Raw genomic sequence first — 144,179 nt, 5'->3', positions numbered from 1 at the left:
ACTTGGGAAACCATCTGGTCCTGGGCTTTTCTTTGATGGTAAGCTCTTTATTGCTGTTTCAATCTCTTTGATTGTTATTGGTTGGTTTAAGTGTTCTATATCTTCTTGACTCAGTTTAGGAAGGTTGTATTTATCTAGGAAGTTGTCAATTTCCTCCAGATTTTCCATTTTTTTGGAGTATAGTTTTTCAAAGTAGTTTCTGATAATCCTCTGAATTTCTACGCTGTCAGTAGTAATTTCTCCTTTTTCATCCCTTATCTTCATAATTTGGGTTGATTCTCTCTTTTTTTTAGTTAGGTTGGCTAGTGGTTTATCAATCTTGTTAATTTTTTCAAGAAACCAGCTTTTGGTTTTGTTGATTTTCTGTATTGTTTTTTTTATTCTCTATTTCGTTAATTTCTGCTCTAAGTTTAATAATTTCCCGTCTTCTGCTGGCTTTGGGGTTCAATTGTTCCTGCTTTTCAAGGGCTTTGAGGTGTGTCATAAGGCTATTTATTTGAAGATTTTCTGTTTTTCTTATGTGAGCACTCAGTGCTATAAATTTTCCTCTTAATACTGCCTTCAGAGTGTCCCAGAGGTTTTGATATGTTGTTTCTTTATTTTCATTTGTTTCTAGAAATTTCTTGATTTCACCTCTTACATCTTCTATGACCCATTCTTCATTCAGAAGTGTGGTGTTCAGTCTCCACATGTTTATGTTGTTTCTCTGAGTCTTCTTATAGTTGATTTCTAGTTTCATTCCATTATGGTCTGAAATGACACAGGGAAGTATGTAACATTTTTTAAATTTGCTAGTGCTCATTTTGTGTCCCAGGATGTGATCTATTTTGGAGAAGGTTCCATGAGCAGCTGAGAAAAATGTAAACTCTGCTGTAGTTGGGTGAAATATTCTATATGTGTCCAATAGGTCCATTTGGTTAATGGTATTCTTTAGTTCTGAGACATCTTTACTGACCCTTTGTTGGAAGATCGGTCTAGTATTGTGAGAGGTGTGCTGAAGTCTCCCAGTATTATTGTGTTGGGATTTATGTGTGACTTCATGTCACAAAGAGTTTGATTTATGAAAGTAGCTGCTCCTATGTTTGGGGCATAAATGTTGATTATTGTTATTTCCTCTTGCTGGACTATTCCTTTTACCAGTAAAATGTGACCTTCTTTGTCTCTTCTAATAAGTTTGGGTTTGAAGTCTAACTTGTCTGATATCATAGTTGCTACTCCTGCTTGTCTTCGAGTACCATTAGCATGGATTACCTTGCTCCAGCCCTTTACCTTGAGTTTGTTCCTATCTTTACTTGTAAGGTATGTTTCTTGTAAGCAGCAGATGGATGGATTCTGGCTTTTAATCCATTTTTCCACTTTGTCTTTTTATTGGGGAGTTGAGGCCGTTTACATCCAGTGTGATTATAGAGAGATAATTTTTAATTCCCAACATGTTAAGATCTTATTTCTGTTTGAGATACTGTTTATTCTTCTTTGCTTAGTTGTCTGCTGGATGGGAAGTCTTGTTTCTTTGTTTCTGGCGTGTATTACCCATTTCCTCTTTGCAGTTAATCTCCTTGAGTATTTTCTCTAGCGCTGGTTTTGAAGACATAAATTCCTTCAGTTGCTGTTTGTCATGGAAGCTTCTTATTTCCCCATCTAATTTGATAGATAGTTTTGCTGGGTAGGAAATTTTTGGCTGGAAGTTGTTTTCTTTCAGAGTTTGGAATATGTTACTCCATGCCCTTCTGGCTTTCATAACTTGGTTTGGGAAGTCTGGAGTGATTCTAATTGGTTTGCCTCTGTATGTCACATGGCCTTTTGTTTTTGTTGCCTTTAAGATTCTCTCCTTGGCTTCCACATTAGTCATTTTGACAATTATGTGGCGTGGGGATCCTCTTCTCTGATCCTGTCTAAGGGAGTTCTATAAGTTTCCTGGACCTATGTATCGACCTCTTGCTCTATGTTTGGAAAATTTTCTGCTATTACGTCCTTGAAGAGATTGTTGATCCCTTTGGTTTCACCTTCTTTTCCCTCCTCTATTCCAATTATTCTTAGGTTAGCTCTCTTGAAATGGGCCCATATTTCTTCAATGTCAGATTCTTGCTGTCGGGTTTTTTTTTCTAAGTTAGAAACTATGCGTTCATTTTTGGAATGATCATCTTCAAGAAGCGAGATTCTATTCTCCATGTGGTCTAATCTGTTGTTTATACTTTGAATTGAGGCCTTTACTTCATTGATTGCATCCTTTATCTCTTTTTGACTCTCTCTAAATTCTTTTTGAAAGTCCTCTATTATTTCTAAAGTTATTTTCCTAATTTGATCTTCTAGAGATCTTTGGATTTCTGTGTTATCAGATTCTGATGTTGTGGGGTTGTGGGCATTCACTGCTCCGTTGTTATTTCTCTTTCCCATGATTTTGGAAGTTTGTGGCTTCTCTGGGTTCTTCCCTGAGTCACTACGAGTTCACTTAAGATGCTCTGGATCTCGAGTCTGTGGTATCTCAGTCACCACTACTCCTTTACTGGGTTGTATCACAAAGTCTCAGACCCAGGGAGTCAATCGAGGCTGCTTAGACCGTGGGGGGGGGGTGCCAAGTTGGGCGTTCTCCAGCAGGGAGTTGTGACTATGTTATGGTATCTCTGCCACTGCCACTCCTCCACTGGGCTGCACTGCTAAAATCTCCAACCCAGGGAGACTATCTGCGCAAGTCCCTGGGAGTGCAGTACTGGGATTTCTCCCCTAGGGGCCGCAATTTGACTCACGGTTGTTGAGTGCGCTGATGGAGCTGTAGTGAACTCGGTGGATTCACTGCTGCCGCCACTGGCAATATGGCACCACTGCCACGCCCTTGGCTGTGATGCGGCGTATTTCTTCTCTGGTTTTGAGCTCTGTTCTGAGTCCCTGCCAGGTGTGCTGTGCCTGGCCCTTGGGAGCTTTAGATGTTCCCTCGGCTCGCTGTCCACCCCTGCTCTCAGGCGCCTGGTGTCTGGTTGTGTGCGTTGGTCTAGGGCCGTCTGGTGAACTCGCCGCTGCCGCCAGCAGTAAGACGCTGCTTCTGCTTCCTAGGCCGCAAGGCCCGAGTACCTCCTCTCTGGATTTGAGCTCTGTTTTGAGTCTCCCTCCTCACTGGAGCCTGTTGCTGCTAGGGGAGATGTAGGCCACACTGCTCCAGCCGCTCTGCGCCGCAGCTCCAGATGCTCCGCACCACGGGTCTGGCCACTCCGGCCGCTCCGGCCCTTCTGCGACTCAGCTCTGGCTGCTCCGGCTGCTCTGGCTGCTCTGCTCCAGCTGCTCTGGACGCTCCGCTTGGCTGCTCTGGCCGCTCCGCTTGGCTGCTCTGGCCGCTCCGCTCCGGCTGCTCCGGCCGCTCCGCTCTGCGGCTACGACCGCTCCGCACCATGACTCCGGCCACGCTGCGTCGCGGCTCTGGATGCTCTGGCTGCTCTGGCCGCTTTGCGCCGCGGCTCTGACTGCTCCACGCTGTGGCTCTGGCCACTCCGGCTGCTCTGGCCACTCCACGCCGCGGTGGGCGCGGAACTTCGGGCTGTTTTTTTTCTGGTGTCTTGTTTTTCCAGCCCTTTTTCTCTGTCCCTTGTATTTACAGTTTTTATTTCTTTGCTGGTGGTGTTTTCTGGCTCTGAAAGGCGCTGGTTTTGTGGTAATAGAGTTCGATTGTTAGCGGGACTTGTAAGTGCTGCTTTCCTCCGTCACCATCTTCCCGGAAGTCACCTCTATTATTCTTTTAGTAATGATTCTTTAACTCTCCACACAAATTGCTCCGGTGGTGTAAGATCAGGACTGTGAGAGAACTGAGTCCGTGGAAAATAAAATTTCTGGTAATTTGTCCAAACCTCTAAACGTCCTCGGCTTTGTTCAAATGGTAATAAAACCTAGTTAGAATTTAGATACAGTGGCAGCATTCCAGTCAGGAATTACAAACGCAGATTTCCCCTCAATCTCTGACCTTCAACCTAATCACTAACTTAGAGGGGGAGGCGACCCGATGCCTCTGTTTACCCCTCTCTTTGTGATCCTGCCCAGATACAGGAAGACAAACGTTGGGTGTAACATCAAAGCAACCTAGTTAATGAGCAACTAATACTGCCCAATACAATAGAGCTGAAGGCTAGGAAGATTCTTGACCTTTACACCCAGTATGAGCCCTGCCCGAGATGGTGGAGGAGCCAAGTGGCTAAGGGCCAGGACATGCACTGTACATGGCCATGCCCTTGGGGACCTGCCTCTGAACGTGGAAACCTCTATGGCATGAGGTTGGGGCATTTTAAGCTCAAACCCTACCAGGGGTCCCTACTGGGCAGAAGCCAGGGCGAGGCACTTGGATCCCAGTGGCCCTGGTAACCAATCATCTCTGTTCCCGGCCTACAAGGTTTGCTGTTGGCCTTGTCAGAGGTTACAGGTGGATGCTGTCCGGCACCTGCAGGGCCTTGCCTGCTCATGGAATCACGTGACTGTGGGGTGGTGCCCCTGAGAAGGGAATCTAAGTCACCAATAGACACAGGAGCCTCACGGGGCCTGAGGGAGGCTTGTAAAACACCTGCCCGCGGGGTTCCCAGAGCCCGGGGTAGCGAAGGGCCACGTCTGGGATGATTAGAAACTGAAGTCAGAGTGCGTTTACAGGATAGATCAAGAGCATTTTCTTTTCAGTAATTTTGAGTTAGCTGTTATTAAAAGCAGTGCTTGTGAGGTTCAGGGGTACAGACCAGCCCGGTGACTGAGGAGTCGGTGCTGGTTATTCAGAGAAAGGCTGGCCGCTTCTCTTTGTGACCCCAGCCAGCCAGCCTCTCATGAGCCTCTCTCAGGGCCGGAGCCTGCTGGGCAGCTTGACTCTTGAGGTCAAGTGCTTTTTTTGTCAAATCCTGTGACTTCATCATGACATTCTTTGTCTGGAGCTCACTCATGTGCTGAGTCTGTGGTGGCTGCCAGCCAGGGAAGCCGGGAGCCAGGAGGACCCAGACACAGGGGGCAGCTGGAGGCCCCTCCCCCCTGCCCAGAGAAGACCCTTAACCAAGCCACACAGCACAAATGGCACCATGACCTCTGGGCTGCCGAGTTCCCTTGGGGTTTCTCTGGGTCCAGGTGTAGGGGAAGTCCAGGCTTGGACACCCCTATGTGTTGAGGGAGACGGAGAGAAGCGTGACTTTGCCTAGAAGAGCTTTGAGGGACGGGGGCATGCTTGAACCCCATCTGCCACATTGCCACAGCTGCCCTGTAGCCATCCACGGGGCGCGGTTCTGTCCTCGGCTGTGTTGGTCTTAGTGTCCTCCTGGCCCATGCAGCTCCCAGGATGGCAGACTTTGCTGCTTTTCCCTTAGTGGTGAGTGCATTGTTGAGTTATGGGGAGGCTGGGCATGTCCCCTATTGGCTTTCTGGCCCCTTGCCACCATGGACAGCTAAGAAAGAGGAGGCCAGGACTCATGCTGTGGTTTGGAAACGCCCACCTTTGCTATCAACTGTCCTCTTTCCAGAAAATGTAACCAATACCTGTGAGGCAATGATAATCAAAAGGTGCAGGGCCTCCCCAGAGCATCCGGAGCCCTAAAATGGCACCCTGGCAAGCGAGAGGTGACTCGGGCCATGGAAAGAGGCCTGTGGGGTCTGGAGCCTCTGCCCACCCCAGGGAGCTGCCTCCAGCAAGCTCTGGGCATGGCCCACTTCCCACGGGGTTGTGCGTGTGGACCTGGGGTCCTGCCCTACCACAGGCTTGTTGATGCTTCGTCTGCAGCCGGGTGACCTGAGCTCAGGGCCACAGGGGGCTGAGGGCAGGGCCCTCCCTCCCTGTGGGGACGCAGGAGGTCTCTGTGGAACCCAAGTCCTGTGTGCTGTGGGGCCAGAGCACTAGCTTGTGTCTGTGGTCTTCAGGGCACTGGGCTGGGCTTGCTGCCCTTGTACTGGGTACTTGAAATGTGCAGTAGGCCTGTGTGGGCGTGTGCTGCTCTGTGAATGGTTTACACATATGTGTGCTGTGAGCTGAAGATATGTGCTTTTGTGTCCATGTGTCTGTGTGCATACATCATGGGTGTATGTATATGTGCAGATCTCTGTGGGCTGTGTGCATGTGTGCTGATGTGTGAGCATCTGTGTGCACACATGTGTGTATGTGTACATGTGTGCTGATCTGTGTGGGCCATGAGTGTGTGCATGTGTCTGTGTTTGCACATCATGGTGTATGTCTGCATGCAGATCTCTGTGGGCTGAGTGCATGAGCATCTGTGTGCATGGACCTGCATGCACACATCATGTGTCCGTACACGTGGCCACTTGTACTTGCGTGGGGTAGTACACATGTGCAGGGGAGCAGTTTCTGGCCTCAGGTTTCCCTCAGGTCACAGCACTGTGAGTGCCTGTCCCCTGGCCTAGGAACAGGTGCTGCGCTATGGCAGAGCTGGGAATCTGGTCAGCAGCCCCTGGGAACCACGGCAGTGTCCTGAAGGTGCCGCCCCCTACAGCCCACCATAGTGGGGTTAGGGACAAGTCTGTAAGTCTGTGCAGAGATCAGAAACCAGCTTTGTGCAGCAAAACAAAGAGAACAGGGCATTCAGACTTTCATCTGAGTTATGCACCACTAGTCTGACTGCGGACAAGGAACTCCTGGTCTCTGAGGCTCAGTTTGATCATGAAAGGAGACAAGGACAGCAGTCCTGGCCTGGCTGTGGCAGATGAAAGCCTCTGTGTGCTCTGCTGGAGGGGTCTTCAAGAATGTAACCATATGTGGTTTGTGGTTTGGTATTGAGACATTTCAATTCCTCTGCTGGTGGCTACTGGTTACAGACAGGCTAGACACAGGGCCACAGACCTGCGGCTGCTTGCCGCAGTGCTCCCTGGGCTCCACATGCCTCCCCCAGATTTCAGAATCCCTGCCTCAGGGGAACGTGCGGAGCCCAGTGGAGCCAGGGTCTCAGCCTTGGCACTTCACCGTGGCCGCATGTTCCTGCTGATGTCTGGCAGTGTCTGCATGGTCACCAGGCCACCAGAGATTGAAATATGGGCCCCGGTTTAAACAGGAAGCCCTTCCCCGCTCTGCCACAGTCTCTCCTCACACTTCCACAGGGTCTGTTATTTGCTGTTTAATGTCATGCCCCTGGGCATGGAGATAGCCAGGCAGAACCTTGTTCCCATGCCCAGGGCGAGGGGGTAAGAATCATCCCGGGAGGAATCACCGCTCGTGAGCCTTGGTATCAAGCCCAGCTGCCTCAGACTCACCCAGGAGTCATGAGTTCCTGGGAACAGAGGTACTCAGAGGCCAGGCTTTGCTTCCTGCAAACTTTTCACCTGCTCGGGCTGTGAGGGGATGCTCAGGATGTGTTGCTGACAGGGACTGGGCGGCCTCTGCAGAGTGTCTGGCTGGGGCATCCAGTTCTAGACCAGGTGAGAGGTTGTGGAGCTGTGAAGTCGTGCGGGCCCAAGTGTCAGGCCACCTGCCCTTGTTCAGACCCACGCAGCCCAGGGGGACGGAAGCCAGCCCCCAACGACACCCTCCTGCCCAAGCTGAAAACACTGCAGAAATTAGATGAATGAGAGACTCAGCCGGTGAGAGGGCGAGCACCAAGACTGGGGGCCAGTACCGCCAACGTGTCCCGAAGGAGCCGACATGTCAGCGACTGCGCAGGAACCCACTCTGGGAGGCCGGAGCTGGCAGGAGCCTCATTCAAACCCTGTGGAAATAGCGGAAAGCAGAGACGTGGCCATTCTGCTTTGCAATCACGAGTCTTTTTTTTTTTTTTTTTTTGGTTCATTACTGGGGCTGGAACCCAGGGGCATTTTATCTCTGAGCTACACCCCAGCCTCATTTTAAAAAATTCATTATTTTGAAACAGGGTCTCACTGAGTTGCAAAGGGCCTCACTACGTAGCTGAGGCTGGCCGTGGACTGCGGTCTCCTGTCTCAGCCTCCCGAATGCTGGGATTACCAGTGTGCGCCACCATGCCCAGCTGAATTGGGGCTTTTATTCTGAGGAAGCATAGCCCCAAAATGCAGGCCTTAAGGTTCTCATGGGGCAAAGCGAGCACACAAGCAAGCAAGCAAGCAACAAACAAACAAAACCCCAGAAGCCCAGCCAGGCGAGGTGGCCAGAGGCGGAGTGTGGGCATTAGTGTTCTCTACCTGAGGTCTCCCTTGTCCTCAGAAATCTCCAAGGGGGAGTTATAAACCAAGATAAAGCCCTCACAGGGGTTGACCGGCTGCTCATCTTGGCCATGACAACATTCTCAAGCCACAGAGAGCTCACCTTTCAGGCCGGTCCTCAGCCGACCATGTGGGTTCTTGTCTTTATCAGGGTCTCTGTGTGTGGTCTCTACAGCGAAGCCCGATTCCACTCACTTTTATAGGGTTTCATGACACGGGCACCTGGCGGCAGTTCAGTCTCGGGAAAGATGAGCTGTGGCCCATCTGCCGGGCCTGCGAGCACTTGGCTCCAGCACACAGTTGCTGGTGAACTACATATCTGGATGGCAGCCTGGGGAGATTGTGTTACTGGAAGCCAACAAAATTGCATTTCTTCTTTTGCCCGGCTGCTCTGGAGAGCCTCTGGTTTTGTCTGGGGCCTGCGGGAGCATTGGCCTGCCAGCGGCAGCGGTGCTGAGAACTTGGGTCCCAGCCACTGCCTGTGTCTCTGGAATGGCCTGTGTACTTGGTACACTGAGACATATACGACAGACCACAAGAGCCATACAAAAGTGGACCTGGATAACGTGAGTCCACCCTGCCTGACGCCCAGCCCTGCTGCCCCTCCCGGGACCAGAGTGAGGACTGGCAGACTCCACCGGGCAAACTCCAGACCCAAAGGTGAGGGCCACATTTGGACGGCTGGCTCCACAGTGCCTGAGAAACTGCAGTGCACAGAGGGGAGAGATGTGCACCCTCCCTGCACACTGCCTGCTCCCTCCTCCTCTGCAAGTCAGCCTCACCTCCAGCCTGCCCTCCCAAACACGTCATCTGCAGAAGCAGAATTCAATGATGCTGCCCATTTTATTCTTGTATTTAAAAAACAACCAGTAAACAACACTCCAAACTCAGAGGGACCAAGAACAAGTGATGTGCATGCCACAGGGAGCCACCAGCCTGCGGACGGCAGCAGTGCCAAGAGCTTCAGTCCTGGCCATGGGCCTGTGGAACGGCCTCTGTACTTGGCACGCTGAAATATACACTCCAGACACTCCCTCATAGGGATTCCTGGTGCGTCTCCTGGAGTGTCCTCCTACTTGGGAGGAGCCCTGGATCTCAGCTCTGTCCCTCAACCTCAGGACCAGCCACTCTACAAAGAAGGGGCCTGAGGTCATTGGGGTGGCACCCCTGAGGCTGCCGCAGGGCACCTGCCCCTCCCATGATGCCCTTCCTGCGGCCCCCTGTGGCCATCTGGCAGGCCATCACAGTCGTCTTCAGCTGGGGATATTGTGGACTAATTGTCGAATTACGACAATGGCATATTTCAACGGGGATAACAACCTGCTCAACCACATGCTTCTCAGCAGTTGTGGGCCCTTCCTTCTGAGGGCCAGCTCCTGTCTGCCAATAGGTGGTGGCAGAAGACCAGGCAAGACCCAGAGAGCTCACCACTCTGGACAGAGCTGGTTCCCCAGAAACCAAGGGGCTGCCTGGGGACCTTAACTTCTGAGTATGGGGAGCCCAGGGCACTAGGCGCCCCTGGCCACTGCAGCCCAGCCTTCCCCTCTGCCCTGGCAGCCCAGGAAGCCTCCTGCAGCTCTGCCCCCCGAGCGGCCTGAAGGTCCAGGTGGGCCCTGGGTTCTGCTCCTGTGGGCCCTGTGGGACTGACACCAGTGGACACACTCACTGCACCTTCATCCCTAGGGACCACTGTCACTACTACGCCCTGGTTGGAGCCCCTTGGGGGAATCAACAGAAGACACTGGGCCCCTATGGTCACTTATTGCAGGGAGAGAAATGCAAACAGAAACTCAAAGAGAAGTGAACACCCGGCAGCGCACAGAAGGAAGAGTGCCTCCGACGAGGGCATGGGTGCCACGGGGCAGGGCAAGAGGCCTGAGTGGGTGTGGAGTGGGAGCCCCTGCCCCTGATAGCGCCCCAGGTGCTGTGTATTGAGCAGAGACTGGTTTATCACAGTGCCTGCTTGGGCATGCCCACACCAGGTGTCAGAAGTGTGGACACTGACTTTGAGGCCACGCCCTGGGACAGTGACCAAGGTCCCTGAGGTCTGACCCTGTCCTCGTTCTGCCTGCCTGCTGCCCTGCGATTGGCGATCTCTGCTGGCCGATGCTCTGGGCAGCATTTGCCATGAATTTGCCATGGGGTTTGGGGTGGTTTAGTGGTTCAGAGAAGGAGAAGCACCAGTGGCTCCACCCTCACTCTGGGAGCGCAGGGGAGGCAGGTTGATGTGAATCTGCAGAGAGGTGTGGGTGTGGGCAGCAGGAGCTCTTCCAAGCTCTCTTGCTGGCCTGGGCCACCCTGTTCTTGGGGGCTGCTGTAGGCCCCCAGGGATGTGGAGGGGCCGCGAGGCTCTCAGCTCAGGCCTGCTTCCTTAGGAACCACCTCTTAGGAACTGCTGCCTGGCCTGGTGGTCTCCAGGAGCTGAGGCCGGTGAGCACCCACTAGCTGGGGGAGACAGTGGTTTTCTCTAGCCTGGGCTGTCTGTGGGCTGGTGCACTGGTCCCAGAAGGACCATGGGCCCATGGGCAGTCACCATGAGGAAGGGACACACCACCATGGCATTAAAGACCTTGACAGACACTGCTCAAAGAAGAAACACAGCTGGGCATGGTGACTCACGCTTGTAATTCCAGCATTTGGGAGGCTGAGACAGGAGGATCAGTTCACGGTCAGCCTCAGCTACTTAGTGAGGCCCTTTGCAACTGAGTGAGACCCTGTTTCAAAAATCAAGGATAGAAAATAGGGCTGGGAGTGTAGCTCAGAGGTAGAATGCCTGTGGGTTCCATCCCCAGTACTGAAAAACAACAACAACAACAACAACCCCACAACAAAAAAAGAAGTAACACAAATGACCAACAGTTACCTGAAAAAAACCCAACATCTTTAGCATTAGGGAAATGCAAATCCAAGCTACAGTGGGACACTACTTCACTCCAGTTAAGAGTGGCAGGCATCAAGAACACAAACGGCATCAATGCTGGTGAGCCTGTGGGGAAATAGAAACTCTCCTGCGCTGTCGAGGGGAGTGCAAATTAGTACAGCCACTGTGGAGGTCAGTGTGGAGGTTCCTCAAAAGATTGGACATGGAGCCTCTCAGGATCCAGCTGTACAACTCCTCGGAATCCTACCAAAAGAACTAAATCAGCATACTCTTGTGATACATACATATCATGTTTTTTTTTTTGAGGATTAAAAATTTTTTTTTATTGGTGCACTGTATTCATACATCATAAAGGGATAAAAAACTTGTGTAGACATACATGCACACATCGCCCAGTTACCCCTACCCAACTTCCACCCCATTCCCTCCCCATCCCTCTTTCCCATGCTTGGCTTAGTGGTTGACATCTAATATTATAGCAATTTATCCAAAATTAACAATGATAATCTCACAGATTCCTTTGTCTGATATCAAACTTTTGATCACTTACAGATAACATTTCAATATTTCTTTTTGCTTTCTTCTTACCAGAGAATATTTTTTCTTTTTCTTTTTTAAGGTGAAACTATCATACATATATTTATTTTCTTATCAGAAAAAAATCTATCCTAACATGAAATATGAACTCTAAATACCCAAAACAATCTTGAAAAAGAACAAAGCTAGAAGATGTACATTTTCTGATTTCAAACCTTATAAAGCTACAATAATCGAAACAATGTAGTACTGCTATAAGGCAGATATGTAAACCAGTGGAGTAAAATAAAAAGCCTAGAAATAAATTCTTCCATATATGGTCAAGTTATTTTTGACAAGGTTTCCAAGAACATTTGGTGAAGGAAATAATAATCTTTTCACTATATATTGTTGAAAAATAATAATTACATGAAAAGGAATAAAACTGGACCCTTACCTAACACCATATACAAATATTAACTCAAAATAGATAAAAGACCTAAATGTAAATCTTAAGACTATAAACTTTTAGAAGAAAATCTGGGTCATAAAACATCACAACATTGAAATTGGCAGTGATTTCTTGGATATGATTTCAAAGGCATAGGAAACAAAAGAATAAACAAACAAACTTCCTAAAAAATAAAAAAATTGTACATCCAAAGACAATGTAAACAGAGTTAAAAGTTACTGATAGAATGGGATAAAATATTTCCAAATGCTATATCTGAAGGTATACTAATATTCCAAATAGAGATCCTAAAAATTAGCAACAATAAAAGCAAACAAAACAATTTAGAAATAGTTAAAAGACTAAAATAGATAATGAATCTCCAAAGATTTGTATATGACCAATAAACACATGAATGTCACTCATCATTATCATAATATAACTAATCATTAAGGAAATACAAATAAAAACTATAGTGAAATACTACTTCACATTTGTTAGGATGGCTACTTAACATGAGTTACCTTGCTCCAGCCCTTTACCTTGAGTTTGTTCCTATCTTTACTTGTGAAGTATGTTTCTTGTAAGCAGCAGATGGATGGATTCTGTTTTTTAATCCATTTTGCCACTTTATGTCTTTTTATTGGGGAGTTGAGGCCGTTTACATTCAGTGTGATTATTGAGAGATAACTTTTAATTCCTAACAAGATTTTATTTCTGTTTAAAATACTGTTTAGTCTTCTTTGCTTAGTTGTCTGCTGGATGGAAAATCTCGTTTCTCTGTTTCTGGTGTGTATTACCTATTTCTTCTTTGTAGTTAATCTCTTTTAGTATTTTTCTCTAGTGCTGGTTTTGAAGACATAAATTCCTTCAGTTTCTGTTTGTCATGGAAGCTTCTTATTTCCCCATTTAATTTGATAGATAGTTTTGCTGAGTAGGAAATTTTTGGCTAGAAGTTGTTTTCTTTCAGAGTTTGGAATATGTTACTCCAAGCCCTTCTGGCTTTCATGACTTGGTTTGGGAAGTCTAGAGTGATTCTAATTGGTTTGCCTCTGAATGTCACTTGGACTTTTGGTTTTGTTGCCTTTAAGATTGTCTGCTTGGCTTCCACATTGGTCATTTTGACAATTATGTGGCATTGGGAACCTTTTCTCTGATCCTATCTAAAGGGAGTTCTATGAGTTTCCTGGACCTGCGTATTGACCTCTTGCTCTATGTTTGGAAAATTTTCGGCTATAACTTCCTTGAAGAGATTATTGATCCCTTTGTTTTCACTTTCTTTTCCCTCCTCTATTCTAATTATTCTAGGTTAGCTCTCTTAAAATGGGCCCATATTTCTTCAATGTCAGATTCCTGCTGTCTGATTTTTTCCCCTAAGTTATAAATTATGCATTCGTTTTTGGAGTGATCATCTTCTAGGAGCGAGATTCTATTCTCCATGTGGTCTAATCGATTGTTTATACTTTGAATTGAGGCCTTTACCTCAATGATTGCTTCCTTTATTTCTTTTAGACTCTCTCTAAATTCTTTTCGAAGGTCTTGTATTATTTCTACAGTTATATTCCTGATTTGATCTTCTGGAGATCTCTGAATTTCTGTGTTATCAGGTTCTGATAAGGGATTGTGGGCATTCATTGCTCTATTGTTGTTCCTCTTTCCCATGATTTCAGTGGTTTGTGCCTTCTCTGGGTTCTTTCCCGGGTCACTACGACCTCACTTAGGGTGCTCTGGATCTCAAGTCTGTGGTAATCTCAGCCGCCACTACTCCTTTAGTGGGTTGTATCGCAAAGTCTCAGACCCAGGGAGTTAATCGAGGCTGCGTGAGACTGTGGGGGGGTTCCGGGCTGGGCGTTTTCCCAAGGGGAGCTGCAACTAGGGTATGGTATCTCTGCCACCACTACTCCTTCACTGGGTTGGACTGCAAAATCTCAGACCCAGGGAGATTATCAAAGCTGCGCAAGTCCCTGGTAGTGCAGTACTGGGATTTCTCCTGTAGGGCCCACAATTTCACTCATGGTTATTGTGTGTGCTGATCTAGAGCTGTTGCCAGGTGCAGTGAACTCACCGTCGCTGCTGCCTTATGGCGCTGCTGCCACACCCTCAACCAAGAGTCTGGCATATTTCTTTTCTGGTTTTGAGCTCCTTTCTGAGACCCTGGAAGGCATGATGAGCTTGGCCTTTGGGAGTTTTAGACGTTCTCTGCACTGAAAGAACTGCCAAATTACACCCGAATGATCCGCAGCTGCTCACTTCAGCTCCTTGTTTACCTTTCCTCTCTGGAGCCTGGTGCTGTGAGGGAAGATGGTACTAGCGCGGCTTCGCCGCTGCATTGCGGGCTTGATTTCTGGTCTCTGGTTGTTCTTCTAGTCTTTTTTTTCTCTGTCCTTTGTGTTTACATTTTTTATTTCTCTGCTGATAGTGTTTTCTGGCTAAGAAAAGCACTGATTTTGTGGCAGTAGAGATTGAGTTTTAGCAGGAACCGTAAACGCTGCTTTTCTTGGTCGCTATCTTCCCAGAAGTCTCCACATATCATGTTGATAGTAGCCCAATCCACAACAGCTAAGTTATAGAACCAGCTGAGGTGTTCATCATAGACGAGGGGTCAAGAAGTGTGGTATAATACTTACCTGGCAGGGTAGATACCACGATCACGAAGGTGGATTCCCAGGGTGAGGCTTATTCATGGCACTCCAAATGTGCTGATCCCTGCAGTCTCAACTACATAATTTGTGGTAGTGGGGGACTGTGTTTGTGCTCTCCCCTTAAAAAAAAAAAGAAGTGTGGTTTATACACACAATGGTGTTTTACTTGCCATAAGGAAGAACAAAATTTTTGTCATCTGCAGGGAAATGGATAGAAGTAGAGAACATCAAGCTACAAGACCAGCCAGACTCAGATAGTGAAGCTCATGCTTTCCCTCATGTGTGGAAGATAGAAATAAAAAAAGAAAAGCAGGGCGCCTCACAGATAGACTGGTAGAGGAGCGTAAGGGGACAGGGAGGGGACAGGGATGGCTGGGAATGAAACTGACCAGATTACGTTATGTGTGCATGGGACATGCCACAGTGGAACCCATTATTTTGTGCAATTAATATGCACCCATAAAACAAAAAAGAGGAATGGTCCTTGCCTCATGGAAGTGCCCAGCATGAGACGCTGGATGGCCGTCCAGGTACCATCTGGGAGGGCTTGGGCGAGGTGCACCACAGGGCCCTCCTGTGAGGAGTTGGGGCTCCTGCCTACTTGTGCATGTGTGTTGAAGAGTCTGGGAGAGCTGTAACTGTCTGGAGCCTGGGGAGGAAGCACCCGCTGCGCTGTGGAGCACAGAGAGGGGAGACTGCTGTCTGCTCTCCCCTTCGTGTGAGCTACTTCCTGTGGTCGGCCCCGGCTCCTCACCACAGCTCACCTAGTTCAGAGCCCACGGGCCGGCCGTTCTCCTGGGCTTGGAGCACTCTGTGTGTTCATGGACTCTTACTTGTTCAGGGCCTGGAGTCAGGTGTTTGAAGGCTCTGGTTGCACAGTGCCAGACTGCTCCAGAAAGTCCTGCCTAAGGTCCTCCAGAAGCTGGTGTGGACGGAGGGGACCCTGCAGTGCCGAGGTGCCCGCAGCACTTGGCGGTTATGGTTCAGAGTCACAGGAAAGCGGAGGTTGAAAGCTACTCTGGGAGAGGGAAAGCAAGGGGTGGGGGTGGGAACCTGCGGAGACATTGGCTATTGTCTTCAGACCACCACTAAGTGTAAAAACCAGTAAAATATAAATATAACCTTGCTGATTGAGGGGCGAGGAAGTGGGGTGGTAGCGAGGCCAGCCTGGGCTTTGGCTCTGAACCCACCTGTGTCTGGCTGCCAGGGCCTCCCTGCTCCGCTCATGGCCCTGTTCACTTGGAATGACTAACTCCGTGTGGCCCGTGCTCACTGGAATTGCTCCACCTGGAGCCTCGTCTTTAAAGCCGTCCCCCAGCCCCCAGAGTCTCCGTCGTGGTCCCTGCCGTGGCTGCCCAGTCTCAGCCGGGGCCTCAGCACAGGGTTCCCTGGACACAGGGGCGCACAGGACCCACCCTGACCTTTGCATTCACGTCTAATTTCTTCCTGGCTGCTGCAGCAAGCTCCTCCAAGCCTGTGCTTTGCCGCTTGGCTCCTGATGAGTCAGAATGTCGCCACCTGTTGGTCCTTCTCTTTTATCGCTGGACCACGGCCTCTCCTTGGTGGGCAGTGACTGGACGTGTAAACACGTCCTTAAGGTCGTTGCCTTTTTAAGTCCTGGAGTTCACGGAGACAGCTGGTGCTTAGCTGTGGGAGAGATGGGAGCAGCCCACTGTCCACCCTGCTGCTTTAGACGTCAAAGCGTGGCCTTGTTGTCTCGATGGGGGTCCATTTGTAATCAACTGTTCTAGTGTCTGATCTGCGGCACCCTGGACTCCCCACGGATCACAAACCCTGCCATCACCCCTGGGGTGTACTGAAGGTCAGCAGGATGTGCCGTCTGCTGTGTGTTGGGCACTGATGTGGGGAAGGGGAACAAAGCCCACCCAGGGGGGGCCACAGGCAAAGTGGTCTGGGGTCCCTGTGTTCCAGCTTCAATGCCTGGGTCTTAGGAAGACTGCAGGAAGGGCAGATATAGGCGTCGACCTGCAGCCTGCCCCAGCAGGGGTTCCTGCTCCAGGGCTGGTTTCCCAAGTGGTCTTGAGAGCCAGCACCCTAGCTGGTGGCCACCACTGAGGCACATGTGGGAGATGCTGTCGAGGGCCATTTGGGACAAGCACAGTGGACAAGCCTGGTCTCAGCTGGCCTGTCCTGACCACCACAACTCTAAGCCCGACAAGTAGGTGAAAATCCAGTTAAAATCTCTGCGTTTTCTGTCAGATCATCTTGTGTCCTAGAAAGATTAAAGCACAGTCCCAGTGCCAGGCTCTGAACCAGCAATGCGCCACACAGTGTGAGGAGAAGTGCCCTTGAGACTTCGCTTCTGCTCTTGCAGAGCTGCGAGGGGAGAGGGAAGGGGAGGCCAGTCCCTGAAGGAAACTCGGCCCCCTTAGCTCATGCTTCAACGTCACAATGAGGCCATCAAGTCCTTGCTTGTCTCTAGCTATGGGAGTCCGGCATCATGTTAGGAATCTCTTAGAAGGTGGGTTTCTGTCTGGCAGTTTTGCAGGGGTGTTGGAGAGTGCTGCTCTCTGCTTCACCTCAGGGCAGACTTCCTAAAGCAAGTCTTCAGCAAAGCAAGCCAAAACGATCACAGAACAGGACAAACCAGCTTAGACGTCAGAGACGATTGAGGTCACTGTCTTCAGTCCTTAAGAGAGTCAGCCTTGTGCCAAAGCCAGCAAGAAGCTCACAAGTCCTTCACCAATGCTTTGCAGGCTTGAAAGAGCTCCTCATATCTCAGGACCCCACTTCCATTCTGGGGGAGTCAAAGAAGCCAACCTACCCTGGCACCAAAGAGCTGAAATGACAGGAACACATGAATATGTCTTTTATATTCTGGATACCGAGTCATGAGACACGGAGGCCAGAGGCACCAGGAAGGGAGAGCTGTGCTGCCCCAGCCTTGCTGTGGAAGGGAGGCCAGGCCATGGTGAGGGAGGGGAAGGAGCCAGGGAGCCAGGAGGTGGAGCTGGGACCTCGCCTGAGGCAGATGGAGTGCCGGGAGAGCGCCTGGAGAGGAGGTGCCAGAGGTCCACAGCAGTGTCCCGGGTCTTCAGCTGAACACTGGCCAGCACATGTGATGGCAGAACCTGAGAGGGGACCCTCAGAGGATTAGAGAGACGGCAGGGCCCTCGCCAGGGCTGGACGTGCCTCTCATCCCTAGAGAAAGCAGACCCTGTGCTCTGGCTGGTGCCTGGCACCAGAAGGGCTGTGCCTTGGCTGGAACCAGCAGGCCATGTGTAGGAACACCTGGGGCCCATGCTCTGCCACTCTGTGACAGTGAGGAACAGCCTCCCCTGTGGCGGGACTGGGATGACCCACCTATGGGGAGCTGCGGCTCAGGACCTGCTGATGCTGAGGTGGCTCTCGGAATGGCAGCCACCCCTGCGTTGGTCCTGGCAGGTGTAAGGAACTGACCTTAATGGGTGGGCATTTTCAAAAATAAGCATCATACCCTGCGGGCCTTTTCCACCAGCCAGAGTGCACACCATGTGGTCTGGACTACGGCTGCTCACCTCCATTCCCTCAGAATCTGCCCTTCCCAGGAGGCGTCGCTCTCTCTATGGAGACTGTTACAGCCTCAAGCACTTGCCCTTGGTGTGGACGCAGGGCCTCAGTCTGGAGCTGGGAGCACAGAGTGTGAAGACGGTCCTGCCAAACTCAAGCAGGCATTTTAATTAGCCAACACCCTCTGGTCTCCATGGCCTGATCTAATGGGGAAAATAAACCTTTGGTTGAAGTTCTTGCAGCAGCAGGAGGAGGAGGAGGAGGAGGAGGAGGAGGAGGAGGAGGAGGAGGAAGAGAAGGAGAAGTAGAAGGAAGAGAAGGTGAAGGAGAAGGAGGAGAAAGAGAAGGAGAAGGAGAAGGAAGAGAAGGTGAAGGAGAAGGAGGAGGAGGAGAAGGAGAAGGAGGAGAAGGAGAAGGAGAAGGAAGAGAAGGTGAAGGAGAAGGAGGAGGAGGAGAAGGAGAAGGAGGAGAAGGAGAAGGAGAAGGAAGAGAAGGTGAAGGAGAAGGAGGAGGAGGAGAAGGAGGAGAAGGAGAAGGAGAAGGAGGAGAAGGAGGAGGAGGAGGAGGAGAAGGAGAAGGAGAAGGAGAAGGAAGAGAAGGAGAAGGAGAAGGAGGAGAAAGAGAAGGAGAAGGAGAAGGAAGAGAAGGTGAAGGAGAAGGAGGAGGAGGAGAAGGAGAAGGAGGAGAAGGAGAAGGAGAAGGAAGAGAAGGTGAAGGAGAAGGAGGAGGAGGAGAAGGAGGAGAAGGAGGAGAAGGAGAAGGAGGAGAAGGAGAAGGAGAAGGAGGAGAAGGAGGAGAAGGAGGAGGAGGAGAAGGAGAAGGAGGAGGTGAAGGAGAAGGAAGAGAAGGAGGAGGAGAAGGAGGATAAAGATAAGGAGAAGGATAAGGAGAAGGAGGAGAAGGAGAAGGAGAAGGAGAAGGAGAAGGAGAAGAAAGGCAGGGAGGTCTGTTTATTCCGAGGCTACTCAGCAGAGTGCACATGAAGGAACATTCTAGAGAGAACACGACTCCTAAAACATTCCCAAAGTGAGCATCAAAACCACAGACATGGGCCGGGCGTGGTGGCGCACGCTTGTAATCCCCGCGCTTGGGAGGCGGAGACAGGAGGATCGAGTAGGTTCGAAGCCAGCTGTGCTGGCTTAAGAGACCCTGTTTCCAAAAATAAAAAATAGATCTGGGAGTGTAGCCCGGAGGTAGAAGGGCTTCCAGGAACCCCAGTACCACACACACAAAAAAAAAACCAAAAACAAACCCACAGACATGGATTTTAATTTTTAATTTTTATTTTATTATTATTGTTTTTTGGGTGGGTCTGGGGATGGAACCCAGAGATATTTGACCTCCAGGCTACACCCCCTGCCCAATTTTTTATTCTTTATTTTGAAACAGGGTCTCACTGAGTTGCAGAGGGCCTCACTAAAGTAGCTGAGGCTGTCTGCGAACCGCGATCCTTTGGTCTCAGCTTCCCGAAGGCTGGAATTACAAGTGTGCACCACCATGCGCGACTCCAGACATGGATTTTTAAAAAATACATTCATTTTAAGCTGGGTGTGGTGGCGCATGCTTGTAATCCTCGTACTTGGGAGGCTGAGGCTGAAGGATTGCGGGTTCACAGCCAGCCTCAGCTACCTAGTGAGGCTCTCAGCAACTTAGTGAGACCCTGTTTCAAAATGAAAAGAATAGCCTGTCATGGTGGGCACACTTGTAATCCCAGCATTTGGGAGGCTGAGTCAGGAGGATCGTGGTTCGCGGACAGCCTCAGCTACTTAGTGAGGCCCTCTGCAACTTAGTGAGACCCTGTTTCAAAATAAAGAATAAAAAAAATAGTGCAGGGGGTGTAGCTCGGAGGTAGAATGCCCCTGAGTTCCAGCCCCAGTGCTGCAAACCCCCCAACTCCCCCTCTCCAATGTGGATGTATATATTCTTTTTACTTTTAGTGTTTTTGCTGACAAATGTTATGTGCCAGCAGAAAGGGCAAGATAAAGACAGTCATTAGACACTTTAATTTAGGCATTTGGATTCCTTTTCTGCTCAGGAGCCTGGGAGCCCAGTGAGCTCCTCGCTAGAACCCCACCTCTTTGGCACTGCAGGCTCTTTCTGTTGGGTAGGGTTCTGCAGGGGTCCAGGTGCATCTCTGAGGCTGGGCTGTGGGAAGCCCCCTCTTGTAGGGTCTCCACTCTGAAGCATCACACGGTGAACGCCCTCCAGTCCCCCTCCCCTGGGCCTTCCACCCTTGAGAGACAAGCTTTGCTTTCTGTAGGTCACACCTACCTCTAGATTTTGGAATAAAGATGGGCTGCGGGGTCAGATTAGGGAGACAGGCTGAATTTACAGGGAGCAAAGTCCTTATAGAATCTGGTAACACAGATATTATAACATGAGAAGCAAACATGCTTGCTAAGTCTTGTCTACACTGCAGATAATCCGTATGCAAAAATTGACTTGAAATGGGTTAATATAGAGGAAGATCATAAAATTTGATGAGAAAAACATTAAGATCCTGATAGAAAAATAGGCAAATGAAAAAAACAAGGAGGAAAGAATCTTGGTCAAAAACACACACACTGGCCAGGTGTGGCGGTGCACACCTGGAACTTCAGTACTTGAGAGGCTGAGATAGAAGGATGGCAGGTCCGAGGTGAGCCTCAACAACTTAGCTAGACCTCCAGCAACTCTGCAGGACCCTGTTCCAAAATAAAAACTAAAAAGGCCTGGAGGTGTTGTTCAGAGGCAGAATGTCCTGGGTTTAAATCCCAGTTTAATTAAAAAAGTCTTTCAACATGGCTAGCCATTAGTGATTAGTGAAATGCAAATCAAAACCACACTGAGACCCCACCTCACAGCCACAGGAGGGCAACTGTCAAGAAAATTAAGTAACGAGTGTTGGCTTGGAAGTGGAGAAGCTGGAGCCCGTGCACACTGCTAGCGGCGATGTCAATGACGCGGTCACTGCAGAGAACAGCCTGGCAGCCCTTCACAAAACCCAACAGTCACCATATGAGCACGTTTTGCTGGGTGCACACCCCAACAAATTGCAACGGATGTCAAGAGGTAGTTGTGGACCCGTGTTCACAGCAGCGTTAGTCACTAGAGCCGAAAGGCGGGAGACCGCATCCTTGGGCAGGTGAGTGGGATGCACCAAGTGTGTCTGTGTATACAGCGGGGTCCCTGCAGCGGCACTGTGGGGTTCAGACAGAGCACACTGAGGCCACCTTCACCCTGGGCTGGACTGAGTCTCCCCCTCCTTTCTGTCCACACCGCAGGGGCTGCTGTCTGCCTCAGCTGGGTGAGCTGGCCCAGCAGCGACCAGGAAGCCACGTCAAGATTTAGGGCCAGATGGCGACCGAGAAAAGCGGGGCTTAAGAGCCCCGCTAACAACCAAGCTCCATTACCACAAAACCAGCGCCTTTCATAGCCAGAAAACACCATCACCAGAAAAACAAAAAATAAAACAGGCTCCAGAGAGAAAGCGGACTGAGAACAGAGCTCAGAGCCACAGAGGAGATACACGCGCCCGAGGACCCAGCAGCAGCGCCATACTGCCGGCGGCAGCGGGGAACTCACCGGAGGGCTACAGCAAGCCAAGGTGAGCTGCTGAGGAACAGCCAGGCAGGATCTTTCGGCGCAGAGAGCATTTAAAGCTCCCACTGGCTGAGCTCAGCACACGCTGCAGGGACTCAAAGTGGAACCAGAGAAGAAAAAATACGCCAGCCTCATGGCCGAGGGCGTGGCAGCGGCGCCATATTGCCACTGGCGGCAGCAGCAGTGAATTCACCGAGTCTAGTACAGCTACATCTGCGTACTCAAGAACAGTGAGTTAAATTGCAGGCCACAGAGGAGAAATCCCAGTACTGTACACACTGGGACTTGACCCAGTGAGGGAGTGGCGGTGGCAGAGATATCACACCATAGGAGAACGTGCAACCTGGCACACCCCATAGTTTAAAGCAGCCTCTATCCACTCCCTGGGTCGGAGACTCTGTGATACAACCCAGTAAAGGAGTAGTGGGGTCTGAGATACTACAGACTCGAGATCCAGAGCACCTTAAGTAAAGCCATAGTGACCCAAGGGAAGAACCCAGAGAAGGCACAAACTTCTGAAATCATGGGAAAGAGGAATAATACTGGAGCAATGAATGCCGCCCACAACCCCACAACATCAGAACCCGATAAAACAGAAAATCAGAGATTTCTAGAAGATCAAATCAGGAAAATAACAATAGAAATAATAGAGGTGCTTCAAAAAGAACTCAGAGAGAGCCAAAAAGAGATAAAGGATGCAATTAATGAAGTAAAGGCCTCAATTCAAAGCACAAACAACCGATTAGACCACATGGAGAACAGAATCTCGCTCTTAGAAGATGAGCAATCCAAAAATGAACGCATAGTTTCTAATCTAGAAAAAAATATCCAACAGCAGGAATCTGACATTGAAGAAATATGGACCCATCTTAAGAGAGCTAACCTAAGAATAATTGGAATAGAGGAGGGAAAAGAAAGTGAAAACAAAGGGATCAACAATCTCTTCAAGGAAGTAATAGCAGAAAATTTTCCAAATATAGAGCAAGAGGTTGATACACAGGTCCAGGAAACTTATAGAACTCCCTTTAGACAGGATCAGAGAAGAGGATCCCCACGCCACATAATTGTCAAAATGACCAATGTGGAAGCCAAGCAGAGAATCTTAAAGGCAACAAAAACAAAGGGCCAAGTGACATTCAGAGGCAAACCAATTAGAATCACTCCAGACTTCCCAAACCAAGTCATGAGAGCCAGAAGGGCTTGGAGTAACATATTCCAAACTCTGAAAGAAAACAACTTCCAGCCAAAAATTTCCTATCCTGCAAAACTTTCTATCAAATTAGATGGAGAAATAAGAAGCTTCCATGACAAACAGAAACTGAAGGAATTTATGTCTTCAAAACCAGCGCTAGAGAAAATACTCAAAGAGATTAACTACAAAGAAGAAATAGGTAACACTCACCAGAACCAGAGAAACAAGATTTTCCATCCAACAGACAACTAAGATTGGTTATCTGTGGAGATTCATTATTTATGTTAGTCTTTTACCTATCTCTAAATTGTATTGTTTGCCTTTATTGTGGTTAATTTTTAGGATTTCTAGTTGGTATATTAATATACCTTCAGATATAGCATTTGGAAATATTTTATCCAATTCTATTAGTAACTTTTAACTCTGTTTACATTGTCTTTGGATATACAATATTTTTTTTAATTTTTTAGGGAGTTTGTATATTCTTCTGTTGCCTGTGCCATTGAAATCATATCCAAGAAATCACTGCCAATTTCAATGTTGTGAGGTTTTATGACCCAGATTTTCTTCTAAAAGTTTATAGTCTTAAGATTTATATTTAGGTCTTTTATCTATTTTGAGTTAATACTTGTATATGGGATTAGGTAAGGGTACAATTTTATTCTTTTCCATGTAATTATTATTTTTCAACAATATTTAGTTAAAAGATTATTATTTCCACCACCAAATGTTCGTGGAAACCGTGTCAAAAATAACTTGACAATATAGGGAAGAATTTAGCTCTAGGCTTGTATTTAACGCCAATGGTTTATATATCTGCCTTTAGAACAGTACTACACTGTTTCAATTATTGTAGCTTTATATGGTTTGAAATCAGAAAATATATATCTGCTAGCTTTGTTCTTTTTCAAGATCGTTTTGGGTATCTAGAATCCATATTCCATATTAGGATAGATTTTTTTCTGAAAAATAAATATATAAATATATGATAGTTTCACCTAAAAAAACAGAAAAAAAATATCCTCTGGTAAGAAAGAAAGCAAAAAGAAATATTGAAATGTTATCTTTAAGTCATCAAAAGCTTGGTATCAGACAAATGAAACTGTTATGTGAGATTATCATTTTTAATTTTGGATAAATTGCTATAATACTAGATGTCAACCACTAAGCCAAGCATGGGAAGGAGGGATGGGGAAAGAATGGGGTGGGGATCGGGTGGGGGCTGACTGGGCGATGTGTGCATGTATGTCTACAAAAGTTTGTATCCCACTATGATGTATGAATACAGTGCACCAATAAAATAAAATTAAATTAAAAAAAAAGATTTAGGGCCAGCTGGTGCAATTGGAGGCTTCTAGGACTCTTTTATCTCTTTTCTTTTCCAAAGAAATAAAATTGGAACATATTAAATACTTACAAGGCTCACATTATATCTGAGGATTTATGAGTGAGGAAATATTACATAATTTGTGTTTGTACACAAAAGAGAGACTTTACCCTTGCATTTAGAGTGGTTACACTGTCTTGGGTTATGACACAAGGAAGTGGACCATAGGATATGCTGATTGGACATTATTTTAAAGCATGTTCATAAAACGCTTTGTACCCAAGGCTGTGCACTGAAGTGTTTCAGGGCTAATAAACATGCTGCTGAACACATCTAAAACGTCAGCCTCAGGACCTGTGTGCTGGCAAATAGCAGACAGCATCTTGGACAGCCACATTTGGCTTCCAGGTCCTGAGCAGCCGGGCATTGCTTCCTGGACTCAGACACGGTAGGGAGGCAGGGAGCCCCCAGGAGCTCAGGGCTGATTGTTCTGGGCCAGGCTCCAACTCAGGCCCGTGGAACCATCCCTGAACCATAGGAATGGTGGACACTCCGAGTGCCTCTGGGCACGTGTGGTCAGTGTCCCCAACATGGGCTGCTCAGTGCACACACCTGGGCCCAGACCCTGCCCCTTGGAGCTGGTTCTGCTTTCCCCCAGGGTGTGACTGCCAAGACATCCTGCTGCCTCGGCATCTATGTGTTGAGACCCCACTCCACATAGTTAATCGGCAAAAACGCCCCGAGAAGGAGGTATCGTCTCTGGCTAAAGTACCCCCCACTTTTAGATACCCTTCACTATTATTTCTTTTAACTTTCTACACGAATTGCTCCAGTGATGTGAAATTAGGACTATAAAAAGAAACTGAGTCCGTGGAGATAAACTTTCTAATAATTTGTTTAAACGTCCTTGGCTCTGCTCAACAATAATGAGAGACTGGCCAGAATTCAGGTACTGTGATAAGCACCCCAGCTGCAGCAATCACAAATGGCCTCCGACCTTCATCGTTAACTCTGGCAAATCCTGCCAAGAGACAGAGAAAAACCTTGTGTGTGACCTTAAAGAAACAACTTAGCTGCCCAAATACAATAGACCCAAAGAAAAAGACTGTTAACTTTTACCTCAGTGTGAGCACTCCAGGAGACAGAAAAAAATGGCCGCATAGTTATAAATGAATATGACAAAATAAAGGACAGACATTCTAAATATATGTATGTATGAAGGAAAAGAAATACCGTAAGAGTAGGAGGAGCATTTTTGCATGAGGAAGAGCTTATCATAAGAAAGTCCCAACTGGGAAAGAAAGGAATTAGAAAGTTAGAAGCAGGTTGCAGAGAGTTTGTGACAGGGAAGTGGATTATTAAAGATAAGTGGATTCTTTTAATAGGCTTGTTGTTTAAAGAAGAGTGCTCAGCAGTTAAGAAAATACATCTGACAATTAGAACTAAAAACCTTGTGGTGTTGTTTGTGGTATTTTTGTCTGCCAAACTGTGTTGTGAGTATGCTTAAGCTTTCAGATTCAGAAGATAAGATGCCAATACCTGAATTACCAAATCTCCCCACACTTGTTATATGAACTGAGCCCAAAAGATGGAAAGTTCCAGGAAGGGTTAAAAGAAGATTCCCCTGAGAAGCTCCCAAGCCTTGACTATCCTGGGAGGCTGCCACCTGGAGCTGCTTATCTGCAAGACCTTGGAGAGAAACAGAAGTTAATTCTTCAAAGGCCAACAGCCAGCTGAGAGACACCCGCCCCCCTTTCTCTTAACTTTACTGGTGAAGTGTATAAATTTCTTGGGTTTTTCATAATAAAGTGTCATTGGCTCAAGAAGCCTTTGTCCACTTCAGGTTTCTTTTCCAAAACGTCGTAACTAAAAACTTGAGGAATTCATAGAGGGAAAGGAACCGCTGCAGATAAGGATCTGCAGAATGCCGCCTGCCTTTTGACCCATCTTTCTGAGGCCCCCGACCGCTAGTGGACTTGCCCCCCACAGGACTGAACCCCGCCGGTAACATGTGACTCTGTCTGACCCCGTGGATCTCAGGATGAACACCCTGTCTCAGCACCTGGAGCTGGTCCTGCTTCCCCACATGGTGTGACTCTGTCTGACCCCGTGGATCTCAGGATTCTGAACACCCTGTCTCAGCACTGTTGGAGGCTTCACCGAGCACTCTCAGAGCCCCGCCCACAGCAGGTGTCACCCGGAACACTTTGGAGAAGTGGGACCAGGACCCCGGTGCAGAGGCAGCGGTGACTGGGCTGCCAGGTGCCTTTTATGAAATCTCTGAGTTCAAAGAGGAAGAGGGTGTTGATACAGGGTCCCCAGGATAGGACCACCTTCATCTTGCCTCTGCCTTACCAGGTGGCTGTGTAGCCTCCAGAGCCCAAACTTACAATTGTGCACATCCCAGTGGCTTTGTTACAAAAGCAGTTCATATACACAGAGGAAAAATTAAGACAGTTTTCAGTTGAATCCAACCCATCTCAGAGATACTCAACAGCTCTGTTTACCACAAAGTAAATTTAAAATTAGCTGAAAAGAGCTCCTGGTGTTTAAGGCAAATTTAAAGAAGTTAAAGCCTCTCTTTGATCAGGAGCCACATGACTGTAGAAGCGTCAGCTCCACAGGGATACACTGAGGGGTGCCAAGGGACACCTGCTCCGGAGCCGTCTCCAGACCGACCTTTGTCTCCTGCCAAGCTCCCTGGGAACAGCCACACTATAAATACAGGAACAAGACACCGTCACTGATATTTTTATTTATTGTTGGAACACAAAATAATTGAGGGAGAATAGGTTTAATTTCATTTTTGTAAGGATGACTGCATTTACCTGAACAAGAAGTGTGGCGTCACACAGAAAGACTGCGGAGAGGAGTCTAGGAGGATACAGTGCTGCTCTGCAAGCCAAGAGAGAGCAGTCCCTGTGTACTGGCGCAACACGTGGCGTTAAGCCGGGAGTGGTAGGGCACGCTTGGAACGCCTGTACTTGGGAGGCTGAGACAGGAGGATTACAGGTTTGAAGCAAGTCTCAGCAGCTTAGTGAGACCCATTTCCAAATAAAATATATTAAAAAATAGGTCTGGAGGTGTAGCTCGGAGGTAGAATGCGGGAGTCCCGCTCCAGCCCGGCCAGGGGTCCTTGAAGGAGGTGTGGAGTCAGCGGAACTAAGACACGGGAGACGGGGCTCCTAAGGCAAGGCAGGAGGCATCTCTGCACTTGATGCCTCAGAGTTTGTTTTATTTATTTATTTATTTATTTATTTATTTATTTATTTATTTATTTATTTATTTTGTGGCACTGGGGATTGAACCCAGGGGTCTTCTACCTCCGGGCTACACTCCTAGACCTATTTTATATTTTATTTGGAAACAGGGTCTCTTAAACCAGCCAAGGCTGGCTTCGAACCTGCGTGATCCTCCTGTCTCAGCTTCCCAAGTGCGGGGATTACACGCGTGCACCACCATGCCTGGCTTTTTATTTTATTTTTAAAGTAAAAGTTTTTATTTATTTTTATACCCTATTACACAGATAGAACTTATTAACATTTTAGTATTATCTCATTTTTCCTAGAACAGTATAATTCATACAAAAAATGATGACTGAAACATCAGATTATTTTTATAAAACATTATAAGATTTAAAAATTCTAACCTTTGCAAGTCTTGTGCTTAAATAATGACATCCCGTGACTTTTCTGAGGCTCTGCCTGCCTTGCTGCCTCTTAGTCTATTAGCTACTACCAAGAAATACTAACTTTAGCAGGTGCTAGACACTGCGTCGCCTGTTTTTGTTAACCATTCACCTTTCTATTTTTCTTCAACCTTTTCCTGGCCCCTAACCTTAACAATACGTACTGCTAAGCTATTCACTTATAATCTCCAATACAAATCCTGCAAGCTATTTTTCTATAATAAGTATTTAACCACCTCCTAAGGCTATTTCTCTGATGAATACTCCATAAACACCAAGGGGGCCCAACTCGAGCCAACCTATCCATGAATCTTACAGTCTGCTCCTAACCCAGTTTCCTTTTATATTTACAATCTATTGCCCCTCTGTATCAGCTCCTGTATATGGCAATGGAGGGTCTGGAGGAGGGGGAGGTGTAAACATGTGCTCTAGCTCCCTGAGGTGGATACCTATACAGTCACCAATATGGAAGCTATATGAGGTGTCTTCTGAACAGTAGGAACAACCAGCCTTCCTGGAAGTTTATTAAGTCCCTTAACTGGCATTATCCTAGGCGAAACTGATGGCATAACTTGGAGAGCAGACAATTCCAGAGCCCTTAATTTTTCCATGAACTCTCTATCAGTCATGTTTTTGGCATTTGGGATTTTATAAATTTGCCTATGATGGAATGAACAGCATTCTTCACTAAATCCTTTGGAACCAACATATACTCAGGCTCAAAGTTATAAAAAATAAAACCAGGAGCATCAGGGTCAGCACAGTTATCTGCCTTCTGTCTTGCAGAGACATCCCTCCTGCCTGGACCTTGTCAAACAGCAGGAGTGACATGGCCTTCACCAGTGAAGGCTCCTGGGTTTTATCCCCAGTACCACACATACACACACAATAAAATAAAAAAAATGTAGCATTAAATTTCTTTAAGGGAAAACTTGCTAGTTATTTTGGTGACTTTAGCTTTCAAGTCTCAGTGACACTTAACGGTTACTAAGAGCAGTTCTACAATACCGGGACAAGTCAATAGGCTTCTAAATGCACTGTGCATTAAGAGTATGTACTGGTTATCTTTTTCCTTTCCAGGCCTTCAGAAAATGAGGGGCTGAAATAGCAGCCAGAGCCTCTGAAGGCTGAGCTCGAGCATTCTCCTCTCAGCCGGCCACACTGAAGCTTCCCCGGGAGCACTGGAGAGCCTGACCAACAAATGCCATGGGTGTGCATCGCCCTTGGCCTCTCAGCACCACCCCATGGCCCTGAGCCAGCGGCGCCCTGGCTGCCACAACTGTACAAGGCCAGCCTTAGCACCTTAGTGGGCTGTGAGCACACACCTGCAGGATAGATGGGCTCCCAGGCTGCTCCCCGAAGAGAGTGAGGGTGCAGACCAAGTCTGGGTCCGCTGCCAGCGCGTTCCCACTTGCTCTGGAATGATGATTTTTGTTTGTTTTGTTCAGAATTTCAACTAAGGTCCATCCACAGTACGGATGGAAATCTGCCCACCCAGCACTCACTGATTTAAACATTAATCTCATCTGTAAACATTTTCCAAGTGGACATGTAAAGTAACCATCGTGATGTGCTCTTGTTCATCCTATTCTTAGAATTATTTCACTTCTTCTTTTTTTTTTTGTGGTACTGGGGATAGAACCCAGGGGAATTCTACCTCTGAGCTATATCCCAGTCCTATTTTTTTATTCTTTACTTTAAAACAGGGTTTCAGGACTGGCATGGTGACGCACGCTTGTAATCCCCACGCTTGGGAGGTGGAGACAGGAGGATTGCACAGATTTGAAGCCAGCCTCCCTGGCTTAAGAGACCCTGTTTCCAAATTTAAAAAATACATAAAATAGGTCTGGGAGTGTAGCCCAGATGTAGAAGGGTTGTCAAGAACCCCAGTACCACCATAAATAACTAACTAAGTAAATAAATAAAATAAAACAGGGTCTCACTAAGTTGCTGAGGCCTCACTAAGTAGCTGAGGTCGGCCTTGAACCTGTGACCCTCCTAAGTACTGGGATGACAAGTGTGCCACCACGCCTGGCTCTAATCATCTCATCTCTGTGAGGTCATAGTGGCGCTCCCTTTCGGTCTGTTAGGAGCAGTGTGACGGTCACCCTGTCTGGCTGGGGTGGTCTTGGTTTCGTCTTTGCCACGGTGTGATTATAACTCACTCCCTTTTTTGCTCATGGGCCTCACCACGTGCGTGTCTCCTGTTCCATCTACTTTTTGGTTCTGCCTTCTGTGACGTTTTGCTGTCTGTGACTTTCCCTTCAACACGTGCCAGTTGTGTGCTTGCTGACTGGCTGCCTGTCCCTTTGCCGTGGCGTCTGGTTTCCGGCCCTTGCTTTATGCTTGTGTTGTCTTTGCTTTATGCTTCCCTGGGTAACAGGCTCCCGCAGACTCTGGCTTACAACCGGAGGAACTTGTCCTTATGGCTGGCGGCCAGGCTCCCTGAGCAGACTCCCAGGAGGGCCCTTTCGGCTTCTCCCGGCCTCTGGTGGCACGAGTGTTCCTGACCTCGGGGCTGTAGACTCCAGTCTCTGCCTCCATTCACTTGGCCAGCTCCTTGGTGTGTTTTCAAACCCTCCCGCTGGGGTAGTCCAGTTGGCTCCCTGTGCCAACTCCTCCCCTTCCCATGAGCACAGAACCAGCCCACCTTTCTCGGGCTCATGGGAGCTGATGCCTGCTTGGTAGGACCAGGAGGTGGGTTTAAGATGAATACCACTTTTATTGATGTGCACGGTGCAGCCCACACTTCCACAATTTGGAAGAACTCCCCAGAAACACAGAGGCCCCATGGCAGCCCTGGCATCTCTTTAAATGTGGTCCAGCCTGTGGGGAACCTGAAGGAGATAATCATCTTGGGTATTAAGTGCCTGGGGAGGAGATCCCACTGTCTCATCTCAGGGGCACCGGCGGCTTAGATGACTCCCCTCCCAGGGCAATCCTGAAGCCCCAGACAGCCCTCAAGTTCAAAGAGGAAGTGGACTGAAGCGCTCTGAATGTATTTATGTTTGGGTACATTTGAGAAGCAGCAGTCTGGCCAGAAAGCCATGGCTAAAGCCCTGGATGGGCAGGGCCCCAAGGCCCTTCGAGTGTCTCTTTCTGCCTGCCCCTCATTGTCGTCCGCCATCTTGTGGGAGTCATCTGCTAGTGCTTTGATGTTACTTGTCAGTGAAATAAGAGGCTGTTTGCTGATAATATTGATTTGCCCATACTTAGAAAATCTAGAGGTACAATAAACACAGCTCCAGCCAGGCCCAGCCTCCCGGGTCAGCATGGGCTCTCTAGTGGGTACAGGGCTGCATGTGCCTTAGACGCACCTTGGAAGCTTGATTCCCAGGACCTGAGCTGGGGTGGGGCCTGTGGAGGTGGAGTAGCACCCTTATCTGAGAGGGGTTATTTCAGCAAGAGTGTGCTTATGCTAGAATTGAGCTTGTTCCCCTCCCCACAATCTTACTCTCTCTTCCTTTCCCTGCCATGGGAGACACACAGGAGCCCAACCGAGGCGCTGGCACCTTGATCTTGCACTTGGCAAACTCCAGACGGTGAGCAATAAAGTTGTTTTTCATAAGTCTCTCTGTCTCAGGCATTACATTCCAAGAGCTTGAAAGAGTGAAGCATGGACTCAGCTGGCAAGGCCAGAGGCAGGCCTCAGTTCCCCTCCATGGGCAAAGGTGGATGCTTATTCTAGAACCTGTCAGATGAACTTGCCTGCTGATGATAACTCAGCGCAGGGAAAAGGAAAACACATGGTCTTCAATGCTGCAGAGAACTCACTGGGGAGCTAGGACCGAGGTCACACAGGGCTCACTGGGCAGTTAGGACCTGAGGGCCCCAGGTTCCAGATAGAGGGAGGAGTTGGGGGAGCCCCTTCCCACCATTTGCCGTCTCAGGCAGTGCAGGGCTGGGCATTGCTGGATGAGCAGAGCTCTTGATCTCACAAGATAGACACCCTAATGCCAAGTTCTGGTCACCAAGGCCCCAGAAGGAGGAGCAGAGTGAGCCTGACACGTGGGGTCACTCTGTTCCTGGAGTATTCAGACTGGTAAGTGTCTCAACTGGGTACCTATAAAGAGGAAAAAATTTAAACTTTATTTCATCAAACATGTAATAATTGTGTTTTAAATGTTAAAAATGTTTAAACTTAAATGTTCAAAATAGAATAATTCCTTTCTGTAAGGTAATATAAGAAATTAGAACTACATTCTTGGGAGGTAGAGATTTCTTGAACAAAACTCCAAAAGTGCCGCCCATGAGGAAACACTGGTAACTGGGATGTATTAAAATTAAAATTAAAATTTCTGTATTAAATCTGCGTTTGCTCCTACGTAGGCTGTAGGAAATTACGTCCTCTATGACAATGAGAAAATGAAAGTAAGTCACAAACTCATGTGTGTGAGCGTCAGAGAGCGCTAAGGTCACAAGGCAACCCGGAAGTGAGTTCCCTGGTGACATTTCCATCCAAAGGGTGACAGGGCATACACTGTCACCTTCCAGGAGCAGGGCAAAGAGGGGCAGCCATAAAAACAGATAAAGACAAGACAACTGTGTTGAAGTTTTAGTTTGACTGTGGAATAACAAGGGAGCGAGAGTCCTGGGAGATGCAGGAAGAGGCGTGTGTTTCAGGACTACATTCCCACGTTGTGGTGGTGTTCAGGGAGGGCACCTGGGAGAGGGCAGATGTTTGAGACAAGGCAGTGGGAATGCTGGATAATTTGGGTGGTGGTCAGGGAGGTTCAGGTAGTCTCTGAGCCTGGCAGGTCATGCAGTGTGTGTCTGCATGTTTCCTCTTGCTGTTGCTCCATGGTCTGCAGCAATGTTAACTGTGGTGTACTCCTAGACAACTGGTCAACCTCAGCCGGGGCCCTCCCCAAGGCTTCCTACATGACCCATCTTACAGCTTGAATCATGTCCCCCAAATTCATGTGTTGAATTTCTAACCCTTAGTACCTTAGAGTGTGACTTTATTTGGAGATTTGTTCTTTAAAGGATCAATTAAGTTAAAGAGAGTTTATAAAAGTGTATGTTTAGACACAGAGACACACCAGAGGGAGGTGGCCATATGAATATCAAGGCAGGGACCAAAGTGTTGCTTCAACAAACCAAAGAGCACCAGGAGCGACTGTCTGGGGCTAGAGAGAGGCCTGAGGGGACCCCCCCCCCACTCCATTGTCCCCATATGCCTGAGATGGGCTGCCCCTGGCTCCTGGTATCCAGCTTCCAGACTTGGGAGATGGTGAGCTCGGGCTGTCCCTCCCTGGGTGTGCCCTGGCCGTGTCCCATGGGCTCACACAGCTCCTTTCCTTAGGTTGTCCCAAGCTCCTTGCACCCACAGTATCCTAAAGGAACTCTTCCTGACATGAGGACCCAGCCCTCCCTGCCAGCAGCCTGACTGTCCCCGTGTGGCTCTCCATGGCCTCTGTGCCCACCTCTGCTCCCAGCTCAGTCTGTGGTCAGATAAAATGGAGGAGGGCAGAGCTGGGCAGAGGTGAGCGGAGGACACCTGCCACATGTCTGGGCTCTAACCATGCTCCTGCTGTGGGGGAGCCGTGGCTTTTAGGCTGCTCTTTGTGCAGAGCAGGCTGTCCGAGCACTCGCATGCACACACACTCATTTGCCACAGCCACGTATGCACCATGCCCTCTCTCCCTGTTCTCTGGGACAGGTCTCCTTTCTTCCTGGAGCAGGCAGCACCTCCACTGGTACACGCCCTGGTCTCATCTTGGGTCTATCAGGAATGTGCTCTGAGACACTGGCCTCCTCCCATGTTCCTGAGGATGTATGCATTGTCCTCTCTGGCATCTGGTGAGCAACAGGGCCCCAAGGTCCTGAGACCAACGATTCACATCACACACAGTTTGTGTCTTTCTACAATGCCACAAGGGTTATTCAACACTCAAAGATTATAGCATGCAGGAACTTATCAGGAGATTGTCTAAGGAAAGCTGCACCCAGTTCCCCAGTTCCAGTCCTCTGTTCAGGCCCACTTCTGGCACCCTCTGCTTGGCCAGGGCTCCAGGGAGTGGCCTGGGATCCTCCAGCAGGGATCAGAGACAAGCGCCATCTGGTCCTGACACAGCTTCACTGCCTACAGCTTCGGACTCCCCCGAGGATCCCTCCAGGTGAGCCCTCCCACACACCTCCAAGACCTGAAAACACATTGTTTTTTTCTCATTTTTTTTGGTACTAGGGATTGAACAGAGGGATAGTCTACCTCTGAACTACCTCCCCAGGCCATTTTGTTTTATTATTTTATTTTATGTCTTGAAACAGGGTCTTGCTAGGTTGCTGAGAGTCTCACTAAGGGTAGCCTTGATCATGCGATCCTCCTGTCTCGGCCTCCCAAATGCTGGGATTACAGGTGCGCATCACCACACCTAGCCTGATTTTATTGTTCTCCAGCTAAATGGAGAAGGTTTGCATCTTATTTGATAATGCCAATTTGAAATATTTGTTTGATCTCAGAGACAAAAATGACTCTCAAAAGGCCAAAGGAAGGCAAATGAGGAAAAGAGAATGATGAAATTTGAGGACTAAACAGAGCAAAAGGAAGAGAGGGATTCAGAGAAACCATGTATCACATATCGACTCACCCACTTACAGGCCTACCTACTATCTGTAGATATCCATGTGTGTACATGTATGTATGCATGTATGTATGATTTATATCATCCATCTCTATTTGTATCTATTATCTGTATCAGCTCTCATGTCTGTCATCTATCTCTATTATACATCTGTCATCCATCTATATCTATCATATCTAGCTATCTTCTATCTAATCTACCTTCCATCTATATTACCTATCATCTATCTACCTACCATCTATCTCTATCTCTATCTCTATCTATCTACCTATTTATCATCTACCTATTTTAGATCCCTGCACCTACCTGTCATCCATCAGTTTTGCCATGAGTTTCTGATGCGTGATCTGTCTGATTTCCTTGGTAGCTGACTCGAGTCTCCCCCAGGCACCTGTTCACTTCGTTGGCCCTGGCTGCATGAAAACCTGTGATGAAACTCCACTGGCCAATTCTGCAGTGCTGGACACGTCTAGCCTTGATGATTAAGGGCACTAACTTTTTGAATTACTCTATATTGCAGATTACTTATATGAAAATTAATTTAGGAGGGAGAGTAAGAAGAATGAAAAAATTTCAGTGACTTCTTAAAAGTTGGGTTATATAACCTTTTTGGTCTTTATCAGAGGCAAATAGTGAAGAAAACAGATTTTAAAGTTTATCATAAACTCATATTTTTCTCCCTATAAAAAAGTGCTACTGTAAGTGCATATACCAGGTGGTGGACCTAAGCAGTTCTGCTTTGAGGACCTCTGAGTTTAAATTTAGAAAAAAAGTTAATTTGTGTGTAAAGTAATTTACTTATTTATTTTTGGTACTGGGGATTAAAAACTAGGGGCACTTTACCAATGAGCTAACCCCAACCCATTTTATTTTTTATTTTGAAACAAAGTCATACTAAGTTGCTGAGGTTGGCCTGGAACCTGCAGTCCTCCTGTCTCCGTCTCCCAAGTATTTGGATTACAGGTGTGTGCTACTATGCGGTGCTGAAGTGATTGTCTAAAATGTAGCAAACACTAACCGGAAGTTAGTTCTGTCACTGAGACTCAGTATGGAGGTACTTTCATCAGATCACTTAAGTGGTCTGTATCTCTCAGTAGGCAGCACGGTGTTCTTGGGAAGGTTTGGTGCTGTTGGCTTTAGATTTGGGCCCTTTATTTGTTAGGATTAAATTTTTGGCAGTTGGTTAACTTGTGTGTGAATTACAGGTCAGTTTGGTACCTGGTTTTCCAAGCATGGGAGCTAAGTTCCCCCAAAAGAAAATAATCATGAATTTTTTTTTGGAGAACTAAAAGGAGGCTGATAAGTTTATGAATATTTGCTCAAGCAACCAAATTAGCCAATTTATCATTAACCTTCATAATAGAACACTCGCTGAACTGTTAGTTCTAACAGTACAATTTACATTTTAAGTTTTTTCCCTCTTGTAACACACTGAACTGTATTTGTGAGTAAGTGATGAAAAGTTGTTTAATTCATTTCCACATTATATGATGGAGAAAATTCCACACCACATGCATGTCTGTTTATCTACATTCTATATACATATGTACATGCTCTCAGCTATTATTTAAGCTACTAATCCAACTAGCTTATTTCTAGATAGTATTAATAGTGAAGACAGTTTAAGCACGATTTCAAAAGAGAACTTTAAAAATAGTATACTAAAAGAAAAGGATGGAACATGAAGACTTAAACATATTTCCCAGACTTTCTTTTAAAAAAGCCATAAATTCCTAATCCTGTCCACTGTAGAATATCTGAAGATAAACATGTTTGCGTTATGTTTATTTTAGCTAAGTAGGCAGTCATGTATGAAATGGTAACAGCAATGTTTCCAGGGTATGAACTTGATTTCCTATGAGGATTTTAAGACTAGAACTATGAGTTGGCCTGCAATTGGGTAATGTCATGTTGTTTAAAAGGTCCTAAAAAGCCATGGCTGCATCTCTAGAAATTTACTTTTAAGTAGTTATGTGTGGCACGTGTGTGTGTGTGTGTGTGTGTGTGTGTGTGTGTGTGTGTGTGGCGTGCCTGTGTGTGTAGGAGTGCAGTGGGGGTGAAGGCTGATTAGATCTGAGGTAGCAAAGTAGAAACCACATCTACACAGAATGCGGCAACACAGGAGCCAATCTGTTTTGGAATATGGGTATTTTTTCATGATAAGCAAAAATTGGGTGGAACACACTAAATCCCCAAGTTTGCAGAAAACCCAGGGAAGGAAGCAAGTCCCTTTTCCAGAGATCTTGGTTCTAAGGGTGAGTCAGTTGAGCAAAGCACCTGAGATGCTACCTTGTCAGGAGACAAGAGCCATAGTTTAGCACACTTTGGTATTAGGCCCAGAAAGGGAAAGATTTAGTATGAATGCCAAAAGTTTTGCATTCTTCAGCTTTCCTCCCCGAGTCAGCTGACTGAAAGAGCAAACAGTGCTGCACATTGGGAATCTTAAAAGTAACGAAAATGGTAACTGGCTTTCCTTTTCTAAAGTACCCTTTTAAAGATAGTTAATCTCAGGTTCCCAGGTCTTTGCGTCAATCATTGTAGGAACTGAGATCTCCAGTGTACTCATCTACAGATCGCCCTTGAGGTTTTTGGGCTAAGAACAGTCACCCTGCTCCATTTGGGCTAAGACATGATTAGTTTTTTCAAGCTGGAGGGATTCTATTTTCTTCTGTGCATATTTCAGTTGAATCTTCAGGGCATCATTATCCGCTCTCAGGGTATTTATTTCCTGTTCCAGCTCTTGGTAGGTCGGGAGTCTGAGGTGCCGGAGCTCTTCTTTTGATTTTATAAGGGATTCTTTATTCTCCCACTTGACAAAAGCCCGCTTTCTGACCAAGACTGGGCTGGGGCATGGAGATGTGCGACTGGGAGGCACGTAAAGGGCATCCTGGGCCATCTTCCTTGGGGAGGACAGCACGGCGTGGCCAGACAGGGCCTCGCTGCCAGTCCACGGGAGTGGTTCAGTCTGGGTGCTTTTGTGGGCAACAGTTCTCTTGAGCCGAACAGAAATCTTCTGTGAGGACACTCCCATCAACATGATGGTCCGGTCCTTACTCTCCTCACCGTGCTCCATTGTCTCCCCGTTAGGTGCTTTACATCGATATCCTTGTTTGATCACTCCCCAGAGAAATCCAGCACAATTGTCGCCGAAAGTGGGTTTCAGGTAGGTGGTCTCCTGGAAGTTGTGAGGAAAGCCCAGGCCCAACTTGGAGTAAATGGAGCTGGCCCTCATGAAGTAGACCGTGATTTCGTCCTGTTGATGAGGCCCTCCCTGTCTTTGTCCATCACACAGAAGGAAAATGGAAAAATGGCAGCAATCTTTTCAAATTCTTCTTGAGAAATATATCCATCCTGGTCATGATCGTAATTCTTGAAGACAGAGTCTACCATCCTCTGGACGTGTTTGCTGATGGTCTTTGGGTCAGGCTTGGGAGATACTCCTGAGGCCCAGTCCACTACTACAGGTGGCTTTGAAGGTGTAGGTGGTGGGGCTCTGTGGTTTCTTGGTTCTCGGGCATAGGAGAGCTCATAGATTTCATCTTCAGTGTAATAGAGATCCAGAGACAACGTCAAGAGGTGCACCAAGTCCTTGTTGGCCTCCAGTGGTGGGGCCACCTCCTGCAGCTGGACCAGTTCATTGATATGATTGTAGAGCGCCAGCAGCTTGTGGACATTCACCTTCCCATCCTCCAGGTAGTTGGGCATAGCTTCATACAGGGAAATGAGATCCTTGAGGTGCACCCCCAGTATAGGGATCTTGAAGTGGGTGCACTCTCCGTAGGCTCGCCGATAGTTGTCGTGGTTTCTGCAGGAGGACAGCAGGTCAGTCATCTCACCCAGAACCTTATTGCTCTCATGCGGGACATGAGAACTTGTCTCCTTGAGCCTGGAGATTGAGCTATGACACAGCCCACCGATCACAGCCATCAATGTATTGAAGTTCTGTAGCTGGTGGAGCTTCTGAGCCACGTGGATGGACTTGATGAAGACTTCTGCCCGGAGCTGTGGGGTGGGGAAGCTGAGAACCATCAGTTGTACCCACTGGGAGATGCCATTGCACAGGGCAATGGATCGCTCCATGGTGGGGCTCTCCTTCACACAGCTATTTACAAGGTAATTTTGATAATCAGAGAATGATATCCTGCGAAAGGACTTGAACTCAAGGTAGGTGAGGTGCTCAGATAGTTCTTCAGGTTTCAGGTGGTCAAAGAGCAGGGAGACTTTCCGTTTCTTGCTGGTATTTGATTTTATCCTCTGAGTAAGTTTCCTGGACCAGTCACGGGCATTGATTTGGGTCGTGTCGATCAGGCGGCAGTGCAGCTCCTCCCCGTTGGCTTTCACCAGGTCCTGAAACTCTTCCATTGTGCTCGTCAAGTTGGCGTCCATTTTAAACATGATCCGGAACTCTGTATCCAGTACCTGACAAAGCAGCAGATCTTCAGGACAGCCCTGGTGAATTCTTCGCCAAGGCATCCTTGTAGAGGGTCGTAACTTTTTGGAGCAGTTCCGCAGAGGAGATGATGATCCGGTGCATGGTCAGCAGGACTTGTAACAGTTGGTGGCTGCGACACAGGTTCCCATCCGCATCAAAAGACTGAACGCAGCTGTTGATGAGATCGTCCAGGCTGGCTCCTTTGGCTAACTGTCCCAGGGACACCATCATTCGGAACTGGGTGATCTGGGCCAGGCTGGGATAGGAGGGGAAGGGGCTGCTGCCTGATTTTCCTCTAGTCTTGCTTTAGGGGCAGCTCTGGGGCCATGGGGAGGTTTCCGCAGAGCCTCCAGCGCCTTGCCCAGCATGCCCATGGCCGCGGCCTGCTCTCCGGAGCGCTCAGGGGCACGGCAGGTCGGGCTCGGCAGGGCGCGGGGAACCCCCCCCACCACCACCCGAGCGCTGCGAGCCCAGCCGCTCCCGCAGCCCACTATAATTTTTTTTAAACAGGGTCTCTTTGCCAGCAAGGCTGGCTTCGAACCAGCGTGATCCTTCTGTCTCTGCCTTCCCAGCATGGGGATTACAAGCGTGCGCCACCATGCCCGGCTAGCGGGCCGTGTTAGAGTGGACACTCACAGCGGCCACAAACCTGGCTTCACGCTGACATAAGCTGCATCCTTAGGACTCAGTATTCCTCATGGGAAGAACCTTTGATTATTTTAGAAAAAAATTATTCTTTTATTCTAACTGCTGAATAATGTTTGCTTCAGTAAGTAGATAGAGAAAGGCATGCGAGCCTAAGTGCTTTGTGGAACCAGGCTCAGCTCAGGTGGGGACGGGCCAGTCCTCCCCATGCAGGCCCAGCAGCCTGCTCTGTGGCTATCCTTTTCTATGGATTCTTTCACATGAATTCTGTGTTTTGAGGAGAATTTAAAGCTACGCATCCTGGAAACAAGAGGTACCCAAGGTGGGACGGCTGCTCCGGCTTGTGCTGGAAACTTCAGGCCTGGTGCAGAGCCATTGGCCTGCTCTGGTCGCTGCCTGGGGCCTTTTGTTTGATGGAGCCAGAGTCCTTGAGGGAAGAAAACTTGGGAAGCTGAGAGGTTAGGGCTGTGAGTGCGTGCTGAAGGTCCCGGGACTCAGAGCCACGAGTGTCCGAGTCCAACAGCCCCTGTGCTCCCGGCTCAGAGGCTTACCCGCTATCCCTGAGGGTGATACACTGGAGGCCCTCTAGCACCTGCCATCAGAGGACTGTACTCTGGGCTGCCACCTCCCTCCACCCTTTGTGCAGGAGCCCCATGCTGTGTGGAGGTAGGGATCTGGCCAGCTGGGCAAGGGACAGCAGGTCAGGGGAGGTGCTGAACCCTGTGGGGGTGTTTGACCAGTAGGAACTTGTAGGCCCACGACCCTCACTCCCAGTGTCCCTGCTTTGCAGACCCTGCAGTGCCTATGTTCTGGGTTCCTGTACTAGGTGCCCAGAGAATACTCCTGGTGATTGTACCTGGACCCTGTATCTCTCCAAAGGGCCAGAAACCCTACTGGTGGAAGCTGATGGTGGCTGTGGCCCAGGGCACTCCATTATCCTGTGGGCTCGGGTTCTCAGGGCCTATGACTCTTCTTACTGGGCCAGTTTGGGGCCCCACAGTTGGGTGGGAATGTGGAGATGGAAATGTAGCCCAGGCCATAGGCGCCAGGTGGCGTGGGGCAGGCCCTGACACATTGACTCCATTTTGCCAGTTCTCAGAGGCGAGCCCAAGCTCCCGGCTGAGCTGAACACCAGGAGAGGCCAGCCAGGAGAGGGGTTGGTGTCAATGCTCTTTCTGTGCAAGGTGTACCAATATTAGCAAATAGCCTAGAAAGATGCAAAAAAGAAGTCTTGGTTATCAATATATTTGTCAAAAATTGGTTCGTGGAGGTCAAATCTGTGAAGGAGAAGGGCGGTCAGGGCTTCGTTACTGCCAGAGCTCAGGTAGCTATTAGACAGGTTTGCATAATAAATGATATCTAGCTAAGGAGTCCCCAAGAGGATGGGAGGAGGGGATTGACCTTCGTGAAAGGAGAGCAGATATTCCCTGGCCCTTGACCTTGTGAATCATTCTGGTTTAAACAAAGAAACGTGGGCGTAGACCAACAGTTAGGTGGGAAATGAAGGGGCGGACTTAGAACTATGTCATAGGATTACGTAGTAGAACAAGATGGAGGACTTTATGTCTATAAAAACTGTTGTGTATTTTGTATTTCAGTGACTTCATTTCGGGTCATCCCCTTATGTTATTCTGTAATAGTATAGGGCTGTACCTGTATTCTTTATTTCTATCTTTGTACTAATAAACTCATTGAAATCTTCAGCAAGAGTCTGGACTAGTGTACATCTGTCCTAAGTCTGGACAAGAACCCGTGGTCACGGGAATAATCCTTGGAGCCTAACCGAGGTCCCCGGAGACAGTTCCCCCAAACCCTAACGGTGCAAACCATAACATAAGGTAGTCGGAGTTCATAATAAAAAGCAATATGAAGCATAACACCGATATGTGTGAAAAACTGTTATTTTGTGAGTCTCAGGTGGTAAAACCACAGTGGGGGCCTCAGCATCTGAAGTTAGCATCATGTGCATGGTTCTGAAATTAAGCCCCAAGAATCAGAAAATCATTTTCCTTGCCGCTCCATCTAGAATAAAACGCCAACCTCTCCTTCTTTCCCAATTCTACTTAACTTTTTTTGTTTTCAGGTCTATTTTTCATATCTCTTAATATCTTTCTCATAATTTGCATGTTATCTTTTAATTTTTCTCATTCATATATTTTGCTATCTTTCATATTTATATCTGTGTCATCCATCTGTCTCTCCCCTGATTATTATATAGAGGAGAAAAAAACAGAAATATGTAAGAAAATCAAAGCCATTTGCATATTTTGTAGCATGTCTTTTTTTTTCTAAGTTCAGAAAAGTATTAGAGCTGGGGTGTGTTAGACACCACAGGGTGCACATTAGTGCCTTTGACTTTTAATAAACTTTTCCCCTCAAAAATGTTCCCCCTGTGGACTTAGATTGACTGGCCTTGCCTGCAAATACAGAAAGATGTGTGCATGCTCCTCGGTTTCCTCCCCTGTGGGGATTCCACTGACATCAAACGCGTCTTCCTGCCTCCTTCCTTCCTCGCAGTTTTTGGTAAATCGGCTGGTAAGTTCAAAGTCCTTGAGCTGCCGAGCTCTTAAATAAATCAAAGCCTCGGCTCTCTTGCCCCTCCACACTGCTCTTTCAAGCTGGCCTTGCCCTTCCTGGCTGCCTTGGAAGATCTCAAGGTCAGATGAAGGGTGCTCCTCTGATATAACCTGTCGGGTGCCTGCAGGTGGCTCTGATCTCCACCTTCCTGGGTTGAGGCTAGAGCCACATCTACCCTGCTGAAATCTGACTCTACAGCATGAAAAATCTTACCTGATTAACAGGTGCTTGGAGCTTCGGCTCAGAACTCAAATCTAGGGGATGAAATACCGTCCTGTCAGGCTTTGTCTAATAAAAGAGTTGTGTGAATTCTTGCACTTAGCCATTGGAATGGCTCACTCTTGAGTGCCAACTTTGTGTTAGAAGCTGCACTGGTAAAAGAGAAGCACAAGACACCTGAGTATCTAAGGCCTGCTTTGTAACCTGAGGCATTTCACCAGGCAGCTAAGCATGCAGCACAGATTAAATGTGGTGCCAATTGGGAGAATGGGCAGAGGGGGATTTGGGGTAATTTGATAAGGAAGGTCACATAGAGGGTTAGCTTGGGAGGAAATGAAAACCTTTGAGTGTGCTGTGCCTGATAACTAGGTCTGAAACTCCTGTCTTGAGGCCTAAGGATTTTCTGAGAGAATAAAGATCTGAATGGCCGTAGCCAAGGAACCAGCTGGCCTGGCATATGTGTGACCAGGAAGCAGAAGGGTGCAGACATCCTGGTTCATCCTAGCCAAATTGCAGGCCAGTCATTTAAAAAAAATAGTTTTGCAAAATGTGGGGCATGTTGCTAAAGAAGGCCTAGGATTGCTAGAGGTGTTTCCAATTAACTATGAAACCCATTGGGGATCTCAGCGCCTGCCCACCTGTCAGAGAATTGGCATTTCCCAAACGCCGGGACAGAACAGAGCCAAACTTCACAGATCATTATTGCCGGGGTCCAGCCCTAGCAAGAGTCGAGGTTCGTGTATTGGTGAGAGAGAGCAGAGGTCGATGAGAGAAGAACTGCCACACGAGATCAATCTTCTCCATTTTATTCAGGATTTGTAGAAAAATTAGCAAATCCCTTTGCTTGGCACACAGATGCTAATGTGGCCTCAAGAAAGCAACAGCAGACCGGCTTATGGCGGGCCAGCTCCAGTGTGTCCATCTCCTCAAGAGGTGGCCCACCGCAGGCATGGGCACCAGAATCAACCCCTCAGCCCCGTGTCCTGGCCCTGGCCACCACAGACTCAGAGCAGACAAAAAGCGGTCTTCTTTGTAGATCTGAACACAGGGCAATCATCATGCAGGGAATGGTGGCCTTCCTGCAGAAATAAGGCTGTGTAGAAAAGATACCTGTCTTTTAGGGCTTTTCTAGTTCCTTCAGGTTGGCAACCAGCAACCTCAAATCTTTCTGACAGCTCCCAGGCTAGCTGAGCGATCACCCAACAAGAGAAGGTCGGGACCACCCACGTCACACCTCCTGGACACTTCTGTGTGTCACCACCAAGCTGACTCCCACACACTGCTGTAAAAGCATGAGCTAACTGTAGCGCCAGCACTGCTGACGGTGGGGTCTGTATGCACACAGTCCACAGAACACCACTGTACACGAAGGGGACCCTGTCGTAGGGGGGGTCTGGAGGACGCCGTGTTTTGAAGTAAGAATCCAGGCTCAGATGTGGCTTCTCCACATTCATCCTGAGAAGCCAGGTCTCATGGCCCTTTGCTGCCATTTTTACTCATCATTTACTTATGCTTGCCTCTGGGGCCACTGTTACGGTGTGTGCTCTACAGGCGCCAGTGTGTGCCCTGGAAACCTTGGCGCGCTTTGGCTTTGTTATGGGTTCCCATACTTTCTCCCGGAGTTCAGCATCTGTGTTTGGTTTAGAGGCTGGTGGGGTCACAGAGCTTCCTGGGGCTCCACGCTCCGTCCTCCACCATATACTAGGCTGCACCTCCACATCGCCATGCCTGGGTGAAGGAACCAGGGGCATGTGGATGGCGGGTGGAGCTCCTGAGAAGGGACATGCACCGCCAGCTTCCTGTCACGCCGGTGGCCACTGACACCGAGGTCTTTAGAGCAGCATTGCTTGTTGGTGTCACAGGATGGGGCAGTCTCTAAGGCCAGGGCTGTGCTGCGGGGTGAGGTCAGAATGAGAGCGCCCCGGGGCAGGCTGAGCACCGTGCCTCTGCTGCCTCTCTTGTTGTCTGTGACCCTGCACACAGTGCCAGGTGGTTCCCTGCCTACAGCTGCAGTCACACAATGCTGGTGAGCTCCTGTCTGCGTCAGCCCACGCCGGCCCTGGGTGGAAGACATTCATAGACATTCCTGTCCAAAAATTCGCAAGCTGAAGTTTCTGGAAAGCCGCTCACATTAGAGAGTGAGGCTTTCTGTGGTTGGCGAGGACCCCTTGTCCCTGGTCACGTGCCTAACCTCACACCTCATGCCTGGTCAGGGAGGCCTCACCACCTCCTGCAGTGTGGCCCAGTGTGACCTGCCTGCCATGACCACAGGGTCCTGGGGCCTCAGCAACAGCAGGAGAAAGCTATCATCTTACAGGCAGTGAAATGTGGCAGCAGAGGGGCAGGCACACCATGGGTCCCACAGCCACAATATTGAGCAAAAGACAGGGAAAGAGGACAGAAGGACTGTTCCTTCTCTGTAAGCAGGAGCCCCATGGGGCCACTATCGGGTTGGGTGGGGCTGGCGATCCAGGGACGCTGGGCCTGGGTCTTGGGCTCCCTTCTGTGGGGCCTGGGGCCTGCCTAGGGCCCCATTAATGGCTGTGGGTCCTCTGTGGGAGCTCCCCCAGTGGACCATCCCAGGCAAACTTCTAACCCTAACCCTCCGCCAGCCTCTCTCTTCACACTGTTCCCTCCAGTGCAGGTTTGCTGGGACACCTGGCCCAAGGCGCCTCCCTCTCCAGAGTCCTGATTCCTTCCCCCAAGAACACCCATGGCCACTCATGCCCACCCTGGCCTGTCCACACCTCCCCACTCCTCTGCCCTGCGGCTCCCACCCATCCTTGAAGATGACCTTGAAGCAGAGGTGCCTTAGATCCCTTAAGATCTGTGTGACTTCTACTTATAGGTTTTTTTTAAATTTTAATATTATTTTTTAAGATTGAAATATCCTATATAATTTATATAACTCTAGGTTAACCATGAATCATAAAAATCTTCAATTAAATTGGGGAAATGAGAATTTCCAGCAGATACTTAAATGTAGAAGAAGCGTCAAGGGTAAATTTTATCTGGGTTATGAGCTATTTATGGCTGCATGTTATAAGATACCCATATGCTGGAGGTTTCAGAAACATGGCTCTTTACATTCAAGTATAAATACTTCACTCTAAAAGAGGATCATGTATTTCATTTTTTGTTTTGGTACAAATTTATTTAGTTTTAAGTCAATGTCTTAAACCTCAAGAAATGTATTTCAAAAAACTAAAGTATATATTTGCAAAAAAATCCCTATTAAGTATTTATGTATTCACCTTATTTCACTTATAAGGAAAATGTGTCTAGTCAACAAGCTTAGATTTCTGTGAAATGGTGGAAAGACTTAATTTTTACATTGTTTATAAGGAACATAAACTTTGCCACACAATGCAAAACTTTAATAAGTGAATAAAATATACATCTCAGTATGCTCATTCTACTTTTGAGGAACAGCAAGTGAAGGCATTATGTAGGCTGAGTGCCCATTAAACACTTACTTATCTCATCTAGAAACTCTCTCCTCTTTTCAGGTTAACTGTGCTCCTATTATTCACATGGACTCGGGCCAGTGAGTGTTCTGAAAGCTTGCATGGCCCTTGAGAAGGTTGCATCAAGGAGGCTTGATTTTGCATTCTCTTGCTTAGAAGTTGCTTTTAATTTTTTCTTCTTCTTTTTTTTTTTTGTGGTACTGGGGATGGAACCCAGGGAACTTCTACCTCCGGGCTACACTCCCAGAGCCATTTCATATTTTATTTGGAAACAGGGTCTCTTAAACCAGGCGAGGCTGGCTTCAAACCTGTGTGATCCTCCTGTCTCAGCCTCCCAAGTGCTGGGATTACAAGCGTGTGCCACCACGCCCAGCTCTTTTAATTTTTTTCTATTGCAATTAACTATAGGAAAAAATATTCAAAAGAAGCTATTAGAACTAGCATTTAAACATTCTTACGTATTTTCATTAAAAATTTAAAAATTTAAATTAAAAATTTTCATTAAAAAAGACTTTAAAACAGTATTATTATCCAAAACTTGAGCAAACATTCTATCTGATGCTCTGGGTATCTCCAACCAGAAGTGAGTAAGAGCATCGAGTCACTGCCCACCTGGCCTTCAGAGAGGCCTGAGGCTGCCCACAGGAAAGGGGACTGCCAAAGCCTGCTGTCCTCACCACGAGTGTGGACATTTCCAGAAAGCCTGCTTGCTTTCTTTTAAAAGTAGATTTTTCATGGCTGATAGCAACACTTGATTGTTCTAGAAAATACGACATTCCTGGAAACCTTTTCTTTCACATCTTTATATACACACAGGTTAAGCATCAATCATGCATCATGTATTCATGTTTTATATCACAAGGATACATATTGCACAGGTCTCTTCCAACATGTTTGAAATGACGGGTACATTAAATCCAAACTATACGCCTCCCTTTTAACATGAGGATGTGTTTAGCCTAGCTCACGTATTAGATAGATATGGTGATACAGAGAGACAGATACCCATGTGTGTGTGTGTGTGTGTGACCCCAAGTCATGATCATCACACACCAGTCCTTGCCCCTTCTGGCAGGGTAGCTCCCAGCCAGTCGTCCAGTTCTGCCGGTGTTGTTGCACACCACCCAGGGTGCCTACATAGAGAAAGAACATTCCCCACATCCCCACAGAGCACCAGTGTGTCAGCTTGCTGCTGCAGCAGAGGGCCTGGGGCACCCTGGAGGGGTGGGGGGCAGGAGCTGTGGTCACAGTGGTCACAGTGGTCAGCAGGCAGCAGCAGGAGCTGGCCTTCAGTCTGGGAGGGAATGCTGCATGGCCCACACCTGCGGTTGAGCCGGATCAGGTGACTCTAATGGCTCCTGTTTTGTATGTCCAATTGAGGCTGGACAGGAGGCAGACCCATGGCTATCCTGGTATTACAGATGTATCTCAGGTGAAGGACACCACTTCCTTATCACAACTCCTTCTGCACATAACCAGATCCCCTTTATAGAAAGAGGCACACACCAGACCTCTCCAACAGAAACGGGGACTGAGCAGGCAAAGGTCCTGACTGCACTCTCCAGGGTCTGAGGCTAACAGTGGCAATCACATATATCCATACACCTTTTTTCACTTATGATATTATTTTCACTTATGATTATTTTCACTTATGATTTTATTTTTTCACTTATGATAGGCTGCCAATTCCCTTTGACTATCGCACCGAACGGCTATAGTCGGCAGGTCCTGCTCTGGGACTGCAGGACTTAGGCCGGTGCCCATGAGGCACGCAGTCTGCAGCTGGGAGGTGGATGCTGCTGTCACTCAGAGCCAGAAGAGATTCCACTCTGGGAGCTGGAGCCCCCACCTCCCCCATCCCTGTTGCCTTTCCAGCAGCCATCATGGAGTCCGGCCTCACAGTCATTTCGAACAGGAAAGCCTGCGCCACACTGGGCTCTGTCCTCAGGATGCTTCTCCGCTTCCCTCCTCCCCGGGGTGGGTCACCACCTGCTTTCTGGACACTGCCAGGGCCGTCCTCCCTTGGGGCTCACCTCAGATCACACCTTGCTTGTACAAAACAGGAGCATGGAGGTAAGGTCAACAGCGGCTTCCAGCCTTGCTGCTTGCAAGAGGTCAGCCTTGGAATCAGCCTCTGGGGGATGTGGGGACGCTGAGCTCCCCACCCTTCCCTCTGCCAGCTGGAGACTGAGGCCTGGACAATGCCTGTCATGACCCTCAACACTTCAGTTCACATAACTAGTAGTCACCAAGGCCCTGGGAGCCCTGAGTCGCTGAGGAGAAGCTTTGTCCTGGGAAAAGCTTGCTGTCCCCCTCTCCCTGGCACACAGACTCTCCCTCCAAGCCCATGACAAGCTAGATGGGCGGCCTCCCGCCGCCTGAGGGCCTTGACCCCAAGCCCCGAGATTGACCTGGGGCTTCTGCCTCAGGCACCCGCGGTAATCTCCCCCGCTTTGCCCTGTCCTTAAGGCCAGTTTTCCCTGGTTATTAGTTGTTTGTAGAAAGGACACTGACTTGCCCATGACTGCACAGTCACCTTTTTTTTTTTTTTTTTCCTGCAGGCAGACGAATGGAAGACCTCTTAGAACTTGACATTTAGCAAAGTCTTGGACTCTCAAGCATAAGGAAGGGTAATGGAAAATGAAAACCCACATCTGGGACTATAAAAGGATCCCATCTGAGAGGCTGGGAGGGCTGCTCTAGCCCTTTGGAGAGTCTCTGGATGTTTTCCTCCCAAGAAGAGGCATTTGGCGGGAGAAGGGGAGCCCAGGGCCCCCACACACAGCGTGCTCTGGGCTGGGGGCAGCACAACCTCCGCTGACTCCCGCTGGTTCCTGCAGGGAGCTTCAGGTTCCTGCCCTCCCTGGACTCCAGTGACATTGCCTGGTCCACTGAGCAGAGTGGGCCCCACCACATGGGGGTACAGCTCGGCTGGTAGACACTGTGCAGCTGGGTGCCAGTGGCCTCAGAGATCTCACTTTGAATCGAGGGGTCAGCACGCACTTCTGTGGGACAGATGCTCCTCCACTGCTCAGTGCACCGAGTGGCCTGTGAAGCTGTGAAGCAGTACCCCCCACCCCCCCATGCTGAATGTGGGCGGCCAGCTCCACAGGAAACATGGAGGTGTCCTCAGCATCCAGTATCCTGCGTTCTCTTCCATGCACGGGCTTTTTTTGGTGGACACATCACCGCTGGAGAGTCTGAGAAGTTTCCAGGATCCTGGGATGGAGCTTGGAACCCAGCAGTGCAATGCTTTTTGTCTAAACGCTGGAGACTTTCAATGTAGAAATATACAGGAAGGGTTGGTTGGACTTGTGAGTTGTATGTACATTTTTTAAAAAGTGTAAAATATGAAAATTGTGCTATAACTATTTCAGCAACTCCAGACATGTGACATGTAATAATTCAAGTCTGTAACAGGTGTGTAGCAGTGGGAGTGAGGGCCGGTCTCAGTTACAGTGGCAGGACTCACTGTGAAGGGGCAGTCTGAGAGCAGATGAGATGAGGGGAAACCAGGAGCCTCGGCCCCAAGGCACCTCAAGACACTCGGGTAGAGATGATCAAGGAGGTCTGACCTAGTGGGTGGTCCTGGGTCTTTAAGAATGGAAAAAGGATGGAAATTCAGAATTGGAATTATTCACACAAATGCCCAAGCTTCTTGACTACATACTTTACATATATGTGTTCATACATTTGTTTGTTCATTTATTTTACTTCAGAGAGAATTTGATGTCATGGATAAAATGATAGTGATAGAATCCAAAGCATCCACGAGACTGAAGACAGATGATAAGGGAGGAAGGCTTCAGCGGGGTCTGAGAGCTTGCAGATGTACACACAGCTTCTAGTGGGGGCGTGGATGAGGTGTGGGAACCGGTGCCCTAGGTGCACAGAGGACCCCTGGGTGGGTTCTGCAGATGGAACCAGGACGGGGATTCCAAGTCCCAAGTGCCAGGTCCCAGAGGAGGGGATGCCTGCTGGAACCTGCTGCCTTTCCCTCTGCCCTCCTGATGGTGCGGGGGTCTGCCCTGGCCGGGTCGGGCCTGTGCAGGGCTCCTCACTTGTGAATGTGAGCAGGAGCAGAGGGTGAGCCGGGCAGCCACAGCCTGGGTCCCAGAGGCACTTGCCCTCTTACCAACTTGCTGTCCCCCCACCCAGTTAGTAGGACAGAGGCCCATGTGATATTTCTCCTACAGAGGCCAGTGTTCCTCCCCACAGATTCCTGAGACCTGGCTCTCTGTGCCCCGGGCTGCTACCTGTGATCTCCTTCCTCTTCCTTTAGCCTCAGCTCAGTGTTATCATGGGAGAGCAGGCTGGCCTGGGGTGGGGTGGGGGACTTAGAGAAGCGTCTGGTGCTCCCCCAGGAGCTCCCTGTCCACTTTCCTCTCCTTGCCTGCCTCGGTCCAGAGGCCAGAGGCTGGGTACCTGATCCTGTGAGCTGCATGAGACTCCAGCCACACTGCTGCTTCAGTGCAGGGCACAGCTCTAGCCCTTGTCTCTGGTTATTTATTAGTGTTGATGTTTGAAGGAAGTAAGAGGGTGAATAAAATCCCTCTTGTCCTCATTCTAGTGGAAAGTCATATCCAAATGATTCTTAGGGCAACCCTACAAGGTGAAACTTGAAGGCGTCTTCTAAGTGAAGTTGTCTGATGGACCAGGAAACGAATCATGCACATTTTTAGCTATTTGCAAAGCCTGTTGTGTCCAGCCCTGAGCTCCACCCCCTCCAGCACCAAACTTACACACCCAAAACCCAAGAACAGAAACTTTAGGAGGCGAAGCTGAGTCAGACTGTTGGTGAGTTAAAACATTATAATAATGTTCAGAGCCCACCTGCGGGAACATTCCAGAACCCTCAGCACGTGGCAGGAGAATGGTGCCGAGGGGTCAAGAACTGGCCCATCTGCCCACATGTCCTCTCCTTTGTTTCCCTTGCAGGTCAACCAAGAGGAAATTAGTTTGCCTGGTCATCTAGACTCCATCCTGGGAGGTGTAATGCTTTCCTCTCCATAGACATTTTATGGAGGTGATTTAAACTGGTATCTTCAGGACATAGTCCTGATATGGCCCTGGAGACATCCTTCTAAATGTGAAAGCGATGAACATTGTCATTGAGGAGGTTTATAGAAGAAACAGGTGACCAGAACCATGCGGATACTCAGTTCCAACTAATTAAGACATTTCTAAATTCCTGGGGCTATATTGATTAAAATAACCCCTCATAAAAATAATTATCAGATTGACCAAACTCTCCGTGAAGATTTATTTTCTACTTTGACCAAGAAAGTTGGAGAAGACTCGGGAACACAACCAGGGCTCACATGTTAACAAAAGACAACCACAGCATAAATGAGGACCTAGAACATATGACAGATGACCTCAGGAGATAGACAATAACACGATGGAAACAAAACAACTCTTCTCATGTCATGGCCCTCACAGAACCACAAGTGTGAAAATCCCAGAATAGCACTATTGTTTTTAAATTGGTGGCACTGGGGATGGACCTACACCCCAGCCCTATTTTTTATTCTTTATTTAGAAACAGGGTCTCACTGAGTTGCAAAGGGCCTCACTAAGTAGCTGAGGCTGTCCACGAACCATGATCCTCCTGTCTCACCCTCCTAAATGCTGGGATTACAAGTGCGTGCCACCACACCCAGCTCTAGAATAGCACTAGATGCATACCATTATCCAGGACACTGCAAGGACTCACACCACAACACAAAACTCACCAGGACTCACATCCCAACCTTGGGCATCACCAAGACTCACAATATTATCCAGTACACCATTAGACTTACACCACCACCAGGACTCACACTATGACCCAAGATACCACCAGGACTCACACCACAACCCGTAATAACATCAGGACTCACACACAACCCAGGACATTGCCAGTACTCACACCACAGTCCAGGAAACTACCAGAACTCATATCACAACTAAGAACATCACAGACTCACACCACAACCCAGGATAGCACCAGATTCACACCATGACCCAGGACACCATCAGGTCTCCACAACCCAGGATACCACCAGGACTCCAACCATGACCTAGGATACCCCCAAGACTCCCACCATGACCAGGACACAGCCAGGACTCACACCATGACCCAGGACACCATCAGAATTTACACCATGACTCAAGATACCACCAGGACTTCAACCATGATCTAGGATACCCCCAAGGCTCCCACCATGACCAGGACTTACACCATGACCCAGAACACAGTGAGGACTCACACCATGACACAGGACACCATCAGAATTTACACCATAACCAGGCATGGTGATGCATGCTTGTAATCCTAGTGCTTGGGAGGCTGAGACAGGAAGATCGCACAGGTTCGAAGTCAGCCTCAGCTACTTAGTGAGGCTCTCAGTAACTTAGTGAGACCCTGTTTCCAAATAAAGTATGAAATAGGTCTGGGAGTATACTCGGAGGTAGAAAAGCCCCTGAGTTCCACCCCCAGTACCGCACACACACAAAGAAAAGAATTTACACCATTACCCAAGACACCACCAGGACTTTAACCATGACCTAGGACACCCCCAAGGCTCCCAACATGACCAGGACTCACACCATGACCCAGGACACCACCAGGTCTCCACAACCCAGGATACCAACAGAACTCACAACACAATCCATGACACCATGAGGATCCACACCATGACTTAGAATACCACCAGGATCCATACCATAACCTAGAATACCACCAGGACTCACACCATGACCTAGAACACCATTAGGATACACACCATGACCCAGAACACCACCAGGACCCACACCACTACCCAAAATACTACTAGGATACACACCATAGCCCAGGGCACCACCAGGATCCAAAACATGACCTAGAATACCACCAGGATCCACACAATGGCCCAGAACACCACCTGCATCCATATCATGACCCAGAATGCCATCAGCATCCACAGCATGACCTAGAACACCACCAGGATCCACACCATAGCCCAGGGCACCAACCAGGACTCACATCATCACCTAGGACACCACCAGGACTCACACTATGACTAGGGACATCATCACGCAGGACTCACACTATAACCCAGGATACCACCAGACTAAACCATGATCCAGAATACTATTAGGACTCAGACCATGACTCAGGACACCATTAGGACTCCTACCATGACTCAGGATACCACCAGGACTCATATCATGACCTAGGACACCACCAGGACTCACAAAATGATAATTCTGTGTCTTGCTACACCTTGACTATTCCAAGTCTTAATGCCTGGGATGCCTATAATTATGAATATGAATATACTTGTCCAACTACACTGGGATGACTTTCACCTTTTTCATTAAATCTTCCTGACAGAAGCCAAATGCCATCTCCAATGAGAAAATCCTTAGCTGCATTTCTGTGCATCCAGATATTTATTTGGCTTTCTTGTTATAAACCATGTATATGATAGAACCTCTTCCAGACAGTGAGCTTCTTTAAGGAAGGTTCTAGAACCTGTGTATGCCCTGTGATTGTTAGCAGAAATTAATGTGACATTGATGGTTGACTCAAGGTTAGAAGGTTGTCTTATGTGGTATATCAGTCAGGGTTCCACATAGCCTACTGGTTCCGTTCTCTGGAGAGTCTTGAGCCTGAGGGCATAGGTGGGAGTCTCCTCTTTCTTGGGCAATGACTGTTTTTCTCCTAAAGGTTTTAGTTGATCAGATGAATTCTAACTACATTATGGAGGTTAATCTACTTGGTTCAGAGTCTCCTGATTTAAATTTTAATCTTATCTAAAAAAATTCATAGTAGCATCTCAATCGGTGCTTGACCAGATAGCTGGGAACTACAATGACACATAAATTAACTTGTGGTGACTAAAGGGCACTTATGCCCATCATAGGCAAAGTCTCTCAGAGGGAGAAAAAGAGACTCTCGGTAGATGGAAACTGGATGTGTGAGCACGGCCAGCCATGCTTGTGAGATACAAGCCCCTGCAGTACTTGATCAACTAGAACAAACACATAATCACTTTAAATGTCACCAGATTCAAAGACATATACAATGTCCCACAGCTGATTTATGGCTAGATTGCTTGACCAAAAAGAATCATTGTGAAACCCAAATAGCAAATTATTATTATGGAATTTGATTTTTTCTTTTGGTGGTACTTGGGATGGAACCCTTCTACCTCTGGGCTACACTCCCAGACCTATTTTTATATTTCTAATTTGGAAACAGGGTCTCTTAAGCCAGTGAGGCTGGCTTTGAACCTGCGCGATCCTCCTGTCTCCGTCTCCCAAGCTCTGGGAGTATAAGCGTGCACCACCATGCCTGGCTGGTATTTGATTTTTAAAGAGCCATCTCTGGGAGCTTGCACATTTCTTCCCAGGGAAACCATTTATAATCAGAGAGTGGAACCCTGGTTGCATTCCTCACCCTCTCTTCTCTGAGAAGTGGCGGGTAGCTCCACCCTGCCTCTGGGGTAGGTATATCCCTTTGTTGCTGCCACAATTTTGCTGTGAATGGTGGTGCATACCTGTAATCCCAGCTACTGGAGAAGCTGAGGAAGATCTAAAGTTTGGGCCCAGCCTGGGAAATATAGCAAGACCCTGTCTCAAAAAAAAATTTTTTTTAAAAAAAGAGATATGCTGGACATGGTGATGCACACCTATAATACAAATATTTGGGAGGCTGAGACAGGAGAATCACAGATTCAAGGCCAGTCGTAGCAATTTAGCAAGACTTTGTTTTAAAAAAATGGGGTATGGTAGAATTGTAGCTCAGAAATAGAAGGCCCCTGAGTTCAATTCCCATTCCAGAGAAAAAAAGGTACACACACACACACACACACACACACACACACACACTTTTAATTTCCTGTTATAACTCTGATTTCATAGTAAAACTTGACAAATTACTGAGGCATGAATGGTATACTTGGAATGGAGTTTTATAAACTGTTTTTCTGACATTAGTTAAAACTATAAAAATCTGAAATGCTAATTTTCACCACATGTACAAATAGGCAGACAAGCCTGCTAATGCCATGTCAGGTCGTGGTAGACACTTATGTTCTGTCCCTGGGAAAAGTGGTCCACAGATAAGTTTTTCACATTCTGGAATGCAGATGCTAAAAACAGAAATGAGAAGCAACACACCAGTTCTCTCCGAGGATGACCTCAAGGTAGACTGTACATGCAGAAAGGAACCTTGCAGTGCATCATATGTGGTTGTGAACTATCCCACGTATTTTGAAAAAGGTTATTAAAAATGAAATTCAAGGTCATCGCCAATAGGTTAACAGTAGTTATCTTTGTTGGAAAGGTTGTGGCAAAGGCCCTTCCCTCTGACTCCCAGGAGGTCCCTGCCATGTCTGTACCCTCTCAAACATAGAGCTGTTCACCCACACTTGAGATGTGAACATGCCCTGGACAGATCAGAGCTAGGTGACGCCATCGTGCCCACCAAGCAATGGTCAGGTGTCTCAGGTGTTGAAGGGAAACAGAAGAACACAGGAAACTGTCCACACACAGCTGGAATCTGGCAGAAGAACTCGGCCACCCGCAAGCAACTCTGAGCACCTGCAAGTAGGAGCTGGTCATGGTTTTTATCTTAGATGTTCCAAAGGCTCAGGTGTTGAAGGCTTTGTCCCCAGCTGGTGGCACTATTGAGGGTGGTGGAAACTGTAGGTGGTAGTTATTGGAGGTGTGTCCTGGAAGAGTATGCTTGTCTCTAGACCCTTCCCAGTGCTTACTTGTTCTCTCTCTCTCTCTCCCTCCCTCTCTCTCTCTCTTCCCCCTCTCTCCTCTCTTCTCTCTTCCTCCCTCTCTCTTCTTTCCCTCTCTTCTTTCTCTCTTCTCTCTCCCCTCTTTTCTCTCCCTCCCTCCCTCTCTCTTCTCTCCCTCTCTTTTCTCTCTTTTCTTCTCTCTCTTCTATCCCTCTCCCTTCTCTCTTCCTCTCCTCTCTCTTCTCTCCCTCTCCTCTTTCTCTCTTTTCTCTTCTATCCCTCTCTCTCCCTTTCTCTTCTCTCTTCTCTCTTCTCTTTCTCTCCTTCCCTCCCTCTCTTTTCTCTCTCTTCTCTCTTTCTCTCTCCCTCCCTGTTTCCTCTCTTTTCCCTCTCTTCTCTCTCTCCTCTCTTCTCTCTCTTCCTCCCTCTCTCCTCTCTCTTCTCCCCCTATTTCCTCTCTCTTCTCTCTTCTTTCTCTCCCTCTCTCTTCTCTTTCTCCCTCTGTCTCTCCCTCCGCCAGTTGTCCCTTTTTCATGCCCTCCCACTACGATGTACTGCTTTGTAACACACCCAGAGCAATGCCGACGCAGTGGGTCAACCACACACTGAATTCTCTGAAAGTATGAGCCAAAATAAATCTTACTTCCTCTAAGTTATTTCTCCCAGGTATTTTGTCACAGGCTGGGACCTGTTATCTCTGATCTGCAGCAGAAATGAGAATGTGAAGATCTGAAGATTTCACTGGGTGAAGAAGAGAAATAAAAATAAAAACAAAAAACATGGGAAAAGGTGAAACCTTAAAACCTGATCTATGACTTTGGTGTTCCCTCCCAGAGCATTTCCCCTGTGATTGGAGACCTCCCCCTGAGCGGTTTCCCCCTTAATAGCACCAAGCCAGGGACTAAGCTTTTCAAACATGTGCCTATGGGGGATATTCTAGATTCAAACTATAACTGTCTTGTTATTAAGATGTAAACATTTTAAATTAGTACTTAGTATTCAAGATTGATAATCTAAAATTTAAATATTGAAATATTATTAAGAACTGACTTTTCTTTAAGATTTCCTAATTAACACCATTTGTAATTTTGTTCTATTAGATATGAAAAAGATAGAACACAACAAAAATGAAACAAAATTAGAACATAAAAAGGAGAGCACGACAGCGAGCCAAGATGGCGGTGACTGTGGCCGCAGTGGTGACAGCTGGCAGCAGCCAAATAGGTCGTGTATTCCTCTGAGAAACCCTGGACAAGAGATTTGGCTTAATATCTGATTGGGACAACATACAGAAACATTTCCAGCCATGACTTCCTACTTAAAATATAAGAGAGAAGAGACGGACCTAGATGGCAGTGGTGGCGGAGACGGAGACGGCAGCCGTCGCCAATATTCAGGAAAGGCAGATGAATCCAATTCAACCCTCCTTGAACTGTTGGAGAAATCTCCCCCCAAAAAGACTGTTCCTGCCTCACATGCTCAGGAGTTCTGGACAACATACTGCGTATGAAAATTACTCAGGAGGGCCAAGATAGTGGTAGTGGTGGTGGCAGTGGCCAGTATTGGGGAGAGGCAGGCAGATTCATTCTAATTCACACTGAACTTTTAAGGAAATCTCCCCGAAAGTAGGCTGCACCAGCCCCACATGCTCAGGAACTCTGGACAACATACTATGTAAGAAAAAGGTTTGGGGAGCATCAGAGGAAGCCTGGCATTGCCAGGGTGATGGGCACGCCACACGTCCTAGGAGACAAGGGCACTCCGGGCTGCTGTGCTCCCCTGTGCTGCTAAGGGGGTCGGGTGCACTAAGAACAGCAGAACCTGCTCTCCATGATGAAGCTGTGGCCTCTGCTCTTGACAGGGAGATAAAACCCATTGCTACTAAGTACTTGGGCCCCCAATTTCTGCAAAAGACATGCACTGTTTATTCTATTAAAAAAAGCCTTGAAGAGGTCTGCTCCACAGCAAAGGGCCAGTGGGTCCCTCCAACCATGTGGCCAGGAAGTACTAGAAGCTGTCACTGCCTCACCTAATCTCTCAACAGATTTCCAGATCCAAGCGACTTCTATTTAAAAAAATTGGTTGTGAGTGGATCATCCTGTCAAAGTTACTCAGCTTTTGGCTTTCAGGATTTCAGTAAGTGTGGAAATTAAAAGAAAGACTTCCAAAGAAGGAAGAAACTAATTGATCGGATGTGGAAAAATAGAAGCTCTAATACATTGTTGGTGGGATTGCAAGTTGGTGCAAACACTTTGGAAACCAGTATGGAAGATCCTCAGAAGAAGGAAAATGAACTTACCATATGATCCAGCAAGACCACCTCTGGGTATCTACCAAAAAGAATGAAAACCAAAATACCAAACTAATGCATAACCAACCATATTCATAGCTCCACAGTTCACCATTGCCAAACTGTGGAACCAGCCAAGATGTCCTTCAACAAATGAGTGGATTTCAAAACTATGGGATATGAACACAATGGAATTATGGCCAGCCATAGGGAGAAAAAAAATTATGGCATTTACAGTGAAATGTCACAAAAAATAAGAAATCAGATGCTTTTCTTAATGTGCAAAATATTAGGGAGAAATGGGTAACAGGAGGAACTCTAGATGAAGAAGGGACCCTATAGAGGAGCAATTAAGGTGACATATCTGAGGGGATGTGAAGGAGGATAAGGGAAACTCTTTAAAGCACATGATGTAGTTAGACAAATCAAAGTCAATCTGGAAGCCAAGCATGGGTAGGAGGGAGGGAGAGGGCAGGGGTTAGGGACTGGGTAAGGGCTGATTGGGTGATGTGTGCATGTATATCTCCACAAGTGTTTTTTATCCCATTAAGATGTGTGACTATAATACACCATAAAATTTATTAAAAATTAGAACATAACAATATTAGAACATAACAAAAATCAGGCATATATCATTAGAATGGATTTTTTTAAATGCAAGCAATTAAACATCTACAAACTGTCAATCAATCTGCCACGAATGACAGGTGCAGTCAGAGAACCTGACTTCACAGTGGGCAAAAGGGTTGGACAGACTTCTGACAACAGAATAGATTCAGATGACACTGGCTTTCTGTACTGAAGATAGTGTGTTTCCCCCAATCCACCTCACTAACCACATCAAAATTCAAAATCAATCTAGAATTTGGAGATGAGGAACTATGGAGAAATATTGCTATAGTTTAGATCTTAAATGTTCCCTAAAGGCGTATTGAAGGCGTGGTTTCCACTTGATGCAGTAGGGAGGTGGTGAAAATTTCGAAAGGTGGGTTAGTGGAGGGTTTTGTGACCATGGGGAACATGCACTTTGAGGGGTTGTGGGACCCTGGCACCTTCTTTCTCTTTGCTTCTTGGCCTTGAGGTGAGCAGTTTTGCTTCCTCATGTACTTTTTTTGGTGTGTGTGGTACTGAGGGTAGAACCCAGGGGCTTTTCTACCTCTGGGCTATACTCCAAGACCTATTTTATACTTTATTTGAAAACAAGGTCTCACTAAGTTGCTGAGAGCCTCTAAGTAGCTGAGGCTGGCTTCGAACCTGTGCGATCCTCCTGTCCCAGCCTCCCAAGGGCAGGGATTACAAGCGTGTGCCACCACGCCCAGCTTCCTCATGTACTTCTGTTGTGATGTACTCTGCTGTCACAGACCCAAGCAACAGGGCCAGCTGATCATGAACTGAGATTCCCAAAATAGCCAGATTAGACCTTGTCTCAGTATCTGTTGATCATCTCAGGTATTTGTCATAGCAATAAAAAGTTAACACGAAGATGAACTTCCATTGGGAGGAAAGGGGCCCAGGAAGGAGGGGGTGGTGTTTGGAGGGTTGAGCTGAGTGACTACAGTGAGCTGGGCCTCAGATAAGGTTAGAGGTGGTGGAACAGCAGAGCCCGAGGTGGCTGGTGGGGGTAGTGGGGAAACTGACTTGATTTTGAGGGCCCCAATTTTCTTATGAATTTTTTTCCTTCATTATCATCCTAGGGAGGTTTCAGTCTGAGATTCTGTTCTCACCCCAGGAAAGAGCATCAAATTCAAGACCAAGGGATGGTCATTTCCTCTACAGGCAGCAAAATCCATGGCCACATGTGTCTGGGACATTTGCCCATACTTTCTCCAGCTCAACTCTTCTTTAGGAAATCTCAGCATATTGTAGTCCTGCATTTGCCAGGGTGGGAAAGGGAGAGGCTGATTCCAGCCTGCCTGGGTCCAGCCCTAGCAGGAGTCGGGGGTCGTGTGTTGGTGAGAGAAGAGTCGAGGTGGCAAGAGAGAAGACTCTGACACGGGAGACCAGATGCAAGCTTCTCTAACTTTATTCAGGACTTGCTACAATCTTTATACTTTCTTTCTTGGCAGGATAGACAAAACCAGTCATGCAAGCAGAAAACTTCAAGGACAGAAAAAGTTTTTAACAGACTTCAGGGCAGGGCGCCAGACATTTAATAAATCATAGAAAGTATGCGTTGCCTCATATCACAAGGTCAGCTTGAACTTAATCTTATATATTGGCCCATACTAAGGTCAGCTTGAACTTAATCTTTGGCCCAGACTTTGTCCTTGGGGAAAAAAAAGATCTTTGCTGACTCAGTCTCTCACATGTCGCTGCCCATTAGATATAATGCTTATTCATAAAATTCCAACTACACATATTAATCTAAATAATCTTCAAATAATTTTTTTGAAGAAGGAGATGCTGATCATACTCACGGGGGACTTAGGCTTTTGCGAGTCCCCTGGCTGAGCTTTTGCTCAAGGCCTGCACGAGATGCTGCAGCACCAGCCCTCTATGAAATGGAAGGTAAGCAAATAGCTGTTGGAAAGCCCCTCCCCAGGCCTTCGAGGATGACACCACTGCCCTCTCTGGGCTGGTTTGGTTCTGAAAGTGTGGATTTGAGTAGAAGTATGTTATCACTTCATTTGTTTTCATAATCTTTTCAAGAGAGGAAGGTGTTTCTCTGTAGAAGTGATGGGGATTGAGCCTGTATTGAGAGCTAATAAGGGCAGTATTAACTGCTAATAAGAACAAGCTTTCATACTAAGGCAGAACAATACAATCCTTTTCTCTGTCTCTAAGCTAAGAGTTGCAGTCAAGTTTGACCTTAGTTAGCTAAAAGTTGGCTGTTAGCCCAGCTGAACACTGGATGTTAGAAAAACAGACACCTACACTTAGAATTATATAGACTCTCGCAACAGTTTAGACTATAGTTAAGAGATGAAAAAGCAAGCTGTATTAACCCAACATTAATTATTAATAACACAAAATAGTTATAGCGTCTCAAACCTCCATACTTTAAAATACTATATTGTGTCTTTTCTTTATTATAAAACCAAAAACAAAGCAAGCATCTACCATGCAGCTCTCTGACCTTGCTAACCAATTAACATATTTTGATCAGTGATGTCAAATCTGTCTGTCCCTGTGAGGTTGAACAGGAAAGCTAAAATAAAAGGCTTACACAGCAGAGATAACTGGTGGGCCTGCTCCTGCTTTTGGTGGGAAAAGAGAACTGTTGGCTAAGCAGAATGGGAGGAAGAAGATGAAGAATTCTTTTAAAAAATGTTATGTGTTTGTAGATTTCAGTATCTTACTTTCAAGGCACTCTACTGTGATGCCTCTGACGTAGTATTTTATTTTATCCCTTCTTTCTACCTCTGTTATAATAAAACTTGGCTTAAGCTTTCAGCAGTGTAGTTCTGGCTATTTTTTTCTAAACTAGCTAAGAACAAGATCCCATGGTGATATTTCAAACCGTTACAGAAGGAAGGTCAGGATCTAGGATTCTTCTGGGGAAAGTGATACCGTCTTTCTGTGTTTGGCACCTAAAGTGGATACACATTCACACATATACACATAAAGACATGTACATGCGTATTCAGGCACACACACATATGTACACACCCTTGCAACCCTCCACCAATACAGATACACATACCCATGACATGCCCATGCACCTGTGCATGCATCACTCAAACACACACACACACACACACACGCACTCCTCCTGTTTTTCACCTCTGAGGCCCCAGAAGTTGGAGGGAATCAGGAGAGGAGCCAGGAAAAGCTAAAGGATGAATGAGGGTGGCAGCAGAGGGGAGAGAAATGAAGACTCAATTCCCAGGGGTCCAGAGAGTCCCCTTCCCTGACCCAACTCTTTTTTAAAAATTTTTTTTATTGGTGCACTGTAATCATACATCATGATGGGATAAAAAATCTTTTGTATACATACATGCACACATTGCCCAATTAGCCCCTCCCCAATCCCCACCCGGTTCCCTCCCCATCCCTCCTTCCCATGCTTGGCTCAGTTGACATCTAGTATTATAGCAATTTATCCAAAATTAACAATGATAATCTCACACAACAGTTTCATTTGTCTGATACCAAGCTTTTGATGACTCAAAGATAACATTTTAATATTTCTTTTTGTTTTCTTTCTTACCAGAGAATCTTTTTTCTTTTTTATTTTTTGGTGAAACTATCATATATTTATTTATTTATTTTTCAGAAAAAAATCTATCCTAATATGGAATATGGACTCTAGATACCAAAAACGATCTCAAAAAAGAACAAAGCTAGAAGATGTATGTTTTCTGACTTCAAACCATATAAAGCTACAATAATTGAAACAGTGTAGTACTGTTATAAAGGCAGATATATAAACCACTGGAGCTAAATAAAAGCCTAGAGATGAATTCTTCCATATATTGTCAAGTTATTTTTGACAAGGTTTCCACAAACATTTGGTGGAGGAAATAATAATCTTTTAACTAAATATTGTTGAAAAATAATAATTACATGAAAAAGAATAAAACTGGACCCTTACCTGACACCATATACAAATATTAACTCAAAATAGATAAAAGACCTAAACATAAATCTTATGACTATAAACTTTTAGAAGAAAATCTGTGACCCAACTCTTTATTAAATCCTACATTCCTCTTCCTGGGCTCAGGAATTGATTCTCCAATAATTTAACCAGAGTTACTCAAGCCTTACAACTTTTGAGGAATTGGGTTCCTGTGAAGTCCTGAGCTGAGAATATTAGTTCCCTGAGGCCTCTTGGGCTCTTCTGCCTTCAGTGATAAGGGAGGAATGAGGTACTTGGCTTGGGCTTTGCATTGGTATGGAGACAAAATTTATTAGAATAGGTGACAACAAAACAAATGTGGAAGCCGGGCATGGTGGTGCACACTTGTAATCCCAGCATTTGGGAGACTGAGACAGGAGGATCATAGTTCACGGACAGCCTCAGCTACTTAGTGAGGCCCTTTGCAGTTCAGTGAGACCCGGTTTCAAATTAAAGAATAAAAAATAGGGCAGGGGGTATAGCTCGGGGTCAAATGCCCCTGGGTTCTATCCCCAGTACTGCAAAAAAAAAAAAAAAAAAAAAAAAAAAAGGAGAGAATTAGTGTGAGAAAGAACAATGAGTGAACAGCCCTTGAAAACTTAAGAAACCTTTCCTTGATTTTCTACTTTATCTCTTGTCATGAAAGTTGAAGACTTGTTTGACCAGTTGTTTACACCAGTGGGAAATGTGAAGAATCAGTAGACTTCCTCTGAAGCCCCTCAGATGTGGGGTATGGAAATGTAATAGTGGCTTCATTGTCGTCCTAGGGCTACTGATGTGGTTTTATTGCTAATGACTTATCCTTCCTGCAAACAGGTCTTTTCCCCTGTGTGTGTTCTCTGGTGCCGGATGAGGTGTGACTTAAGGCTAAAGTCTCTCCCACACTCCCTGCAAACATAGGGCTTCTCCCCTGTGTGTGTCCTCTGGTGCTGGATGAGGTGTGACTTACGGCTAAAGTCTCTCCCACACTCCCTGCAAACATAGGGCTTCTCCCCTGTGTGTGTCCTCTGGTGCTGGATGAGGGTTGACTTAAGGCTAAAGTCTCTCCCACACTCCCTGCAAACATAGGGCTTCTCCCCTGTGTGTGTCCTCTGGTGCTGGATGAGGTGTGACTTTTGGCTAAAGTCTCTCCCACACTCCCTGCAAACATAGGGCTTCTCCCCTGTGTGTGTCCTCTGGTGCTGGATGAGGGTTGACTTAAGGCTAAAGTCTCTCCCACACTCCCTGCAAACATAGGGCTTCTCCCCTGTGTGTGTCCTCTGGTGCTGGATGAGGTGTGACTTACGGCTAAAGTCTCTCCCACACTCCCTGCAAACATAGGGCTTCTCCCCTGTGTGTGTTCTCTGGTGCTGGATGAGGTGTGACTTTTGGCTAAAGTCTCTCCCACACTCCCTGCAAACATAGGGCTTCTCCCCTGTGTGTGTCCTCTGGTGCCGGATGAAGTTTGACTTAAGGCTAAAGTCTCTCCCACACTCCCTGCAAACATAGGGCTTCTCCCCTGTGTGTGTCCTCTGGTGCTGGATGAGGGTTGACTTAAGGCTAAAGTCTCTCCCACACTCCCTGCAAACATAGGGCTTCTCCCCTGTGTGTGTCCTCTGGTGTTGGATGAAGTTTGACTTACGGCTAAAGTCTCTCCCACACTCCCTGCAAACATAGGGCTTCTCCCCTGTGTGTGTCCTCTGGTGCCGGATGAGGGTTGACTTAAGGCTAAAGTCTCTCCCACACTCCCTGCAAACATAGGGCTTCTCCCCTGTGTGTGTCCTCTGGTGTTGGATGAGATTTGACTTATCACTGAAGCTTTGCACACATTCTCCATTTTTGACTCTTGCAATTTTTGAAATGCTTATCTCCACCTGTAACTTGCCTGTGTCCACTGGGTTCACTTTCTGGCCTGTTCTGAGCTCTTCCTCCATCATTCTGTTATCCTCCATAGATATCCCTGTTTGTCCTTTGAGAGTGCCAGGAAAGACCTGTGAAATCCCCCCCTGCCTTGTCCTTTTAGGTATAGGTTTGGAACCTCCTTTGACCTCTTGATTTCTGGCTTTGTCATCCCAGCTATGTGGATCAGAATGTTGCTGCTCCTGAAGCTGATCCCCTGGATGGAGACCCCCCAGTTTGATATTTTTTCTTGCAGAAGTTACTAGTGATGTCTGTGAGGGATGACTATGTTGCACATGTTGACTGAAGAATTTCTGACTGGAAAAGGCCAGAGAGCAGAAGGGACAAGAATAGATCTCTGGCTTTGGTTCTTCTGAAAGAGAAAGTATTGATTAGACCAGATGCAGATAAGTTGTCTGGGCATTTGCTTTGCTGATTTGCAAAGCCTACCCCACTACTCAGCCTTCATGTTCTAACAACACAAGTTGTCCCCCATCAAGTACTCCCTTACTGTGTGTTATTATTCACTACATCCCCAGAAATCCAGAAAGCCCACATCAGAATCTTTTCTAGATGTCAGCTTGACCAGTAACATCAGAGGCAGCTTCACTCCTGATGGAGCTGCAGTGACTATGTCCCATATGCTACAAGTATCCTTCAAGCCATGTCCTATCTTCCCCAGCTATGCTCTGCCACACCACACCTCTCCTCAGACAGATCCCTGAACACTTTTCCTGATACACTGCCTAAAGCTATTTTGTTCTATTGGGAAATGACACTTGTTGGACTAGGCAGAATTGTCCTTAGTGACTTTTACTGAGGGGAAAAGGAATCTATTTAATTGGGGTTTACCCAGCCCGAAGATCTGCAACTGTGAGAGGCTGTGTAGTTGTGCTTAAACACAGTATGTATGAGTAAGACTGAATTTGAGTACACCCTCCACAAAGAGGCATATGTGACTGAGGACTCTCAATGCCTGGCTCTCCATCAGGAGGTAGGGTTCAGGTTGGATAAGGCAGAGTGGCCCAGGTCCCACGGACTAAATGACTCTGGCAGTTGCTACTACAACATGGCCATGAACTGCTTCTCTCTCAGAGCTCCACAGATCATAAAATAAAAATTGACCCTTCCTCAGGCCCCACACAAGTATCAATACTTGATCTATGTCACTTGGTCTTAGCCCATGTCAAACACAACAGGAAGTTCTGTTTCAAAGTATACCCTAATACCGGGCGTGGTGGCGCACGCTTGTAATCCCCGCGCTTGGGAGGCAGAGACAGGAGGATCGCGCAGGTTCGAAGCCAGCTGCACGTGCTGGCTTAGGAGACCCTGTTTCCAAATAAAAATGTAAAAAATAGGTCTGGGAGTGTAGCCCGGAGGTAGAAGGGCTTCCGGGAACCCCAGTACCACCAAAAAAAAAAAAAAAAAACAAAGTATACCCTAATTAGTGGTCTTCCCTTTCTGATACCACATTCACCTAGCCCACTACCTTCTTTCAGAGACTAAAGTAGCCTCTCTATTATCTAAATAGACACTACAATCAGAAAATTAATCAAAGCATCATCTTAGAGTAGAGAACTGCAAACTCTATAACTGTTTCCTTCCCCAGTGTCCTGGCAAGAGTCATAGGCCCTATGTTTTCAGGCTTCTGTGTGTCTCCCTGACCTCTGTGTCCTTGACCTGTGTGAGCTCAGCTGGTCCTTAAACACCTAACTTTTCCTGCCTCAGGGAACTTGCACAATCTGCTCCTTCAGCCCAGCATCCTCTGACCACAGCTGTTTGCACCTCTCAAATGTCATCTCCTAGGAGAAACCTTTCCTGACGGTCGACACTCCACCCTCCCCTAAGCACTTTTCTCAGTTTTCATCAAAGCATGGTGTACTTTTGCACACACTTGTATGAGTGCTTACACTCCCTAGTTCACACGTCAGCTGCCCAAGAGCAGCTCGTGGTCTCATTCAATCTGCATTTCTAGTTCTTGGCACAGAACAATAATTTACTTGACAACTAGTTGATGCAATGAATAAATAACAATATATGCACATTTTATAAATATGGAGGAAATTAAAAGAAAGAACCGAAAGGGTCGGGAGGAATTAGCCCAGGGAGAGAATCAGTAGGCGCTGGAGAATTTATTTTTGCCCTGTAAGCCTTTCAGCACTATATGGTGTTATATATTTTGTACACAAATTACTTTAAAAATAAAATCAGTGCTGGGCGTGGTGGCGCACGCTTGTAATCCCCGCGCTTGGGAGGCTGAGACAGGAGGATCGCACAGGTTCAAAGCCAGCCTCAGCTACTTAGTGAGGCTCTCAGCAACGTAGTGAGACCCTGTTTCCAAATAAAGTATAAAATAGATCTGAGAGTATAGCCCAGAGGTAAAAAGCCCCTGGGTTCCACCCTCAGTAACACACACACACACACACACACACACACACACACACACCAGAACAAATATTTCAAAATACAAAAATCATTTCTAAGAGGCAGAAGCATGTGAGATGAATCTAATTTCAAAAGAACCTATTAAAAATGTTAATGACTTTTGACTTTATTTCTCTCTACTGAAGAGAGAATACATCTAAATTCCTAGAAAGAATTCCATCTCTTCTTTTATTTTACGAGTCATATTGGTGCCCACCTCTTTCTACCATGAGCTCTTTCTTCCATTTGCTGCCCCACTTAATGCCCAGGTCCTTGCCGTACTCATCTCCATACCAGACCAGGAGCTCACAGCCTGGTTTGATGATCCGACAGGTTCGGTAGAAGATCTGTCTATGGTATTGAAAGGCTACCAGATTCTGCTCCTCTTCATCTCGAGCACAGTTGACATACCTGTGGTGGAGACAGGCAAAGGAAAGGAATTATACCAGGTAATCAGATTCCCTCCCTGATCACCTGATCTGTGCCTGGCCCTTCACTAGGTGGTCAACCCTGTTACACCACTCCTTGGGAACTCCTTGGGAACCTTCTGCTCCCACCTCTTCCCTTTCACTCACTTGATCCAAGTCCTGCTCACGGTACTCATACAGCCTAAAATGCCTTTCTCTTCACCTAAGGACCCAGTTTTCAAAGCCCAGTTCTGGACTGCCCTCCACTTTGGCCATACTGTGCAGCGATCCCAGCATATCTGAACTCTAAATCAGTTCCCTGGTGCTAGTCATATTCTGCTTCTAGATTAACACACATCATTCTGCACCCAGTCCAAGCCATTTTCTTTGGAGAGGCTTCCCTATAATTTGCCCAGATACCATTCAATTGCCTCCCCCAGGTTCTCATAGAAACTCAGGGGTCTCTTTGTTTTCACATGATAACACAAAACAGTAATAGTTTATTCACATGTTCTATTCTCTGAAAAAAAAAATAGCTCCTCTCAGAAAAGGGCTGGCACATGCAGCATACAGACCCATGGATCTCCAGCAGCTCCCTTTTTCTTAGGCTCAGACCCAGTGTTGATGACTCTGAGACTAGCAAGATTTCCTTGCCTCACAAATTGAAGGTCACTTGGTGTAGGTTGTCCTGATACTATTAGCGTTTAAAAAAACAAAACAAAACAAAACAAAATAGAAAACCAACCGACCAAACAAACACAAAATCCAGGAAAAAAGATACAGCTAAATTTTTATAATAAAATCTTTCATGTCTCTCTGCCATACAACCTCTTTAAGGACATGAGTTGTATGATCTGTTTGAGTAATAAAGTCCATTTTCAGAACGGGAACAAAGTAAGTGTTTAGTGAGTGTTAAATAGTGTGATTCTAGGCTCCCAAATGTATCTAGAATGAATATTTAAATTATGATATTTATATTTATTTTTCTGGAATATTCATTATATAAATGAGTAGAGGAAATGAGAACCATTGAGGGAGGCATGATGAGAGGAAGGTGTTGAATATCCTCTCAAAGTAGAAACTCCTGGCCTTACCTCATCCAGTTGGCCTGAGATGCATCCTTTCCATCCACATACTCATAGCAGTTTCTCCCCTTGGTAATCTGAGTTTAACAAAAAACAAAAACAAAAGCAAGAAAAAGGCTTTTGGGGTAACAATCAGCAGAATTATGTGACTACTTTCACTGATGTCTTTGAATCTGCATGGATTTGGCTGCCAGCTGTGACCTCACAGTATGCTCAATCATCATCCACACACCTGAGTGGATTTCTCCAATCAGAGTAGAAGACCCACAAGGGTGGATATGCTTTTCATCTCTGTACAACTCTGCTCCCACTCACCCCTGATGTGTGGGTGTTACTGGTGATTGGGCCCAGGTCATTCTACCTCCAAACTATACCTCTAGCCTTTAAGAAAATTGTTGCTGCCGGGCATGGTGGTGCATGCTTGTAATCCCAGCATTTGGGAGGCTGAGACTGGAGGATCACGGTTCGCAGATAGCCTCAGCTACTTAGTGAGGCCCTCCGAAACTCAGTGAGACCCTGTTTCAAAATACAGAATTAAAAATTGGGCATGGGGTGTAGCTCGGAGGTCAAATGCCCCTGGCTTCCATCCCAAGACCCACAAAAAAAAAAAAGAAAGAAAAAGAAAAAAGAAAATTGTTGCTATGTTGCTGAGGTTGTCCTCAAATCTGCAATCTTTCTGACTGAGCCTCTTAAGTACTGGAATTACAGGCATACATCATCATGCCCAGCTTCACCCTCTGATCTTAAAGTAGGAGTTTCATGCCTATGCAAAGATAATTGAGCATATAATCTAATTATATTTCCCTATCCATGTTCTACTGTGTCACATCAGAGGCAAAGAGGGATGTGGGAGCTGGAACACAGGGAAATGAAGGCACACTCACCAACCAGGAGTACCCGCTATTGGCTGCCTCTTCATCCTCGGTAATCTGGCCCTCATAAGGGCCAAAGTGCAGACCCAGTGGCAGAACAGATGCTTCATTCCACACTCCAAGCCCAGCCTCAGGGATTCCTGAGGGTCCAATTCTCAGTCCGGGGGGCAGGCTGAGGGCAGGACGGTTAGAAAGTCCCTTGTCTACCAAAGTGTCCTTTATGAATGTAGGGGGCCCGTGATTCGCACAGATGTCGATGAAGAAGTTCTGACATATCTCACAATCTGGGGCAAGAGCAGCAGAGATTAGAAATGATCTATGCACATTCCCAGATACCAAGAGCTTCAGAAAGAGCCCAGCACTCATACCCTTTTCTCCTCTAGTTGCATTCAAGCAACTAGAATAAGGAGTGATTTGGGGACTAAATGACTACATGAATTATTATACCAGGACACAACAGCTTTCTGCCTGCCAAGAGTGTACTTACAGAAAAAGTCATCATCCTGGGGCTCGCTGACCTCTTCATATGTGTGGCCCTTTCTTTCTCTCAGGTTGTACATCTTCACTTCAACTTCCTTTCGCCTGAATTCTAAATTGGAGAATAGTAGGCAATTGAAATTTGGAATCTGGAGTGTTTGTCCATATTTCTTCAGAAAATGTGAAATCTCCTATCATCCAATTATCATCTATCTTTTGACATATTCTCTCTATTCCTTTAACCATTTGTTCAGAGAAACTAAGACCCCACATTCACTCTGACTGTAGATGCCTAGTCCAATTTCAGGGTTTTCCCATTTTCATGTTTTATTTTAACTTGCCCAAATTTTCTGCTTATAGAAGAGTTAATTCTTGAATTTATTCTTTCATAAAATATTTGTTGAGGGTACATTACATGTTAGGTATTGTGCAAAGGCCTGGACATATAAAACTAAGAAAGAGTGGTCTTTACGGCCACAAGTGGATTTATTGGACACCTTGCATGTATCAATTAATTTATATTTTACTTAATACTTTAATACAACACATGAACTATGTATATCTATCTTCATTTTACAGATTAGTGTTCAGGGACTCAGAAAATTTATAAGATGTGTCCAAGCCTCCAGTACCTCTATGTGGATTATAACCTATATGTTACTTCAAAGTCAGTGTTCTTATAGGTTGCTCAGTAATGCACCCAACTTCCAGTCCCATGGCTTAGTTCAGCCTAAGTAGGCCTACACAAAGTTCACCCTACATTTTCAGATCACCCTTATCAATCTTTCTAGAGGACCTAGAAGGACTAAAGTCTCCCAAGTTATTTTCTCTTACCCAATTTTCGTCTAGAGTGCTGTCCAGAGGCACTTGCTTCTCTGAGAGAGGTGACAGGTTTCTTGACCTGTTCTGAGCCACTTGTGTTCAGAAAAGTTGCTGTTTCTGACAATTCCTTCAAACTGGATTCATTACTTAATAGTGCCTTGGGAATTCCCTTTAATGAGAGTCACATATGAAAGCAGAAAATGCACTTTAGATTTTTCAGGCCTCTACCATGCTTTCTCATGCATGACTTTGGGCAATGCTTTAATAGCCTTGGAAATACCTGAGTTTTGGTGTACTGAGGGAGAAGGAAGAGCCTAAGTAGCTCTGAATCTAGGGCTGGACCCATGTCCTTTGGTTCTTTCTCTTTTGCTTTCTCTAGATCCATGTAAGTAAAACCAGGGGAAGGAGAACACTTGGGGAAAACAGTTGGAGGATCAACAAGGTTTGTGAACAAGGGGCTCAAACTTGTAGAAAAAAAGGTGACTTTGTCAATAAACTAGAGACATTTTATGTGAGGGGAAATGTAAAAAGTAGAGGCAAAAAGCACACTTGGAAAATAAAGCAATAGCAGTGACCCTGGGAATACAGGGAAGAAATGATTTCTAAACATGAATCTGAACAACTGAAAAGGTGATGCTAAAAGTTGCAAATTACCATATCCTGGAAAGAATATTTGACTTTAGAATTAGATTAACTAGTTTCTGTATCACTTTTCTTGAATAAGGGTGTACCAGTCACCAATCCTCTTCAATTTCCTCAGCCATAAATTGTCATATATGATAATTCTTAGTATGATAGTATGAAATATAAAAAATTATTACCAAAGTGTTGTGTGAGCTCTTGAACATAGTATGGACACGAGATTAATAATTTCTCTCACAGTTCTGATGTCAATATACCTCCTCAACCATCTCTATCATCTCTAGTTGAAATCTAGCTCACAGATGTTATCTTTAGTATTCTTTTACTCTGTTATTTCTAGTTTAATTTGTAAATTTTGAAAATTGAGGGGCCTGGGCTATGCTTGGGACTTACAAGAAACAAGTATGGGCCGGACATGGTGGCGCTTGTGATCCCTGAACTTGGAAGCGTGAGACAGGAGGCTCACACAAGTTCGAAGCCAGCCTCAGCTACTTAGTGAGGCTCTCAGCAACTTAGTGAGACCCTGTTTCCAAATAAATTATAAAATAGGGCTGGAGGTGTATGCTGGAGGTAGAAAAGCCCCTGGATTCCACTCCACAGTACCACCAAAAAAAAAAAAAAAAAAAAAAAAGAATCAAGTATGGACTAGTCTCTCTGAGAGCTCACAAAGGCAGCAGGCTAAACAAATGATCCCAAACAACCTGAGGGATGCCAACCTGAGGAGGCTGCCCTCCTCCATCAAATGAGCATCTGAAATTAGCTCCAGAACATGTTTCTACTTAACCCATATGGAGTCTGAGTCATTTTTTCTTTTCTTTTTTCTTTTTTATTTGGTGTATCGTAGTTTTACATCATATTGGGATATACAGTGTCAGACAGATGTGCGCACACAGCTCTTGGTGCCCTCCCCACCAGGTCCCTCCCATTCCCCATGCATGTCTTTGATATTGGAATTGGTAGCTTTGTATATATTCATAGTATTTCAACTAGTACACTCTTTATGACTTTGTCTCCCTTCCCTCATCTCGTCTGAGTCATTTTCTCATCTGTCATTTCTCAACCATAAAATCTGAAACTTCTTAGAGTTTGGAGCTGCTTCCTTTTACAAAACTGGTCCCTGTAAGAGATGGGACCCTATCTCTTCCTCCACATGGACATTCACAGTGCAATTTACCTGTATATTTGTAACCTTCCCTTAGACTATCTTAGCCTATCTCTCCCTTGGCATAGTGAAAAAGAACTGAGGTGGGAATAATCAAATCAATGATGTGAAGACAATGGCTAGGACTTTACAAACATTATGGTATTATGAAGCTTTGACAAACTTGTAAGTGCTTTTATTTATTTTTATTGGTGCATTGTAATCATATACCACATTAGAATACAAGACTTGAGAGGTTATACAAGCACACATCATCCAATTAGTCCTCATCCAGTCCCCATCCCATTCTCTCCCCCTACCTCGATCCCATGCTTGTTTGGTGATTAACTTTGATACATGTGTTTATGTACCTCCTGCATTTTTTTTTTTTGGTGGTACTGGGGTTCCTGGAAGCCCTTCTATCTCCGGACTACACTCCCAGACCTATTTTTACATTTTTATTTGGAAACAGGGTCTCCTAAGCCAGCACGCGCGGCTGGCTTCGAACCTGCGCGATCCTCCTGTCTCTGCCTCCCAAGCGCGGGGATTACAAGCGTGCGCCACCACGCCCGGCTACCTCCTGCATTTTAAAGAGGCTCCATCCTCCCCTATTCCATACCCTCTGATTGGTCACCTTAATTGCTTCACTATAGAGCCCTTTCTATATCTCGACCTCTTCCTATTGCCCCTTCCCTCCTAGTTATTGCTGATTAGGGGAAGCATCTGGTTTTTATTTTCTGCGATATTTCTCTGTGCATGCCGCATTGCAAGTACCGATCCCACTCTTGACGGCCCCGGTAGTGGCCTGGCTACCTGGTGGACTGATCCAGACCTCGCTGGCTCAAGCAGTGACCTTGCCTCATGGGAGGCCCCGATTCTGGTCTCGCTGGCCCCGACACTGGCCTAACCCCTCGGTTGGCTCCGATCCCGGCCTCGGTGGCCCCAGCACCAGCCTAGCCTCAAGGCAGGCTCCGATCCTGGCCTTGGAGGCCTCAGTAGTGGCCTTGCCTCACGGCAGGCTCCGATGCCGGCCACTGGCCCCAGAACTGGCCTAACCCCTTGGCAGGCTCTGATCCCGGCCTTGGAGGCCCCAACACCGGCCTTGCCTCAGGGCAGGCTCCAATGCTGGCCGTTGGCTCCGGCACCAGCCTAACCTCTTGGCAGGCTACGATCCCGGCCTTGGAGGCCCCAACACCGGCCTTGCCTCATAGCAGGCTCCAATGCTGGCCACTGGCCCTGGCATTGGCCTAACCTCTCGGCAGGCTCCGATCCTAGCCTCGGAGGCCCCAGTAGCGGCCTTGCCTCACGGCAGGCTCCAATGCAGGCTGTTGGCTCCAGCACCAGTCTAACCCCTTGGCAGGCTCCGATCCCGGCCTCGGAGGCCCCAGCACCGGCCTTGCCTCACGGCAGGCTCCAATGCTGGCCGCTGGCCCCAGCATTGGCCTAACCCCTCGGCAGGCTCCAAACCCGGCCTCGGAGGCCCCAGTAGCAGCCTTGCCTCACGGCAGGCTCCGATCCCGGCCTCACTGGCCCCAGCACTGGCCTAACCCCTCGGCAGGCTCTGATCCTGGCCTCAGAGGTTCAAGTAGTGGCCTTGCCTCACGGCAGGCTCCAATGCTGGCTGTTGGCCCCAGCACTGGCCTGACCCCTCGGCAGGCTCCAATCCCGGCCTCGAAGGCCCCAGCACTGGCCTTGCCTCACGGCAGGCTCCGATCCTGGTTTCGCTGGCCCCAGCACCGGCCTAACCCCTCGGCAGGCTCTGATCCTGGCCTCGGAGGCTCCAGCACCAGCCTTGCCTCACGACAGGCTCCAAACCCAGCTTTGCTGTGTCCGTCGCCGGCCTCACCCCTTGGCAGGCTCCAATCCGAGGACCCTCTTTGCCCAGCAAATGTCCCACGTTCTTGTTGGTGCGTGGTGGTAGCATTCTGCTTCTGGGGTTATTACTTCAAAGGTTCCAGGTGTAATGCATAAGATCTCTGCCTCCCCTGAGTACTGGCCACTGCCATTGCCACTGCTTCCACCATTTCAAATCTTTCCCAAGCTCTTTTTCCACTCTGAATGTTGTCCAGTGTTCCTAAGCATGCACGATGGTAGCATTCAACATTTGGTGTAATTTCTCCAAAAAATAAGGTTGGTAGGATCCGATTTCTGCTTCTCGTGAATACAAGTCTCCACCGCCATCGCGGAGACCGCTTTCAACACTGCCTTTCTCCTAGGTTTCCGCTAAAGTCTCTCTTTACAGGTGATGTTCAGGATTCTTAAGAATGTAGAGAAGAAGCAGTCCTCCTTCGCGGGGAATTTTTCCAAAAGTTCCAGTTCATTTGGGTAAGTTTTGTCTGCATCTCCAGTATCCTGGCATCCGCCACAGCCTTCTTGACCCCTCTCCAATATTTTTCTTTTTTCTTTTCTTTTTCTTTTCCTTTTTTTTAAATAAGAGAAGACAGTATGTGTGGTTTGAGGAGGTTGTGGGGTCAGGCACTCAGTAGCACTGAGTTTCCCCAGGGGTCCAGCGTGCTCCGCAGGACTCCGCCTGGGGCCCAGAGTCCTGCGACATGGGCCCTGGCTCTTCCAGGGGTCCGGCGTGCCCCGCCTGACTTGCGCCCAGGGCCCAGGGCCTTGCGACCGGCCCCGGTTTCTCCAGGGGTCTGGCGTGCTCCGCGCGATCCCGCTTGGGGCCCAGGGTCATGCAACCCAGCCCCAGTTTCTCCGGGTGTCCAGCGTGCCCCGCCTGACCCCTGCCCGGGGCCCAGGGTCTTACGACTAGGCCCCAGTTTCTCTGGGTCTGGCGTGCTCCACGTGGTCTGGCCCTGGGCCCCTGCTCTTCCGTGGTCCGGCATGTAAGTGCTTTTTTAGATTACCTTGTACCACTACCAACTGTGATCTCAGGTATACGATTGCACAGTTTTGTATCTCAGCCTCATCTACAAAGTAGATATAGTTTATTATTTCCCTCATATGGTTGTTGTGAGGTTAATGTGGATTTATTCATGTAAAATGCTTAAATAAAGTTTGAAATATGGCAAAAATAAAACATCTGCCATCAATTTTTATTGTGGTTTGTAGTAACTCTTAAAATGACAACAGAAACTGGTAAAGAGACTAGAAAAGGGAAGGCAGCCTTTCCCAGGGCTTTTTACATTCTTTTCTTTCCTGTGTTTAGGTTCATGAGAAAGGTTTTTTGGTTAACTGGGTTTGGAAGACACTCACCTTCTGGCGTTTACTTTGTTCCACTCTGAAGGCCACCCGAGGAGGTTTAACTGAAAGATAATGAGAAATCAATGATATAGTATATGTGTGTGTATATATACCAAAGGAACAATACAGACTAGACAATAAGACTAAAACCTTTGCCTTTATTGTTAATCCTAGACAAGGGTTCTGAGACCACATGATGGGGAAAAGGGTAGTCTGTTCAAGAAACAGTATTAGGAAAACTCAACTTTGATATGCAAAGGAAGGGAGAAAGACCGTTATCATACATTATATACAGTTAGACCTCCATAATTGTGAGTTTCACATTCTTGGACTGAACAAACTTCAAATTGAAAATATTTGGAAAAAAAATTCACCTAAACAAAAAGAAGTCTTTTTATTATTCCCTAAGCAATAGAGTTTGGTAAGTATGTTACATCTACATTATATTAGGTATTATAAGCAATCTAGTGCTGAATCAAAGTGAACGGGAATATTATGCAGGTTATATGCAAGTGCAACCCTATTTTATATAAAGGACTTCAGCATCCTCATCTTTTGGGATTTTTGGGGTGGGGGTGAAGTCCAGAACCAATTCTCCATTGATAACAAGGGACAACTAAGTAAAAATTTGTTCAAAATAGATTAAAGACCTAAGGATAAACATGAGATGATACAAACCATTAGAAGAAAGCAAAGTTAAATCATTTTCATGACACTGTAATAATGAGTAATGATTTCTTGAATACCCAAAGTGGAAAGAGACAAATGGAACAAATACATTTTCTGTGTAGCAAAGGAAACAAAATGAAAAGGCAATCTACAGAATGGAAATGAATATTTTCAAGCTATATATCTGATAAGGGTTAATATTTAGTATAGCCAGGCATGGTGGCGCACGCTTATAATCCCAGCATTCAGGAGGCTGAGACAGGAGGATCACGGTTCACGGACAGCCTCAGCTACTTAGTGAGGCCCTCCGTAATTTAGTGAGACCCTGTTTCAAAAAAAAAGAATAAAAAATAGGGCTGAGGGTGTAGCTTGGAGGTCAAATGCCCCTGGGTTCCATCCCCAGACCCACACAAAAAATATAGAATATATAAATAATTCCTATATCCTTATAACAACAACAAAAGATTCCTCAACTACCCAATTAAAAAGTAGGTATGATGAGCCGGGCGTGGTGGTGCACGCTTGTAATCCCCGTGCTTGGGAGGCTGAGACAGGAGGATCGCACAGGTTCGAAGTCAGCCTCAGCTGGCTTAAGAGACCCTGTTTCTAAATAAAATATAAAATAGGTCTGGGAGTATAGCCCGGAGGTAGAAAGCCGCTGGGCTCCATCCCCCAAAAAAGCAGGTATGATGAACTACATTTATGTTCTTCCAAATCTCTATGTTGAATCCCTAACACCCAACATGATGGAGTCTTTAGGAGATTATTAAGGATTAGATGAAATAATGAGAGTGAGCACCTATGATAGGATTAGTGCCTTTATAAGAAGAGAAAAGATTCCTCTCTCCCTCCATTGCAACATGCCTCTCCAGGCCAAGAATACAAAGAAAAGCTGGGCGTGGTGGCACATGCTTGTAAACCCTGTGCTCGGGAGGCTGAGACAGGAGGATCACACAGGTTCGAAGCCAGCCTCAGATACTTAGTGAGGCTCTCAGCAACTTAGTGAGACCCTGTTTCCAAATAAAACATAAAATAGGTCTGGGAGTATAGCCTGGAGGTAGAAAGCCTCTGGGTTCCACTCCTAGTACCACCAAAATCCTCCAAAAAACAAAACAAAACAAACAAAAAACAAACAACAACAACAAAAGAATAGAAAGAGCTCATGTGAGCACAGTGAGGTGGAGGCCAGCTATGAACTAGGAATAGTCACCAACAGAACCTAACCACACTGGTACCTTGGTTTTGGACTTTCTGCCTCTAAAGTGTGAAAAAAAATTAATGTTATTTAAGTAATCCAGTATATGGCATTTTGTTATGGCAGCTTCAGCTGAATAACACAATGGACAAAGCACTTGAATAAGCATTTCTTTTCTTTTCTTTTTTTTGGTGGTGACACTGAGGATGGAACCCAGGGGCATTCTACCTCTGAGCTACACTCCCAGCCCTAGTTTTTATTCTTTATTTTGAAACAGGGTCTCACTGAGTTGCGAAGGGCCTCACTAAGTAGCTGAGGCTGTCTGAACCACGATCCTCCTGTCTCAACTGGCTTAATAAACATTTCTACAAAGAAGATATATGAATGGCCAGCCAACATGAAAAGGTGCTCAACGTCACTGATCATCAGGGAAATGAATATTAAAACCATAGTGACATATCACTTTATACTCTTTAGAATAACTACCATTTAAAAAGAATGGGAGCCGGGCATGGTGGTGCACGCTTGTAATCCCTGAACTTGGGAGGCAGAGACAGGAGGATCACACAGGTTCGAAACCAGCCTTGCTGGCTTAGAGACCCTGTTTCCAAATAAAATATAAAAAAATAGGTCTGGGAGTGTAGCCCAGAGGTAGAAGGATCCCATCCCCGTTACCACCAAAAAAAAAAAAAAAAAAAAAAAAAAAAAAAAGCCGGGCGTGGTGGTGAACGCTTGTAATCTCCGAGTTTGGGAGGCTGAGACAGGAGGATCACGCAGGTACGAAGTGTAGCCCGGAGGTAGAAGGCCCCTGGGTTCCATCCCCCGTATCACCACCACCACCAAAAACAAAACAAAACAAAACAAAAAACCAATGGGAAATAACAAGTGTTGGCAAGAATGTGGATAAATTGGGACTCTTGTTTGCTATTGATATAAATGTAAAATGGTGTAGCTGCTATGGAAAATAGTATGTATATTTTCAAGAAATTAAAACTACCTATGATTTAGCAATCCCATTTCTGGGTATATCTTTTTTTTTTTTAAGATGACAATAGGATCTTGAATATATTTGCATACCCATGGTTGTTGCTGCCTTATTTGCAAGGGCCAAGAGGTGGCAGTCACCTAAATATCCACCACCAAATTATGAAAACATGGCAATGTATACCCAATGGAACATTATTTAACCTTAAATAAGAGTGAAATCCTGTCAATCCTCTCAAGTACTGTGAAATTCATGAACTCTGAAGGCATTTTGCCAAGTGAAATATGACAGTTATTAAAAAGCAAATACTACATAATTCTACTTTATGAAATATTCAAAGTAATCAAATTTGAGAAACAGAAAGTAGAATAATGTCTAGGAAGACAGAAGAAATGGGGTGTCGTTTAATGAGCGTTGAGTTTCAACCATGCAAGATGAAAAAGTTGAAGAGATTTGTTGCAAAATATTATGCATGAAGGTAACAATATTGTACACTAAAATGTCAGAATGGAACAGGCATGGTGGTGCATACCTATAATCTCAGTACTTGGGAGGTTGAGAAAGGAGGACTATAGTTTCAAGGCTAGCCTCAACAGCTTAGCAAGACCTTGTCTCAAAATAAAAAGAGCTGGGGATGTAGCTCAGAGGTAGAATCACACTGGGTTTAATTTCAAGTACCATAAACACAACAAAAGTTTCAGAATGGTAAATTTATGTTGTTTTTACCACAATATATAAAAATAATAAATTGACTAGGTTGGAGATTTTATTTGAGTTTAGATAAAGAGATGTAGTTATATGGTAAACCATGGAGAACATGTTCCTCACTAGAAGCCCTATCCATCCTTCTTGATTCAATCTGACCTCAGTATTCTGCCACAATTGTTTCAGATCTTTTTATTTCTACTTGAAACTTTAAAAACAAGAATAAAAACAAAAAACTAATGAGGTCACTGAAAAGCCACTTGCCAATCTTTCCTCCTTCTCTTGTGATGATGACTAGTCTGAATTTTATATTTCAGATTGACATTCAGATTTTATATATTTCCATATTTATTTATTATCAGATCTATCTATGTATTGCTTTGCACATATTTAAAAACTTTACGGGAAAGGCGTCTTACTGTATATATTGTCTTGAATCTTGTTTGCTGACATTCATGTTTGTGAGGAAACACTGTTTCCTTATTAACTTCTAAGATATTTCTTAAAAAATTTTTTTTTGTGGTACTAGGTGTGGAACCCAGGGACTTTTCTACCTCCGGGCTATACTCCCAGACCTATTTTATACTTTATTGGAAAACAGGGTCTCACTGAGTAGCTGAGAGCCTCACTCAGTAGCTGAGGCTGGCTTCAAACCTGTGCGATCCCCCTGTCTCAGCCTCCCAAGCGCTAAGATTACAAGCGTGCGCCACCACGCCCGGCTCTAAGATATTTCTGAGACCTAAATCTGGTCTGCTTTCAGAAGACCTCTAAATCTTCCTAGCTCCTCACCTTGCTGCCTAGGTGTCCATTCTTCATCAGAATCATCAGTGTCATCGACCTGGGTTTTTATGGCTTGCCTTTGGTGACACATGAAAGCTGGTCGAGGGGCTCTGAGACCTGGAAAGAAGCAAAATACTGGGCTGGGAGAATGGAGATGGAATCTCTGCATGGCTATTTTCACACTGGGCCTGCGTTGACACAAAGTAGCAAAGTTTCCCCAAAGTCTTGGGGCCAAGGGAAGGAACTGTGGGCAGCTCTATCTACCTATGAGGGGGCCAACATAGCACAGGGACTAGAAACCTGTAATTTGTTTACTAGATTGGTCTGACCCAGAGCCTCTTGTTACCTATAGAAATCAGCATATTATAGTTCCTCTTCACATTCCTATAGCGGGTTTTCTCCCACTCTCCCATCTCTGCCCATTCTTCTTTGGAGAAGTATATGGAAATGTCTTTGAAAGCATCTTTGACCTGGAAAGAAATACAAATTCCTTGTGATATACTAGCACATGTCAAAACATGAAGCTTGGCCTTTTCCTCCACAGTCAGGCAAAGCATAGCTTGCAGCCTCTGGTGGTCTCTGAGAATGGAGGTAAAGACTTTCTCTGCCTCTGCAGATGCCTCTATAACTGAACTTCTGCAGATGAACAGTTGCTGATGTTCTGCCTTTTCTCTTCCACATCCCAGCACCCACCACTCCATCCCATGCACTTTCATAGGCAAGACTACCAGGGATGCATGCCAGGAGTCAGTGGTTCCCAAAACCTTTTATTTGCTTTTGGTTCCCTTAACCTCCTTCCCATAGACCCTGCAGGAGTACTGCTTTGCCTCCTGCATTCTACCTTGGGTTTCCACTCAGGTCTCCCTTCATCTCCTGAGGAGCTCTCCTCCAGGGATTTATTGGCCATCATGTTGCTGGAAATGCCTTCTGGGAAGAGTCAAGCTCCTGTGGAAGGAGAAAGAGCTGAGGGGCTGTGACATGTAGAGCAGGGAGGAGTTGATGCGATGGGAGGGTCTGTGGATGGGATCCATGGGAACCAGGTGCTCTGAGCAAGGTGGCCCAGCTTTCCAGGTTGGGAGAGTCCTGAGAGGAAGCCCAACCTCCATAGCCTGGTCAAGGCTGCAGAGGAAGCAGAAAGGGACCACCCTCACAGCTGAGTAGGAGGTCTCCAGAACCTGAGACCCCCACTCACTAGTGGGAGCAGCATATGTGGGCCTCTGGAGAATCTGTCTCTTGGGCAAGTATATGGGGTTCACAGGCCAAGGGTCCCCCACCCCAGGCTGAAGAAATGGGATTTCCTAGGTGGAGGAGATTTGGAGTCCCTCAGGAAGAGGAAATTGTTCTTGCTCAGATGGAGGTGATTTGGGGTCCCTCAGGCTGAAAATATCTGGGATTTAGGGTCTCTGGGGTTGAGGAGATTGAGGTTTCTTAAGTACAGGGGTCTTAGTCTGAGAGCAGTTAGGGTTCCTTAGGGTAAGATTTTAGGGTCTTTCAGACTGAAGAGATTTGGGGGCATTCAGGTTGAGAGGCGGGGTTCCTGGAGCTTAGGGTATTTGCTCTCACGAAGAGAGCATTTGAGATTTCCCAGGCTGAGGAGACTTGGGGTCTCCCCCTAAGGAGCGTCAGTCCCCCAAGGAGGAGCTTCTCTGGGGCCTCTGAGGCTGAGGGATTAGTTTCCTTTCTCGGCTGAGTGTTCCCTTCCCGATTGAGAACCTTCGTCTCTCTGGGGTGAGCCAGGGAAACAGGCTGGAGTAGGGGGCGGGTTACAAGGGCTTAGGCTTTGGGGACTACCTAAGGATTTGGCGCTTCTTTGGGAGAAGCCCTAGAGGCTGAGGGGTTTGGGGTGTCATGCTGAGGGATCCTTGGGGTCACCCAATTGGGGGTCCTTGAAGGCGGCAGAATTTGGGGTCTCTACGGTGGAGGACATTTGGGTCTTCTCAGGGAGAGGGGGGCTAGGGTCTCGCAGGCTGAAACCGGAAGGTCTGTCTCGTCTCCAGAGGGTTGTGAGGGTTCCGCACGCACAGCGCTGGTCAGTCAGTCCTGTCAGTCCAGTCAGCCTCGGCCTTCGCGCTACCTCGCCCGCCCAGCGCTCTCTGAGCCGAGGGGAGGTGACTCGTGCTGGCCGCCCTTACAAGCCACCAATCAGCGCTTCGGCCCAAAGGTCCAGCCAATTGGCACTCAGGACCGCTGAAGAGGCGTGGCAGAGGTCGGATACACGACTGTCGGCCACTGGGCGACAGTTCGGGCTATCAGGGAGGAGGCATCCAGCTTTTCCCGCCCTGCGTAAGTCCCGCCCTACTCCACAGGGATTGGCTGATCTGGTCTCCTGCGTGAGTCCATCAAGAAGCCTCCCTCGCGCAGGCGCAGGCTTGTGATTCGGCCGCGCGCTGGTCGGGTTCTTCGCGCCCAGGCCGGCCGACAGTCCCAACCCGGTGGTGCAGGGTTTAGGCTTCAGGATGGCGGTGGCCTGGCGTCTCCGTTAGGGACACCACGGGTGCAGCGACGCTGGGACGCCAGGGGTGGCGGACTGCAGTCTTGGTGTGCGCTGTCTGTCCCCGCCGGCGCGTGCGGAGGGTGGGCAGGGGCGCGGCCGGCCCCTCCGCGCTGCTTCCTGGCCCGGGGACAGTCTCAGCCGGTTTCTCTATAACACTCGGACTTCTGCGCATCCCGAGGATGGAGGGACCCGGGGCCCAGGAGATGGCGGGCGGCATTTGTAATATCTGGGTCTCAGACCCCGGGCCTGGGACGCCGGGAAGGAGCGTGTCAGTGAATTCATTTCTCACAAAGGAGAGTAGTCGCTCTGTCCTGGAGACAGAAGTAGCCATGGCCGGGGGGCTGTGGTCAGCAGAAGGCTGGGCCAAGATCTAAGTCCTCACCCGGGCCTCCCCTCCTGGCTCAGGAGAAGACCAACCCTCCCTCCCCTCCCTCCCCTTCCCCTCCCTCCCCTCCCTCCCCTTCCCTTTCCTTCCCCTCCCTCCCCTTCCTCCCCTTCCCTTTCCTTCCCCTCCCTCCCCTCCCTCCCCTTCCCTTTCCTTCCCCTCCTTCCCCTCCCTCACCTTCCTCCCCTCCTTCCCCTCCCTCCCCTTCCCTTTCCTTCCCCTCCCTCCCCTTCCCTTTCCTTCCCCTCCCTCCCCTTCCCTTTCCTTCCCCTCCCTCCCCTCCCTCCCCTTCCCTTTCCTTCCCCTCCTTCCCCTCCCTCACCTTCCTCCCCTCCTTCCCCTCCCTCCCCCCTCCTTCCCCCCTCCCTCCAGGTAGGCAGCGACGCCTGCCGGGCACCTTGGGGAAGTAACTGGGGCCGCCCTTTCCCCGCCCCACCCCCTTCCTTTATCCCTGTCCACTATTTGACTGGTCAGTCTCTTCAATTACCTAAAGTGCTTTTTGGCTTCTGTTTTCTCTTTAGCTTTCAGACTACTTTTTTTTTTTTGATACGCAATACTGTTTTGTATTTATATTAGAACATTTATTACTACAAATTTAAGTCTTCAAAGTATTTAAAGTTATATTTCCCATAGGAATTGAAATTTCACGGCTAGAGTTAAATATTCTCATGGAGAGAAGATATAAATGGAAATAATATCAAAATCTCAAGTGGATGAAGGCTAAGACAACATTGTTGCATCAAATAAAGACAAAAAATAGCTTGAAATTATTTTTTTCTAAATGGGAATGTCTCCACTGTGGGATACTGTTTACTTCTGCAGTAGTCTGTATGGCACAATTCCCTGTTTGCTACCTATTAGTTTTTATATTTGTAACACTTTAAATGGCTACAGTAATTTATATCTAATGCCCAGAATCTCTATCATAGAGAGAGGAGTTAAGAAAAAATACATTATTATTTATATTTCTTCTCTTGCATTAATCTTTCTTTGGTTATTACAAAATATGAGAAGTTTTCACTACTCTATTTAGTTCTCTCTTAGTACTGGGAATCAAACCCAAGGGCATTCTACCTTCAAGCTACACTCCAGCCACTTTTTATTTTTTGTGGTATGGCGGATTGGATACAGGGGCTTCAGCTATTATATATTTAAGCACGTTTTCAGTCCTCCCTTCCTCCTCTCCTCTGGGACTTTTATCGCACAAATATTAGGGTTTTTTGTTTGTTTTTGGTACTGGGCATTGATCCCAGGGGTGTTCTACCTCTGAAATACACTCCCCGCCCCCAACCCAGTCCTTTTTATTTTGAAACGGGCTCACTGAATTGCTGAGGCTGGCCTAGAACCTGCACTCTTCTTGTCTCAGTCTCCCAAGTACTGGGATTACAGGCATGTGCCACTATACCCACCTTAGTATTAGGGTTTTTTACAGTACCACAATCACTGAGGTATGAGTAATTTTTTGCAATCTATTTTGTCTGGTATTCGGGTTGGGTGATTTCTATTGTACTACTTTCAGTTTACTGATTCTTTTCACTGTCACATCCAGATTTTAGATGAATAAAAGCATTGAGCTTTTATTTTGGTTCTTGTGTTTTTAGTTCAATATTTCTACTTGATCCTTCATTATATCTTCTATATTTTGGCTGAGATCTTTTTTACCTCTTTGATGAAACTCAATTTTCCATTTAAGTGCATTTGTGATTGCAGGTTGAAGCACTTCTGTGATGTCTTTTTCAACACTTAGCAGCAATTCTTACATGTCTCTTATCTCATTGTGGGTGTGTTTTCTTTTCCTTTTAGTTAAAGTTCATACTCAAGCATGTTGTGTTTGACTGAAGTAAGCTGACATTGTCCAAAAGTTTTCTGTCTAGCAAGGCTGCCCTTTCATGGTCCATTAGCTAGAAGCAATAGTGTTTTGTCACATTTCTTTATTTTGGTCTGCTCTTTGGCAATTCTCACTTTTCAGATTGTCCAGCTCCAAATGCAGGATGTATGAGGCATTGAAAACGGTTATACTCAACACCACCATGTCTTTTCTTAGACTTGGTGTTCCCTTGCTCATCTGCCTTCTTTTTCTTCATCTTTCAGAGATCTCTTCTATTTAATATAAAACATTTAGAACTTTTAGTTATGCTTAGTAGGGGGAGTAGGGAAAAGTATACTTACCCTGCATTCCAGGAAAAGAAGTCCACTGGCTCTACTATGATAACCTCTCTCTCCCTCTCCCCCTCCCTCCCTCCCTCCCCCCTCCCTCCCTCCCTCCCTCCCTCCCTCCCTCCCTCCCTCCGTCCCTTTCTCTCTCTCTTTCTTTTTTCCTTTCTTTCTTTTTCTTTCTCTTTTCTTTCTTTCTCTTTTCTTTTGTGGAACTGGGGCTTGAACCCAGGGACATTCTACCACCGAGCTACATCCCCAGCCCCCATTTTTTTTTATACTTTATTTTGAAACAGAGTCTCACTAAGCTGCAGAGTAGCTGAGTCTGGCCTCGAACCTGTGATCTTCCTGTAATCTCCAGGTACTGAGATTACAAGTGTGTGCCACCATGCCCAGCTAATAATTACTTTCTTTATGATCAAGAAAATTTTTTTTTTTGGGTGGTACTGGGGGTGGAACCCAGAGGCTTTCTACCTCCAGGCTATACTCCCAGACCTATTTTATATTTTATTTTGAAACAGGGTCTCACTAAGTTGCTGAAAGCCTAAGTAGCTGAGGCTGGCTTCGAACCTGCGCAATCCTCCTGTCTCAGCCTCCCAAGCGCGGGGATTACAAGCGTGCGCCACCACACCTGGCTTTATGATCAAGAAATTTGAAGCACTACAAGATAACCATCGCTTTCTGGCCCATTTTCAAGTTTTTCTTTTTCATTGACACATAACATATAGGCAGTAATATATATGCAATTTAATAATCTTATATAGTTTGACAAACTTTTATATATGTAGATACCTACATCTAGATTGAAATCTATATTTAATTATATATTAACCATATACATGACATCCAAATGAAACCAACTAGATGGTTCACTAAAGTCTTGATTATCTGAAAAGTTAAAGGGTTTCAATTCAATCTATTTCATATGCCATATAAAGCTACACATATTGCCCATTTTTGGTACCATTATGTTTAAGATGTTTACCTATTTTACTTTCAAGCTAAGAAATTTAAGACATAAAATATTGAAAATCAGGTACTAGAAGATAACACATGTCATTTTCATACCACTTTAATTTTTTTTTTTTTGGTGGTACTGGGGTTCCTGGATGCCCTTCTACCTCCGGGCTACACTCCCAGACCTATTTTTTATACTTTTTAAAATTTGGAAACAGGGTCTCTTAAGCCAGTGCAGCTGGCTTCGAACCTGTGCGATCCTCCTATCTCTGCCTCCCAAGCGCCGCGGGGATTATAAGTGTGAGCCACCACGCCCAGCTAAAATTTTTAATATGTAATATTGTTTTCTAATGTACTTTATTGGTGCTTTGTAGTTATCCATCATGATGAGGTACAGTGTGATAGGAATATACGTGCACACAGCACTGGGTTTCTCTCTAGATCCCATCCGCTCCCTCCCTTTCCTGATACGTGTCATTGAGATTGGTACTGACCATTTCATATGTGTGCATAGCATTACTTGAACTGTTGCCTTCATCAGATCTTCCATCCTCCTCCCGCGTTGCTCCACTGGATTCTCTCCTCTTTTATCTGAAAGCCGTATTGTTACCCAAATGTATCCCTAGCTTCCACATATGAGAGGAAACATAATTGTTCGATTTCTGAGACTGGCTGGTCTCACTTAGCACAATATACTTTAGTTCCATCCATTTTCCTGCAAATAACATTTTTTTTAATATTGAAAATTGAATCCAGGGCTTTCTACTTCCAAGGTACACCCCCGAGTCTATTTTATTTTTTACTTTGAGATGGGGTTTGGATAAGATGCTGAAGGCATTGCTAAGTTGCTGAGGCTATGGACCTGTGATCCTCCTGTCTCAGCCTCCCAGGTACTGGGATTACAGGTGCACACCACCATGCCTGGCATAATCTTGTTTTCATTATAGCTAAGTAAAATTCCATTGTGTGTATATGTTAAACTTTTGTAATACATCCAGTGGAACACATAACATTGTAAAACCCCTTCAGCTGCTAGATTTACAATCATCATCTTTTTTTCCCAGTATGTCTAAACATTTTGAAATTATAATTTGAACCTTAAAGGTAAATGCTGAAAACTATGTTCAGTTTCTGCTAGAGATTAAGTGCACCTTCTCCTGTTTCTCCCAAATAAAATCAATATTTATTAATCACACCTCAAAGTTTTGAGTTTTTTCTCAGTACAAAGCAACCACTACATACACATAAAATACTCATTTGTTAATGTAATAATTTCCCTGGCTCATCCAAGGTGCAATACACATAACTCCAAAGACTACAATTTGGGGTAAATGTCCATAAACTGAAAAAGCACAATTTCAAGTTTTCAAAACTAGTTCTTAAACTTACTTACAGGACACTCAGGTCAATTGTACTTCTCAGCAAAATTTATCAGTGTATCTCAGCACAAGAATTATCAAATGCCAAACTGAGGGTCTAGAGATACAATTTTAAAGGTACTAGATCCTTAGTGGTTGACTCATTATAATTAAGTGTGCCTTTGCAATCTGCTGAAGACCCCTGTGTACAGTCTCAGCACCTAACGATTTCTAACAGGCTCCAAGGACTCTGGTCAAGAGACGATACATTTTAAAAAGGAGCCGATTACTTTAACGTCAGTCACTCAGAGCCCCAAATCTGAAGAATGACCAAAACCAAATCTTTTATTTTTTATTTTTATTTTTGAAGATTCACAGAAGTTTATTAGAAAGATAGAAATACAGAAAATAGAAATACAGCCACATGCCAAAATGGCATGGGGGGTGACTCGAAATGAATACACCCAAAATATCAAGGTAGTTTTTTTTTTTTTTTTTTTTTTTTTTGGTTGTACTGGGGTTCCTGGAAGTCCTTCTAAGTCTGGGCTACACACCCAGACCTATTTTTTTTTTTAATTTGGAAACAGGGTCTCTTAAGCCAGTGAGGCTGGCTCCGAACCAGCGTGATCCTCCTGTCTCTGCCTCCCAAGCGCGGGGATTACAAGCGTGCGCCACCACGCCCGGCGGTAAATCTTTTTTTTTTTTTTGTGGTACTGGGGTTCCTGGAAGCCCTTCTACCTCCGGGCTACACTCCCAGACCTATTTTTTACATTTTTATTTGGAAACAGGGTCTCCTAAGCCAGCGCGCAAGGCTGGCTTCGAACTTGCGCAATCCTACTGTCTCTGCCTCCCAAGCGTGGGGATTACAAGCGTGCGCCACCACGCCCGGCTAATCTTTTAATTTTTATAACTCTATAAAAGTGATCCAAATGTGTCCACCACTAATTTTTCCCGAAAGAAACATTCTATAAATAAGGAAACTACACCTGCTCACTGATGTGTGTGTATGGACGTCCTAGATTTCTCATTGGGCTTAATTACAGACCAACCACAGGAATAGATTTTTAGTGTAAAGTGTAGCACGATGTTAAGCCTGTTTTAGCTTTTGCACATACATGTTGCACTTCTGGCTGATAATGGAGAGAAATTTGCAGCATTACACTGTTAAGCTAGGCGGCAGCCATTCTTTAAATAGAATCAATATCAATGTCATCATCCTTGTTTTCAGACTTCACAGTTTCAGCTTTCGGTACACTGCAGTCTTGGAATGCACCACCTCAGTGTTCTCATCTTCTTCTTCTTCACCACCTGAGGATACTTCCTCTGCCTCCTTCAACCGTTTTATAAATGGTTCTGCTTTGACACGAATCTCTTTGGCAAGTTCTTTTGAGACATATTTCTTGGACGCCTTTTCCGACCAGCTGATGATGACCTCCTCTTCTTTTTTTTTTTTTTTTTTTTTGGTGATACTGGGGTTCCTGGAAGCCCTTCTACCTCCGGGCTACACTCCCAGACCTATTTTTTTATTTTTGGAAACAGGGTCTCTTAAGCCAGCGCGGCTGACTTCGAACCTGCGCGATCCTCCTGTCTCCGCCTCCCAAGCACGGGGATTACAAGCGTGCGCCACCACGCCCGGTGATGACGTCCTCTTCTAAAAGGCCTGCGTCATACATCTCCTTCAAGATATGCGGAATCTTGGAGCTGAGCTGAGCTTGGTGCACTGCCACCACACACTCCACACCATGAAGAAGGTATCTCTGAGCTTTTTTTTTTTTATTATTGTGACAAAATCTTAAGAAATGGCACCTGTATTTCTTAATTTGTTCCCTAATCTTCTCATTAAATAGAACCTCAGTCAGAACAAGAGGACCCATGGCTTTTACATCCAGTCTCTCTGCTTCTGCTACAATTTCTTTGTCAGATGAGTCAATGATACCCTCTTCCTTTTCTTAACAAAACCAAATAGGATATTGACACGCTCCTCTACAGTTCTTTCCAAATCCTCACTGTCAGAATTTTTGCGTGGTCCCTGATTTCATCCATTCTGCGCCTCTGAGCTTCCTCCGTGGTGTCCTCCCCCAATCGTCATCCTCCTCTTCTTCCACAGCACGTGGAGGAGGACTGATCTCATTTGGCGGTGGTGGTGGCAGTGTCTCTCCGCTGGATACAGAACCATTTTCCTTGTCTTTGCCATTTCTATTTTTCTTTTCCTTTTCTTTCTTTCCTGTACCACTATCACTATTCTCAGGTGGGTTTTGGGGAATGAATGTGCAGAGTTTATGATGTATGTCAAGCATGCCTCGATAGCCACAGGCTTTACAAGAATTACCTATTGTTTATTTCTCTGGATTGACATGCAGATCTGTTTCAGGATTCTCACACTCAGAGAACAAGTTTTTTAATGAATCCATCCAACATGTCTCACAGCTCATTCGCCTCCTGAGATCCATTGACAATGTAACGGTCATTCTTAACATCTAACTGGGTCTGTGCTCCCAGATCACAACCAAAATATTAGGTGGGATACGTTGGAGGCCAGTCAAGCGCCTTTGCAATGTCAACCCTGTTGACTATAACTGTCTTGATTCCGTTTCCTTTGCCCTCAACCTTGGCAATCTGACGGGGCGTCTTGTAGCGATAGAACTGGTCTGACACGCTGCGGTTGACGTTGACAGACATTTTGGCTTATTAGTGGCTTTATCAATAAGATAAAGAGATCTTTGATTGCAACTTTTTGGTATCTTCTGTCTGGAGGACAAGGGACGACATAAACGACTGCAAGAGTTCTCGGTCTCTGACATGAAAAAATTTTTGCCACTGAGGCTGTAAGCTTCTTGCTCGTATGCTGTGTTTCCCCAGTACAGGTACCAATGGCTGCGCAGCAGCTCGTTTTTGTCAAATAAAGACATAAACCCAATGCGGCTCTCCCGGGACTGGGAGTAAGAGGCGCTGGGAACCGGGTCTGGAGCAGCAGGGAGGGCGGCGAGCAGTGGAGAGCTGTCCCAGACACCGGCAGCGCCAGCCTGGCGACTCTGGAATGTTCTCTAAGCTTCTGGAAATGCGACTTAACTCTTACAAAATTAGTTGGCCTTTGAAAATTCGAGTATTTGATAACCTTTCTTAATTGGAACACAGACATTTAATAGTATATAAATCTGAAAGGTTTCTAAATAATTAACCAATCTAGAAGTTCAAATCTATGAAGCAAACTTAATTCATTTTACTCACAGAAGGTTCTAAATGCCATCCAGGAGCACAGTCTCACACTTCTGAGCTAAAAGCTGACTGTCTAAAGAACTCAAGTTGCAAGGAGCTGGCTACCCACCCTTTATGGCAACTATTTAAATAACAGCTCATAATCTACTGGAACACAAAATTATAAGCCCAGTCATAGGAATTTACAGGAAGAAAACAACCTGAGTCCATTTACTATGTAAAAACAAGGTTATGACTGCATGTGGTGGCGCACACTTGTAATCCCAGTACTTGGGAGGTTGAGACAGGAGGACCGTCAGCTACTTGGTGAAGCCTTTTGTATCTTAGTGAGACACTGTATCAAAATAAAGAATAAAAAATAGGGCTAGGGGCAGGGCGTGGTGGCACTCCCTTGTAATCCCTGAGCTTGGGAGGCAGAGACAGGAGGATCACACTGGTTCGGAGCCAGCCTCGCTGGCTTAAGAGACCCTGTTTCCAAATAAAAAAATATAAAATAGGTCTGGGAGTGTATCCTGGAGGTAGAAGGGCTTCCAGGAACCTCAGTACCACGCACACATACACACACACACACACACACACACACACACACACAGAGCGAGAGAGAGAGAGAGAGAGAAAGAGAGAGAGAGAGAGAGAGAGAAAGAATATTAATAGATAATTAATAGGAAAATTCAGATACTTATATTTTATAGATTTGACCCAGAAATTTCACTTAGGGATCACCTTCTGTGAAAATGAAAATAGTATATACTCAAACACTAGTCTAAGGATGGACACAGCAACATCAGTTCCAGCAGGTAAGACAGAAAACATGCTTAGCATCACCAACAGCAACATGAAACATAGGACAATAAAGGGATGTGTGGTTCACACTCCAGGTTTGCCCTCACTTAGCACAAGCAACCAATATCTGCCGAGGCCAGAACATAGGCAGTGGACGCACTGGTGGAAATGGAGATCGGTGCAACCATTTTGGAATGTAATCTGGCAATACCTTCTCAAAGAGAAAAAATACACAATAACTCAAATTATTCCTTGGTGGAAACCTCTTCTATAGAAAGAGAAATAGCAAAGTACTAAAATACATGTAAAAGAATCCTCAGGCAGAATTGTTTATGGTGGGAAAAACCAAACTGGAAACAACCAAAATGTACCCCTTAGGTAAAGGATTAAATTAAGTGTGGTGTATCACACCTTGGAATAATATGCAACATTTCATAGGAATGAGCAGAATCTATATCTCTTGATCTCAAAGGAAATGCTCATGAAATATTTGGTGAGAGAATACAAGACAGTAGATGAGTGGTATAGGGTGATGCCTGGTTTTTGACAATCAAGCAACACTGATCACTGTCAACCTGTGTCCACTGTTGGGTTACTGTCCATGTGTGTTCACAAGAGAAATGTGTGTGTTGGAGTGTGGGCTGGTGACTGGTGTGCAGAGGTGTGAGGCTGGGGAGGAGGAGGAGACACCATAACTGTCTGTGCAGTTCAGCAGTTCAGGCAGTCTTATCAAAGTACCACATCGTGGCTGATAACCCAGCACACACACCCCCCCACATACACTTCATTTCAGACACATCTGGAGGTGGAGTTCTGAGGTCAGGGCTAGCATGAATGAGCTCTGACTGATTTCTCACTCTGTCCTCACATGATGAAAGAGAGCCAACACACTCTCTGAGGCCTTTTATGAGTCCTAAGCCCAAATATAAGGGTTCTGCTAGATGTCTCCTGTTTGTCCACAGCACAGCTGTGCCAGGGCACTGTGGTAGGTTTTGGACAGGCCAAAGAAAGGGCCCGTGGACAGTGTGTGAGATGTGACTTGCTGGAGAAGGCTGACAGATCAGTGACAGCTCTGGGAAGAGTTCAGTGGCTCCAGGCCGACAGGACCTCTGCTCCTCACAGTCTTCACCAAGCAGGGCCTCCTCTCCCTCATGGTGTTCCGTCCAGTGGTGGCAGCTGGATGAGACACATATCCTTTCCACAGTGCCCTCAGTTATGCGCCTGTCTTTACCCAGAGAGAGAATTTATACATCAGACTGCAAAAGCAGTGATACCATCAGCATTAGCTTGCTTAGTTTGCTTATATGACCAGCAACTGTCCTGGAGTGCATGCGAGAAAATTGCTTTCTACAGATAATGTTGTGTCCATTTCCAATACATATCAGAGAAAGCCAGTGTCCTTCGATGTAATACACGTCTGGAATTTCGGGCTTGCTCTTATTGTTCCCTGAGCTTGGTCAGGTTTTGGGGTAACAGAAAGGGGGCATTCGGGGACTATTACTGCTGTTATACTGACATGACAATCACAGCACTTTTCTGGAGTGCTTACCTTCTAGATGATACTCCATGATGTTTAGGGTACTTTAAAAGGAGACGGGAATTCGCTGGGTTGCAGTGAGAGATGGTAGAAGACAGAAGCTGCAATGGCTGCTGACTGGTAAAGCTGGAAGGTGGGCTAATGGAGTAATCATACCTTGTTCTACTTTTATGTATGCTGAATTGATCAATAATTAAAGGTTTAAAATCTCTCAGTCAATACAGAGAAGATAAGCAGTCATTTTAAGAATGGGAACCGGGGAGAACAGCACCATGGTTTGTACTGTTGTCCCCCAGTGTGCATGTATCTCAGGACTGGTCCCCAGGCTGTGGTGGTATTGGGAGGTGGGGGCCTTAACAGGTGGGGCCTGTATGACAGTCTTCCAGTCATATGGGGCATACTCTTTTTTTGCCATTTTTAAAACAACATTTATTGCTTAGATGGTTTGCTACAGAACAGCTTTCTTTTCATTTTGAATTTGGAAGTTCTATACAACTGAGTAAAAAGAGAACAAAAAGTACCAAAACCAAACATGATTCTCTGTTCATGTGGCATAAACCAGTTTTGTACATAACATGTAGCAGCAGTTTTTAAGTTCCCTTTAGAAAAGTATGACATCTAAATATTTATTTTTGTTTCCTGTTTAATGCATGGGCTGAAATCACTAGGATCAACTTCCTTCTTGAAGAAAGAGAGGAGAGGAAAGAGGCAAACATGATGAATCTGTCTGAAACTGGCTCCTGGCTACCGTGGCTTCCCTGAAGCTATTGTTAAACAGCCCCTCGGTGGTTTTTGTTTGTCTGTTTTGTTCTCACAGCCAGAAGTTTCATGTAGTGATTGAATCTCAGCATTGTGTCCATTAATCAAAGGGAAAAAATAACTTGCACCACAAAACACTTTTCAGAAGAATACACACACACACACACACACACACACACACACACACACACACACACAATTTTTTTTTGGTAAAAGCCCTGAGAGAAGAAGAAAGAGAATCAAACAAAATGTATAGAAACAAATTAGCTGGACATGCAAACTAAGCTATTATTCACCCAGCGTTTAAACAAATCACAATTTTCACAGTTTAATATTGGAGGAGGGGGTAGAACAATAAACAAATATGTTTCTCAACCTCACTAATAAAATGTGGCAAGATCTTATTGACTACGTGGGTACAGATTAAGGCTAAATAAAGCTTTTTTTTTTTTTTTTTTTTTTTTTTTTTTTTTTTTTTGCCGGTCTGGGGATGGAACCCAGGGGCATTTGACCTCCAAGCTACACTCCCTGCCCTATTTTTTTTCTTTATTTTGAAACAGAGTCTCACTAAGTTGTGAGGGCCTCATGGTCGGGGAACCACGATCCTCTGGTCTCAGCCTCCCAAATACTGGGATTACAAGCGTGCGCCACCACACCCAGCTTAAATAAAGTTTTAGTCAATAGTGATTGTTGCGAGCTGCAGCCCCGGCTACGTCTGTTGCTGGGAGACGATCCCTGCCTGCTACATCTCACCGCAGTGTGGAGTTTAGTCATGGCTTCTCCACACAATATTGCGAGTTTAGTGTGGAGAGATGCAAAGAAAAACAAAATGCAAGAAGCCCCGAATAATATTAACAACAAAAATAACAAGTGTAATAATAATAAAAAGGAACAACTAAGGGATGCATCAACTGGTTTTAACTTAGAAGACCAGGCATCATTGGTTCTGATTTGCACTCATCTCTGCAGTAAATAAAACCTTGTTTTTAAACTGGTTCGTACATCCTTAATACAGTTAAAAATCATATATACCTCAACCTTGCTCTCTTTCATATGCAAAGATATCACTCTGCATTATTTCAAGAATATCTGTCTTCTTTTGAAGTCAGGGTGGTTGGGATTTTAGCTGCTGCAAACTGGTGAAGAAAAAGGGGTGCGGATGCATATGTCTCTGTGTGCACATGTTTAGGCAGAGAAACACATGGAGCCAGAAAGGGCGAGGGGAGAAGAGGCAGGGCATGGGCACACTCTTGAAGGAGACACTGAGACCCTGGACCCTTCTCCATCTTTCTTTTGCTTTTTGGCTTCCGTGAGGTCAGCAGCTTGCTCCACCACGCACTCCTGCCATAATGTATCTCTACTTCACAGGCCCCAAAGTGACAAAAGTCAATTGAAATGGACTAAAATCTCCAAAACTGTGAGACAAAATATATAAGCCATTTGTCTTTTTAACCTGATTATCTCATGCATTCTGTTAAAGTAAACCTAACATAGCTAACAAAGATTATATAAATTGTCAATAAACAATTGAAAATATGTATTATCTCAGTCATAATAAAGAAGTGCAAATCAGCACATTGCACCTAAGAGGCTGGTGGGGATTAATGTTTCAGGGGATAGGTTGGTGGGGGGGAAGGTGCGTGGTGTGTGTGTGTGAAGTAACCCCCCCCCCACTATCACACAGACAGACAAACAGAAAAACCGTGGATTCTTGTCCTAAGCTAAGAATAAGTATTCATCGCTTGGACAGCTGCTGAAGATTTAAAGAAGTTTATTAAAAAGGTCGAAATATAGAGATAGTAGTAAACACAGGCCCAGATTTATGGCCTGAGAGGGAGGCATCTCTGTCTCCAGACACAGGCTTTTACCTTTCGTCTTCTCCCCCAAAATGTGTTAAATTGTTCTTAGGAATGCAAGGACATGTTAGCTAACCCTGGCTTTCTTAGTAAAGAAGACATATTTCAAGATTGGACATCTTTCCCAGTATTGACACATTAATACATTTTAAACCCTCTTCCCAATACCAGTACATTAATACATGTGACGATGCCCAGTGCTTGTGAGGACGTGCAGAAACAAGCATTCATGCCACTGACAGACTGTGGAAACTGAAGCAACCTCTTGGAAGACAATTTGGCTATGTCATATTTGAAAACATAAGTCTACTTCCAGGAATTTATCCATCAAACATCAACCAGTAAAGTATGCAAAGGGCCTGCTCAGTGACATGAAGCACTATCTGACCAAGCGAAACATGGAGCGACTTGGATGTGTTCCAGTTAAGGACTTAACGGTTCAGCCACATTCTTACGTGTTGACATGAAAAGAGATCCTAGAAAACTTAAAGAGAGTGCAGAGTGACATCGCCTCTGTCGCTACAGAGAGTTAGAAGCTATGCCTGCCAGTCAATAAATATATGTGTGCCAAGTCTAGATAATTCATAGCTAGGATTACAGACATACAAAAACTATGGTCAGTGCTCAGCTCTAAGGGTGGGAATGTTGATGAAGGAAGAAGGATGTTTACTTTTCACCTCACACATTTCTACATATTTTTGAAGTTTATATGAGAAAAATATTTATGCCACCTTAAAACCCAAATTTTTCATGTCAAGAAAATTAGTGAGATCATGAAGAGGACTCACAGTAGTGTGCAGTCATCTCCTCTTGCATCAGCTGCCTTCCCGGGAGAAGACTCTATCGCCAAGCCTCTGTCCCCCTCCCCATGCCCTCAGGGCCTCACACACCTGATGTGTCCACACTGTAGTTTTCTTCTCTTGTGTTTGTGTGTGTGTTTGCGCATGCACACCGGTGGAGTACTGGGGATTGAAAACAAGGGCAAGAATCCCCAATACCTGAGCTACACCTCCAGCACCATTGTATTTTTTATTTGGAAAAAACAAGCATGGTTTCACTTAAATTGATTCCAACCTGTGATCCTTCTATCTCAGCCTCTCAGTGACTGGGGTTGCAAAGGTGACCCTCCACCTGGCCACACTGTCAGTCTTCTCAGTATTGATTCATCTTGGGGACCATCCAGTGTTCAACAGGGGTGTCTCATGCAGTTGCAGGTGTGAGGGGAGGAAGGGCCCAGGACTCCCCGTGGACAGAAGCTCAGGGGGCTGACCACTTGTTCTGTTACACTGGTGCAGCCTGGCCCACTCCCTTCCGTGGCATCTTGACTTCCCCTGGATTGCAGGTGGCAAGGAAAAGGAAGTGTTAGCTCTAGTGGCTGCCATGACAGTCCATGCTTCTCTTTGAGGGCCACACTGTGTGGACCTGAGATGCACCCTGTTTTGGGGACATCTTCTCCAAAACTGTCGGGTGCTACAGGACAGCATGGCCTGAGGTGCACACTGGGAACTCTCAGAGATAGAGGTGTGATAGTTTGGGATGTCACCAGGGGTTTTTGTTCTTAGCTAGTTAAAAAAAATAGCGATAAATGCACTGCTGCAAGTTTAAACAGTTTTATTATTACAAGGTAGAAAGGGAGACTGCACAAGTAAAGCACTGTCAGAGGAGATGCAGTGGAGTGCTTTGAAAGTAAGACACTGAGGTCTCTGAACACATAATATTTTATAAGAATTTATTATCTTCTTCTCCCATCCTGCTTAGCCAATAGTCCTCTTTTCCCACCCAAAGCAGGTGCAGGCTCACCAGTTATCTCTGCTGTTGAGGACCCTGATTCTGCCCCCACCCCATGTGGGTGACTATGGGGAGCTGGTATGGTCTGCACACCTTGGGAGACAGATCCTGTGCCTGAATTTTTTTCCTAGCAGGGAGATGTCTAGAATCCAGTGTCTTCAGGGATACATTGCCTCTGGAGTTTCTGGGAAAGGATTGCTCCAGACCTTGTTCCAGCTGCTGTAGTTTCTTGGCTGTTGCTGCAGAGGGCTTCCCCACTGTGTATGTTTCTGTGTCTTGATCCTCTTTTTAAAATTTTTATTTATTTATTCATTTTTGTGGTACTGGGGATTGAACCCAGGGGCATTCTACCTCCAAGCTACACACCCAGCCCGATTTTATTTTTATCTTTTTGAAACAGGGTCTTACTGAGTTGGTGAAGGCCTTGCTAAGTTGGTGGAGTTGGCTGTGAACTTGCAATCCTCCTGTCTTGGCCTCCCAAGGACTGGGATGACAGGCTTGTACTACCATGCCTGGGTAAGTGGGGTCTATTTTTAAAAACAATACTGACTAACTAGTTTGCTGACTGACTGATGTTTATAAGCCAAACATTCTCGTTTGCTATTGTTTCTACAATGAAATTTTGTGTGAAGGAACATCCCTGGATGAAAATAAATCTTGACAAACAAAACAAAACAAAACAAAACAAGAAACCCCATGGTGCTGCTGGGTGGTGTGTGGAAACAACTTGTCTTTGCATGCCTAATGGGTGGGGTGTGCTGCCAGAAGGCTCAGGAGAAGAACTGGGAACATCTGTGTTGCAGGAATATGTTGCGGGGGGTGGGGTGGGGTGGGGAAAGGTGCGTGGTGTGTGTGGAGAAGTAAACCCCCCCCAAACACACTATCATACAGACAGACAAACAGAAAAAACCATGGATTCTTGTCCTAAGCTAAGAATAAGTATTCATCGCTTGGACAGCTGCTGAAGATTTAAAGAAGTTTATTAAAAAGGTAGAAATACAGAGATAGTTACAGCCCTGTGCCGGAGCGGGGCACAGGGGGGCAATTCGAATGAAAATGCCAAAGAACACCAGTTTACTGAGTTTTTATCCTGTCTAAGTCCAGCAGGTCCCTCTGATTTTTGGAGATCATGTTACTCCTTATCTCCAACCCCAGCTCTGCTTTTGTTATCTCTCCAGCCGAACGTATGGCCTAAAGGGGGAGACATCTCTGTCTCCAAACACAGGCCCAGATTTATGGCCTGAGAGGGAGGCATCTCTGTCTCCAGACACAGGCTTTTACCTTTCATCTTCTCCCCAAAAATGTGTTAAATTGTTCTTAGGAATGCAAGGACATGTTAGCTAACCCTGGCTTTCATAGTAAAGAAGATATATTTTAAGATTGGACATCTTTCCCAGTATTGACACATTAATACATTTTAAACCCTCTTCCCAATACCAGTACAATCTGTAACCTACCTGTGGGTCCCTGTTAAAATACAAATGCTTCTATTGAAAAGATCAAGACTGGGTGTGGTGGTGCACACTTGTAATCCCAGGGCTTGGGAGGCTGAGACAAGAGGATTGCACAGGTTCAAAGCCAGCCTCAGCTACTTAGTGAGGCTCTCAGCAACTTGGTGAGACCCTATTTCCAAATAAAGTATAAAATAGGTCTGGGAGTATAGCCTGGAGGTAGAAAAGTCCCTAGGTTCCATCCTTAGTGCCACACACACACACACAAAAGAAATGATCATGTGATTTTTGGCTTTGGTTTTGTTTATGTGATGAATTACACGAATTGATTTTTGTATGTTGAACCAGCCTTGCATACATACTTGCAGAGAATCAGAATAGAAGAAACATACCGTAACATTATAAAGACAATCTATAATAGGCCCACAGCCAACATCATATTAAGTGAGGAAAAACTGTGAAAATTTCCCCTAAAAACAGTAACAAGACAAGGATGTCCATTATCACCACTTCTCCTCAATATAGTACTTGAGACTCTAATCAGAGCAATAAGGCAAGAAAAGGAATTCAAAGGAGTACAAATAGGAAAAGAAGCACTAAAACTTTCACTATTTGCAGATGACATGATACTAAGAAGACCCAACAAACCCAACCAAAGGCTTACAGAACTGATCAACAAATTCAGCAACATGTCTGGATCAAAATCAAACTTAAAAAATCAGAAGCTTTTCTATATACCAACCATAAATCCACTGTAAAAGAAATCCAGAAAACACTTCTACTCAGGATCTCCCACAAAAAATAAAACACTTAGAAATAAACTTAACCGAGGAGGTAAAAAACCTCAACAAAGAAAATTATAGTTCTTCCAGGAAGATGGCGATGGAGAAAAGCGGCGTTTACGAGTCCCGCTAACAATCGATCTCTATTACTACAAAATCAGCGCCTTTCATAGCCAGAAAACACCATCAGCAGAGAAATAAAAACTGTAAATTCAAGGGATAGAGACAAAGAGGGATGGAAGAACAACCAGACACCAGAAAAGAAACCAGCCCACAGTGCTGCAGCTGGAGCCATGGTGTGGAGCTGTGTCAGTACCATCTTCCCTCAGAGCACCAGGCTCCAGAGAGGAGGGGGACTCAGAACTGAGCTCAAAACCAGAGAGGAGATACGCTGGCCTCACGGTCGAGGACGTGGCAGCAGTGCCTTACTGCCGGCAGCAGCCGCGAGTTCACTGGATGGCTCCAGATCAGCGCACTCAACAACCCACCAGGCTCCAGAGAGGAGGGGTGGACAGCGAGACAAGGTGAGCAGCTGTGGAACAGCCGGGCGGAATTCAGCAGTTTTTTTTCAGCGCAAGGAGTGTCTAAAGCTCCCAGGGGCTGGGCTCAGCACACCCCGCAGGGACTCAGAGCAGAGCTCAAAACAAGAGAAGAAATATGCCACCCTCACGGCCGAGGGTGTGGCAGCGGAGCTATATTGCCAGTGGCGGCAGCAGCAAGTTCACCAAGTCCACTGCAGGTCCATCAGCACACTCAACAACTGTGAGTCAAATTGTGGCCCCTAGAGGAGAAATCCCAGTACTGCACTCCCAGGGACTTACACAGATAGTCTCCCTGGGTCAGAGATTTTTGAAGTCCAACCCAATGGGGGAGTGGCAGCAGCAGAGATATCATACCTTAGTTGCAGCTCTCCATGGGAGAATGCCCAGCCTGGAACCCCCATGGTCTAAAGCAGCCTCAATTGACTCCCTGGGTCTGAGACTTTGCGATACAACCCAGTAAAGGAGTAGTGATGATTGAGATACCACAGACTTGAGATCCAGAGCACCTTAAGTGAGGTTGTAGTGACCCAGGGAAGAACCCAGAGAAGGCACAAACTTCTGAAATCATGGGAAAGAGGAATAACAAGGGAGTAATGAATGCCCACAAACCCACAACATCAGAACCTGATAACAAAGAAATTCAGAGATTTCCAGAAGATCAAATCAGGAAAATAACTGTAGAAATAATAGAGGACTTTCTAAAAGATTCAGAGAGACTCAAAAAGAGATAAAGAATGCAATTGAAGTAAAAGCCTCAATTCAAAGTATAAACAACAGATTAGACCACATGGAGAATAGAATCTCACTCCTAGAAGATGATCACTCCAAAAATGAATGCATAGTCTCTAATTTAGAAAAAGAAAATTAGACAGCAAGAATTTGACATTGAAGAAATATGGGCCCATTTTAAGAGAGCTAACCTAAGAATAATTGGAATAGAGGAGAGAAAAGAAGGTGAAACCAAAGGGATCAATAATATCTTCAAGGAAGTGATAGCAGAAAATTTTCCAAACATAGAGCAAGAGGTTGATACACAGGTCCAGGAAACTTATAGAGCTCACTTTAACCAGGATCAGAGAAGAGGATCCCCATGCCACATAATTGTCAAAATGACTAATGTGGAAGCCAAGGAGAGAATCTTAAAGGCAGCAAAAATAAAAGGCCAAGTGACATTCAGAGGCAAACCAATTAGAATCACTCCAGACTTCCCAAAACAAGTCATGAAACAACCAGGCGTGGTGGCGCATGCTTGTAATCCCTGCACTTGGGAGGCTGAGACAGGAGGATTGTGCAGGTTCGAAGCCAGCTTTAGTGAGGCTCTCAGCAACTTAGTGAGATCCTGTTTCCAAATAAAATATAAAATGGATCTGGGAGTATATCCCGGAAGTAGAAAGCCTCTAGGTTCCATCCCCAGTACCACCAAAAACCACAAAGCAAAACAAAAAACAACAACAAACCAAGTCATGAAAGCCAGAATGGCTTGGAGTAATATATTCCAAACTCTGAAAGAAAATAGCTTCCAGCCAAAAATTTCCTACCCAGCAAAACTATCTATTAAATTAGATGGGGAAATAAGAAGCTTCCATGACAAACAGAAACAGAAGGAATTTATGTCTTCAAAACCAGTGCTAGAGAAAATACTCAAGGAGATTAACTGCAAAGAAGAAATAGGTAATATACACCAGAACCAAAGAAACAAGATCTCCCATCCAGCAGACAACTAAGCAAAGAAGAATAAATAGTATCTGAAACAGAAATAAAATCTTAACATGTTAGGAATTAAAAATTATCTCTCTATAATCACAGTGAATGTAAATGGCCTCAATTCCCAGGTAAAAAGACATAAAGTGGCAAAATGTAATAAAAACCAGAATCCATCCATCAGCTGCTTACAAGAAACACACCTTACAAGTAAACATAGGAACAAACTCAAGGTAAAGGGCTGGAGCAAGGTAATCCATGATAATGAAACTCGAAGACAAGCAGAACTAGCAACTATGATATCAGACAAGTTAGGCTTTAAACCCAAACTTATTAGAAGAGACAAAGAAGGTCATATTTTACTGGTAAAAGGAATAATCCAGCAAGAGGAAATAACAATAATCAACATCTATGCCCCAAGCATAGGTGCAGCTACTTTCATAAATCAAACTCTTTGTGACATGAAGTCACACATAAATCCCAATACAGTAATACTGGAAGACTTCAACACACCTCTCACAACACTAGACCAATCTTCCAGACAAAGGGTCAGTAAAGATGCCTCAGAACTAAAGAACACCATTAACCAAATGGACCTTTTGGACACATATAGAATATTTCACCCAACTACAGCAGAGTTTATATTTTTCTCAGCTGCTCACAGAACCTTCTCCAAAATAGATCACATCCTGGGACACAAAATGAGCACTAGCAAATTTAAAAAATGTTACATACTTCCCTGTGTCATTTTAGACTATAATGGAATAAAACCAGAAATCAACTATAAGAAGACCCAGAGAAACAACAAAAACATGTGGAGACTGAACACCACACTTCTGAATGAAGAATGTGTCATAGAAGATGTAAGAGGTGAAATCAAGAAATTTCTAGAAACAAATGAAAATAAAGATACAACATATCAAAACCTCTGGGACACTTTGAAGGAAGTATTAAGAGGAAAATTTATAGCACTGAGTGCTCACTTAAGAAAAAAAGAAAATCTTCAAATAAATAACCTAATGACACACCTCAAAGCCCTTGAAAAGCAGGAACAATTGAACCCCAAAGCCAGCAGAAGACAAGAAATTATTAAAATTAGAGCAGAAATTAATGAAATAGAGAATAAAAAAATACAGAAAAATCAACAAAACCCAAAGCTGGTTTCTTTAAAAATTAAAAAGATTGATAAACCACTAGCCAACCTAACTGAAAAAAAAAAAGAGAATCAACCCAAATTATGAAGATAAGGGGTGAAAAAGGAGAAATTACTACTGACAGTGTAGAAATTCAGAGGATTATCAGAAACTACTTTGAAAAACTATACTCCAACAAAATGGAAAATCTGGAGGAAATTGACAACTTCCTAGATAAATACAACCTTCCTAAACTGAGTCAAGAAGATATAGAACACTTAAACCAACCAATAACAATCAAAGAGATTGAAACAGCAATAAAGAGCTTACCCTCAAAGAAAAGCCCAGGACCAGATGGTTACCCAAGTGAATTCTATAAAACTTTTATAGAAGAGCTAACCCCAATGCTCCTCAAACTATTTCAGGAAATAGAAAAAACCGGGACTCTCCCAAATACATTCTATGAAGCCAACATCACACTAATACCCAAACCTAATAAAGACAGTTCAAGGAAGGAAAACTACAGGCCTATATCTCTGATGAACTTGGATGCAAAACTATTAAACAAAATACTAGAAACACGCATTCAAAACCACATCAAGAAAATCATACACCATGACCAGGTAGGGTTCATCCCAGGGATGCAAGGCTGGATCAACATATGAAAATCAGTCCATGTATTCACCATATAAACAGAATCAAGGACAAAAATCACATGATCATTTCAGTAGATGCTGAAAAAGCATTTGATAAAATTCATCAGCCATTTATGATTAAAAAAAAAAAACACTGCAGAGAATTGGAATAGAAGGAACATATCTCAACATTATTAAGGCAATCTACAATAAGCCCACTGCCAACATCATTTTAAATGGGAAAAAACTTCGGGTGTATTCATTTTGAGTCACCCCCCATGCCACTTTTGCATGGAGCTGTATTTCTATTTTCTGTATTTTTATCTTTCTAATAAACTTCTTTAAATCTTCGGCAAAAAATGGGAAAAACTTCAAGAATTCCTCCTAAAAACAGGAACAAGTCAGGGATGTCCATTATCACCACTTCTCTTCAATATAGTACTAGAGGCTCTAGCCAGAGCAATAAGGCAAGAAAAGAAAATCAGAGGAGTACACATAGGAAAAGAAGAACTCAAACTTTCACTATTTGCAGGTGACATGATACTATATTTAGAAAACCCAATAAACTCAGCCAAAGGCTTATAGAACCTATCAACAAATTCAGCAAAGTATCTAAATACAAAATCAATCTTAAAAAATCAGAAGCTTTCCTGTACACCAACCATAAATCCACTGAAAAAGAAATTCAGAAAACACTCCCACTTAGGATCTCCCGCAAAAAAAAAAAAAAAAAGAAAACTTAGGAATAAACTTGACCAAGAAGGTAAAAGATCTCTATAAAGAAAAATATAAAACACTTAAAAAAGAAATCAAAGAAGATCTTAGAAGATGGAAGGATCTTTCATGCTCATGGATTGGCAGAATAAATATCATTAAAATGGACATCCTTCCAAAAGTGATCTACAGATTTCACGCAATGCCCATTAAACTACCAAGACCATTCCTCACAGACATAGAAAAATCAGTCCTTAAATTTATCTGGAATAACAAAAATCCCAGAATAGCCAAGGTAGTTCTCAGCAACAAAAACCATGCAGGAGGAATCACAATACCTGGCTTTAAAGTATACTACAAAGCCATTGTAATAAAAACAGCATGGTACTGGCACAAAAACAGATACATAGACCAATGGAGCAGAATAGAAGGCTCAGAAAAAAAAATCCATACACTGGAAGATGGCGACCGAGAAAAGCGGGGCTTAAGAGCCCTGCTAACAACCAATCTCTATTACCACAAAATCAGTGCCTTTCATAGCCAGAAAACACCATCACCAGAGAAACAAAAAAATCACCAGCCCCAGAGAGGAGGGGGTCTCATAACAGAGCTCAGAGCTACAGAGGAGATACGCCAGCCTCATGGCCGAGGACGCAGCAGCAGCGCCTTACTGCCAGTGGCAGCGGCGAGCTCACCGGATGGCCACGGCTACAGACCAATGCACTCAACAGCCCACCAGGCTCCAGAGAGGAGCGGCGGACAGCGAGCCGAGGTGAGCTGCTGCGGAAGAGCCCGGCGGGATTCGGCAGATTTTTCGGCGCAGGGAGCATCTAAAGCTCCCAGTGGCTGGGCTCAGCACACGCTGCAGGGACTCAGAGCGGAGTTCAAAAACAGAGAAGAAATACGCCAGCCTCACTGCCGAGGGTGTGGCAGCAGCGCCATATTGCTACCGGCGGCAGCAGCAGCGAATTCACCGAGTCCAGCACAGCTCCATCTGCATATTCAACAACAGTGAGTCAAATTGCGGGCCCCAGAGGAGAAATCCCAGTACTGTACTCACTGGGACTTGACCCAGTGGGGGAGTGGTGGTGGCAGAGATATCACACCATAGGAGATCGTGCAACCTGGCACCCCCCATAGTCTAAAGCAGCCTCTATCGACTCTCTGGGTTGGAGACTCTGTGATACAACCCAGTAAAGGAGTAGTGGGGTCAGAGATACTACAGACTCGAGATCCAGAGCACCTTAAGTGAAGTTGTAGTGACCCAAGGGAAGAACCCAGAGAAGGCACAAACTTCTGAAATCATGGGAAAGAGAAATAACACTGGAGCAATGAATGCCCACAACCCCACAACATCAGAACCTGATAAAACAGAAAATCAGAGATTTCTAGAAGATCAAATCAGGAAAATAACCGTAGAAATAATAGAGGTGCTTCAAAAAGAACTCAGAGAGAGCCAAAAAGAGATAAAGGATGCAATTAATGAAGTAAAGGCCTCAATTCAAAGCACAAACAACCGATTAGACCACATGGAGAACAGAATCTTGCTCTTAGAAGATGATCATTCCAAAAATGAAAGCATAGTTTCTAATCTAGAAAAAAATATCCAACAGCAGGAATCTGACATCGAAGAAATATGGGCCCATTTTAAGAGAGCTAACCTAAGAATAATTGGAATAGAGGAGGGAAAAGAAAGTGAAACCAAAGGGATCAATAATCTCTTCAAGGAAGTAATAGCAGAAAAATTTCCAAACATAGAGCAAGAGGTTGATACACAGGTCCAGGAAACTTATAGAACTCCCTTTAGACAGGATCAGAGAAGAGGATCCCCACGCCACATAATTGTCAAAATGACCAATGTGGAAGCCAAGCAGAGAATCTTAAAGGCAACAAAAACAAAGGGCCAAGTGACATTCAGAGGCAAACCAATTAGAATCACTCCAGACTTCCCAAACCAAGTCATGAGAGCCAGAAGGGTTTGGAGTCACATATTCCAAACTCTGAAAGAAAACAACTTCCAGCCAAAAATTTCCTACCCAGCAAAACTTTCTATCAAATTAGATGGAGAAATAAGAAGCTTCCATGACAAACAGAAACTGAAGGAATTTATGTCTTCAAAGCCAGCACTAGAGAAAATACTCAAAGAGATCAACTACAAAGAAGAAATAGGTAACATACACCAGAACCAGAGAAACAAGATTTTCCATCCAACAGACAACTAAGATTGGTTATCTGTGGAGATTCATTATTTGTGTTAGTCTTTTACCTATCTCTAAATTGTATTCTTTGCCTTTATTGTTGTTAATTTTTAGGATTTCTAGTTGGAATATTAATATACCTTCAGATATAGCATTTGGAAATATTTTATCCCATTCTATTAGTATTTATTAGTAACTTTTAACTCTGTTTACATTGTCTTTGGATATACAATATTTTTTTTTATTTTTTAGGGACTTTGTATACTCTTCTGTTGCCTGTGCCATAGAAATCATATCCAAGAAATCACTGCCAATTTCAATGTTGTGAGGTTTTATGACCCAGATTTTCTCCTAAAAGTTTATAGTCTTAAGATTTATATTTAGGTCTTTTATCTATTTTGAGTTAATATTTGTATATGGGATTAGGTAAGGGTCCAACTTTATTCTTTTCCATGTAAGTATTATTTTTCAACAATATTTAGTTAAAAGATTATTATTTCCTCCACCAAATGTTCGTGGAAACCTTGTCAAAAATAACTTGACAATATAGGGAAGAATTTAGCTCTAGGCTTTTATTTAACTCCAATGGTTTATATATCTGCCTTTAGAACAGTACTACACTGTTTCAATTATTGTAGCTTTATATGGTTTGAAATCAGAAAATATATATCTTCTAGCTTTGTTCTTTTTCAAGATCGTTTTGGGTATCTAGAGTCCATATTCCATATTAGGACAGATTTTTTTTTCTGAAAAATAAATATATAAATATATGATAGTTTCACCTAAAAAATAGGAAAAATATGCTCTGGTAAGAAAGAAAGCAAAAAGAAATATTGAAATGTTATCTTTAAGTCATCAAAAGCTTGGTATCAGACAAGTGAAACTGTTATGTGAAATTATCATTTTTAATTTTGGATAAATTGCTATAATACTAGATGTCAACCACTAAGCCAAGCATGGGAAGGAGGGATGGGGAGAGAATGGGGTGGGGATCGGGTTGGGGCTGACTGGGCAATGTGTGCATGTATGTCTACAAAAGTTTGTATCCTACTATGATGTATGAATACAGTGCACCAATTAAAAAAATTAAAATAAAAAAAACAATACAAAGAATTATCAAAAGTATTGTAACACACCTATTATATGACTAGCAATACCACTTCTGGGTATCTACCAAAATAATGGAACCCAAACTACCAAACTAATGCGTGTGTATCTATGTTCATAGCTGCACAATTCACCATAGCCAAACTATGGAATCTGCCAAGATGTTCATCAACAGATAAATGGATTACAAAATTATGGGATATGTATGTACACAGTGGAATTTACTCAGTCATAAAGAAAATTACATCAAAATCACATCATTTATAAGGAAATGGATGGAACTGGAGAACATTATTGGTAAGTGAGATTAGTCAGTCACAAAAAATAAGAAGTTGAATGTCCTCCCTAATATGCAGAAACTAGGGAGAAAATGAGTCATAGGACGAACTCTAGATAAAGAAGAAACTATAGATGAACAAATAAGTTGACCTAACTGAGGGGATGGGAGGGGGAGAGGGAAATTCCCTAATGTACAGGATGTGCATTCACAAATATAGCAAAGTCAATCAGTAAGCCAGACATGAGAAGGAGGGTAGGGGGAGGGAATGGAGTGGGAATTGGGTAAGGGCTACTTGGGTGATGTGTGCATGTATGCCTCTACCATCTTGTATTCCGTTAAGATGTACAACTACAATGCACCAATAAAAAATAAGAAAAACAAATGCCATCATAGTTCATGGTCAGTGTGTATTGACAGAAGCCCCGAGTGTGGGCCAATATGGGGTCAGCAGCTCCAGGGGCCTCTGCCATGAGGCCTACTGGAATAATGCTCAACAACAGTGTCCAGAGTCCTGGGTCTGCAGCTCCTGGGGGCCTCCATGGAGAGGGCTGTGGAGGCAGAGCCAGACTCCACTTCCCAGAGGCTGTGTAGGATGCAGCTCTTAGAGTGTTCTGTGAAAATGCCTGGGAAGTAGAGCCTAACTATACTTCCCAGAGTCCCCCAGGCAGCCTCGAGGGCTTTCATGGTCAGTCTTACATTAGTAGGAGACTACAATATTCAGAATCCTCCAGAGCCTAATGGTGAGGCTGGGAAAGAAAAACAAGGCTGCATTACCCAGAGGTTTCTGGAGCCACGTCCAGTGGACCCTGCAGTGAGGGCCAAGAAGTAGAGCCAGAGCCAGACCACAATACCCAGAATCCTCAGGGGCCTCATGGTGAGGCCTTAGAAGGAGGACAAGATGGCACTATCCACAGGCTTGGGTGCCACTTCCTGGCAGCTCTATAGAAAGGCTTGCAGAATTAGAGCTAGCCCATACACCCAGAGTCCTTTGGGAAAGCTTCTGCAGTTCTGTGAAAAGGCCTGAGGTGGCAAATCCAAACTACATGACCCAGAGTCCTTGGGGGCAGATTCCAGGGGTTAGGGAAACTCTGTTCAGGATGGAAAGTTCTTTTATAGGCCTGGAACCTCTTTATTTTTTATGTTTTTTTTTTTAGTTTATGAATTTTTCTTAGTGCACTGTAGTCATACATCTCATTGGGGTATAAAACATGTGGAGATACACATGCACACATCACCACATTGGTCCTAAACCAGTCCCTATCCCCTTCACTCCTCCTCCCTCCTTCCCATGCTTGATCTCATGGTTGATTTTGATCTGTTTAAGTACATCATGTGCTTTAGAGTTTCCCTTTCCCCCTTCCCATCCCCTCAGATAGGTCACCTTGATTACTCCTCTGTTGAGGATTTCTTCTTCATCTAGAGTTCCTCCTATCACCCATCTCTCCCCAGTTTTTTCATATTAGATAAAGCATCTGATTTCTTATTTTTTCCACATTTCCTTGTAAATGCTGTAATTTTGTTCTCCTTTATGGCTGGGTAAAGTTCTGTTGTGTACATATCCCAATAATTTGTAATCCATTCATCTGTTGATAGAGATCTTTCTTAGGATCAGAACTTCCTTCTCAATACCAGACCGTTTTTTCTTAATACTGGGCTTTATTTCCTTTTATTTTTTTCTTTTCTTTTTCTTTTTCTTTTTTTGCTACTGATCTTCATTCTCTGGATTGGAACTTTTTTTTTTTCTTTCGATATTGGGAATGGAACCCAGGGACATTCTACATCCGAGCTATGCCCTCAGCCTTATTCATTTATTAATTGGTGGTACTGGGGTTCCTGGAAGCCCTTCTACCTCTGGGCTACACTCCCAGACCTACTTTATACTTTTTTTTAAAATTTGGAAACAGGGTCTCTTAAGCCAGCGTGGCTGGCTTCAAACCAGCACAATCTTCCTGTCTCCACCTCCCAAGCGCAGGGATTACAAGCATGCACCACCACACCCGGCTCCAGCCCTATTTTTTATTCTTTATTTTGAAACAGCTTCTCACTGAGTTGCAAAGGGCCTCAAGAAGTAGCTGAGGCTGTCTGCAAACCTCAATCCTTCTGTCTTAGCCTCTTGAATGCTGGGATTACAAACGTGTGCCACCAAGCCTGGTGAGCATTTTTTTTTATTATTATTATTAACAAAGGATATTTCTTCTTATCCCTAGAACCTCTTCCTCTGAACATTTTCTCAGCACTGGGACTTCCTTTTTGGGACCATAAATGTTTTCTTAACACTGGAACTTCTTTCTTTTTAACACCTGGAGTTCTTTCTTAGTGTGGAAACAGCTTAGTACATAACTGGAGCTTTCTTCTCAGTACAAGAGCTCTTTTCTGAGACTGATGGAGAGATGTCGGTTTCAAGACACATGTGGAACCCCTCTACAGCAGTCTTGAGCTTCATTTTCCTCAGGAGCATCCCAGGGACATGCAACAACAGCTCTGGAATAAAGGGGCAGCCGGTGTGGAAAGGTGAGAAAAGTATGGGAAATATCAGTAAAAAGCCTTCCAGCTGTGGTTCAGAGCTGAAGAGGGAGGTATGCATGTTTTAATGGTTTATGGGTTTTATATTTTATAATTTTTTGTTTGTGGTATTGGAGATTGGATCGAGGGGCATTCTACCTCCAAGTGACACCCTAGCCCCATTTTATTTTTTATTTTTGAAACTGGGCCTGACTGTGTTACTGAGGCTATCTTCAAACTTTAGCCTCCTAAGGATTGGCCTATTTCTTGTAATCATTTTTCTGCCACTAGTGTTTTTCTATTTTCCCTATTTTCTGCAAGAAATTGACTTTAAATGTCCCATTAAAGTATTTCTATTTACAGAGCATCACTATGAAAACTTGAGTCATTGTGGTGACATGTTTTGTTCAATATATTATATAAAAGTTTTTGTACATTTAGTTATTATATACATGAACTTCATTTGATATAGCTTCTGAACATTCTATTAAAATTTTGGAGAAACAGTGGCAATGTGCTTCACTTGTGTTTGAATTTCTAGAATTTTGGCCATTATGCTATATGCAGTACTGAATTTCTTTCATTCACAGGAGAGAGAAAACGTGCACTGTGAAGTTGCAGCATCCAGCACTGAGCTCCTATCGCCACCAGAGGGCACAATACTCCTTGTCCTGAACTATGTAGTCTGCTGCAGAGGTGCAGAGACCTGGAAGTGACCAGAGGGTGACAACATCTTCTTTAATTGGACAAGACCTTGGAGGCACCAAGTCGACAGAGAAATAAAATGCATTCCAAAAGACTGAAAAAGAAGTTATCAATCTGCTCTGTGAGGTTAGTGAAAAGGATAGGGGTTGGGGTTGGGGTTAGATATGGGGTTGAGATAAGGGTTAGATTAGGGTTAGGGCAAGTACTGGACTAGGGTTAGGATTAGAATTAAAATTAGAGGCAGGTTTAGGGTTAGGGGGTAAGGGTTAGGGCAAGGACTAAGATTAGGGATAGAATTATGGTTAGGGTTGGGATTATGGTTAGGGTAGGGTTAGGGTTAGGGTTGGGATTAGGGCTAAGGTTATAGTTGGTGTTAGGGTTTAGGGATTAGGGTTAGGGTTGAGGTTAGGGTTGGGGTAAGGGTTAGGGTTAGGGATTGGGGCTGGGGCTGGGGTTAGGGTTAGGGTTAGGGGTTACGGTTAGGGTTAGGATTATTGTTCCAGTTCAGGTTGGGATTAGTGTTAGCATTAGAGTTAGGGTTAAGGGTTAGGGGTTAGGGTTAGGGTTAGGGTTTGGGTTAGGGGTAGGGTTAGGGTTAAGAGGTTAGGGTTAGGGTTAGGGGGTTATGGTTAGGGTAGGGTTAGGGTAGGGTTAGGGATAGGGTTAGGGTGGGGGTAGGGGTGGGGGTTAGGGTAGGGTTAGTGTTAGGGTGGGGGTGGGGTGTAGGTTGGGGTGTGGTAGGGTTAGGGTTTAGGTTATGGTTATGATTTAGGGGTTAAGGTTAAGGTAGGGTTAGGGTTAGGGTTAGGTGTTGGAGTTTGGGTTTGGGTTGGGGTTGGGGTTAGGGTTAGGTTTGGGTTAGGGTTATGGCTATGGTTAGGGTTAGGGTTATGGCTATGTTAGGGTTAGGGTTAGGGTTAGTGTTATGGTTATGGTTAGAGTTAGGGTTCGGGTTCGGGTTCGGGTTCGGGTTAGGGTTAGGGTTAGTGTTATGGTTATGGTTAGAGTTAGGGTTCAGGTTAGGGTTAGGGTTAGGGTTAGGTTAGGGTTAGGGTTAAGGGTTAAGAGTTAGGGTTAGGGCTAAGGGTTGTGGCTAGGGTTAGCATTTGGGTTGGGGATTAGGGGTTAGGTTTAGCGTTAGGGTTAGGGGTTAGGGTTAGGGATCTCTTCCCTGAGATTTCTGGAGGTCCCCACCTCTGCCTACTGGCTCTGAGGGAGGCAGAGCAGGAGGCCCTGGCCCAGGGCACCCTAATTTGGCAAAAGAGGAAGCTGCTTTGCAGACACAGGGGCCATGACACGTGGACACTAACAGAGCTCATTGAGGGAGGGGCCGCTCCAAGTACAGGGGCAGCAAAACCATGGGCATTGGTGAGATGCAGAACAGAGTGCCAGCTGGTAGAGAGGGTGGAGAACCTTCTCAAAGGGCAAAAAATGAGATGCCATCCAGACAATGGTCTCAGGGCCTCTCTTTAATGCTGGACTGGACTTCATTCTGGACATAGGGAGGCAGCTAAGGTGCATTTGATTGATTAAAGAGTTATTTTTGTTGGTGGTACTGGGGATAGATCCCCATGGCATTTTACCTCTGAGCTAAACCCCTTATCCTAATTTATTTATTTATTTATTCATTGATTTATTTTTGCGCTACTGGGGATGAAACCCAGGGGCATTCTACCTCCGCACTCCACCGCCAGTCCTATTTTTTATTCTTTTATTTTGACACAGCATCTCAGTAAGTTGCAGAGGGCCTCACTAAGTAACCGAGGCTGGTTGCAAATCTGTGATCTTCCTGTCTCAGCCTCCAGAATTCTGGGATTACAAGTGTGCACCACTGCGCCAGGCTGGAAGTTTAAGTTTGGAAAAGTGAAGAAAAGGGCATCTCCCCCCTACAAAGGGAGGTCATCCTAGAAAGTGACCTCTTGGGAAGTGGGATTTTAAACCATCCTGAGGTTTTCTATCTGTTCTTTTATGATTGATCAGAATTGGGTTTTGGGGTCCCACTGACTTTTGTACAATTTTGATGCTTAATTGGAATTGCTATCTTGTAGGCTGGTCAGGGCCTTGATTTTCTGAGACTCTACAGTCTTTCACTTTTCTGCTTACCTTCCCCAGCCTCACAGAAAGGAGATGCAAATAGTCTTTTATTTCCTGCTTCCAGGTTTTCTGCCTTGTGCCTCAATAAGATTATATATATAATTTTTTTTGCAGGTCTGAGAATGAAACCCAGGGACATTTGACCTCCAAGCTACACCCCTGCCATAATTTTTATTCTTTATGGCTCAGAGGTCGAATGCCCCTGGGTTCCATCCCCAGTCCCCCCCCAAATGAATTAATAAATAAATGATGCAGAGGACTCTTTCTTATTCAACTAAAGTTTGTTGAATAGAGAAATTAAAACTAATAGGCAGCTGGGCGTGGTGGCACACACTCATAATCCCTGCACTTGGGAGGCGGAGACAGGAGGATTCCGCAGGTTCGAAGCCAGCCTTGCTGGCTTAAGAGACCCTGTTTCCAAATAAAAAAGTATAGAAATAGGTCTGGGAGTGTAGCCTAGAGGTAGAAGGGTTTCCAGGAACCCCAGTACCACCACCAAAAAAAAAAAAAACCACACACACAAAAAACAAAAAACAAAACTAAAAAACGCTAATAGGCAGCTCAGTGCAGCATTAACAAATCTTTATTACAAAATTGGTAGGAAATAAGGCTGGGCTGTGGTGGTGCACACTTGTAATCACCTCGCTTAGGTGGCGGAGACAGGAGGATCGCACAGGTTCGAAGCCAGCATCACTGGCTTAAGAGACACTGTTTCAAAAAAAAATACATACATACATATATATACACACACACACACACACACACACACACACACACATAGTATTGAAGGGTCTGAGAATCACCCACCAACCCAAATAACGAAGGACTCACAAGAGATGTAAAATGCAAGCGAGGTTTATTGTGCTGCAGCTCTGTCCCAGCTAGCCAGGGGTCGAGACCAAGACATTATGGTCGAGTTTCAACCCCGGGCTCACTCCACAGTCTGGATTTATAGCCCCAGGAGGTAGTGGTTACAATGTCAGACCCCCCAAAAGTCTGAGCCTGCCAACCTTAGAATACAACCAATGAGATACAAGGACAAACAAGTACAAGCAATAATTTTAAAACATGCATCCACGCATGTCAGAGCCTGCTAAAGACTGCTTATCTCCCTTATAGTCTGTTCATTCCCTAGGGCTGCCTTTCCCACCCACCTTGGCTGGGCCAGGCTTATCTCTGCACTGAAGACTCTGCCTGGAGAGCAAATTAGCCTGGCCTTGTTTGCTGATCTGGCTCAGAGATATGGGGATGGGGCCCATGTTCAAAGACCTTGGCCGGCAAGCTGGAGATTAGAGGCTTTGACCTGGTGGGTCCCCTGCCCTGGTCCTTGAATCCTGCAACCTGGGCAGCTGGGCTTACGGATCTTCATTCTGTTTCTAATCCTACCTTACTTCTATATCTTAACTCTATACTCTAATGTCTTATTTCTAATCCTAATATGGGAGAAGACTTCTCTAGTTACTTTCTCATGCTGGGGTGGGGAAGCGCTTCTTCCAGACTGCTTTCCAGCACCCCTACAGTATGTATGTATGTATGTATGTATGTATGTATGTATGTATGTATAATAGGTCTAGGAGTATAGCCAGAATAAATATAAACCCACATTTTTTTCTGGGAGCCGGGCATGGCAGTGCATGCTTGTAATCCCAGAACTCAGGAGGCTGAGACTGGAAGATCGCAGTTCATGGACAGCCTCAGCTACTTAGTGAGGCCCTCTGCAACTTAGTGAAACCCTGTTTTAAAATAAAGTGCAGAGTTTTAAAAATAGTGCAGAGGGTGTAGCTCAGGGGTGAAATGACCCTTGGTTCCATCCCCAGGCCCGCCCCCCCAAAATAATCTACCTGGCCTTTGCCTCTATTGTATTGGGCAGTACTGGTTGCTCATCAACTATGGGTGCTTTGAAACAGCTCCAGAGCTTACCTTTGCTATACCCAGTCCCGGTCACAGAGGAGAGGGAGGCAACAGAGGCACTGATGGCTTCTATACATTTTGGGGGGCTAAAGGCTTTAATTGTCTCTAAAGATTTTACTATAGGTTAGTCATTAGAACGAAGGGCAAAGGGAGAAAGAGGTTCTGCATTGTAACAGCTGCTGCCTCCTCGCTGCCTAAGTGCCTGCACAGCCTCCAGCCCCTGACTACATTTTCCAGTTTAGAAACCAATATCAAAGCAATTTTCCAATACTGGAACAAGGTGAGGAAGCAGCAGCCTGGACCCTTTGTCAGTCCGGGTTTTATCGGTTTTTGAGGTATGGACTGAAAGGTGGGGAGTTTGTTAGGGACTGGGTTGTTATTTTTTAACAATGAGTTTGCTAGCCAGGCATGGCGGCTCATGCTTGTAATCTCAGTACTTGGGAGACTGAGACAGGAGAATCCAGGTACATAGCCAGCCTCAGCTACTTAATGAGACCTTGTTTCCAAATAAATAATAAAATATAGGGCTGAGATGTATCTTAGAGGTAGAATGGCCCTGGGCTCGACCCCCATCAACACACACACACACACACACACACACACACAATGGGTTTTGCTAGAAGAGTGGGTTTGTGTTGTCATAGTCATTAGTGTACCAGTATTGGGAATGGCCTAGAAAGATTTGAGAAAGCTCTGATTATTAATATATTTCAAAAATTGTGTCAAAATGGCAGCAGACCTGGAGAGAGAAAGGCTTGGTTTTGGTCAGGAAGCAAACAGCTATTGAAACTTAGATTGACTTAGCTAAATGTAATTAGCAAGTCAATAGGAGAGGAGATATAGGCCTTTCTCTATCTAAAGACAGATCTACATGATTAGATAAGCTAGCTAAGATGGTAGGAGGGGTCGACCTTCATGAAAGGAGACACCTTGCCACAACTTGCTGGGGGAGGTACCTTACAAGGTAAGGGGGATGTACCTTACAGGGACATTCACTAGGTCAGAATTGTGTAAACAAGATGGAGGTCATGGGTATAAAAAGTCCAGTCCACGTGCTGTATCTTGGGGGATGGTGAATCGGCTCGGACCACCCTCCCCCAATGCCATTCTGGCATGGGGCTGTAATTGTTTTCTGTATTTCTATCTTTTTAATAAACTTCTTTAAATCTTCAGCAACTGTCTGAGCTATGCATATGTCCGAGCCATCCATGCTGCATTCTACCATAGTCTGAGTACTGGAGGGAATGATCCAGGAGAATCCAGGCTCACCCTATTTCAAAAAAAAAAAGAAAGAAAGAAAGAAAAAAAAGAACTAAGAACCAAAGAATCAAAGAACCAAAGAAAGAAAAAAATAAGGTGCCGGGCATGGTGGTGCATGCTTGTAATCTCACATTTGGGAGTCTGAGACAGGAGGATCATGGTTCATGTGAGGCCTTTTGCAACTCAGTAAGATCCTGTTTTGAAATAAGGAATAAAAAATAGGCCCGGGGGTGCAGCTCAGAGGTAGAATGCCCCTGGGTTTCATCCCTATTACCACACAATATCACAATATGTGTGTGTGTGTGTGTGTGTGTGTGTGTGTGTGTGTGTGGTTAAAGTTAAAATAAAATGCCTCTGGATCAATCCCTAGTACCACACACACACACACACACACACACACACACACACACAAAGAGATCACACCAAAGTACAGGGGATTGTAATCTCAGTAATTGGGAGGCTGAGATTGAAGAATCCCAGGTTTGAGACCTAGGGAGATTGTTTTTCAAAAGCAAAAAATAAAATAGGGCTGGAGGCGTAGCTCAGAGATAGAATGCTCCTGGGTTCAATCCCCAGGTCAAAAAAAAAAAAAAAAAAAAAAAAAAAAAAAAAAAAAAAAAAAAAAAAAGAGCCTCACCCCTGTAATCTCAGTACTTGGGAGGGTAAGACACAAGACACAAAGATTGCATTGTTCAAGGACCAAGGACAGTCTCAGGAATTTAACAAGAACCTTGACAGTTTAGCCAGCCCCCTTTTAAAATAAAAACATAAAATGAGGGTGGAGGTGTAGCTCTAAAAAACAGTAGAAAGTCTTTGGGTTCAATTCCCTTGTACCACAAAATAAATATATATCCCAGACACTGTTTCAAAATGAAAATAAAAAGGGATGGGTTTGGAGCACAGAGTTAGAATGTCCCTGATTCCAATACCCAGGAACACACACACACACACACACTCCCAGTCCTTTGGGATATATTGGCACCTGCCAGTCCTTAGGAGGCTGAGACAGGAGGAACACAACTTTGCGATGAGGCTCAGCAGCTTAATGAGGCCCTCTGCCATATAGTGAGACCCTGTTTCAGAATAATTGATAAATAAATAAAATAGGGCTGGAGGGGTGGCTTGGAGGTAGAATGGCTTTGGGTTCAAATCCAAGTACCACCAAAGAAATAAAATGAGCTGGAGTGTAGCTCCGAGGTACAACACCCCTGGGGTGGATTACTACAGTGTGGATCTATGAGAGGGACAAACCAGGTGGGCAGTGGCACACTCCGGTGTGTTCTTTACACAAGCACAAGTCTATCTCACATTCACATGCGGCGAGCGACCCTGAGCTCCGTGATGCTGAGAGCACTGAATGGGCATCAGCCAGGGACCCACAGCTGCAGGAGGAAGGGGCGCACATCACCTGCAGGGCGCCCTCTTCCCCCAACTGAAACTCCAGAGACTGTCCTCACACACCTCACCCTGTTCCGAGACAGTTCTCAAGAAATTTGTCATGATTTTGACTCTTCCAATTACAGATGTGTGGCTGTCTTGTGTCCTTGCATGTATGTGAGTCATATCATACAAGCATGGGATGTTGGAAGCCATGACTGGGCCTGCTTCAGGTGCGAGTTGTCACTTTCAGAAGGAGCTGTGGGAATATTAGTTGCATTCAGCCTGTCTTGGTTCTGCTGAGACAACCTGGGGAGAATAGTGAAACCCTGCTGTCGGGGTCCAGCCCTAGCAAGAGTCAAGGTTTGTGTGTTGGTGAGAGAGAGCCGAGGTCGATGAGAGAAGAACTGCCACACAACATCAGATTCAAGCTTCTCCATTTTATTCAGGATTTGTTACGATTTTTATACTCTCTTTTTTGGCAGAAAAGCAAGGGCATAGCCATGCAGGCAGGAACTCCAAGGACAGGGAAATTTTTATTTTTTATAGAGTTCAGGGTAAGGGTGTCAGACATTTAAATAATCATAGTATGCTTTGTCTCAATTCACAAGGCTGACTTGAACTTAATCTTATACATTGGACCAAACTGTGACAGACTGGCTCAATCGGGAATAATAAATCCAGCACTGAATATGGCCACTGAGTCCATTCGGGACCAAGTTTTCTCAGAAAGGTGGGCAAAGAATTCGGGTGCAGTTCTACAGCCACTTATCTGCAGCGATTTTTTCCCTTTTTATGAAATAAACTCCTTTAAGTTCCTTTTCACGGTGCTAAAAGTGGAGATTCCTCTCCGGGAAAGAATCTGACATGGACAAATGCCTCCAGTGCAATTGACACTTTATTACAAGAACCCAGGAAAATTTATATCCTTCACCAGTGAGATTAATAGTAAAAAAAAAAAAAGAAGTGTAATCACCACAAAACAATAGTGAAGGACATGTAAACAAAGTAAAAAGACACTAGTCCAGCATTCAAGATTAGCTCCCAATCTTGTGACCGAATCCAGCCCCCAGCCCTTGAGCCCCCTGCCCTTGCAGACATGCGACTCCAAAGGGCAATTTCCAAAAGGCACAGGCACACCCAGGGCTTGAAGAATACAGCCTCTCATGGAATCTCCTTTTAACTCTTTTCGGAACTTTCCGTTCCTAGGGCTTAGTCCATATGGCTGGTATGGGGAGATATGGTGATCCAAGGGGCTGCGATGGAGGTCTCCCAGGTTTCGTCCGCATTGCCATCCAAAGTCTGAAAGCTTAAACAAGCTCACAACACAGTTTAGTAGATAAACAACAAAAAGTAACATGAAGGTTTTAGATTTAGTTGTCAGATGTACTTCTCTAGCTGCTGAGCACTTTTCCTCAAATGACAGGCTTATTAGAAGCCTATTCCTCTTTTAATAATCCATTTTCCTATCACAAACCCTCTGCAACTTCCTTTTCTTTTCTGATTACTCTGATTCTCTCTTTCCCATTTGGGACAATCTTAGGATAAGCTCTTCTTCATACAAAAATGCTTTCTTATTCTCACCATATTTCCTTTCTTTCACACTTACACATTTATTATATCTGTCCTTTGTTCTGACATATTCATTTCTTAACCAAGTGGCACTTTCCTGTCTCGGGCAGTGCACATACTGGGTGTAAAGGTCAAGAATCTTCCTAGCCTTTCTGCTCTATTGTATTGGGCAGTATTGGATGCTCATCAACTAGGCTGCTTTGAAGTCACACACAAAGTTTATCTTCTCTGTATCTAGGCCGGATCACAAGGAGAGGGGGTAAACAGAGGCACTGGTTGCCTCCCTTAAGTTTTTAGGGCTAATGACTTCAGCTGACTCTTAAGGCTTTTACTATAGGTTAATGATTAGGATGAAGGTCAGAGATAGAGGGGAATTCTGCGTTTGTAACTGCTGTAGCTGGAATGCTTCCACAGCATCTGAATTCTGACTAGATTTTATTACCATTTGAGCAAAGCCGAGGGTGTTTAAAGGCTTAGACAAATTACTAGAAAATTTATTTTCCATGGGCTCGGTTTCTCTCACAGTCCTGATCTTACATTTACCGGAGCAATTCGTGTGGAAAGTTAAAAGAATCATTACCAAAAGAATAGTAGTTATGAAAGAATATCTAAGAGTGGGGGAGTACTTTGGCCAGAGACAACACTTCCCCTCGGGGCTCTGCTTCCTTTAAGCTTAGCCAATTTCTTGCGTGGAAATATCTTCACGCAGATGCCGAGAAAAAGGAAGTAATGGCGGCACCAAACTAAGGTCAGTTTGAACTTAATGTTTGGTCCAAACTTTATTCTTGGGAAAAAATCTTTGCTGCCTGAGTCTCTCACAAGCCGCTCCCCATCAGTTTTGGTTATAATGCTTATACATAAAATCCCAATTATACATGTTGATTCAAATAATCCAAAAATAATTTTTTAAAGAAAGGAATGCTAGACATACTTCATGGGGGATCTACGCCATTGCGGATCCCCTGACCGAGCTTTCTCAAGATCTGCATGAGATGCTGTAGCATCCCCCCCGCCGCTTTCTTGTTTTTTAATTTGAGAATTTCCACTTCAATTGCCAAGACTCTTATTGTTCAGTTGTGAGGCAGATGAGGACTGTAAGACATAAGCAAAGAAGGATGATTATTATGCAAAACATTCCCAAGGAAGCTTCGTAGCTCCACTAAAAACTTACATTCAAAATTGACTAGAATTTAGATACAGATTGAGACGCTGGATCAGCAGTTGAACTAACATCTAAATGGGCTTACTCAGTATTTGAATCTGTTCTTGTAACGTTTTAAAATCAGGGCCAATTGTGTATTTTTCCATATTCCTAGGAGATGTGCTTGAACTTGTTCCCAGGTATACTCTGAATGATTAAAGGGTAATGGAGTAACACAAATCCATTTATATTGAGCATGGCATTCAATTGAGCATGGCAGTCTAGTTTTTATATTTTGATTTAATTACCTAAATAAAGAACAGTTTCTTCCATCACTAACAATCTAGTTTCTATTTCTGTCTATGATTTCTTGAGTAACTAATGCTAAAGAAACATTATGAGACAAGGAATTAACATGATGAGCAATGTGTATATTAGTAATTAAGCAGCGGAGGAAAGGGTTAAGGAAGTAATTATTGAAATTAATGCTGTTATTCCCAGAAGAAAAGATGCAACAAAACATTTAGGCCTCATTCATTCAATCGTTTCCTTAATAACTTCTACTCCAGGATCACCATACCATGATTCTGCAACATTTATAGGTAACATTACATATGATGGTTGATGAACAATGATTAGAAGATTAAATTCATTAATCAAAGACTCATATATACAATTGGTTAGTAGACAATCCCTACATTCTATCTTATAAGATTGATCATATTTATTAATGTATACATTTTCTAATTTACTTAATAATAATGCATGAGGAGTAGCAACACACGCCCGAAGGAAATATTCAACATAGTGTGTTTGAGGAGTGGTTAAAACCATGACACGCATTGCACCAATTAATCTAAATAAATCAGGAAAAACCCCAGTCATATGTTGATTTGAATATGATACCCAAATGGGTGTTACCCAGCCAGGAGTAGGCCATCGATGTTCCTCAGTAAATCTTTCAAAATTAATATCTGCATGTTTATTTTTTCTAAATTTTTTCATATGTTAGATAATTATAACGAGGTGAGGAACCAGACCAATCATAAATGACAGTGGAGGAATTTATAGGATAATACTTCACAGCATGTTGTAAGAATTGACAATCGAGCCAATGAGGCATTTCTTTGGGTTTAAGGTCATTCCGATATACATTTGTATTATTTGTATATTTTTCACATGGAGGAAGCTCTCCATGGGGACTCTTTTGATTATAAGGATTGGCGTCACTTAGTGCCCCTAAAGAAACTATTTGTAATAACCATAAAGATCTTTGACTATTTTCAGCAGGGGAATCAGTGAGGAGATAGAAAGGAAATAGGCAGATAGGGAAAAGGCGTTGGTAGAAAAAAAAGCTAATTTCCTGAGTTTCCTGAGGGGCGACAAATGCCTGAAATTCCAAAGGCTCAGGAGATAAGAAGGCCAGAGCTTCACAAAGCCATCCTGAGTTTCCTAATCAACAAACCCACCGAGCAAGTCTGGCATTCCTGAAAGGAGACCCTTCAAAGGACTTGCAAATGCCCTATGCAAATTCTCCTTGGAATCCCAAAAGTCACCCGAACCACAAACGGACTTGCAAGCGTTTGTGGTTACAGTTGTGTATATAGAGTCATCTAAATATGTTAAAAGATTTCAGAAATCAAAAGTTAAAGGTTAAAGGTATAAGTTTTTATTTGTATGTGAACTGACCAATAAGATTTTTGTCTTTAATTCAGAGATTTTAGCCTTAAGACCTGGTTTACATCTGTTTGTCCTGATTAAATAAATGTCTTGTTTTATAAGAAAATACGGTCGATGGTCAAGTAACACATTTATTTTCATGGTTAATGTTCTCTAAAATTATAAAATTGTTAATGTTGTCATCTAAAAGATAAAACTATCTGATTTTTGTCAATACTGTTAGCTCACATAGACTTATAGTTACCAGTGTAGTCCAATATGTGTCAATGGACTACCAAAGCAAGGCCAGCATAAAAATGGGTCAATATACAGAAAACCCTTATAGATATATAAATAAAATTTAAGACCTGGCTATTATGTTTGATCTAACAAAAATGAGATACATATCTTGTCTCTGGAATAAATGGTCCCATTAATCAGCTTTTAAGTTTGACCTTTGGGATGTCTCAACAACAGAAATAAGGAGACAATTGTAGACACAGGGACAAGCCCATTTAATAGCCCTGCATTTGGGTAATAAGTCTTTGTCCCCTCAAGATACCAATGGCTTCCTATACAGAGAGGGAAGGAGCTAAAGGCCTTATATCTGCTGGTATGGCAAAGGTGCCTGGGTGTTGTGTCGAAGACTGCCCAAAGAGTGAGTCTGCATCTGGGCTGTGCCATCTAAAAAGCATGCTACCCTCACCTTCGAAGGAAAGTGAGGTCAGTCTGCTCCCTCGTGGCTACCTGCAAAGACTGAGGACTAAGGATGCCCAAGGCTTGGCAAGGCCCCTCTGATCAGCCCTCTGACCAGCTTGGAAAAAGCCTGGGTAGCTCTTGAGGTGACTGGCAAAATATTGGTTTTTTAATACAAGGCTTAGTCCTCTGCTTGCTTTGTCTCTTCTGTTTTGTATCTGGGGTTGACAGCACCCCAAGGCCAAAGAAATTTGTAATGTCTTACAAATTCTCTCTTACCCAGAGACCAAGGGGGATCTAGAACAATAGACCCAGCACTCAGTCACCAGTATCTCCCCCCCCTACAACAGAAAAAATAATAAGTCTTCATGGGGAATACAATGCTTTAAAGTGTTCTTAAATACGTAAGGTTTAAAGTGACTCCTAAGTCTTTTAAATGATTTTTTATTGCTGATATATAAACAACATTAAATGATATGCTTCTTTTGGGTTTGCTTATATATAACAACAAAAGACAGATGTAGAGAATGCATATGTTGATGAATACAGAGAAAGAAAATTTTGTGAGACTAAGAAAGCATATTGTAAGGTTTATTCTGGTTGTCCCAAAGGAGAAATAAAGGACCAGATAAAAGTCAGAGGGTTCAAGCTAGTTAAAATATTGATGGAATATTTGTTTGATTGTAAGTTTTATCCTAAGATTGTCCCATATGGGAAAGAAAGGACCAAAATAAGACAAGAAGGCTAAAGTAAGTTGCAGAAGGGGTATGATGGGTTGCAAAAAATGTCTGTAAAATGTTTGCTTGCATATGTGATAAAGATGGATTATTAACAGGATGGAGGTTTCTAATAAACCTACTGTTTGTATATTCCCAAAAGAAGAGTACAGCAACAGAATATACTATGATACAGTTTTTAAGGTATGTGGACAAATAAGATATCCATTGTCTTTGATATTACTTCTTTGGCAAAGTTAAAAATTGTTGCTGGTTTAGGAGCAGGAATTGCCCTAAACGCAGCCTCAGGGGCTAATTTAACTACCTCAGTGACTCCAGTGGCCAGTGACACTACACTAAATTTTAAGGAGATACAAAAACCTTTAGGCTCATTGGCACGCATGGTTTTAAATCAGACTAGCCCTCAATTATTAGCTAGCTGACCAAGGAGGAGTTTGTGCTATTACAAATACTTCCTGTTACATACATGTAAACTCCTCAGAAACAATAAAAACTAGACCTGAGGACATTCTAAGATAAGTTCAGTAGCTACAAAAACGAGCTACAAAATCTCTGTCACCCCGAGTATGAAAACAGATCCAAAATGTGTTTCCATCAGTTACCTCGTGGCTGCTGCCCTTTCTGGGCCCTTTAATCATATTAATTGTCATTCTCATCTTTGGTCCATGTCTTCTTAAGATGCTAATCAAGTTCATCTCTTCTCCTTTAGAAAAATTCAAGCTACAAATGATCCTTCAAATGAAGCCTCACATGAATTTCAGGCCTCAGTCTACCCTGGCCATTTAGATTGCCCACCTCCGATGGGGTCCTAACTGCCGCTGCCCCACAATGCCCCTTTACAGCAGGAAGTCGCTAAGAGCAGTCATCACCCCGTTTCCCTAATGGCAGTTAGGGTTTCCTATTCGGAAGGTGGGATTGAGGAGATAGAAAGGAAATAGGCAGATAGGGAAAAGGCCTTGGTAGAAAAAAGCTATTTCCTGAGTTTCCTGAGGGGCGACAAATGCCTGAAATTCCAAAGGCTCAGGAGATAAGAAGGCTAGAGCTTCACAAAGCCATCCTGAGTTTCCTAATCTACAAACCCACCGAGCAAGTCTGGCATTCCTGAAAGGAGACCCTTCAAAGGACTTGCAAATGCCCTATGCAAATTCTCCTTGGAATCCCAAACTCACCCTAACCACAAACGGACTTGCAAGCGGTCAGGCATTGGCCAGTCAGATGGCAAAGGGGGGACTTTCCCGCTCGGGACCCCCTCCCCTTTTGGGGAGCTGTTCTCTCTCTCTCGCAGGTCATGTTGGCCCTGAGAGAAGGCAGAGTGCATCTGAGGGCACGTGGCTCGGGCGACTCTCGAGTAGTGACCAGAAGGCCTCTGCTGGACATCATGGCTGACCAGGCCCCTAGGGGTGACCTGCACCTCTTTTCTGGCAGATCGCGTGGACTCTGGGAGAAAGTAGTTTGCAACTGATGGGCACTTGGCTCGGGCGACACTCGGGTAGTGACCCTGAAGGCAGCTACTGGACCCCAGAGTTCCGACCGCCCCTATGGGGTGTTCGGCCACTTTTCTCTATTCCCTTCTGGCAGATCGCGTGGACTCCGGAAGAAAGCAGCCTGCACCTGAAGGCAATTCGGCTTGGGCTACTCTCAAGTATTGTCCTGAAGGCAGCTGCTGGACCCAGAGTTCCAGCCCCTTTGGGGGTGTTCAGCCACCCTTGCCCCATTCCCTGCTGCTTCCAATAAACCTTTTAATCCCCTTCCTGAGGTCTGCGGGTGTCATTCTTCCGCTCTCCGTAGACAAGAACTCGCCAGGGTTTTCTCTCAAGAAACCCCCGTTTCATCAGTAAACATGGATCTATAATTAGCTTGCAAACACCCTTCAGGAACCTCATCTGCAGTAGAAAAACAGAGTGGATTATAATCTGAAAATGCTGTAAGATTAATAGATCTGGTTACTTTATGAGGTAGGAAGGAGACTTCAACTCCTCCTAGCATATCTGTTAAATTAGTATACACTTTAATATTATCACTAGACCAATCAGAGACTTTAAACAATGGAGGATCAGGAAAATATGCCCAATAAGCTTGTTTAGCAGAAGCTACCTGGCAGATAATCAGAGCCAAGATTGCCAAAAACACCTTTTCAGGAGGTGGATTTGGAGTTTGACAGGAAGCAATCTGATAGGCTCGGGTGGTTAATTTCTTAATTTGTCCCCAAGTGGGGAAACTGGCTTTCCAAGGTGTTCTGTGTTTGAGGAGGTGATTGAAGAGACAAGAAGGACATGTCCACAGTCAATTGTTCATCCGGTGTCCAGGAGATCTGTGGGTATGGCTGAGGAAGGTTTCAGTTTCCTTGGCGGAGGGATATGTCTGATGAGCCTGTCTGGTATCCACAAGGGGGCGTCCGCATCCTGTGGAAACACAAGCAAAACCTCGCCCAGATATTAATAAGACATTTGGTCCTTTCCACTGGCTAGTGAGCAAATTTTACCATTTTACCCATTGCTTGGGTGGCGTGGCTATATTAGCATGTCGTACCATAGCCAAAAACCCCTCTGATGATTTGTTAACATGATTAATGACAAAAAGGGCATGAGATAAAGCGGCATGAGGAGAAGCATATTTAAAGTCTCCCCTGTTCAATTTTTCAATTTGTGTTTTTAAAGTCTGATGAGCTCTTTCCACTATGGCTTGTCCTTGAGGATTGTAGGGGATGCCTGTAGTATTTTTGATACCCATATGTTGACAGAACTTATTCACAGCAGATGAAGTATAGGCAGGAGCATTATCTGTTTTTATTTGTTTTGGCATGCCTGTATATGCAAATGAGGCTAGAAGATGTTGTAATACATCTTTAAAAGCTTCCCCTGGTCTAGCTGTAGCGAAAATCACATGAGAAAAGGTGTCTACAGTAACATGAACAAATGACAATTTTCCAAAACTAGAAACATGTGTCACAACCATTTGCCACAAAGAGTTAGGTTTTAACCCTCTAGGGTTAACTCCCATAGATGGAACAGGTAGGATTGTAAGGCAGCCAGGACAATTTCTTACAAGTTGTCTTGCTTGTTTCCTTGTTGTATTATATTGTAATTGTAAGGCCTTTGCATTCTGATGATGAATTAAATGATTTTTTGTGCTAACTGTACATTACCTATCAATCTGGTTCCTAAATCAGCCAAATCAATCCTTTCAGCCAGAGGTCCAGGTAAATTAGTATGTCCCTGAATATGCCCTATGTAACATGGATTAATTCTTTTTCTAACTAAATTTTGTAACTTCAAAAGCTGAGGACCAATGCAAGAAGATTCAGACAGAGTAGAAGTTTCAGTTGCAGGAAACAAGGTTACAATATATTTGGAATCAGTATACAAAGTAAATGATTGTTCAAAATGAACAAAGACATATAGCACTGCATCTCAGATCTTTGTGCTGATTTTTCAGAGGTATTTATATAAATCGGAGGCTTATTCTGTTCAATAATACATGCTCTTCCATTAGATGACCCATCAGTAAATAATACACTTGCTCCAAATATGGGCTCTGAGGCTACAATTCTTGGAAAAATACACTCATGTTGAGATATAAAATGCAACAATGGGTCATTAGGTAAATGATATAATATTCGTCTGGTATAATAATGACAAGCTATGGTCCAAACTTCGGAAGTATTTTGCAAAAATTCACATTGTTGTTTATTATATGGAATAATGATCTCCTGAGTTTCCTGACCAAATAACTCTCGGCTTCTCTTTCTACCTTTCATAATTAATTCAGCAACCAAAGTAGGGTATGCAATATTAATTCTTTTTGGTTGTGAAGGCATATGAATCCATTCTAAAGGTTCCTTTTGCCACAAGCAAGCAGTAGGAGAATATTTTGTATTTAAAGTAATCAGTGACCAATTGTGAAAATAATCAATTCTCCCTATCCAATGAGTAGTAATAGCAAATTCTGCCTTTTTTTTTTTTTTAAAGCTTGTTCAGCCTTAGGGGTCAGATGTCTTTCAGATAATGGATCTGAATCTCCTTTCAAGATATCAAATAAAGGCTTCAGATCACCAGTTGAAAATTTAATTATGATCGGATCCAATTAATATCTCCTAATAATTTTTGAAAATCATTTAAAGTTAATAGTCTATCTTTTCTAATTTGCAATTTCTGATTAGTCACCTAATCTGAGTGGATTACTCTTCCTAAATAATTTATAGGTGGATCAATTTGAATTTTTTCAGGAGCCACTACAAGTCTGTGGTTTGCCAATTGTTGTATTAACTCCTGAAAACATCTATCTATTTTTATTTTACTTTTATGAGCAATAACTATATCATCCATATAATGGATCATATAGACTTCCGGAAATTGAGTTCTTATTGCTAATAAAGCTTGATCCACATATTTTTGACATAAAGTGGGACTATTTTTCATACCCTGAGGTAACACTTTCCATTGATATCTCTGATAAGGTCGCTGAAAATTAGGGCTAGGCAGACTGAAAGCAAATCTTTTTCTATCAATCGGATTTAAAGGTATCGTGAAAAAACAATCCTGTAAGTTGATGGCTATAACATAATTATTTACATTAACAGCTACAGGAGAAGGGAGAGCTGGTTGCAAAGTTCCCATAGCCTCCATAGATTTATTTACTGCTCTTAGATCTTGAATCAATCTCCATTTGCCTGACTTCTTTTTTACCACAAATATTGGAGTATTCCAAGGACTATTACTTGGCTCTCTATGGCCCTTTTCCAACTGTTCTTGTACCAATGTCTCAGCTGCAGACGTTTTTTCATTTGTAAGGGGCCACTGCTTAACCCATACAGGATTACATGATTTCCAAGTTATGGGGTCTGCATATTTTTCGACGGTGCCCCCTGCAAAAAAGGGCAGATATTATCTTCATCTGATATAATGACAGTCATTTCCATTAATATGTCTCTTCCCCATAAGGTGAATGGGAGTGCAGGTAAAACAGAAGGCAGGAAGGTTCCTTCCTTTTTTCCCGATTTCCAATGTAAAATAGAGGCACTTCTAGCCACCTTTAAGGCTACTCTTTATTAGAAATATAGAAATACAGAAAATAGAAATACATCCCCATGCCAAAATGGCATGGTGGGGGGGTGACTCGAAATGAATACACTACCAAAGGGCTTACACGTGGAAGGGAATTTTTATACCTGCAGCCTCCATCTTGTTTGCATAATACGGACATAGTGAACGTCCCTATGAGGTATTTCCCCTTAACCCTGTAAGGTACCTCCCCTAGTAAGGTGTGGCAGGGTGTCTATTTCATGAAGGTCGACCCCTCCTACCATCTTAGCTAGCTTATCCAATCATGTAGATCTGTCTTTAGATAAAGAAAGGCCTAGTTCTCCTTTCCTACTGACTTGTGAATAACCTTTAGCTAGGTTAATCTACATTGGAATAGTTGCCTGCTTTTAGGCAGAAACCAAGTCCTTGCACAGATTTGCCCCTCACCCAATTTTTGAAATATATTAATAATCATAGCTTTCTCAAATTTCCCTAGGCCATTCCCAATACTGGTACAGGAACAAATACTAGGGGTCCTTATCAAGACTCCATTGCATTGGGGGGACTTGTACCCTAGCTCGAGCTAGTTCCCCAATAAACCCCTGTTCTTTTTTTTTTTTTTTTGCATTCTTATGTGTGGTGGTGAAACGGGGGTTTCTTGAGAGAAAACCCCGGCTAACTCTACGGTGTGCAAAGAATGGCACCCGCAGACCTCAGGAAGGGGAGTAAAAGGTTTATTGGAAGCAGCAGGGAATGGGGCAAGGGTGGCTGAACACCCCCAAAGGGGCTGGAACTCCGGGGTCCAGTAGCTGCCTTCAGGGTCACTACCCGAGTGTCGCCCAAGCCAAATGCCCATCAGTTGCAAACTACTTTCTCCCAGAGTCCACGCGATCTGCCAGAAAAGAGGTGCAGGTCACCCCTAGGTGCCTGGCCAGCCATGATGTCCAGCAGAGGCCTTCAGATCACTACTCAAGAGTTGCCGAAGCCACGTGCCCTCAGATGCACTCTGCCTTCTCTCAGGGCCAACACGACCTGAACTGCGAGAGAGAGAACAGCTCCCCAAAAGGGGAGGAGGTCCCGAGCGCGAAAGTCCCTGCTTTTGCCATCTGACTGGCCAATGCCTGACCGCTTGCAAGTTCGCTTTTGGTTAGGGTGACTTTTGGGATTCCAAGGAGAATTTGCATAGGGCACTTGCAAGTCCTTTGAAGGGTCTCCTTTCAGGAATGCCAGACTTGCTCAGTGGGTTTCTTGATTAGGAAACTCAGGATGGCTTTGTGAAGCTCTGGCCTTCTTATCTCTGAGCCTTTGGAATTTCAGGCATTTGTCGCCCCTCAGGTGAAGGGTCCGAGAATTGCCCATCAACCCAAATATCGAAGGACTCACAAGAGATGTAAAAATGCAAGCGAGGTTTATTGTGCTGCAGCTGTCCTGGCTAGCCAGGGGTCCAGACCAAGACACTATGGCCGAGGTTCGACCCCTCCCCACTCCACGCTCTGAATTTTATAACCCTAGGAGGGAGTGGTTACACACGAGGGAGTGGTTACACACGTCAGAGCCCGCCAACCTTAGAATACAACCAATCAGATACAAGGACAAACAAGTATAACCAATAATTTTAAAACATGCATCCACACACGTCAGAGCCTGCTCTGCCTTTCCCACCCACCTTGGCTGGGCCAGGCTTATCTCTGCACTGGAGAATCTGCCTGGAGAGCAGATTAGCCTGGCCTTGTTTGCTGATCTAGCTCAGAGATATGGGGATGGGGTCCCATTTACAAAGACCTTGGCCGGCAAGCTGGAGATTAGAGGCTTTGACCTTGTGGGTCCCCTACCCTCGTTCTTGAATCCTGCAACCTGGGCAGCTGAGCTTATGGATCTTCATTCTATTTCCAATCCTACCTTACTTCTATATCTTAACTCTATATTTTAATACCTTATTTCTAATCCTAATATGGAAGAAGACTTCTCTAGTTAACTTGTCATACTGGGGGGAAGGCACTTCTTCCAGCCTGCTTTCCAGTACCCCCTACACAGGAAACTCAGGAAATTAGCTTTTTTTCTACATAGGCCTTTTCCCTATCTGCCTATTTCCTTTCTACTTCCTCAGTGGTGGTCACTCTCACCCTGGGGTCCTGGACTTTGAGTATAACAAGGGCTGGGGGTGTAGCTCAAAGGTTGAATACACCTGGGTTCCATCTCCAGTACCGAGAGAGAGAGAGAGAGAGAGAGAGAGAGAGAGAGAGAGAGAAGACAAAATGAACGCCCTGTTTCCTAAGGCAACAAAACCAAACAGGCTGGTTCTCAACATGGTGACCTGACTCTATAATGGTGGTAGCAGTGCATTTACCAATAATAATGATGTGTTGTTGTCCATCTGCAGGGAAAACTAAGTGAGGGTGCCAGGTGCCACCTCCCATTCCTGTCCCTGCTTGGCAGCCATCCTTTGTCTTTCAGCAATGGCAGAGGGAGTCACAGCTTTTCTCTCTGCAAGCAAGTGTGAGCCCCTTTAGTTGGCTGACAACTACAGGACACCTCAGCAACCAAAAGTTGAGGATCTTAGGCCCTGTACAAAACCTTGTTTCCAAATAAAAAGTAAAAAAAAACAAAAACAAAACAAAACAAAAAAAAAAAAACGCAGTCACTTTCTGGTGGAACATTTGCCTAGAATGTGCCAGGCCCTGAATTGATCTTGAGTTCTGCAACAACAACAACAAAAAAAAAAAAAAAAAAAAAGGAAAAGCAAACTTTGCCCTTGGGGATGGGCGGGATCGCAGGAGAAGCAGGGGTGGTGACAGAGCCCCCTGCCCCACTCCAGAACACAGTCAGCCTGGCTCCAAGCAGCACATTCCTCTCCCTCCTCCAGCTCCAGGGCTCCTGAGCTCCAGGCACATCTCAAGCATTCAGTGGAGGGGTGCATAGACAGATGGTTCCCAGCAACCCAAGTATCCCAAATGGAACTGTGGCTGGCTCATCGGATCAGCACAGCACAGCAGGGACTCTGGATCCTGGTTTGAGAACAGCCTCAGCTACTTAGGCCCTCTGCAACTTAGTGAGACCCTGTCTCAAAATTAAGTATAAAAAATAGGGTAGGGGGTGTAGCTCAGAGGTAGAATTCCCCTATGTTCCATCTCCAGTACTGGAAAAAAAATGTCTTCACTGGGTAAGGGAAATGCGCTGTCCATGGGCCCCACCTTCCCTGGCCATTGGAGAGGTGGTTGCCTAAGCGGTGTGTGTACAAGGCAGTGAGGCTTCAGCCATGGATACAATTGGGGTGCTGTTCTGAGGGGTCACTGTGATTAAGGGTATGGGCTCATTGAGGCTTCTGCCTAAAACAGAACATAGCCTTTAGGGTGGATCTAGGTATTATGGACTTAAAGGTTTTTGTTTGTTTGTTTTGGTGGTACTGGGGGTGGAACCCAGAGGCTTTCTACCTCCGAGCTATACTCTCAGACCTTTTTTATATTTTATTTGAAAACAGGGTCTCACTAAGTTGCTGAAAGTCTCACTAAGTAGCTGAGGCTGGCTTTGAACCTGTGTGATTCTCCTGTCTCAGCCTCCCAAGCGCGGGGATTACAAGCGTGTGTCACCACGCCCAGCTGAACTTTTAAGGTTTTAAAACTCTATTTTTCTTTCCAAATTCTCTCCCCTTTACATAGTATTTCATTTCTTCTAACACACCTCACTGTAAAAAGTAAATTTCTATGGCATTACTAAAAAAAAGGAGAGAAACATCTCTGAGTACTTTTTTGTGATACTGGGGATTGCACACAGGGATTGAACACTTGTTGAGGCTGTCCTTGAACCTGCCATCCTTTTGTCTCAGCCTCCCAAGCACTGGAACTACAGGCATGCTCCATCATCCTGGCAAGAGAAACACATCTTTGAAAGCAGCTTGGGAAGATAAAGAGAGAGCGAGAGCGAGCGAGAGAGAAAGAAAGGGAGAGAGAGAGAGAGAGAGGATACTTCTTTTATAAGTCAGTTTCCTGATTTTGGAATCAACTTTGTTCAATAAGTAATGCTTTTGAGCTGGGTATGGTCATGCATGCTTGTATGCTTGTAATCCCAGTACTTGGGAGGCTGAGACAGGAGCATCTTATTAACTGTGTGGCCAGCCTCAGCTTCTACTAAGTGAGGTCTGCTGCAACTTAGTGAGACTCTGTTTCAAAATAAAGAACAAAAAATAGGGCTTTAGGTGAATCTTAGATGGAGAATGAATGCCCCTTGGTTCCAATGCCAGTAACGCAAAAAAAAAAAAAAAAAAAAAGTACCAAGGACACAGAGCCCAAGGAGAAGTTAGCCCATGTTTTATTTTTGCACAGGATCTTAGTAAGTTGCAGAGGGCCTCACAAGTAACTGAGACTGGCCATAAACCTGCAATCCTCCTGTCTCAGCCTCCCAAGTACTGGGATTACAAGCTTGTGCCACCACACCCTGCTGGACTGATATTTTATTTTATTTATTTTGTTTTATTATTTTTGTGGTAATGTACGAGTATTTGGAATGGCCTAAGAAGATTTGAGAAAGCTATGATTATTATTTCAAAAATTGGGTGAGGGGCAAATCTGTGCAAGGACTTGGTTTCTGCCTAAAAGCAGGCAACTATTCCAATGTAAATTAACCTAGCTCAAAGTAATAAGTCAATAGAGGAAACTAGAGCTTCCTCTGAAGATCAGAGGAGAGGAGAACTAGGTATTATCTAAAGACAAATCTACATGATCTAGGGAGGATGGAGCAGGGTTTGACCTTGCCCTTCATGAGTCTTCAGCCACTTCCAAGCTATGCATATTTATTCTTAGCTTAGGACAAGAATCCGTGGGTTTTGTTTTTCTTCTTCTTCTGTGTTTGGGTTGTTTTTGGGTTTTGTTGTGGTTTGAGGGAAATTGTGTCCGGGACCCTCGCAGGGGTTCCCGGGGAACAGTTTCCCCAAACCATATTCTGAAATCTGTAACAACGATGACAGGGAAGGGTAGCTAGGGTCCAGTAGACAAGCTGTCAGGGATCAAGGGGGCAGGGAGACTTCTAAGTGGCCATCATCTCTGGCTCCTTGTGGCGCATCATTTATAATTTAACTGCCTCTAATTGGTGAAACGGGGGTTTCTTGAGAGAAAACCCGGCGAGTTCTTGTCTACGGTGAGCGAAGAATGACACCCGCAGACCTCAGGAAGGGGATTAAAAGGTTTATTGGAAGCAGCAGGGAATGGGGGAAGGTGGCTGAACACCCCCAAAGGGGCTGGAACTCTGGGTCCAGCAGCTGCCTTCAGGACAATACTTGAGAGTAGCCCAAGCTGAATTGCCTTCAGGTGCAGGCTGCTTTCATCTGGAGTCCGCACGATCTGCCAGAAGGATATAGAGAAAAGTGGCTGAACATCCCATAGGGGCGGTCGGAACTCCGGGGTCCAGTAGCTGCCTTCAGGGTCACTACCCGAGTGTCCCCCGAGCCAAGTGCCCATCAGTTGCAAACTACTTTCTCCCAGAGTCCACGCGATCTGCCAGAAAAGAGGTACAGGTCACCCCTAGGGGCCTGGTCAGCCATGATGTCCAGCAGAAGCCTTCAGGTCACTACTCGAGAGTCGCCCGAGTCACGTGCCTTCAGATGCACTCTTCCTTCTCTCAGGGCCAACACGACCTGCGAGAGAGAGAGAACAGCTCCCCAAAAGGGGAGGGAGTCCCGAGGGGGAAAGTCCCCAATTTGTCATCTGGTCAGGCCTTGCCTGACCGCTTGCAAGTTCGCTTTTGGTTAGGGTGAGTTTGGGATTCCAAGGAGAATTTGCATAGGGCATTTGCAAGTCCTTTGAAGGGTCTCCTTTCAGGAATGCCAGACTTGCTTGGTGGGTTTGTTGATTAGAAAACAGAGGGTTTTGTGAAGCTCTGGCCTTCTTATCTCTGAGCTTTTGGAGTTTCAGGCATTTGTCGCCCCTCAGGAAACTCAGGAAATTAGCTTTTTTTCTACCAAGGGCTTTTCCCTATCTGCCTATTTCCTTTCTACCTCCTCATTGGGAAGACATAAGCCTGACAATCATGCTAAATAATGTAAACCTCAGCTGGGCATGTGGCACACGCTTGTAATCCCAGCATTTGGGAGGCTGAAACAGGAGGATTGAGGTTCGTAGACAGCCTAAGCTACTTAGTGAAGCACTTTGCAAGTCAGTGAAACACTGTTTCAAAATAAAGAATAAAAAATAGGGCTGGGGGTGTAGCTCAGAGGTAGAATGCCCCTGAGTTCCACCTCCAATACTGAAAAAAATAGAGGACAGCTTGTGAGGGTTCTATAAAAGAAATGAGAAAAATCCATACTGGGAAAAAGACCACAAACTCCTCCCGACTGACACCATTCATCCTTAAAAGGAGTGCTTCAAAGCACTACTCCTAAACAACACACATACTTGAACCTGACATATATTACTGGCTAAACTATAGATTCCTGAATGTTCATTGGTAAATATGACATCTAAATTATTAAACCAACAGTTTGAGTGTCTGGCTTCCAGGAGAAAGTCCCTTTTGTATTGGACAGTGAACAGGGAGCGGGACGAAGAATGGGGGTGGCATTACATCCCATTTTAGTTTTCTATTAATTTGTCAGTATGTGTTTCCTCAGCCATATCCCGAACTCTTCTAACAGATCGTCTTCGTGGGGCACATAAATGCCAGCCAGGAGTTTCCCTTTGTGTCTCAGGGCATATTTGCTTTTAGCACTTTGATCTACGGAATTTCAGTAAAAAATCTGTTACGTAGGCCTTTCTTTGGACCCTGGTGACATACCTTTTGTACAAATGAAAGGACAAAGAAGTCATTCTCCCTGTTGGAATTTGTTTTTAGACCTGGCTTGGTGGAGGCTCCTTTTTTCAAGACCTTGACAGCCGTTGCACAGTTTCAGCTCCTCTTGGGCAGCCATCTGTGACTCCGTTTATCACAAACGCTGCCCAGTAAGTAAGTCATGCATCATAAGCTTCAGCCCTCTGTGTCTTAAGAGCTTTTGGGAATAAATGAACAATGAGGAATTCCTCTTTCTTAAAGAACTTGAACATAGATTCCAAGATTTTTTTTTCCAGTGTGAGAAAAGAGAGCAACTAGGTTCTTAGTTGTAGGATCTTGAGAAATTGAGTTTTGGGGGTGTTTATGGATTTCTCATGACCTCTTGTGTTTAGTCGGCCTGGTGATGATCCTCAGGGTAATGCTTAGGTTTATGGCTGCAGCAGTGTCCAGTGTGACTCTGAAGGGACCTGTCCAGCACAGCCACGGCTCAATGGGATGCTGTTAGGGTGGTCTGCAAGGCTCTGAGGAAATGCAGGTGACCATGATTTGAGAGTGCTGTCAGGTAGTGTGGAGGTCACCGAGGAAGGGGTTGTCTGTGCAAGATTCCAAATGTAAAGAATGTCTGTACATGTATGGAATTCACCTGAATCACAGAAGGGCCACAGGTAGGATGTTGTCTCCTGAAGAGTTTAAATTTTGAATACTTTATGAGTTTTTAGATATAGGGCTGAATTCTCTGCTCATTTTGTTTCTACTACATTTTCTAAAACACCTATATTGTACCTGAGGTTGGCAGCACCCCAAGGTCAAATAGATTGATAATGTCTCAAACCTATGCATGGGTCTTTTTCTGCTAAAAGTTGTTTTTAATTTTATCTTTTTTTATTTAAAACTTTTTGTACTTAAACCATAAAGGAATGCAGGTGGATGAAAGTCAGACATTTATATCTATTTTTAGCTGACCCAAGGCTTGTTGACCCTGCCTATTTGGAGATTAAGAGCTTCATCCTGACTAGTCTCAAGGAGATTTGGGGTGGTCAAGTTCTATTTTGTTGGCTCAAAAACATCCTCTGATGTTATGTTAGTCTTAGATATTAGTCAATTAAAGGTTTCAGAGTATACTGATCAAAGTATACTAGCCAAGAAAATAAAATTTTTATTCCACCTAGATATTACTTTATTTTTTTTATCAGAGAGACATTTATTATGGTAAGTTGGATGAACTGATAGGTGGATACTTGTGCTCAAAGTGTACAGGCATTTTTATTATTTGTTTTTTAAAATTTTTTATGTGGAACATATCAAAAATGGCATACATTCAGACCATGGTTGATGCCCTCTCCTCTCCTCCTGCTTTTCCTTTCACCCCTCCCATGGATGAGTGTCCAGGGTAACCATGTTTTATTCAAACTTTTATATATATTCAGATGTAGCTCCTCCATTGATCTATGTCAGCCTTCTTCTTCTCCTGTCTTTCCATTCTAGTTTTGCTGAGGTTTCCCTGCCATTATTTGGAGTCCCTCTGAATGGATTGCAAAATTATGGGAAATACACTCAGTGGAATTCTACTTGGCTCTACAGAAGGAAATTTTGTCATTCGCAAGAAGATGGAAAGACCTGGAGAAAATTATGTTAAGAAAGACTAGCCAGGCACAGAAAGAGACGAGGCCTGTGTTTTCTGTAATATACCCCAACTACGGAGTGTTGGGAATATAGGCATCTTAAAAAGTTTTCATGATGCAGTGTTTTTGGTTTGTTTGAATAATACTTTTTTAAAGACTCCCAGGAATACTGGTCACAGGGTTCATCAGCCTATGGAGGCTTACTCCTGAATTTTGCATCTCTTTCCTGCAAAGTGTCCAAGAGAGGTGGGTATAATTTTATACACAGGAATCTGGGAATTGTGTTTCTGTATTAAAAAGCTGCAGGAATAAACTTGAAAAGGACTTTTTTATTTTAGTATAAGTTGAGGATTATAAGGGAGGATTCTGTTTTAGGTTTTGAGTAACACAATTACTTGGTCCCCGATGTGTTTGGAGAAGGCAGGCCTTTTTGGTATTTTTTTAATGATGATCTCATGAAGGGTTACTATTGCATAGCACAAGTTATGAGTTTTTTCACTCATGAAGCTGCTCTTCACAGCAAATCATTTTCATCCGGGTAAGGTCTAGTAGCATAAAAGAGCGAACTAAAGTACCTTTTTATAGGTTTGAGACATTATCAATTTATTTGACCTAGGGGTGCTGCCAACCTCAGGTACAATATAAGTGTTTTTAGAAAATGCAGGAGAGACAAAATGAGCAGAGAATTCAGGCCTGTATCTAAAGAAAATCACTATCTTGTCTGTTGTTTTAAGAGTTACCCAGAGTTTTTTATTGCAATATTTAGCTGGTTAGAGGGTCGATGGGATGGGGCCTTATCAGGTCTCAGGGCATCCTCCATCTTTGAGGGCAGGGATGATGGGTGCAGACTACCTCACTTATCTTCAGAGATGATGGTCACATTCTTTTCAGATGTAGATCAGCTCTGCTCAGGGTAGTCCCTGACATCGTGTCAGGCTTCTCATTTGTTTCCCTTTTTATAGAAGAAGAAGCCTGTGGTATGTTTGAGGATGGCAGGGAGTTATTATCCAATATCGGGAGTATTACACAGCTTGTCCCTGTGTTGTGTTTGTCTTTTAAGGTGCTTAATTTTGTCTATTTTCTCTCTGTTGTTATGAACTCCAAAAGCCAAAATGGAAGTCTAAGCAAGACAGTATGATAGACATGTTATTTTTGTTGGACCAAACATCATAGTCATGTTTTGAAATCCAGTACTGTATCTGTCAGGGTTCTCTGACACTGGCCATAGGTCTGGGAGTGCATTGTCTTGTTTTTATACTGGACATCACTGGTCACTGCAAGTGTATGTAAGCTAATAATGTTGACAAACATCAGGCAGGTTTAGCTTTTTATAATTGTGGAGATTGGCATTAATAAGTAGTAGTGCACTTGTTACCTGATGGATGATTTCTTTCTGATACCCTAATAAAACATTTTTTTTAGTCAGGATAAATAGAATTAAAGCAATTCTTTATGCTGTATCTTTGAATTCAAATGACAAAATATCTTAGTGGTGAGGTTATATACAAGTATAAAATGTATATTTTATTCAAGTTTTAAGCTCTTTTAACACATTTTGATGTATATAGATGGTCAGTGCATTTAGTTGTCAGATCGAGATCCATCAGTGGTCATAGGTATATATTTTCTATTTGGCTATTGGCATTTTGTTCTTATTTAGATGTAGTTGATTTAATTATATTTACCTAATGTATCCATTCTCATAGTCAGACACTTAAAATGTTTTAAGAAAAGAAAGCCTGAGTCACTGGGTATGATGGCGCACGCTTGTAATCCTCACCCTTGGGAGGTGGAGACAGGAGGATCGGGAGGATTCGAAGCCAGCTTTGCTGGTTTAAAAGACCCTGTTTCCAAATAAAAATATTACAGTGGGTCTGGGAGTGTAGCCCGGAGGTAGAAGGGTTTCCAGAAATTCCAATACCACACACACAAAAAAAGCCTGAAAATGAACATTAATATTTAAACATCTAGTAATAAGACCATATAATAGTGGTTGCCTTCATTTGAGGAAAAGAAAATATGTCCGTTTTTATTGTCCTTTTTCCTTTTTATAGTCACAAGAAACTTAAGCCTTTGATCAACTCTAGTCCTGTGGAATATGATGTTCTTGTTTTTTTTAATGTATTCTATACTCAGATGGTGAGTTTTTGACAGTGAAGTAGAATTATCTATGATTTTATTTGTGTGCTTTGAGGGTTTTTCTGAAAAAATGAAGAGAAAAGAGAAAAGCATGGTGGTGAGATTTTTCAGTAAGTGGGAAATATGAAAGACATACTGAGGCTCTCAGAAAATGTTTCATAGAGAAAGCAAGGTAAAGTTTTTTTTTTTTTGTTTTTTTGTTTGAAGAACAGAAGTCTTGTCTCTTTTTTGACACTTTCAATGCTCTTAAGAATATTTAACTTCATATGTGTAAATTTTTGCAAACAAATACTGCAAAAAAGCAGAGTGTACAACTTTTATTTAACTTGCCAAGGTCTTCTTTGTAACTGTAGGTACCTGTTTAGATGATATATATTGATTGTTAAGAAGAGATTACAATTAGTGTATTTTAAGCACTTTTTATTATTTTAGTAGGTGGTGCTGTGTTTTCATACCTCTTCAGTATAATCACAAGGTCGATCTACAATACCTAAGAGCTTTAAAAATAATTTAGAGGTCATATTTACCAATGAAGGTTCAGGAGTCTATAGTTTAGCCGGTAATATATGTCAGGTTCAAGTTTGTGTGTTGTTTAGGAGTAGTGCTTTGAAGTACTCTTTTAAGGAGGAATGGTGTTGGATAGGAGGAGTTTTTTGGTCCTTTTTCCAGTGTGGATTGTTTATCAGAGAAAAGCTAGTGTTTTGTGAGTTGATGGGGTCAGCCCTTTCTCTATGTGAGTCAGGAGATAGTACCCTTAGGGAGCGTTTTCCTTGTGTAAATAGAGCTTGAGTTTGATCCGATGGGTAAGACATCTTCCTTTTGATAGTTGTCTTGTTTTGCAACCTAGGTGTTCTTCGTGAAGTTCTGCTTTTACTTTGTGTGAGGGATTCAGCCAAGTGGTTTAAGGTCCAACTGTGTGTGTTGATGGCTCAGGGGCTGGAAAGCTGGAAGTATCCTTCCAGAATTTGGCTGGTAACGGAAAGACTCACTTTTCCACCTTGTCAGTCTGTGGACTTTGTCTTTGAAATCTGATTTGGGTCTCTGTTCTTTTTGGAAAGGAAAACTTTGGCTTTGTATTTTAATCATTTAGGAGGTTGAGTGCAGTTTTCTCACCCTGGGAATGTATGAGGTTTAGGGTTTTTAAGGAGAGGTTGTCCTTTATAAGCAGAGTTGGTGTAGATTCTCCAAGACCCGGACAAATCTCGTCTGAGCTCGGGAGAGAGGTCGATTTGTTGCTAGTAATTTAGGAGGTCAATTTAGAGATGGATTTAGGTGCTAATAGGGTGACTAGCTCCTATGTTTGTTCTTGTGGCAGAATCTTCCTGTGCATTTCCTTATATAAGCCTAGGGTGGGGGGGGGTGAGAATAGGCGCACCAGATAAAGTCCCAGGCAGTGATCCTTTGCTGTGCTGTGGATACAATGAGAGAAGTAAAGAGCATTGTCATAGAGCTCACGCTGAGTAGATCCCAGGAGATAGGAGAGACTAGATCCTGGGAGACATAATTGATTTCCACAGGCTGGGGAATTTTTCTGAGCCTATGGAGGTGAAGGTTATGGATTGTGTCCGATCATCATTGATGTCCCTGGCTGAGAAGGTTTATCAGATATGTCCTCGGAAGGGTCCCAGAAGTTTTGATACTTTTGGTCGGGTGAGGGGGTGAGGGTTTCAGGACGTTGGTCAGTTTCTTTTTTCGGGGCTGTTAGATACCTCCGAGTGGCTGTGCACGAAGCGAGGTTTGTTCAGCCCTGCTGTTGTAAATTATTTTTCTGCATCGGAGTGGGGTTGGATCAAACCGGGTCTTTTAAATGTTACACTGTAGGTGTAGCAGAAAGAATCTGGGACCATCATTAGGGAAAGGCCAAGAGGTTTTTTAAGGGTTTTTTTGTGCGCGTGTGTGTGTGTGGTTTTTCTGTCCTTCCAGCTAGGGAAAATATGAGAGCTGTCGTCATTAGCTCACAGATAACCTGTATAAAGTAACTCTCTATACAGGTCCTTTGCAGAAAACTTTTCTGCTTACCCAGTTGCAGAGAATGCCTCCTTTTTTGGGTGCAGGGTAGAGGCTGGGCAAATGTTTTGGTTTTGTGGGTTTTTTGAATAAAGGAAGCACTCAGAAGTTACTCACTTTTGATATATAGTCTCTCTTTCTAGTGTTGGGAAGGGAAGAAAGATTCAGTCAATCATCAAGAAATTGTGGGCGTAGTGTTTTGTGGATGATTTTTACTTTGAGTTGTATTTGGGAGAGTGGCTTGTACTTTGTTGGGATGTGATTTGAGTCTGGCCAATGCTGGTGTTTTGTGTTTAAAAATGGAAATAAATTGAAGGTATTTTCTGTCCTTTTGCTTTTTAGAAGAAGTGAAGATGATAATTGTCTCTGAGTATGTTCAAAGGTGGTTGTGTATATTTTTTTGGCTTATCTTTATCTTGTCAGAGAGAATGTTGATGCCACCCAATTGTTAAGGCTCATTTTTGTATTTAGACTGTGGTGTAGGATGTGTAGAGTATTTTTTCGTAGTGAGGGATGTCCGTAGGGTTTTGTGTATGAGTGTGTGAGAGGCTGTTCGTGGTCTTGTTCTGTTGTCGTGCTCCTTTTTGTGGCATCTGTGGTGTTATCTCTTGTTGGCCTCTTTTCGTAAATCATTTGGGGTTTTGGTCATTTGGTGTCATTTTCTGGTTTTTTTGTTTGTTTGTTTATTTGTGGGGTGTTTGACTTTTTCAATGTTTTTCTGCTCTGAATTTGTGTTCATGTTTGTAGCTTTCACAGCTGAGACTGCTTTTGTCAAGAGGGTTGTATTTGTCACAGTGTTAGTGGCTGGAGTATTTGTAGCATAGAGTTTTTATGGGGAGAAGACTTTGCCTATTTAATTTTCAGAAATGGGGTTGGGAGGATTGTGAATTCTCATGAATGTGGGTGGATGTTAAACACATGTTTTTCTGTTCATTGTAGACACTGGAGCCCTCAGGACCCAGAGCAAGTGTTCCCTGCAGGCCCTTGTATGAGCAATTCAACCCACATTATGTGTGTTCGAGGGAATACATCTCCGTCCCAGCTGTATTTTTCTTTTCTGTCTTTTTTGTTTGTGGGTATCTCTTTTCTTTTGTCAGTTTAGCATTGTTTATTTTTTCTTCAAGACTGAGTTTGTTGATTTGAGATAAAATGTTGGTTTGTGCTTCATCTATCTTTGTGAGGAGGGATTTTTTTTAACTTTAGTAGTGTTTGGTTTTGTGATGGTTCCACATCAAAAATGTAACAGTGCGTTCCTTGGGTGCCGAAACTGTATCAGTGTGAGATGTCGCTATGGGTTCTTGTTCCTAGCTGTATTTAGAAGAGTAGCCAGAGTGGCTGCAAGCGTCAACAATTTTTATTATTAGAAAGTCAGTGATAAGGGACAGAATGAAGCACTGCATTAAATAAATAAATGTAGTGGAGTAGGACTTGAAAATCAGTCACTGAAGTTTTTGGATATAGACGAGTTTTTTATCAAAATAAATGATCTTTCCAATCTTAATCCAGTGATGATTTTTTGAGTTAGGTTTGAGTCCGTTGATTAACTTTGCACAGTTACCTCTTTTGGGTTCATGGGGATTTCTTGCTCAACCCAAATCCGTCTTAGTGTCTAGATGCAGATGTCAGCCTCAGTCTTTGTTAAGCAGGGGTCATGTGGTTTCTGTTCACTTCTGTTGTCTGTTCCTTTCCACAAAGATTTTTATGGTCCTTGTGCATCCTTGGGGAATTTCAGCCTATCTGCTAGAAGTTGTTTATGACGTCAGTGTTTTTTTTTTTTTTTAAATAAGTAGGCCTTGGGTTACTAGTCATTTGTGCTCTTGTTCATCTCTTTTGGTGCCCCGAGCTCTCCAGGGTTCCTTCCCTGCCTCAGTGCCTGCCTGCACCCCATCCAGGTTCTGGTTAATTTTTCTATTTTTGGAATGTATTTTGAAGGCATTTCTCAATACTAATACCCAAAGCTATTTTCAGATATGTTTTGAAGCCATTTTTCAATATCGGCACAGGTTTTTGATTTCTGTAATAGGTTTCAGTGGTCGGTCATGAGGGTTGGAGTCAGGTGTATTCTGCAACTCGGGTATATACCTGTGTTATTGTTATTGTTGATTGTTGTGAATGGTTTTTTTTTCGTGGCCTCAGTATAGGGGTTTGCTGATGTGTGCTTTATTTTATTGGTTTATTGGGATAAAAGAGTGATACATAAAGCCAGAACAATGTGTATGATGATGCATTTGGCAAGGCATCCATCTGTGTGCTCAGTGTCATTTGTATAAATGTAGTTTTGTGCAGTTGTGGAGATTGACTCTGTGTCATCTTACACTTGTATTCTTTATTTGGTTTGGGGGTTTTTTCTTGGTCATATTGAGGATGGAATTTTTTGGCATTTTACCTTTGAGCTATGCTCACGGTTCAGTTTTTTTCTCTCTCTTTCTTTATTTTTCTTTTTCTTTTTTCTTTTTTTTTTTTTTTGAAACAGGGCCTAACTGAGTTACCAAGGGTTTCACTAAATCTGTGAGGCTGTTTGGTAGTTGCCATCCTCTTGTCTCAGGCTCCTTAATGCTGGGATTACAAGTGTTTGTTTTATCGTGTCTGGGTTGTTCTTAGATGTAATTTTTATGTATTTGTCAAGTGTGCTTTTGCATTTGTTAGTGTTTGTGTGTGATTAATGTGGTGGCCTCGGTTTGTGTGCCCAGTGGTGTGGTTGTTGTTGTGTGGCTTTGATAGTAATCAGTGCATTTTTTCTCCAGGTCATGATGTAGCATTGGCATTAGGGCTTTGTAGTATCGCACCAGTAAAGGTGTTGTCTTTTCACTGAGTGCCCGATGGACTGTGTTTGGGCTTTTTCAGTGCTTGTCTTTGATGTCTTGATTTGAGTTTGTTTTTCTGTGTACATAGTGGTGAGATGGATGGATTCTCTGGGATTGTTTGCACAGTGTGTGTACCGTGTGCCTTGAGTTTGGTGTACACTTCTTCTGTAAATTGCCATGAGTCTGTTTTCTTTCTGTGTTGGTGGGTGTGTATGAAGTTTCCCTTTTTGATAGTTGTGATGCTTTTCATGGGTGAGGTATCTTGTCATTGGGCTCTGCTTGGTTCTTCCCGATGGTTTGTCTTGTTCACTAGGGTTTTTGGTAGTCGCTGGGGTGTGGCGTGTGTTTTGTGAAGTCTGTTTTTAAATTTGTGGTTGATATTTTCTGTGGCTTTTTTTTTCTTCTTTTTGATGTGGGACATTGATGTTGGTAGTGTTTGATTTTGCAGGTTGTTTTTTTAGTGTATGGATTATGTCCTCTGTTCTGTTAGAAAATATTGTATCTCTTGGTTTTGTTAAGGTTTTGGTGTAGTCTGCCCAGGTTTTGAATTCTGTTGCGGTGTTTGTTTTTTTAACAGTAAGTGCTGTATGTTAAATATCAGCCTTTTGTGTATTTTGGTTTGGTCTTAGTGGTGGGACACGAGGGTTTAATTGTGTCAAGTGCAA

The 144,179-nt window shown here is 44.7% G+C and overlaps 2 protein-coding genes and 1 pseudogene across 3 annotated transcripts; all 3 read right to left on the bottom strand.

Annotated features, from left to right (window-relative positions):
- Positions 1-37,090: 37,090 nt before the first annotated feature.
- LOC308259139 (RAS guanyl-releasing protein 1-like) lies at positions 37,091-39,303 on the bottom strand (the record flags this gene model as incomplete). The annotated part of the gene is given in 5 exon segments (XM_080689931.1): positions 37,091-37,755; positions 37,758-38,909; positions 38,912-38,941; positions 38,944-39,222; positions 39,225-39,303. Coding segments are annotated over 5 exon segments (2,205 nt in total).
- Positions 39,304-52,700: 13,397 nt separating this feature from the next.
- On the bottom strand, positions 52,701-80,591 carry LOC308279865 (histone-lysine N-methyltransferase PRDM7-like; the record flags this gene model as incomplete). The annotated part of the gene is given in 14 exon segments (XM_080720048.1): positions 52,701-52,790; positions 64,422-64,538; positions 64,540-64,559; positions 64,562-64,655; positions 66,897-66,903; positions 66,905-67,117; positions 68,208-68,275; positions 69,083-69,354; positions 69,558-69,659; positions 70,382-70,538; positions 75,360-75,409; positions 79,691-79,798; positions 80,028-80,151; positions 80,523-80,591. Coding segments are annotated over 14 exon segments (1,491 nt in total).
- A 7,625-nt stretch (positions 80,592-88,216) lies between these two features.
- LOC308279773 (eukaryotic translation initiation factor 5-like) lies at positions 88,217-89,708 on the bottom strand (annotated as a pseudogene). Its single transcript has 2 exons — positions 88,673-89,708; positions 88,217-88,461 (listed from the first exon to the last, which is right to left on the bottom strand). The product of its transcript is annotated as a eukaryotic translation initiation factor 5-like (transcript).
- Positions 89,709-144,179: the final 54,471 nt, after the last annotated feature.

Source organism: Muscardinus avellanarius (assembly GCF_963383645.1).
Source record: "Muscardinus avellanarius genome assembly, chromosome: 2".
Lineage (NCBI taxonomy): Eukaryota > Metazoa > Chordata > Mammalia > Rodentia > Gliridae > Muscardinus > Muscardinus avellanarius.
The sequence above is the reverse complement of the archived record's forward strand: the minus strand, read 5'-3'. Positions and strand labels throughout refer to the sequence as shown.